The sequence below is a fragment of the Pagrus major genome, chromosome 23 (genome assembly GCF_040436345.1).
Source record: "Pagrus major chromosome 23, Pma_NU_1.0".
In the NCBI taxonomy this organism is placed as follows: Eukaryota; Metazoa; Chordata; class Actinopteri; order Spariformes; family Sparidae; genus Pagrus; species Pagrus major.
In genome coordinates this window covers 7,245,058-7,389,236 of record NC_133237.1, presented here as the reverse complement: position 1 = coordinate 7,389,236, position 144,179 = coordinate 7,245,058, and the positions used below count along the sequence as shown (strand labels likewise).

Here is a 144,179-nt window from a genome sequence, read left to right as displayed (position 1 = left end):
TTTTTCAGGAATATTTGAATGAAAAATCTGCATTTTTGGCGAATACACCGCCCGATTTTTTCAATAGCTCCCACGTCATTTGAGCCATCGACTCCAAATCAATGCCGACATGTCTTGTTATACTGGTAGAATGAGACACAGCAGTTTTTATTGGATTTTAGTGGAATTTCTATTTTTCATGAATATTTGAATGAAAAATCTGCATTTTTGGCGAATACACCACCCGATTTTTTCAATAGCTCGCAGGTCATTTGAGCCATCGACTCCAAATCAATGCCGACATGTCTTGTTATACTGGTAGAATGAGACACAGCAGTTTTTATTGGATTTTAGTGGAATTTCTATTTTTCATGAATATTTGAATGAAAAATCTGCATTTTTGGCGAATACACCACCCGATTTTTTCAATAGCTCCCAGGTCATTTGAGCCATCGACTCCAAATCAATGCCGACATGTCTTGTTATACTGGTAGAATGAGACACAGCAGTTTTTATTGGATTTTAGTGGAATTTCTATTTTTCAGGAATATTTGAATGAAAAATGACCATTTTTGGCGAATACACTGCCCGATTTTTTCAATAGCTCCCAGGTCATTTGAGCCATCGACTCCAAATCAATGCCGACATGTCTTGTTATACTGGTAGAATGAGACACAGCAGTTTTTATTGGATTTTAGTGGAATTTCTATTTTTCATGAATATTTGAATGAAAAATCTGCATTTTTGGCGAATACACCGCCCGATTTTTTCAATAGCTCCCAGGTCATTTGAGCCATCGACTCCAAATCAATGCCGACATGTCTTGTTATACTGGTAGAATGAGACACAGCAGTTTTTATTGGATTTTAGTGGAATTTCTATTTTTCATGAATATTTGAATGAAAAATCTGCATTTTTGGCGAATACACCACCCGATTTTTTCAATAGCTCGCAGGTCATTTGAGCCATCGACTCCAAATCAATGCCGACATGTCTTGTTATACTGGTAGAATGAGACACAGCAGTTTTTATTGGATTTTATTGGAATTTCTATTTTTCATGAATATTTGAATGAAAAATGACCATTTTTGGCGAATACACCGCCCGATTTTTTCAATAGCTCCCAGGTCATTTGAGCCATCGACTCCAAATCAATGCCGACATGTCTTGTTATACTGGTAGAATGAGACACAGCAGTTTTTATTGGATTTTAGTGGAATTTCTATTTTTCATGAATATTTGAATGAAAAATGACCATTTTTGGCGAATACACCGCCCGATTTTTTCAATAGCTCCCAGGTCATTTGAGCCATCGACTCCAAATCAATGCCGACATGTCTTGTTATACTGGTAGAATGAGACACAGCAGTTTTTATTGGATTTTGGTGGAATTTCTATTTTTCATGAATATTTGAATGAAAAATCTGCATTTTTGGCGAATACACCGCCCGATTTTTTCAATAGCTCCCAGGTCATTTGAGCCATCGACTCCAAATCAATGCCGACATGTCTTGTTATACTGGTAGAATGAGACACAGCAGGTTTTATTGTATTTTAGTGGAATTTCTATTTTTCATGAATATTTCAATGAAAAATCTGCATTTTTGGCGAATACACCGCCCGATTTTTTCAATAGCTCCCAGGTCATTTGAGCCATCGACTCCAAATCAATGCCGACATGTCTTGTTATACTGGTAGAATGAGACACAGCAGTTTTTATTGGATTTTAGTGGAATTTCTATTTTTCATGAATATTTGAATGAAAAATCTGCATTTTTGGCAAATACACCGCCCGATTTTTTCAATAGCTCCCAGGTCATTTGAGCCATCGACTCCAAATCAATGCCGACATGTCTTGTTATACTGGTAGAATGAGACACAGCAGTTTTTATTGGATTTTAGTGGAATTTCTATTTTTCATGAATATTTGAATGAAAAATGACCATTTTTGGTGAATACACCGCCCGATTTTTTCAATAGCTCCCAGGTCATTTGAGCCATCGACTCCAAATCAATGCCGACATGTCTTGTTATACTGGTAGAATGAGACACAGCAGTTTTTATTGGATTTTAGTGGAATTTCTATTTTTCATGAATATTTGAATGAAAAATCTGCATTTTTGGCGAATACACCACCCGATTTTTTCAATAGCTCCCAGGTCATTTGAGCCATCGACTCCAAATCAATGCCGACATGTCTTGTTACACTGGTAGAATGAGACACAGCAGTTTTTATTGTATTTTAGTGGAATTTCTATTTTTCATGAATATTTGAATGAAAAATCTGCATTTTTGGCGAATACACCGCCCGATTTTTTCAATAGCTCCCAGGTCATTTGAGCCATCGACTCCAAATCAATGCCGACATGTCTTGTTATACTGGTAGAATGAGACACAGCAGTTTTTATTGGATTTTATTGGAATTTCTATTTTTCATGAATATTTGAATGAAAAATGACCATTTTTGGCGAATACACCGCCCGATTTTTTCAATAGCTCCCAGGTCATTTGAGCCATCGACTCCAAATCAATGCCGACATGTCTTGTTATACTGGTAGAATGAGACACAGCAGTTTTTATTGGATTTTAGCGGAATTTCTATTTTTCATGAATATTTGAATGAAAAATGACGATTTTTGGCGAATACACCACCCGATTTTTTCAATAGCTCCCAGGTCATTTGAGCCATCGACTCCAAATCAATGCCGACATGTCTTGTTATACTGGTAGAATGAGACACAGCAGTTTTTTATTGGATTTTAGTGGAATTTCTATTTTTCAGGAATATTTGAATGAAAAATCTGCATTTTTGGCGAATACACCGCCCGATTTTTTCAATAGCTCCCACGTCATTTGAGCCATCGACTCCAAATCAATGCCGACATGTCTTGTTATACTGGTAGAATGAGACACAGCAGTTTTTATTGGATTTTAGTGGAATTTCTATTTTTCATGAATATTTGAATGAAAAATCTGCATTTTTGGCGAATACACCACCCGATTTTTTCAATAGCTCGCAGGTCATTTGAGCCATCGACTCCAAATCAATGCCGACATGTCTTGTTATACTGGTAGAATGAGACACAGCAGTTTTTATTGGATTTTAGTGGAATTTCTATTTTTCATGAATATTTGAATGAAAAATCTGCATTTTTGGCGAATACACCACCCGATTTTTTCAATAGCTCCCAGGTCATTTGAGCCATCGACTCCAAATCAATGCCGACATGTCTTGTTATACTGGTAGAATGAGACACAGCAGTTTTTATTGGATTTTAGTGGAATTTCTATTTTTCAGGAATATTTGAATGAAAAATGACCATTTTTGGCGAATACACTGCCCGATTTTTTCAATAGCTCCCAGGTCATTTGAGCCATCGACTCCAAATCAATGCCGACATGTCTTGTTATACTGGTAGAATGAGACACAGCAGTTTTTATTGGATTTTAGTGGAATTTCTATTTTTCATGAATATTTGAATGAAAAATCTGCATTTTTGGCGAATACACCACCCGATTTTTTCAATAGCTCGCAGGTCATTTGAGCCATCGACTCCAAATCAATGCCGACATGTCTTGTTATACTGGTAGAATGAGACACAGCAGTTTTTATTGGATTTTATTGGAATTTCTATTTTTCATGAATATTTGAATGAAAAATGACCATTTTTGGCGAATACACCGCCCGATTTTTTCAATAGCTCCCAGGTCATTTGAGCCATCGACTCCAAATCAATGCCGACATGTCTTGTTATACTGGTAGAATGAGACACAGCAGTTTTTATTGGATTTTAGTGGAATTTCTATTTTTCATGAATATTTGAATGAAAAATGACCATTTTTGGCGAATACACCGCCCGATTTTTTCAATAGCTCCCAGGTCATTTGAGCCATCGACTCCAAATCAATGCCGACATGTCTTGTTATACTGGTAGAATGAGACACAGCAGTTTTTATTGGATTTTGGTGGAATTTCTATTTTTCATGAATATTTGAATGAAAAATCTGCATTTTTGGCGAATACACCGCCCGATTTTTTCAATAGCTCCCAGGTCATTTGAGCCATCGACTCCAAATCAATGCCGACATGTCTTGTTATACTGGTAGAATGAGACACAGCAGGTTTTATTGTATTTTAGTGGAATTTCTATTTTTCATGAATATTTCAATGAAAAATCTGCATTTTTGGCGAATACACCGCCCGATTTTTTCAATAGCTCCCAGGTCATTTGAGCCATCGACTCCAAATCAATGCCGACATGTCTTGTTATACTGGTAGAATGAGACACAGCAGTTTTTATTGTATTTTAGTGGAATTTCTATTTTTCATGAATATTTGAATGAAAAATCTGCATTTTTGGCTAATACACCGCCCGATTTTTTCAATAGCTCCCAGGTCATTTGAGCCATCGACTCCAAATCAATGCCGACATGTCTTGTTATACTGGTAGAATGAGACACAGCAGTTTTTATTGGATTTTAGTGGAATTTCTATTTTTCATGAATATTTCAATGAAAAATCTGCATTTTTGGCGAATACACCGCCCGATTTTTTCAATAGCTCCCAGGTCATTTGAGCCATCGACTCCAAATCAATGCCGACATGTCTTGTTATACTGGTAGAATGAGACACAGCAGTTTTTATTGGATTTTAGCGGAATTTCTATTTTTCATGAATATTTGAATGAAAAATGACCATTTTTGGCGAATACACCACCCGATTTTTTCAATAGCTCCCAGGTCATTTGAGCCATCGACTCCAAATCAATGCCGACATGTCTTGTTATACTGGTAGAATGAGACACAGCAGTTTTTATTGGATTTTGGTGGAATTTCTATTTTTCATGAATATTTGAATGAAAAATCTGCATTTTTGGCGAATACACCGCCCGATTTTTTCAATAGCTCCCAGGTCATTTGAGCCATCGACTCCAAATCAATGCCGACATGTCTTGTTATACTGGTAGAATGAGACACAGCTGTTTTTATTGTATTTTAGTGGAATTTCTATTTTTCATGAATATTTGAATGAAAAATCTGCATTTTTGGCGAATACACCGCCCGACTTTTTTCAATAGCTCCCAGGTCATTTGAGCCATCGACTCCAAATCAATGCCGACATGTCTTGTTATACTGGTAGAATGAGACACAGCAGTTTTTATTGGATTTTAGTGGAATTTCTATTTTTCATGAATATTTGAATGAAAAATCTGCATTTTTGGCGAATACACCGCCCGATTTTTTCAATAGCTCCCAGGTCATTTGAGCCATCGACTCCAAATCAATGCCGACATGTCTTGTTATACTGGTAGAATGAGACACAGCAGTTTTTATTGGATTTTAGTGGAATTTCTATTTTTCATGAATATTTGAATGAAAAATCTGCATTTTTGGCGAATTCACCGCCCGATTTTTTCAATAGCTCCCAGGTCATTTGTGCCATCGACTCCAAATCAATGCCGACATGTCTTGTTATACTGGTAGAATGAGACACAGCAGGTTTTATTGTATTTTAGTGGAATTTCTATTTTTCATGAATATTTCAATGAAAAATCTGCATTTTTGGCGAATACACCGCCCGATTTTTTCAATAGCTCCCAGGTCATTTGAGCCATCGACTCCAAATCAATGCCGACATGTCTTGTTATACTGGTAGAATGAGACACAGCAGTTTTTATTGGATTTTAGTGGAATTTCTATTTTTCAGGAATATTTGAATGAAAAATCTGCATTTTTGGCGAATACACCGCCCGATTTTTTCAATAGCTCCCAGGTCATTTGAGCCATCGACTCCAAATCAATGCCGACATGTCTTGTTATACTGGTAGAATGAGACACAGCAGTTTTTATTGGATTTTAGTGGAATTTCTATTTTTCATGAATATTTCAATGAAAAATCTGGATTTTTGGCGAATACACCGCCCGATTTTTTCAATAGCTCCCAGGTCATTTGAGCCATCGACTCCAAATCAATGCCGACATGTCTTGTTATACTGGTAGAATGAGACACAGCAGTTTTTATTGGATTTTAGTGTAATTTCTATTTTTCAGGAATATTTTAATGAAAAATCAGCATTTTTCGCAAATACACCGCCCGATTTTTTCAATAGCTCCCAGGTCATTTGAGCCATCGACTCCAAATCAATGCCGACATGTCTTGTTATACTGGTAGAATGAGACACAGCAATTTTTATTGTATTTTAGTGGAATTTCTATTTTTCATGAATATTTGAATGAAAAATCTGCATTTTTGGCTAATACACCGCCCGATTTTTTCAATAGCTCCCAGGTCATTTGAGCCATCGACTCCAAATCAATGCCGACATGTCTTGTTATACTGGTAGAATGAGACACAGCAGTTTTTATTGTATTTTAGTGGAATTTCTATTTTTCATGAATATTTGAATGAAAAATCTGCATTTTTGGCTAATACACCGCCCGATTTTTTCAATAGCTCCCAGGTCATTTGAGCCATCGACTCCAAATCAATGCCGACATGTCTTGTTATACTGGTAGAATGAGACACAGCAGTTTTTATTGGATTTTAGTGGAATTTCTATTTTTCATGAATATTTCAATGAAAAATCTGCATTTTTGGCGAATACACCGCCCGATTTTTTCAATAGCTCCCAGGTCATTTGAGCCATCGACTCCAAATCAATGCCGACATGTCTTGTTATACTGGTAGAATGAGACACAGCAGTTTTTATTGGATTTTAGCGGAATTTCTATTTTTCATGAATATTTGAATGAAAAATGACCATTTTTGGCGAATACACCACCCGATTTTTTCAATAGCTCCCAGGTCATTTGAGCCATCGACTCCAAATCAATGCCGACATGTCTTGTTATACTGGTAGAATGAGACACAGCAGTTTTTATTGGATTTTGGTGGAATTTCTATTTTTCATGAATATTTGAATGAAAAATCTGCATTTTTGGCGAATACACCGCCCGATTTTTTCAATAGCTCCCAGGTCATTTGAGCCATCGACTCCAAATCAATGCCGACATGTCTTGTTATACTGGTAGAATGAGACACAGCAGTTTTTATTGGATTTTAGTGGAATTTCTATTTTTCATGAATATTTGAATGAAAAATCTGCATTTTTGGCGAATACACCGCCCGATTTTTTCAATAGCTCCCAGGTCATTTGAGCCATCGACTCCAAATCAATGCCGACATGTCTTGTTATACTGGTAGAATGAGACACAGCAGTTTTTATTGGATTTTAGTGGAATTTCTATTTTTCAGGAATATTTGAATGAAAAATGACCATTTTTGGCGAATACACCGCCCGATTTTTTCAATAGCTCCCAGGTCATTTGAGCCATCGACTCCAAATCAATGCCGACATGTCTTGTTATACTGGTAGAATGAGACACAGCAGTTTTTATTGTATTTTAGTGGAATTTCTATTTTTCATGAATATTTGAATGAAAAATCTGCATTTTTGGCGAATTCACCGCCCGATTTTTTCAATAGCTCCCAGGTCATTTGAGCCATCGACTCCAAATCAATGCCGACATGTCTTGTTATACTGGTAGAATGAGACACAGCAGGTTTTATTGTATTTTAGTGGAATTTCTATTTTTCATGAATATTTCAATGAAAAATCTGCATTTTTGGCGAATACACCGCCCGATTTTTTCAATAGCTCCCAGGTCATTTGAGCCATCGACTCCAAATCAATGCCGACATGTCTTGTTATACTGGTAGAATGAGACACAGCAGTTTTTATTGGATTTTAGTGGAATTTCTATTTTTCATGAATATTTGAATGAAAAATCTGCATTTTTGGCTAATACACCGCCCGATTTTTTCAATAGCTCCCAGGTCATTTGAGCCATCGACTCCAAATCAATGCCGACATGTCTTGTTATACTGGTAGAATGAGACACAGCAGTTTTTATTGGATTTTAGTGGAATTTCTATTTTTCATGAATATTTCAATGAAAAATCTGCATTTTTGGCGAATACACCGCCCGATTTTTTCAATAGCTCCCAGGTCATTTGAGCCATCGACTCCAAATCAATGCCGACATGTCTTGTTATACTGGTAGAATGAGACACAGCAGTTTTTATTGGATTTTAGCGGAATTTCTATTTTTCATGAATATTTGAATGAAAAATGACCATTTTTGGCGAATACACCACCCGATTTTTTCAATAGCTCCCAGGTCATTTGAGCCATCGACTCCAAATCAATGCCGACATGTCTTGTTATACTGGTAGAATGAGACACAGCAGTTTTTATTGGATTTTGGTGGAATTTCTATTTTTCATGAATATTTGAATGAAAAATCTGCATTTTTGGCGAATACACCGCCCGATTTTTTCAATAGCTCCCAGGTCATTTGAGCCATCGACTCCAAATCAATGCCGACATGTCTTGTTATACTGGTAGAATGAGACACAGCTGTTTTTATTGTATTTTAGTGGAATTTCTATTTTTCATGAATATTTGAATGAAAAATCTGCATTTTTGGCGAATACACCGCCCGATTTTTTCAATAGCTCCCAGGTCATTTGAGCCATCGACTCCAAATCAATGCCGACATGTCTTGTTATACTGGTAGAATGAGACACAGCAGTTTTTATTGGATTTTAGTGGAATTTCTATTTTTCATGAATATTTGAATGAAAAATCTGCATTTTTGGCGAATACACCGCCCGATTTTTTCAATAGCTCCCAGGTCATTTGAGCCATCGACTCCAAATCAATGCCGACATGTCTTGTTATACTGGTAGAATGAGACACAGCAGTTTTTATTGGATTTTAGTGGAATTTCTATTTTTCAGGAATATTTGAATGAAAAATGACCATTTTTGGCGAATACACCGCCCGATTTTTTCAATAGCTCCCAGGTCATTTGAGCCATCGACTCCAAATCAATGCCGACATGTCTTGTTATACTGGTAGAATGAGACACAGCAGTTTTTATTGGATTTTAGTGGAATTTCTATTTTTCATGAATATTTGAATGAAAAATCTGCATTTTTGGCGAATTCACCGCCCGATTTTTTCAATAGCTCCCAGGTCATTTGTGCCATCGACTCCAAATCAATGCCGACATGTCTTGTTATACTGGTAGAATGAGACACAGCAGGTTTTATTGTATTTTAGTGGAATTTCTATTTTTCATGAATATTTCAATGAAAAATCTGCATTTTTGGCGAATACACCGCCCGATTTTTTCAATAGCTCCCAGGTCATTTGAGCCATCGACTCCAAATCAATGCCGACATGTCTTGTTATACTGGTAGAATGAGACACAGCAGTTTTTATTGGATTTTAGTGGAATTTCTATTTTTCAGGAATATTTTAATGAAAAATCTGCATTTTTGGCGAATACACCGCCCGATTTTTTCAATAGCTCCCAGGTCATTTGAGCCATCGACTCCAAATCAATGCCGACATGTCTTGTTATACTGGTAGAATGAGACACAGCAGTTTTTATTGGATTTTAGTGGAATTTCTATTTTTCATGAATATTTGAATGAAAAATCTGCATTTTTGGCGAATACACCGCCCGATTTTTTCAATAGCTCCCAGGTCATTTGAGCCATCGACTCCAAATCAATGCCGACATGTCTTGTTATACTGGTAGAATGAGACACAGCAGTTTTTATTGGATTTTAGTGGAATTTCTATTTTTCATGAATATTTCAATGAAAAATCTGGATTTTTGGCGAATACACCGCCCGATTTTTTCAATAGCTCCCAGGTCATTTGAGCCATCGACTCCAAATCAATGCCGACATGTCTTGTTATACTGGTAGAATGAGACACAGCAGTTTTTATTGGATTTTAGCGGAATTTCTATTTTTCATGAATATTTGAATGAAAAATGACCATTTTTGGCGAATACACCACCCGATTTTTTCAATAGCTCCCAGGTCATTTGAGCCATCGACTCCAAATCAATGCCGACATGTCTTGTTATACTGGTAGAATGAGACACAGCAGTTTTTATTGGATTTTGGTGGAATTTCTATTTTTCATGAATATTTGAATGAAAAATCTGCATTTTTGGCGAATACACCGCCCGATTTTTTCAATAGCTCCCAGGTCATTTGAGCCATCGACTCCAAATCAATGCCGACATGTCTTGTTATACTGGTAGAATGAGACACAGCAGGTTTTATTGTATTTTAGTGGAATTTCTATTTTTCATGAATATTTCAATGAAAAATCTGCATTTTTGGCGAATACACCGCCCGATTTTTTCAATAGCTCCCAGGTCATTTGAGCCATCGACTCCAAATCAATGCCGACATGTCTTGTTATACTGGTAGAATGAGACACAGCAGTTTTTATTGGATTTTAGTGGAATTTCTATTTTTCATGAATATTTGAATGAAAAATCTGCATTTTTGGCGAATACACCGCCCGATTTTTTCAATAGCTCCCAGGTCATTTGAGCCATCGACTCCAAATCAATGCCGACATGTCTTGTTATACTGGTAGAATGAGACACAGCAGTTTTTATTGGATTTTAGTGGAATTTCTATTTTTCATGAATATTTGAATGAAAAATGACCATTTTTGGCGAATACACCGCCCGATTCTTTCAATAGCTCCCAGGTCATTTGAGCCATCGACTCCAAGTCAATGCCGACATGTCTTGTTATACTGGTAGAATGAGACACAGCAGTTTTTATTGGATTTTAGTGGAATTTCTATTTTTCATGAATATTTGAATGAAAAATCAGCATTTTTGGCGAATACACCGCCCGATTTTTTCAATAGCTCCCAGGTCATTTGAGCCATCGACTCCAAATCAATGCCGACATGTCTTGTTATACTGGTAGAATGAGACACAGCAGTTTTTATTGGATTTTAGTGGAATTTCTATTTTTCATGAATATTTGAATGAAAAATGACCATTTTTGGTGAATACACCGCCCGATTTTTTCAATAGCTCCCAGGTCATTTGAGCCATCGACTCCAAATCAATGCCGACATGTCTTGTTATACTGGTCGAATGAGACACAGCAGTTTTTATTGTATTTTAGTGGAATTTCTATTTTTCATGAATATTTGAATGAAAAATCTGCATTTTTGGCGAATACACCGCCCGATTTTTTCAATAGCTCCCAGGTCATTTGAGCCATCGACTCCAAATCAATGCCGACATGTCTTGTTATACTGGTAGAATGAGACACAGCAGTTTTTTATTGGATTTTAGTGGAATTTCTATTTTTCAGGAATATTTGAATGAAAAATCTGCATTTTTGGCGAATACACCGCCCGATTTTTTCAATAGCTCCCAGGTCATTTGAGCCATCGACTCCAAATCAATGCCGACATGTCTTGTTATACTGGTAGAATGAGACACAGCAGTTTTTATTGGATTTTAGTGGAATTTCTATTTTTCAGGAATATTTGAATGAAAAATGACCATTTTTGGCGAATACACCGCCCGATTTTTTCAATAGCTCCCAGGTCATTTGAGCCATCGACTCCAAATCAATGCCGACATGTCTTGTTATACTGGTAGAATGAGACACAGCAGTTTTTATTGGATTTTAGTGGAATTTCTATTTTTCATGAATATTTGAATGAAAAATCTGCATTTTTGGCGAATACACCACCCGATTTTTTCAATAACTCCCAGGTCATTTGAGCCATCGACTCCAAATCAATGCCGACATGTCTTGTTATACTGGTAGAATGAGACACAGCAGTTTTTATTGGATTTTAGTGGAATTTCTATTTTTCAGGAATATTTGAATGAAAAATCTGCATTTTTGGCGAATACACCGCCCGATTTTTTCAATAACTCCCAGGTCATTTGAGCCATCGACTCCAAATCAATGCCGACATGTCTTGTTATACTGGTAGAATGAGACACAGCAGTTTTTATTGGATTTTAGTGGAATTTCTATTTTTCATGAATATTTCAATGAAAAATGACCATTTTTGGCGAATACACCACCCAATTTTTTCAATAGCTCCCAGGTCATTTGAGCCATCGACTCCAAATCAATGCCGACATGTCTTGTTATACTGGTAGAATGAGACACAGCAGTTTTTATTGGATTTTAGTGGAATTTCTATTTTTCATGAATATTTGAATGAAAAATCTGCATTTTTGGCGAATACACCGCCCGATTTTTTCAATAGCTCCCAGGTCATTTGAGCCATCGACTCCAAATCAATGCCGACATGTCTTGTTATACTGGTAGAATGAGACACAGCAGTTTTTATTGGATTTTAGTGGAATTTCTATTTTTCATGAATATTTGAATGAAAAATGACCATTTTTGGTGAATACACCGCCCGATTTTTTCAATAGCTCCCAGGTCATTTGAGCCATCGACTCCAAATCAATGCCGACATGTCTTGTTATACTGGTAGAATGAGACACAGCAGTTTTTATTGGATTTTAGTGGAATTTCTATTTTTCATGAATATTTGAATGAAAAATGACCATTTTTGGCGAATACAGCGCCCGATTTTTTCAATAGCTCCCAGGTCATTTGAGCCATCGACTCCAAATCAATGCCGACATGTCTTGTTACACTGGTAGAATGAGACACAGCAGTTTTTATTGGATTTTAGTGGAATTTCTATTTTTCATGAATATTTGAATGAAAAATCTGCATTTTTGGCGAATACACCGCCCGATTTTTTCAATAGCTCCCAGGTCATTTGAGCCATCGACTCCAAATCAATGCCGACATGTCTTGTTATACTGGTAGAATGAGACACAGCAGTTTTTATTGGATTTTATTGGAATTTCTATTTTTCATGAATATTTGAATGAAAAATGACCATTTTTGGCGAATACACCGCCCGATTTTTTCAATAGCTCCCAGGTCATTTGAGCCATCGACTCCAAATCAATGCCGACATGTCTTGTTATACTGGTAGAATGAGACACAGCAGTTTTTATTGGATTTTAGTGGAATTTCTATTTTTCATGAATATTTGAATGAAAAATGACCATTTTTGGCGAATACACCGCCCGATTTTTTCAATAGCTCCCAGGTCATTTGAGCCATCGACTCCAAATCAATGCCGACATGTCTTGTTATACTGGTAGAATGAGACACAGCAGTTTTTATTGGATTTTGGTGGAATTTCTATTTTTCATGAATATTTGAATGAAAAATCTGCATTTTTGGCGAATACACCGCCCGATTTTTTCAATAGCTCCCAGGTCATTTGAGCCATCGACTCCAAATCAATGCCGACATGTCTTGTTATACTGGTAGAATGAGACACAGCAGGTTTTATTGTATTTTAGTGGAATTTCTATTTTTCATGAATATTTCAATGAAAAATCTGCATTTTTGGCGAATACACCGCCCGATTTTTTCAATAGCTTCCAGGTCATTTGAGCCATCGACTCCAAATCAATGCCGACATGTCTTGTTATACTGGTAGAATGAGACACAGCAGTTTTTATTGGATTTTAGTGGAATTTCTATTTTTCAGGAATATTTGAATGAAAAATCTGCATTTTTGGCGAATACACCGCCCGATTTTTTCAATAGCTCCCAGGTCATTTGAGCCATCGACTCCAAATCAATGCCGACATGTCTTGTTATACTGGTAGAATGAGACACAGCAGTTTTTATTGGATTTTAGTGGAATTTCTATTTTTCATGAATATTTCAATGAAAAATCTGCATTTTTGGCGAATACACCGCCCGATTTTTTCAATAGCTCCCAGGTCATTTGAGCCATCGACTCCAAATCAATGCCGACATGTCTTGTTATACTGGTAGAATGAGACACAGCAGTTTTTATTGGATTTTAGTGGAATTTCTATTTTTCAGGAATATTTTAATGAAAAATCAGCATTTTTCGCAAATACACCGCCCGATTTTTTCAATTGCTCCCAGGTCATTTGAGCCATCGACTCCAAATCAATGCCGACATGTCTTGTTATACTGGTAGAATGAGACACAGCAATTTTTATTGTATTTTAGTGGAATTTCTATTTTTCATGAATATTTGAATGAAAAATCTCCATTTTTGGCTAATACACCGCCCGATTTTTTCAATAGCTCCCAGGTCATTTGAGCCATCGACTCCAAATCAATGCCGACATGTCTTGTTATACTGGTAGAATGAGACACAGCAGTTTTTATTGTATTTTAGTGGAATTTCTATTTTTCATGAATATTTCAATGAAAAATCTGCATTTTTGGCGAATACACCGCCCGATTATTTCAATAGCTCCCAGGTCATTTGAGCCATCGACTCCAAGTCAATGCCGACATGTCTTGTTATACTGGTAGAATGAGACACAGCAGTTTTTATTGGATTTTAGCGGAATTTCTATTTTTCATGAATATTTGAATGAAAAATGACCATTTTTGGCAAATACACCACCCGATTTTTTCAATAGCTCCCAGGTCATTTGAGCCATCGACTCCAAATCAATGCCGACATGTCTTGTTATACTGGTAGAATGAGACACAGCAGTTTTTATTGGATTTTGGTGGAATTTCTATTTTTCATGAATATTTGAATGAAAAATCTGCATTTTTGGCGAATACACCGCCCGATTTTTTCAATAGCTCCCAGGTCATTTGAGCCATCGACTCCAAATCAATGCCGACATGTCTTGTTATACTGGTAGAATGAGACACAGCAGTTTTTATTGTATTTTAGTGGAATTTCTATTTTTCATGAATATTTGAATGAAAAATCTGCATTTTTGGCGAATACACCGCCCGATTTTTTCAATAGCTCCCAGGTCATTTGAGCCATCGACTCCAAATCAATGCCGACATGTCTTGTTATACTGGTAGAATGAGACACAGCAGTTTTTATTGTATTTTAGTGGAATTTCTATTTTTCAGGAATATTTCAATGAAAAATCTGCATTTTTGGCGAATACACCGCCCGATTTTTTCAATAGCTCCCAGGTCATTTGAGCCATCGACTCCAAATCAATGCCGACATGTCTTGTTATACTGGTAGAATGAGACACAGCAGTTTTTATTGTATTTTAGTGGAATTTCTATTTTTCAGGAATATTTGAATGAAAAATCTGCATTTTTGGCGAATACACCGCCCGATTTTTTCAATAGCTCCCAGGTCATTTGAGCCATCGACTCCAAATCAATGCCGACATGTCTTGTTATACTGGTAGAATGAGACACAGCAGTTTTTATTGGATTTTAGTGGAATTTCAGTTTTTCATGAATATTTGAATGAAAAATCTGCATTTTTGGCGAATACACCGCCCGATTTTTTCAATAGCTCCCAGGTCATTTGAGCCATCGACTCCAAATCAATGCCGACATGTCTTGTTATACTGGTAGAATGAGACACAGCAGTTTTTATTGTATTTTAGTGGAATTTCTATTTTTCATGAATATTTCAATGAAAAATCTGCATTTTTGGCGAATACACCGCCCGATTTTTTCAATAGCTCCCAGGTCATTTGAGCCATCGACTCGAAATCAATGCCGACATGTCTTGTTATACTGGTAGAATGAGACACAGCAGTTTTTATTGGATTTTAGTGGAATTTCTATTTTTCATGAATATTTGAATGAAAAATGACCATTTTTGGCGAATACACCGCCCGATTCTTTCAATAGCTCCCAGGTCATTTGAGCCATCGACTCCAAATCAATGCCGACATGTCTTGTTATACTGTTAGAATGAGACACAGCAGTTTTTATTGGATTTTAGTGGAATTTCTATTTTTCAGGAATATTTGAATGAAAAATGACCATTTTTGGCGAATACACCGCCCGATTTTTTCAATAGCTCCCAGGTCATTTGAGCCATCGACTCCAAATCAATGCCGACATGTCTTGTTATACTGGTAGAATGAGACACAGCAGTTTTTATTGAATTTTAGTGGAATTTCTATTTTTCATGAATATTTGAATGAAAAATCTGCATTTTTGGCGAATACACCGCCCGATTTTTTCAATGGCTCCCAGGTCATTTGAGCCATCGACTCGAAATCAATGCCGACATGTCTTGTTATACTGTTAGAATGAGACACAGCAGTTTTTATTGTATTTTAGTGGAATTTCTATTTTTCATGAATATTTGAATGAAAAATGACCATTTTTGGCGAATACACCGCCCGATTTTTTCAATAGCTCCCAGGTCATTTGAGCCATCGACTCCAAGTCAATGCCGACATGTCTTGTTATACTGGTAGAATGAGACACAGCAGGTTTTATTGTATTTTAGTGGAATTTCTATTTTTCATGAATATTTCAATGAAAAATCTGCATTTTTGGCGAATACACCGCCCGATTTTTTCAATAGCTCCCAGGTCATTTGAGCCATCAACTCCAAATCAATGCCGACATGTCTTGTTATACTGGTAGAATGAGACACAGCAGTTTTTATTGGATTTTAGTGGAATTTCTATTTTTCAGGAATATTTTAATGAAAAATCTGCATTTTTGGCGAATACACCGCCCGATTTTTTCAATAGCTCCCAGGTCATTTGAGCCATCGACTCCAAATCAATGCCGACATGTCTTGTTATACTGGTAGAATGAGACACAGCAGTTTTTATTGGATTTTAGTGGAATTTCTATTTTTCAGGAATATTTTAATGAAAAATCTGCATTTTTGGCGAATACACCGCCCGATTTTTTCAATAGCTCCCAGGTCATTTGAGCCATCGACTCCAAATCAATGCTGACATGTCTTGTTATACTGGTAGAATGAGACACAGCAGTTTTTATTGTATTTTAGTGGAATTTCTATTTTTCATGAATATTTGAATGAAAAATCTGCATTTTTGGCGAATACACCGCCCGATTTTTTCAATAGCTCCCAGGTCATTTGAGCCATCGACTCCAAATCAATGCCGACATGTCTTGTTATACTGGTAGAATGAGACACAGCAGTTTTTATTGTATTTTAGTGGAATTTCTATTTTTCATGAATATTTCAATGAAAAATCTGCATTTTTGGCGAATACACCGCCCGATTTTTTCAATAGCTCCCAGGTCATTTGAGCCATCGACTCGAAATCAATGCCGACATGTCTTGTTATACTGGTAGAATGAGACACAGCAGTTTTTATTGGATTTTAGTGGAATTTCTATTTTTCATGAATATTTGAATGAAAAATGACCATTTTTGGCGAATACACCGCCCGATTCTTTCAATAGCTCCCAGGTCATTTGAGCCATCGACTCCAAATCAATGCCGACATGTCTTGTTATACTGTTAGAATGAGACACAGCAGTTTTTATTGGATTTTAGTGGAATTTCTATTTTTCAGGAATATTTGAATGAAAAATGACCATTTTTGGCGAATACACCGCCCGATTTTTTCAATAGCTCCCAGGTCATTTGAGCCATCGACTCCAAATCAATGCCGACATGTCTTGTTATACTGGTAGAATGAGACACAGCAGTTTTTATTGAATTTTAGTGGAATTTCTATTTTTCATGAATATTTGAATGAAAAATCTGCATTTTTGGCGAATACACCGCCCGATTTTTTCAATGGCTCCCAGGTCATTTGAGCCATCGACTCGAAATCAATGCCGACATGTCTTGTTATACTGTTAGAATGAGACACAGCAGTTTTTATTGTATTTTAGTGGAATTTCTATTTTTCATGAATATTTGAATGAAAAATGACCATTTTTGGCGAATACACCGCCCGATTTTTTCAATAGCTCCCAGGTCATTTGAGCCATCGACTCCAAGTCAATGCCGACATGTCTTGTTATACTGGTAGAATGAGACACAGCAGGTTTTATTGTATTTTAGTGGAATTTCTATTTTTCATGAATATTTCAATGAAAAATCTGCATTTTTGGCGAATACACCGCCCGATTTTTTCAATAGCTCCCAGGTCATTTGAGCCATCAACTCCAAATCAATGCCGACATGTCTTGTTATACTGGTAGAATGAGACACAGCAGTTTTTATTGGATTTTAGTGGAATTTCTATTTTTCAGGAATATTTTAATGAAAAATCTGCATTTTTGGCGAATACACCGCCCGATTTTTTCAATAGCTCCCAGGTCATTTGAGCCATCGACTCCAAATCAATGCCGACATGTCTTGTTATACTGGTAGAATGAGACACAGCAGTTTTTATTGGATTTTAGTGGAATTTCTATTTTTCAGGAATATTTTAATGAAAAATCTGCATTTTTGGCGAATACACCGCCCGATTTTTTCAATAGCTCCCAGGTCATTTGAGCCATCGACTCCAAATCAATGCTGACATGTCTTGTTATACTGGTAGAATGAGACACAGCAGTTTTTATTGTATTTTAGTGGAATTTCTATTTTTCATGAATATTTGAATGAAAAATCTGCATTTTTGGCGAATACACCGCCCGATTTTTTCAATAGCTCCCAGGTCATTTGAGCCATCGACTCCAAATCAATGCCGACATGTCTTGTTATACTGGTAGAATGAGACACAGCAGTTTTTATTGGATTTTAGTGGAATTTCTATTTTTCAGGAATTTTTTAATGAAAAATCAGCATTTTTCGCAAATACACCGCCCGATTTTTTCAATAGCTCCCAGGTCATTTGAGCCATCGACTCCAAATCAATGCCGACATGTCTTGTTATACTGGTAGAATGAGACACAGCAGTTTTTATTGTATTTTAGTGGAATTTCTATTTTTCATGAATATTTCAATGAAAAATCTGCATTTTTGGCGAATACACCGCCCGATTTTTTCAATAGCTCCCAGGTCATTTGAGCCATCGACTCCAAATCAATGCCGACATGTCTTGTTATACTGGTAGAATGAGACACAGCAGTTTTTATTGGATTTTAGTGGAATTTCTATTTTTCATGAATATTTGAATGAAAAATCTGCATTTTTGGCGAATACACCGCCCGATTTTTTCAATAGCTCCCAGGTCATTTGAGCCATCGACTCCAAATCAATGCCGACATGTCTTGTTATACTGGTAGAATGAGACACAGCAGTTTTTATTGTATTTTAGTGGAATTTCTATTTTTCATGAATATTTCAATGAAAAATCTGCATTTTTGGCGAATACACCGCCCGATTTTTTCAATAGCTCCCAGGTCATTTGAGCCATCGACTCGAAATCAATGCCGAGATGTCTTGTTATACTGGTAGAATGAGACACAGCAGTTTTTATTGGATTTTAGTGGAATTTCTATTTTTCATTAATATTTGAATGAAAAATGACCATTTTTGGCGAATACACCGCCCGATTCTTTCAATAGCTCCCAGGTCATTTGAGCCATCGACTCCAAATCAATGCCGACATGTCTTGTTATACTGGTAGAATGAGACACAGCAGTTTTTATTGGATTTTAGTGGAATTTCTATTTTTCATGAATATTTGAATGAAAAATCTGCATTTTTGGCGAATACACCGCCCGATTTTTTCAATAGCTCCCAGGTCATTTGAGCCATCGACTCCAAATCAATGCCGACATGTCTTGTTATACTGGTAGAATGAGACACAGCAGTTTTTATTGTATTTTAGTGGAATTTCTATTTTTCATGAATATTTCAATGAAAAATCTGCATTTTTGGCGAATACACCGCCCGATTTTTTCAATAGCTCCCAGGTCATTTGAGCCATCGACTCGAAATCAATGCCGACATGTCTTGTTATACTGGTAGAATGAGACACAGCAGTTTTTATTGGATTTTAGTGGAATTTCTATTTTTCATGAATATTTGAATGAAAAATGACCATTTTTGGCGAATACACCGCCCGATTCTTTCAATAGCTCCCAGGTCATTTGAGCCATCGACTCCAAATCAATGCCGACATGTCTTGTTATACTGGTAGAATGAGACACAGCAGTTTTTATTGGATTTTAGTGGAATTTCTATTTTTCAGGAATATTTGAATGAAAAATGACCATTTTTGGCGAATACACCGCCCGATTTTTTCAATAGCTCCCAGGTCATTTGAGCCATCGACTCCAAATCAATGCCGACATGTCTTGTTATACTGGTAGAATGAGACACAGCAGTTTTTATTGGATTTTAGTGGAATTTCTATTTTTCAGGAATATTTTAATGAAATATCTGCATTTTTGGCGAATACACCGCCCGATTTTTTCAATAGCTCCCAGGTCATTTGAGCCATCGACTCCAAATCAATGCCGACATGTCTTGTTATACTGGTAGAATGAGACACAGCAGTTTTTATTGAATTTTAGTGGAATTTCTATTTTTCATGAATATTTGAATGAAAAATGACCATTTTTGGCGAATACACCGCCCGATTTTTTCAATAGCTCCCAGGTCATTTGAGCCATCGACTCCAAATCAATGCCGACATGTCTTGTTATACTGTTAGAATGAGACACAGCAGTTTTTATTGTATTTTAGTGGAATTTCTATTTTTCAGGAATATTTGAATGAAAAATGACCATTTTTGGCGAATACACCGCCCGATTTTTTCAATAGCTCCCAGGTCATTTGAGCCATCGACTCCAAATCAATGCCGACATGTCTTGTTATACTGGTAGAATGAGACACAGCAGTTTTTATTGGATTTTAGTGGAATTTCTATTTTTCAGGAATATTTTAATGAAAAATCTGCATTTTTGGCGAATACACCGCCCGATTTTTTCAATGACTCCCAGGTCATTTGAGCCATCGACTCCAAATCAATGCCGACATGTCTTGTTATACTGGTAGAATGAGACACAGCAATTTTTATTGTATTTTAGTGGAATTTCTATTTTTCATGAATATTTGAATGAAAAATCTGCATTTTTGGCTAATACACCGCCCGATTTTTTCAATAGCTCCCAGGTCATTTGAGCCATCGACTCCAAATCAATGCCGACATGTCTTGTTATACTGGTAGAATGAGACACAGCAGTTTTTATTGGATTTTAGTGGAATTTCTATTTTTCAGGAATATTTGAATGAAGAATGACCATTTTTGGCTAATACACCGCCCGATTTTTTCAATAGCTCCCAGGTCATTTGAGCCATCGACTCCAAATCAATGCCGACATGTCTTGTTATACTGGTAGAATGAGACACAGCAGTTTTTATTGGATTTTAGTGGAATTTCTATTTTTCATGAATATTTGAATGAAAAATCTGCATTTTTGGCGAATACACCGCCCGATTTTTTCAATAGCTCCCAGGTCATTTGAGCCATCGACTCCAAATCAATGCCGACATGTCTTGTTATACTGGCAGAATGAGACACAGCAGTTTTTATTGGATTTTAGTGGAATTTCTATTTTTCATGAATATTTCAATGAAAAATCTGCATTATTGGCGAATACACCGCCCGATTTTTTCAATAGCTCCCAGGTCATTTGAGCCATCGACTCGAAATCAATGCCGACATGTCTTGTTATACTGGTAGAATGAGACACAGCAGTTTTTATTGGATTTTAGTGGAATTTCTATTTTTCATGAATATTTGAATGAAAAATGACCATTTTTGGCGAATACACCGCCCGATTCTTTCAATAGCTCCCAGGTCATTTGAGCCATCGACTCCAAATCAATGCCGACATGTCTTGTTATACTGGTAGAATGAGACACAGCAGTTTTTATTGGATTTTAGTGGAATTTCTATTTTTCATGAATATTTGAATGAAAAATGACCATTTTTGGCGAATACACCGCCCGATTCTTTCAATAGCTCCCAGGTCATTTGAGCCATCGACTCCAAATCAATGCCGACATGTCTTGTTATACTGTTAGAATGAGACACAGCAGTTTTTATTGTATTTTAGTGGAATTTCTATTTTTCATGAATATTTCAATGAAAAATCTGCATTTTTGGCGAATACACCGCCCGATTTTTTCAATAGCTCCCAGGTCATTTGAGCCATCGACTCCAAATCAATGCCAACATGTCTTGTTATACTGGTAGAATGAGACACAGCAGTTTTTATTGGATTTTAGTGGAATTTCTATTTTTCATGAATATTTGAATGAAAAATCTGCATTTTTGGCGAATACACCGCCCGATTTTTTCAATAGCTCCCAGGTCATTTGAGCCATCGACTCCAAATCAATGCCGACATGTCTTGTTATACTGGTAGAATGAGACACAGCAGTTTTTATTGTATTTTAGTGGAATTTCTATTTTTCATGAATATTTCAATGAAAAATCTGCATTTTTGGCGAATACACCGCCCGATTTTTTCAATAGCTCCCAGGTCATTTGAGCCATCGACTCGAAATCAATGCCGACATGTCTTGTTATACTGGTAGAATGAGACACAGCAGTTTTTATTGGATTTTAGTGGAATTTCTATTTTTCATGAATATTTGAATGAAAAATGACCATTTTTGGCGAATACACCGCCCGATTCTTTCAATAGCTCCCAGGTCATTTGAGCCATCGACTCCAAATCAATGCCGACATGTCTTGTTATACTGGTAGAATGAGACACAGCAGTTTTTATTGGATTTTAGTGGAATTTCTATTTTTCAGGAATATTTGAATGAAAAATGACCATTTTTGGCGAATACACCGCCCGATTTTTTCAATAGCTCCCAGGTCATTTGAGCCATCGACTCCAAATCAATGCCGACATGTCTTGTTATACTGGTAGAATGAGACACAGCAGGTTTTATTGTATTTTAGTGGAATTTCTATTTTTCATGAATATTTCAATGAAAAATCTGCATTTTTGGCGAATACACCGCCCGATTTTTTCAATAGCTCCCAGGTCATTTGAGCCATCGACTCCAAATCAATGCCGACATGTCTTGTTATACTGGTAGAATGAGACACAGCAGTTTTTATTGGATTTTAGTGGAATTTCTATTTTTCAGGAATATTTTAATGAAAAATCTGCATTTTTGGCGAATACACCGCCCGATTTTTTCAATAGCTCCCAGGTCATTTGAGCCATCGACTCCAAATCAATGCCGACATGTCTTGTTATACTGGTAGAATGAGACACAGCAGTTTTTATTGGATTTTAGTGGAATTTCTATTTTTCAGGAATATTTTAATGAAATATCTGCATTTTTGGCGAATACACCGCCCGATTTTTTCAATAGCTCCCAGGTCATTTGAGCCATCGACTCCAAATCAATGCCGACATGTCTTGTTATACTGGTAGAATGAGACACAGCAGTTTTTATTGTATTTTAGTGGAATTTCTATTTTTCAGGAATATTTGAATGAAAAATGACCATTTTTGGCGAATACACCGCCCGATTTTTTCAATAGCTCCCAGGTCATTTGAGCCATCGACTCCAAATCAATGCCGACATGTCTTGTTATACTGGTAGAATGAGACACAGCAGTTTTTATTGGATTTTAGTGGAATTTCTATTTTTCAGGAATATTTTAATGAAAAATCTGCATTTTTGGCGAATACACCGCCCGATTTTTTCAATAACTCCCAGGTCATTTGAGCCATCGACTCCAAATCAATGCCGACATGTCTTGTTATACTGGTAGAATGAGACACAGCAATTTTTATTGTATTTTAGTGGAATTTCTATTTTTCATGAATATTTGAATGAAAAATCTGCATTTTTGGCTAATACACCGCCCGATTTTTTCAATAGCTCCCAGGTCATTTGAGCCATCGACTCCAAATCAATGCCGACATGTCTTGTTATACTGGTAGAATGAGACACAGCAATTTTTATTGTATTTTAGTGGAATTTCTATTTTTCATGAATATTTGAATGAAAAATCTGCATTTTTGGCGAATACACCGCCCGATTTTTTCAATAGCTCCCAGGTCATTTGAGCCATCGACTCCAAATCAATGCCGACATGTCTTGTTATACTGGTAGAATGAGACACAGCAGTTTTTATTGGATTTTAGTGGAATTTCTATTTTTCATGAATATTTTAATGAAAAATCTGCATTTTTGGCGAATACACCGCCCGATTTTTTCAATAGCTCCCAGGTCATTTGAGCCATCGACTCCAAATCAATGCCGACATGTCTTGTTATACTGGTAGAATGAGACACAGCAGTTTTTATTGGATTTTAGTGGAATTTCTATTTTTCAGGAATATTTGAATGAAAAATCTGCATTTTTGGCGAATACACCGCCCGATTTTTTCAATAGCTCCCAGGTCATTTGAGCCATCGACTCCAAATCAATGCCGACATGTCTTGTTATACTGGTAGAATGAGACACAGCAGTTTTTATTGGATTTTAGTGGAATTTCTATTTTTCAGGAATATTTGAATGAAAAATCTGCATTTTTGGCGAATACACCGCCCGATTTTTTCAATAACTCCCAGGTCATTTGAGCCATCGACTCCAAATCAATGCCGACATGTCTTGTTATACTGGTAGAATGAGACACAGCAGTTTTTATTGGATTTTGGTGGAATTTCTATTTTTCATGAATATTTGAATGAAAAATCTGCATTTTTGGCGAATACACCGCCCGATTTTTTCAATAGCTCCCAGGTCATTTGAGCCATCGACTCCAAATCAATGCCGACATGTCTTGTTATACTGGTAGAATGAGACACAGCAGTTTTTATTGGATTTTAGTGGAATTTCTATTTTTCAGGAATATTTTAATGAAAAATCTGCATTTTTGGCGAATACACCGCCCGATTTTTTCAATAGCTCCCAGGTCATTTGAGCCATCGACTCCAAATCAATGCCGACATGTCTTGTTATACTGGTAGAATGAGACACAGCAATTTTTATTGTATTTTAGTGGAATTTCTATTTTTCATGAATATTTGAATGAAAAATCTGCATTTTTGGCTAATACACCGCCCGATTTTTTCAATAGCTCCCAGGTCATTTGAGCCATCGACTCCAAATCAATGCCGACATGTCTTGTTATACTGGTAGAATGAGACACAGCAGTTTTTATTGGATTTTAGTGGAATTTCTATTTTTCAGGAATATTTTAATGAAAAATCTGCATTTTTGGCGAATACACCGCCCGATTTTTTCAATAGCTCCCAGGTCATTTGAGCCATCGACTCCAAATCAATGCCGACATGTCTTGTTATACTGGTAGAATGAGACACAGCAGTTTTTATTGGATTTTAGTGGAATTTCTATTTTTCAGGAATATTTGAATGAAAAATGACCATTTTTGGCGAATACACCGCCCGATTTTTTCAATAGCTCCCGGGTCATTTGAGCCATCGACTCCAAATCAATGCCGACATGTCTTGTTATACTGGTAGAATGAGACACAGCAGTTTTTATTGGATTTTAGTGGAATTTCTATTTTTAATGAATATTTGAATGAAAAATCTGCATTTTTGGCGAATACACCGCCCGATTTTTTCAATAGCTCCCAGGTCATTTGAGCCATCGACTCCAAATCAATGCCGACATGTCTTGTTATACTGGTAGAATGAGACACAGCAGTTTTTATTGTATTTTAGTGGAATTTCTATTTTTCATGAATATTTGAATGAAAAATGACCATTTTTGGCGAATACACCGCCCGATTTTTTCAATAGCTCCCGGGTCATTTGAGCCATCGACTCCAAATCAATGCCGACATGTCTTTTTATACTGGTAGAATGAGACACAGCAGTTTTTATTGTATTTTAGTGGAATTTCTATTTTTCATGAATATTTGAATGAAAAATCAACATTTTTGGCGAATACACCACCCAATTTTTTCAATAGCTCCCAGGTCATTTGAGCCATTGACTCCAAATCAATGCCGACATGTCTTGTTATACTGGTAGAATGAGACACAGCAGTTTTTATTGGATTTTAGTGGAATTTCTATTTTTCATGAATATTTGAATGAAAAATCTGCATTTTTGGCGAATACACCGCCCGATTTTTTCAATAGCTCCCAGGTCATTTGAGCCATCGACTCCAAATCAATGCCGACATGTCTTGTTATACTGGTACAATGAGACACAGCAGTTTTTATTGGATTTTAGTCGAATTTCTATTTTTCATGAATATCTGAATGAAAAATGACCATTTTTGGTGAATACACCGCCCGATTTTTTCAATAGCTCCCAGGTCATTTGAGCCATCGACTCCAAATCAATGCCGACATGTCTTGTTATACTGGTAGAATGAGACACAGCAGTTTTTATTGGATTTTAGTGGAATTTCTATTTTTAATGAATATTTGAATGAAAAATCTGCATTTTTGGCGAATACACCGCCCGATTTTTTCAATAGCTCCCAGGTCATTTGAGCCATCGACTCCAAATCAATGCCGACATGTCTTGTTATACTGGTAGAATGAGACACAGCAGTTTTTATTGGATTTTAGTGGAATTTCTATTTTTCATGAATATTTGAATGAAAAATGACCATTTTTGGCGAATACACCTCCCGATTTTTTCAATAGCTCCCAGGTCATTTGAGCCATCGACTCCAAATCAATGCCGACATGTCTTGTTATACTGGTAGAATGAGACACAGCAGTTTTTATTGGATTTTAGTGGAATTTCTATTTTTCATGAATATTTTAATGAAAAATGACCATTTTTGGCGAATACACCGCCCGATTCTTTCAATAGCTCCCAGGTCATTTGAGCCATCGACTCCAAATCAATGCCGACATGTCTTGTTATACTGGTAGAATGAGACACAGCAGTTTTTATTGGATTTTAGTGGAATTTCTATTTTTAATGAATATTTGAATGAAAAATCTGCATTTTTGGCGAATACACCGCCCGATTTTTTCAATAGCTCCCAGGTCATTTGAGCCATCGACTCCAAATCAATGCCGACATGTCTTGTTATACTGGTAGAATGAGACACAGCAGTTTTTATTGGATTTTAGTGGAATTTCTATTTTTCATGAATATTTGAATGAAAAATGACCATTTTTGGCGAATACACCTCCCGATTTTTTCAATAGCTCCCAGGTCATTTGAGCCATCGACTCCAAATCAATGCCGACATGTCTTGTTATACTGGTAGAATGAGACACAGCAGTTTTTATTGGATTTTAGTGGAATTTCTATTTTTCATGAATATTTTAATGAAAAATGACCATTTTTGGCGAATACACCACCCGATTTTTTCAATAGCTCCCAGGTCATTTGAGCCATCGACTCCAAATCAATGCCGACATGTCTTGTTATACTGGTAGAATGAGACACAGCAGTTTTTATTGGATTTTAGTGGAATTTCTATTTTTCATGAATATTTGAATGAAAAATCTGCATTTTTGGCGAATACACCGCCCGATTTTTTCAATAGCTCCCAGGTCATTTGAGCCATCGACTCCAAATCAATGCCAACATGTCTTGTCATACTGGTAGAATGAGACACAGCAGTTTTTATTGGATTTTAGTGGAATTTCTATTTTTCATGAATATTTGAATGAAAAATGACCATTTTTGGCGAATACACCGCCCGATTTTTTCAATAGCTCCCAGGTCATTTGAGCCATCGACTCGAAATCAATGCCGACATGTCTTGTTATACTGGTAGAATGAGACACAGCAGTTTTTATTGGATTTTAGTGGAATTTCTATTTTTCATGAATATTTGAATGAAAAATCAGCATTTTTGGCGAATACACCACCCGATTTTTTCAATAGCTCCCAGGTCATTTGAGCCATCGACTCCAAATCAATGCCGACATGTCTTGTTATACTGGTAGAATGAGACACAGCAGTTTTTATTGTATTTTAGTGGAATTTCTATTTTTCATGAATATTTGAATGAAAAATGACCATTTTTGGCGAATACACCGCCCGATTTTTTCAATAGCTCCCAGGTCATTTGAGCCATCGACTCCAAATCAATGCCGACATGTCTTGTTATACTGGTAGAATGAGACACAGCAGTTTTTATTGGATTTTAGTGGAACAGATATTGTCCTTATCAGATGTCTTCCTCTTGAACCTTTTCTTTGCTTTTCTTTCCTACGTTTTCACGGCTGTGTCAGTGGTTGAAGAACAGTCGGACTGAAGACCTGCTATAGGCTTTTATAGGTTCTATTTGGCTTCCATTCTTTTGCTTTGATTTCACACACAAACACACACACGCACATTTTTTTTTCAAATACTTTTTGAAAACAAACATCTGTTATGAATTTTTGGACTTCGGCCCTCTGAGCTGAATTTCAGCATTTTTGTGATTCCTTGTATGTGTATTCAAAACGTCACCAATCGCTCATTTTTCACTGGTTTGGGTTGAAATTTGTCCTGAACACCAAAGAGACACTTAGGAAACTTGGCAACATGTTTTCATTCACAAGTTACAGCTTGAAATGACTTTGTATGTTGCATATAGGTGATGTCATACTGCTCTGTGTCTGGACAAAATATTAACTGAACGCTGTAAATACATTATATCAAAGGTAAAGGCATTCCCATCAGCCTCAGCTGTAATATTGAGCTAATGTTAACATTCAAACACACTAAAGTCTGATGTCGTCTCCTTATCGTTCTTAGCGTCCTTTATTGATTTTATTCTTTATTTATTATTATTTACTTCTGTTTTTGCATTACTTTTATTTCTCTCTTTCTGTGATTTTGCCTGTTTTATCACTTTTATAAATTTATAAAATTTTATAAAGCTTTTATATATTTTTTTAAAGAATATATTTATTGGTTTTCGGTGTTACATTTGGACTATTTTTGTGTTTTTTGGGGGTGGTTGCTCTTTGCTTATGTGTTTCAGAGGTGCTGTGGGGTTGGTGGGCGTGGCCTTCTGGTGGCCTGAGCTATGGCTGATCACACACACCTGCAGCGGGTTGAGGTAGTCTACTCATTCAGAAAAACAAGGAATATATTAGAAATAACGATTTTAACACCATCAAGCACATGCAGCTGAGAGTTGTATGCTTCATAAAAGTTAATGGTGCACATTTAAATAAATCACAAATAGATGTCTCTCTCTCTCTCTCTCTCTCTCTAAAAAAAGAAATTCTATTAAAAAATGTTTGTGTGGTCATTTTATTGTTCCGACCTACAAGCAGACGATCACAGTTTATTAAAACAGATGGTGAATCAGAGAAGAAATCAAATCTAAAACTTGGGACTGATACACTTGAGTCACTTCACTCTGGTATGAAACTCCACTGAGGTCGTGATGTATCACATCAACAACAAAACCATTTCACGGGAACAAGCATGTAAAAGTGAATATAACTGGATATACTGAATATAACACACGTTTAATTTTTTGGAACAAAACCAAACAAACAAGAACTGGCTCCACAGTAGAATTTGGCACAAAAGGTCGCAGCACAAAAGGTTAGAAAACAGGTTCTGTTCTTTAATATCAACGCCTTACCTGCGCTGTGTCCCTTCTGTAGCGCTACATGAATGAGAGCAGAGCTGCTTCACTCTCCTGTGACTCATACACGTAAAAACACCTTTGTATGGACCAGCAGCAGCTACTTTTACGCACGAGCCACATGACGCTTCCACTGCTTGATTCGGAGCAAAGATCCCACCAGAACTGACTTTAGTGAAAACACAACACAACCTCAAAGCAACACAAGACAGAACACAACATTAAGTTCTGACTCCCGCTCTTATCTCCAAAAGACTATCTGAAGCGTCGACTTCGGACACTGAACGCATGACAGCGCCGCCGCGTTACCCACGAGTACATCATTACACAGCAGCATCGTGACGCACGGAGGGAGTCCATGTGCTGCACAACGGCACGGCTGGGGGAGCAGCAGTTTTACAGTTTTAACACAGAAACAAATTATCTCACTCAAACTTTATTCAAATATTTTTAACCTGCCTTTGTCTTTTTATGGCGGTGATCTTTGTGGAGTGTGTGAGGATGTCCTCGGTGAGCTGTTGCGAGATTGTCGCAGTATATTGTGTGAGGACATCGTGGTGTCTCGTGCGTCTGTGGAGTACTTGCTCATGCGCCATGTTGGTGCTGTGTAATAATATTGTCGTGGATAACGCGACTGTGTTGTGATGCGCTCGGTGTCCGAGCTCGACGCTCCAGATGATCATTGTAGGTGAACGCGGCACGCAGAGCGTCATAAGAGCCGGTGTCTCCACGCAGATGCCACCGTGGACATCACTGCACAGGTGCATTATCAGCAGGGATCCTGTGCCGGGGACGATCAATGAAGACCACAACGAGTGGCTGTCCGTCACGCAGAAGCGTGAAAACGAGACCATCAGGTTTCTGCCAGATCAGCTCGAATCCAAATCCATTAGCACAAAGCCATCTCGGTAGCTGGAGCAGCGCAAGGATGATCCGGCGAACTCGATCCATGGTTAGCGTCTGAAATCTGTAGAATATGGCTTTTTATACTTTTTCATATAAGGGGAGGAGCAGTGGGAGGGGACAGTTTCCCCTGAGAGATCAGTGCGGACACTTCAACATTCACTCCATAGGACTTGAAGAAAAAATAAATTAAGGTTTTCATTGATTTCATTGATTCTCTCTATATTATCAGCGTTATTCAGTTGTTTCATTGACCAACCACAGAACACACACAATTAGCCGACACTTGTACTAACTCACAGACAGATGAAATAAAATCAAAGGAGCAGGGAGTGATTTACAGGAAGGTGAGGAGCCTGACTGAAGAGGCAAAGGCCAATGAAGTGAACCAACCAAAACAAATGGCTGTGATCAGTGGAAACTGATCATGCGCTCTTTATTGTGCCATTTTGTACTGTATAGAGATCTTGTCTGTGCTCAGAGTCTGTAGTCTGGATGAATATGGACCATCATTAATAATCAATGGCGATTATTTCACTATACACACTCTGAATGTAATTAGTAATGTAGTTAGTAGTGTCCATCATTAATGTGGTACAGCTAATACACAGAGGCATGGCGTCAGTGTGGTGTGCTTGAAATGTTTTTATGCACATTTTCTATGAACAGATGAAAGAACATTTTAAAGAACGGGCCAGGACAACATGACAGTTTAAAGTTTGGACATGGACTTTAATGAGCAGAGGAGAGAGAGATAGACACACACATTGTTACAGTATATTCTAAGAAGGCATTGTAAAGCATCTCTCTTCTGTCTTCTCAAACATAAAGGTGTAAAAATCCACAGTTATCCCATCAAATCCTGGTGAAATCCAATGTTTAGGTGCTCATCCAGCATGCCCCAACTCGAATAGATTCTCAACAAAAACAAATGAACAAAAAATAATTACATCAGCGTGCGAATGAGCAAATATGGTCCTTAAATAAACGTTTATGTGAGAAGAATCCAGCTGGTTTGGTCACATATTAACTGATATATGAAGTAACTCTGAATTAGCATTTCTTTATGTATTAGTGTCTAATACTTTAAGTCTTAAAAAGAGAAAATAAAAGAGTCCCTACTCTAATTTAATTAATATCCCAAGCGATACAGTTGATCAGAATCTAGGATCAGGTGGGCAAAGTGTGACTCAATTTCTTGGTATTGTTCTTGGCTTCACCAACAAGTATCATGTTCTCACTTTCTAATGAGTCATCTAGTCAAAAGTTGTGGATTTTCAGATTTAAATTCATGGTAAAGCAATAACAGATGAAGCAAGAGTGATACTGAAGAAGTTGATATATGGAGGTGTCCTCAAGCTGGTCACCTAAAAGTTGTTTTAACTAAAGGCTTAAGGATGAATGAATAATTGATTTATTCACCATTAGTTACAGCTTATACGTCTGTAGTGGAACATGTTGAAGGTTTGTATTGCACTTGCTTCTATTCCCCTACACACACACACACACGCACACACACACACACACACACACACACACACACACACACACACAGTGTATTCACAGAGCCGATTCAACACTCTCTGGATTTGAGGCATACTCTGACATCTTATGGACAGAAACTGTAACTACAGTCTGTACAGTCAATGAGACGTACGATCATATTTCTGAAACTGTCCCTCATTCATGCTCAGCAAACAGACTGCATGGTGATGTTCATTACTCAGACAGGGACAAACTCTGATGGTAAAAAGGACCCACTTGACTGATATATTAGTGTGTATCCAGGGGTTCCAGGGTTGGGAGGATTACTTTAAAAATGTATTCTGATACAGTTACTAATTACATGTTAAAATTTGTAGTAAGAGAAAAGGAATACCAATAAGATGACCTTTATTTGATCTGAATATCTGCGTATTTGGATTCACTCAACACCAGAGTGATGTGTGAGACCCATGAAGTGTTGTCATGTGTGCATGGTTACAGACTAGTATATCATTCTTCACTTTATAAACGTTAATCCTGCTACTAATCCCCTTTTTACTGAATGTATCTGTAATCTAACTACATCTTTTTACTGTAACTTTATAATACAGGTAGAATACAGGTGATTTTTTTTGTATCTTAATTTCATAATCCCGTTACATGCATCCCAGTACTCCCCAAACCTGTGTATGTCACATTATTAGATTATTAATGTGTAAGAAGAATTTTATTCCATTGGTCCAAAGGGTCACATAATAAATCTGAGGGGTCTTGACATGATTAATGGGAGAGGAGAGAAGAAAAATGTTCTGATACACAAATCTTTATTCATACTTTGACTTTTCTCAACTCATTGCTGTTATTTGTGAAACAGTAGGCTCCTGACACGTATTAAATCAATCAATGGTAGAAGATCAGAGGGGAAATGGCTCTCATATAAAAAGGGCCACAACAACACACTGCATGTTTGTAAGGGCTGGTAGGCTGAACATTTGAGTACCACAGGTCAGGACTGAGAGAGGTGGTTGTGTTTGTCAGATAATCTGCGGCGCCGCCTTGTGGTGGGACTGTGATACTGCACTGGAATATCATTGAGAGGCCGCCTGGAGGAGTTGAGCCTGTCACCTGACCTGTGATGTATGTGCCTCTGTGTGGATAAAGTATTTATATGAACAGTTTTGTCTATCTATATTTGTTTTCAGGTGCACAATAATTGCACACAGCCAGTGTTGCCTACGCTAATCGAGCTAATGAGAAAATATGCTGCTAGTAGCCTACGTCTTAGTTTATTTCTGTCTTTAATTATAATGAATTTGAAGCGCCTTTGTTTCATACTGTTACAGTTAAAGTCCTGGGGTAGTGTTTAAGTTCATACAAATGAATTACACTTATATTTAGGCCTATGTCTCAGTAACAGGCTACAGGGGAAAGTTAGCTAAACTGCTATATATCAAAGCTGAAGAGGTTGTACAAAAAAAACAACAACATTTATTTCATATTTCTTTATGTTGTATTTTTGCCATTTTGGCTGTATTGTTTACTTTAGGATAATCTTGTAGCCACATTGTAAGTAATACACCTTTGTTTTATTGTACTGCCTTTTCCCGCCATAAATCTCTTCTCCTATTGGTTTAGGCTTCTGACTGAAGGATTACATCTCAGCAGCTTCAACCGCCTCAACCAGCGGGCTACAGAGGTCTGTACTGTAGGAGGTGTCTTCATTAAGAGATATAGACTGTGTCAGTACAACAGCAAAAACTGAGCGATTATCAACAACAGACGTGATTGAAAGCAATGATGAAAATGAAACTGTGACGGCTGCTCGACTAATCTCAAAGTGTGACTGAACTCCCCAGTGACTCACAGCCTGATGATGTTGACAAACTGCAGCTTTTGGACTCATGGTTTTCTAAATGGTTTGTCCTTCATGAACACACACTTCAGATGCATAAGCCAGCTTATCTAACAGCAAGGGTAAACAGCATTTGCTCGTTGCGAGTGATACATTAACACCCTGTTTTACTTTTATTGAACTACATAAACCAAGACAATTAGCTTGATCCTGGTTCAGATAAACAGTGTATGTGTTGTATGTTATCTTGTTTAAATAAAAATCCTGACTCTACCTGGGAAACTTGATGGGAAATTAGAGTTCATGTTTCCACTGTTTTTAACACAATAGTTTCAGACATAGTAGTGCAAAAATCCAGTCCACTTATAAACTCAGTAGTTGAAAAGATACTTTTAACCCTCATGTTCTCGCTTGCTGCTGTAAGCTTGCTGAAGCGTGATAAAATGGAAGTAGAACAATGATGTTTACTTTTTACTACAGTTTGTACGGTCGTCTTCCTCTTCAAAACATCTGCAAAAAACTCACCAGGGTCTACAAATACTTTGCACTTTATTTCAAAATTGATCAGCTCACAACATGTACATACAAATAATCCATCATTTCTGTTGCTATTTTACAAGCTAAGTCATGGCAACAACATTCACAACAGTGGTTCCTGTGTCAAACATACCAGCCTTTGTTTAATTATCACAATGAATGGAGTTATCGTGTATTTCCTCATTAATTGGCTGTGTGTTACACGCAGTAGCCCTGTTTGACATTTACAATAATCTCTGGTGAAGTAGATGGTGTGTGTAGCCTGTTTTACAAAGTGTAGCGCTCTGAAGAAAAACATAATGTACATTCATATACATCTATAGGCATCTATTAAATGATTTAAATGTAGTAAAAAATAGATTTGTTATATCATTCAGTCATTCTGATTGCACATGATCTGACATTTACTCTTCTAAATGATGAGGCATTTTTGCATGATAAAGACGTAGCCCTTCACTCCTCTACAGGCTGAACAGGAAGCAGAGAGGCTCCAGTGATTAGAAATGATCTTTTAAAAGCCCTTTGCTACTTGCATTTAGGCGCTCATGGATTTTATTCTGCAGAAGAGGATCATGGAGACAGCCATGGCACATATCTGAGGAGAATATACATATTAGTAAAACATGCAATTAAAAAAGCAAAGTAACTACATGTGTACAAGAAAGCAAGCTGTGTAATGATATGATATCAAATTCAAGGTGTTTTAATGCTCTAACGCCTCTGTGTATTCATGCATAAAACAAGGAAGGATGCATCTGTGGATCTCAGGAAGTTGAAAGAGACAGGGCAATAACAGGTGTGTGAAATAACCTGGAGTGAGGCCTCTCGAGCTTTGCAAATAATCAATAATATATTCAAAAACAATTCTAAAAACAACAGGTTATCAGTGTAAGGAAGCCAGGATCAGTGTAACGTGGTCATGTTTCCTAGTCTGAGTCAAAAGTCTGGCAGCAGTCATCAGATATGGCTGAATATGGCTTCATTTACAGTCATTAATCAGATTTATCTGATGCATTTCAGCCTATCTGAAGAGGATGAGAGTCATACCTCCAGAGCTGCAATTCCCAGCGCCACTCCTACAATAACCACCGTGTTGTCATCAATCAGCTGCTTGATCTTTGGGAAGCAACCGGTGATTGTCTGAAAGAAAGTAAAGAGTAGAGGTAAAACAGGAGACAAGACAAGATGTTTTTCCATCAGGCAGGTGGATGATTTTGCCGCCCATACCATGACACTGTCGGCCACTGTTTGATTACAGGGGTTATCAGTGCCTGGACAGCACTGTGGTGGGTATTGCCGGTTGTGGTCCACATAATATGGAGAACCCTCGAAGTCTGATGAGTTATAGAATCCACAACATTTTAACTAAAGTGGACACAAAGAGAGTATATGTTAAACAAAGCATCAGTGAAATGGTGTGAAAAAGATCTTTTTGTCATTGTTTGGCAGAGATACATACTGTGCTCATCGTAGTATTCCACAGTCCTGTGATGTCAGCATTCTCCCCATAGTCCTTCTTGATGTTCTCAACTGCAGCTTTGCCAACCTTGGTAAACAACTCGTCCGCCTAAAATGCAAGAATACAGAAGCTTTTGGGTCCAAGAGCCAAAAGGTCGTGATAATCCAGCAACCAGTATCCTCTGTGTGATAAATTCATTAGTGTGCTTACCAATGGTCTGAATACCAAGATCACAATCGCACCAGCAACCTCTGCGATGAAGACTAGCAGGACGATGATAAAAAACTAGGAAGGAGATCATAAGGTTAAAATTATTTAAATTCATTTTCATTTAAATTGATTTCACTGTATTGTTTACGAGTCTAAAGCTGTGATAGCAGGTGATAATCACAATATTTCTTGACCAAAAGCCTCAGTATTAATATTGTGAGAATATTGTAGGGACTGGTACTTTCATAAAACATTAGCACAGTGAGATTTATAACAAATAATCTTCAGTAATGTGGATATAATGACTTAGAGGGTAAAGGCAAGTATTCGAACAAGTGGAACAGTCTGGTAAGTTTAGAAAATGACATCTCTTTACTGTAATGCAGCCTTTAAAACCAGGAAAAGACAACACTTGTGCTATATCACAATATAACAATATCCAAACTCTCAGGTGGTTTCTAGTCTCGTATTACGATAATGGTACATATTTTATATATTGCTCAGTCCTAATAGTTATTCATTATTTCGTTTGCAGATTTTCTGGAAACGTGGTTACATTTGCACCAAATTAGGATGCAAACCATTGAAAAGTTTGTATGCACCAACGGTTGATAATTACATTTTAAAGGAAGCTTTTTTTAAAAGGTGAACTTATTTCCCTTTCCTGCAAAGAGTTAGATAAGAAGATTGATACCACTCTCGTGTATGTAGGGTAAATATTAAGCTTCTACCAGCACAAAGACTTGAAACAGGAAACCACTGGTTTCTGTTCAAGGGTAACAAAATCTGCCTGTACCTGTAAATCTCACTAATCAAGACATAATCTAGGCTGTATAAAAACCAAGGTGTGAAGACAGCACTTTTTTCTGTATCTTGCGCATTCAAAACTTCAGGTTATGTGTCTGCTGCTCAAGAAGTTTTGACAAACTTTAGGTATTAAAACTACGATAACTTGCAACGAAGGCCGGAGCACTTATATTGGACTTCAACAACAGGGTGCCTTCTTTAGCGATGTTACATGTTTTTTTTTTCAACGTCAATGATTTTTATGCTAGGCTAACTAGCAGCTTCATATTTAAGTCCAAATATGAGAGTTGTAACGATCTTCTAATCTAACTCTTGGCAAAAAAAAGATTAAAGGCGTAACGGTGAACTATTCCTTTTACTCTCTGAGGACAACCTACCAGCAGCAGCATGCACTTGCTTTCTCTGACGGCTCCACAGCAGCCTAGAAAGCCGATGACGAGCAGGAGTGCTCCTAATGCGATCAGCAGGTAGCCCACATTGAGCACCTGAGTGAGTTCTGGTGGAACATTTTCAATTTTCCCGAGAAAGTTGAAGATGGAGCCGCTGTCCACCTTCACCCAGATCCCAACACCCAGGATGGCAACACCTGCCACCTGAAGGAGAAGAAGAGACAGGAAGAGAGGAGTGGGGAAAGTCTTAATGTTTAAGGGAAACTACATCAGTGTCACACATAAAGGTCAGTTGAACTGTCATGGGGAGTCCCCACCCGCCAGCCTGCAAACCCATACTAACCCATCTTAGGGATCTAACTTGAAGGCAAGTTAGAAGTGAAATGCTAAATTGCTGAGGCTCCCTTTAAAATACTGTTCTTCCATTAATGTAAAACATGAATAACAGCTGGACAGCTGCATCAAACAGAGAGGATGTCTCAAATTCATATTTTGGACATGTTCATTCATCTTTCACACAACAACCTCCTGCCGATGCACACAGATGTAGAATGTAAAATAGGCAGGGTTTTTGTCTCTAGAAGACAAAATCATAGTTTTTGAAGTATTTTTAATTGAGCATAAAACTTACAAAGATAATGCCGTTGAAAACAAACATCATGGCTTTGAGGAATCCAAAACATCCCATTTTTGCTGCTGATTGTTCAACCTATGGAGGAAAAAGAGGCATTGTTAAAGGTTTTTCAAACAACACTGTTCAGAACTTTTTATCGTTTGTATCTTTAAGTTCCTTTACTCATCCATTATAAAAGGATTTAACAACAATTTTCACACACATCAGTCATTTGTGTGCACAGTGTTAGTCATCTTGATGATGTGTTTCACTATGTCTTTATGCACTGCCGGTAAGGTGACGTATTAGTAGTGGGATTGTTTCCTCTGTGCAGTGGAGAGGAGAGAGCTGGGGAGGGGAAAACACCTGCCACTTTCCCAACTCCTCACCTTGTTTCCTTTGTAAGCCTAATAACTTATCTTTCTCAAACACTCTGAGTGCCCCGAGCCTTTCATTTACTGTCGTGTGTCACCTTGTGTGCAACTTAGGTGAGGGCTTTGTTTAGTTTAGAATTAAGGAGAGCAATGATTGAGGAAGTATTTTTTTAAGTTTCACTGAGTCATTTGACATGCAAATGTGAAAGGAACGCATGAGTTATACATCTACACAGCTGACGAGGAAATGTTTCATCTCTTCACATTTTATACCATGTGGCATTAAAATCTTTTAACAATTTGTACCGACAATAAAATCATAAACAGAGATAATAAGGGAAAGAGTGAAGGGAATATGGATACAAATGGCGTATATTGAAGGAACAAAGACTGTAGAGTGTATTTGCATAGAAAACTCTGTGGCTGGCCAGCTGATCCCTCACTCACCCAGCACTCAGGAACGAGTTCAACTATGATGCTAACACTAATGACCAAATACACAATACACCGAACAAATATATCACATTTAGCTTTCATCAACTCATCAAACACACACACAGACACACACACACACACACATGCACTGTATATCTCCAAATCTTCTCCTCCCAACTCCTTTTACAACCTCTACTGTCCTAGAGTAACTTCAAGATTCTCACTTACAAGTGTGTGTGTGTGTGTGTGTGTGTGTGTGTGTAGACCTCCCAGATGGGGAACAGTGCCCTTTGTGCGTCGTGACAAAACAGACAAATCGTTATCCCGACGACAATGACTGAGCAGAACCCTATTGTGTATAGCATATAATTGGGACATCCCTCGTGGCCTCTGTCTCCTCAGTATTATTTCACTTTACTGCAACAGTTTTTCTCACTCATTTAACACGTACATAAATAGCCACTCCAGAACCCACAACAGGAAGTGGCTTGTCAATTCATTTAGCCTGCGTCTGCTGTTAAACTAAAGCTGGTTGTCATCAAGTTAATCATACATTCGGGGGTCAGGATTGCCCTCAGGAACATGACGACTGGTTGCCTTGACTCCCCAAACTCCCTCTCATTTCACTCCTCTGAGTTTTTCCCACTTCCTCATGGTCAGTGATTGCACTCTGACACCCAGGAGTCAGCCTGGTGATGTATTAACATGCTGGAGACTCAGAAAGTCCCAGCAATGACAAAAAATATGATATAGAGTGCACATCCATTACCTCTGAAAACACAGGTTAAAGAAAAGGAGGAGCTCTTCTTTGGTGTATTTTTGTTAGATATGTGAGCAGAGCAGATACATGGTCTGTATCTGTTGCTCTTGGATCGACAAAACCTCTGAAACATCTCTGAGTGACCAACTTCCATCCAAAACAGAGACAGACAAATCTCAAAGGACGCCATTGAGCGGAATAATTGCAAGCAGGTCTCAGGAGACAAAGGATCATTGTTGGATGGATCCCTCCCTATGTTGGTACGGCACTTGAATCATAACCAAAAGACTTGAAAGTCACTTGGAGAAGCTACCGTATAACTTTAAGTCACAGCCTTGTCTAAGTTAAGTTATCATTTGGCTTACCTTTCACAGGAAATATCCAAGGACGTGCTCTGAGGCTGGGTCACTGCTCACAGTCCTTCAGTCTGGTGATGGAGGAGGCTACTGTGGGAGCAGACTGACTGTGAGATAACAGCAGTACAGGAGTGTATTATTCTTCTGTCCTCTGAAAATGACCCACAATATACTCTCTGTCTCCCACTTCCTGCCGTTCTCTCCCTCTGAGTGACTTTTTCTGCTTTCTGCTTTTATTGTAAGGCTGCCGGCTGGTTAGAAGTACTGCAAAGGGAGGGGGAGCAGGTGGGCGTGACCAAAGCTGCTGAGCAATAACACACATCACCATGGAGTTAGGCTGGTCGCCCCTGAGGGAGAGAGAGAGAGAACACCTGTATGTACTGCAGTCTTTATAGCTTTACATGCGACTCTGTTTGAAGGTGTTAATTTGAACACAGTTTGTAAATATGACAAATTACTTTGTAATTAGGAGCTACAGGCTGGAATATTATTAGCTTTCCATCCACAGAGTGAACAACATGTTCCAGTAAATAGTTCTTCCAGAAAAATAATTTATATCGTAGTTTGGCTTGACCTTAATGCTGCCTTTGACATGGTTGATCATGATATTATCATTATTCAGTTGTTTGTATGATTCAGTCAGTTTGGCCCTGTTCTTCACTGGTTTTCTTCTTACTTTAAAGAGGTCATATTATGCCTTTTGGGTTTTTGCCTTTCCTTTATTGTGTTATGAAGCATTTTTGTGCATGTAAAAGGTCTGCAAAGTGAAAAAGCCCTTACTGCTCCTGCACCACCTGAAACGCCTGGTTTGGAGTCGACACTTTACTTCCATAACTTATGTGCGTCACTATGTAACAGGCGTTATATAAATATATATTTTTATACATTTATTATAAAATATATACACTCTAGTCAGTCAGCAGACATAAAGTTGCTACTGCTGGAGCTGTGTTATTTTAGATCACACTACCTTGCTTGGCATGACCAACCCTACTCTGTCTCGGATTAGCTACATCCTGCCCGTTGTGCATTCACCAAAGATTGAACAGAGGCAATGTGCTCGCTAGCTTACATTAAGGCGGTACAGATACTGAGCAACTACCAAGACTGTCGATGCTGATGACACATCACAGGTACCACGTGATTCCTACGGCATTATACTATTGGCTGACAAACCCTGTTAGAAGCTGGAACCAACTGTCAGAATTCTTGCACAGAAATAAACAAAACAATCATTTTAGACCCGACAAACATTGTAAGATTATTAATTCACAATCATAATGATGTTTTAAGGAAAAGAGATACTTTATTCCGCACCTTTCTACAAGCTCTGTTGATGTATTTTTTTTTTTTAATTATTCATTTTCATAAAAATCACCATCAATCAGTATTTTTTTATTAACAATGGAAAAATCAACTACCTATAATCTAAAGGAACCTGTAGAGAATCATCACCCAACTCTGCAGCCCCCCATGCAACACGTATACTCCGTATAGCTGAGGGGGAGCTCCTTACATCTCTAAGTTTCAGTTGTATGGCCCAAAACTGTTTGGCTCAGTCTTCACACTATCACCAGCCTTGTTTGCTGCCACATCATGCAAATTTTCTGTGAAAAGAAAACTCTGTTCAACGTCTGTATGCTGCCCAGCACCAAACAGCAGATGGACACATTTTGTGACTACCTGGTGAACATAATGGAGCATTTAGCAGCCTAAGAGCCAGACCAGGAGACCCAAACACAGCTACAGTCAATATTGGATTTAGATTCACCAGGTGAACAGAAGCACAACTTCAAATAAATGGCAGTGTTTCTCCTTATCGGCTGGATGTGTAAATAGGTACCCCATCTACTTTCTAACTCACACAGTAAGCCACAACAATATACAGTATAAGGTGATAATGAGTTAATGTGGCTTTCAGCTACTTGAAGCACAACTTTACAGAACTAATAGCTGTAGGTTACTGGAGCTTTTCGTTTCTCTCAGCTGATGAATTTTCACAGAATTGCAGTTGTTACGTTTCGATTTTTGAGGGAACATTTTTCTGCAAGTGCTCATAAGATTCTTCAATTGCCACTTTTTGGACAGAAGTGGGGATTCTTGTCTCGAGCTGATTCATGGGCAACAATGACCACTCGTGTTGGCAGGGTGTGTTTTTCCAGAGGACGGCAAGATAAAGGAAGTTGTTTACCTTGATGACGTGGGGAGGTGTGCTCATTTGCACAAACCACAGTAGAATAGAAGGCTCTCTTTGATAATTACCCACACAAATAAAAGGAAGGCTCCAGCTCATTCAAATGCAGCAGAGGCCTCTTGTGTACATGCAAACATTGAACTCCAGTACTCATATCTCATCTAGAGAAAGACTGATAAACTTCAAACCTTTACTTTCTAAAGCACTGAATGATTTCTGACCTGCTCGCTGACTATGACCCAGTCAGACCTGTCAGGTTATCTGGTTTCTAATTTGTATATCTGTGTGTGGTTTGGGTTTGTTGCTTAGCTGCAAGGTTAATGTATTTTTGAGAAACTTTTTTAAATGTTGAACTTGTAGTTTACTTTTAATAAAATGCCAGTATAAATAAAAATGTCACGCTTTGATCCGTAGACTTCCTCCAATGTCATATTTCTGACATTGTACAGTGTGCCATATGCTTCATCTGAACTTCACAGTGATTTAAAGCAGACATTAAGGAGTACAGAGACTGTGACAGGTGGATATTACTAACTCAACTGCAAGACAATGGAGGAGGATAGATTATTTACAGCAGCAGAATACTGATGATCAATCACAGCATGTTCATGGGGACATGAAATGTTTGAGTCGCTGATCAGAGAAGGTGTGGAATGGGCTTATATAAAGTTAATGAATATATGTAAACTCATCAAATATTAAAATTAATTACCAAATTCAGAAGATGGATTTCTGTTTGCTGGAGCTAAACCAAACATCTAGTAACAATGAACATGTCCAGTATTCAGCTGACTGAAAGGGTCCAGTACCTGTGATGTAATTTTATGACTAGGTGTTATGACACTTATGCTTTTCATGCCTTTTCTTACTATTTAAGCACACCCCACACTTTGTCACAAACACACAAACACACCCTTAAGCGCATAATGCAAGAGGCAAGAACACCTTGTTTTGTGCCAAACAAATGTGAGAAAAAGATACAATACAAATACGAGTCATATTCACATGTTTTAGTGATTCATCAGTCAACAGAACTGACAGGAAAGGGGGGGGGGGGGGAAAGTGCATTTTCTTAGAAACTAAAACACAGACACAACAAAAGACAGCAACACAAGAAGACTGAGGTGAACTTTCCTGAGAAACTGTCACATTAAACTCACAGGATTTCTCTTCGGGGCCTGTGAGTCAGGACTCTGGGATCTTGAGAACAGATTTTAAGGAAAAAATATAAGATCAAGACTGCTGACCCACACAACAGATGCTCAATAATAGAAGAACTGAAAAGGAGAACCCTACGTTTGAGTCAGTAAGAGCAGTGTAGGGCAACAGATAACACTCACACCTCAATGATGTCAATTTTACAGCCTTAATTTCAAGTATATTAGCACACATATGTAGTGATATCTCACCCACTGACCCAAATAACAACTTGTCATGGTGGTGTACCCTGATGGCGTCCATGTTCTTCCGACTCGTCGTGTAGCGAGACAAACGGGAACGCTATTTGTGCTACAAGCCAGGAAATGACGTCACGTTCTCGCGTAAGAGCAACTCGGGCGAGTGGTCTCCCATGTAACTGGAATGCAGCATAACAATGGACCAAGCTATCATATTAAAATGATCTTCAGTGGACCATACCATTGTTAGGCAGTTGCAAAATATTTTTTCTTATCAAACTTTGAATGACCGTTCGCTCAGCCCACCCCTCCATATTGTTGCTGCGCCTGTTTTCTTGGACTTAACAGTAATATTGGAGACAGATTTACCGCGCAAAATTCTTAGAAATCTTCCAGACAATTGGTTGCCGATTTCAAATAAAGGGGGGAAAATAAGCTACATGAGTAAGGAAAATGTAGGATTGGATTTATTTTGTTATAATGTAAAGGTTAGCTTTGTGTTATATTCATATTTTCAAACAGTGTGTTTCACTTATAACATTAGAAGAGAAAAGACTTCTAAGATGAGAACTACGTTTGGTGAAGTTTAGCTGGAATTGCTGGAAGGCAAGCTTTCCCAAATCCAATAAGGAGTACGAAATTACGAATCCACCTTCTGCAAAAGCATGGCCCGTCCTAATCTGCCTCTGATTGCCAAGTACTCATTGCCATCATTGTTTCGGTTGGTTAAATTTAGGTGTGAGGAGTGATGATTGGTTAGGGTTAGGGAAAGAATATAAGGGCAAGATGGACAGAGTGGAGTGGGTCATGCCTTCGCCATGGTGTGATTCATAAGATTTGCTGAACTGAGGCGCTAATTTTAGCTTCACTCTCACACTGAAGCATCCTGGACTGACTCCCACACAGTGTGGAAATACTACATAGTAGATGTGCTATCATGAACAGGGCTTTTTAAATGGAACCTGTAACACTTTAAAAAAACAAAGTAGTATGAAATGCTGCTTCCATTGGAAGTATTGAAGGGTTACTATTGTGGGGAGGAAGCTAGTTAGGCAGCTGTGCTAATGTTTTATTTGTCACATTAGAGCAAGCCAGAATTTTCATATAAGGAGTATGTTTAGCTCAACAGGTAGAGAAATCTGTTTGACTGAACAGCTGTGTCTACATCTTGTTGTTAAGGTGCAATATGTCAGATCTGGCCAGCTGTCTAATTCATATTTCAGCATTTCACCAGAGTAACCGCTATATGCTGCTAACTGTAGCTGCTGTTAGTAAGTTAGCTCAGTTTGCATGTACGTCTCGCTGTCTAAACTGGGAGCACAGAGCACCAGGGGAGTGTTCGTGTTTATAGTGCTAACACAGGAGCTTTGTACCAGACAGGTCGGGGCTAACTGGTTAGCATGCTAACTTTGGTGGATATCTGATCATGATGTCAATATTGCTATTTTCACATTATGTCGATAATTTTAGCTATTAATTTAGCTGTTTGGGGGTGGGGTTCAGCGAACGGTCAATTGGACATCATCAATCAACAGCAGACAAAGTTTTTTTTCCTGCTGTACCAACTAGGTTCAAACCCAGTGTCTGGGTGCTGTACTCTGAAACAGCTCGTGTCCTGCACAGCTGACAGACGGGCCCACTTTTTCCTTCATTCACTGCGTGGTCACAGGTTCACATCATCCTGGACATGAGAGGTAAGACAAACACAGCAAAGGAAAGTCTGTCTCATCACTGGAAGTTTCCCTCTGGTTTCGGAGGGCCAACTTGTACTTGCTCAGCACCAGTGTCTGGACACCTCAGGTTGCCTGCTTGTCTGGGTGGCTCTTTAGCTTGTGGAATTTAACGCTGTCCAGCTTCTCGAACCTCTTCTCACAGAACTCGCAGGTGAAGTTGTAGTGGGCCTCTGGAGTGTGTTTCTTCATGTGCCAGTTCAGGGACGCACGCTGGCGACACTGGTAGCCACAGATTTCACATCTGACAGATGACGTGGGTGAGAGAGAAGAAGAGCGACAGTTGTATAGCTGATTATTCGCATCTTTTATTGATGAATTTCTTTATCCTCTTACATACTCATTCAGTTTCACTTCTGCATTAGTGTGATGTAATGAACCCATCCTTAAAGGAAAAGTTCACCCAAAAATTTAAATTTCGTCACTGTCTATTCACCCTCATGCCGCCAGAAATGTCTTGTCGACTACAAAATTTCACCTGACAACATAACACTGAAATTTGTTTTCAGCTTTAATAACTTACTGCAGTGGTGTTTCTCCTGTGTGGGTCCGCCGGTGAACCTCCAGGTGATTCTTACGCTTAAATGATTTCCCGCACGTCTCACAGATGAAATCTCTGACCCCTGTAAAAAGATTCTGTTACATTTGGAGGTTGATGACAATGAGATTCAGACATGACGAGTGTCCCTTTGTGAGCCCACCTGAATGGATAATCATATGGCGATGCAGGTGGTTTGACAGGTAGAACTTTTTCCCACAGCCTGGATGGGGGCAAACTTTGGTCCTCCCTTTCCTGTGAACGAGGTTGACGTGATTCTACAGAGAGAGAGAAGTGAACCACACAGATGGTTAGTGTAATCTTAAGCTAAACAAACATAGCTGAAATGTGAGGTATCAATGCTGTTTTACCTGAAAGCTGCTAATAGCAACATAGACTTGACTGCAGCCCTCGTATGGACAGTGGAACATCTTGAGCATCCCATCTGCTTCAATGACGGGACCTCGCCTGTTTCTCTTTGACCTGACGCTGCAAAAACACATACTGTAGACTTAACAAGAGGACAGTAAGAGGAGCAGATCTCTGCTGTGCACCTCGACCTTACATCCTTCTCAGTGTGTCTGAATGTGACCCAAATTTACCATCCAGCGTATGTTTGCCACTTACCTGCTCAGACTCCGCTGCAGCTCTCTGTCACTACCCAGCTCCAGAGCATCGACACTGGGCTGCAGCAGCTGTTTGTCGCTCAAACCTGCAGAGAAACAGTATGAAAACTGATGGCAAGCATTTTGAGAAATTGGCACTCAATTCTTGGCCTTTGGTTGCCATGAGTGGCAATAGGGCTGCACAATATACATCGTTTCAGCACTGGCAAATTAACTCAAACACATCATGCAACAACTTCTCTACAACTTTTCTGCTGCTTGATACAAAAGAAAAACTTCACTTTCCATGACTAATCTCCAAGAAAAGTCAGATATTACATAATTTAGTCTGTATTAGGGGTTATTAAAGGCTCTGCACACACAGCGCACACTCATTGATAATTCTTGATCAACAAAGCAGGGCTGACTTTGGGTTTTTTGATATAATGCACTTCCCCCAAAAATACCCCAATTATTCTAGCATGATTAATTATTTCAAAATAGAGCTATTCAAGTTATCTTGATTAAAAAAATCATATCGTAATATATATATATATTGCAGAAAATTAATTTCCGATATTGTGCAAATTGTTGCATGAGCGATATTAAGATATCGCTGTTACAGCAACAGCTTCATTTGCATAAGTGTGTTCACTCGCATGTGCACAGGCATCTGTTAATGACCCAAGTGAATTAAGTTGTGTGAGTGTGGCGTGACAAGTTCGATCCACATGACAACAGCTGCACTTCTGGTATTTTGTACACCAGGAATTAAGGGTAGAGACGTAAACTGACAAGAGTTAAGATTCACATTCCGTACCATCAGATAAAACACACAAATAATAAAGCTTTAAAAAACTCTTTTATGTCAAATTTTAAGTATTAAATTGACGTACAAGTGCAAAGCATCTTAATGAACCAAAATATAAGGTGCCTAATAATGACAACCCTATTTAAGCCTATGCCTGTTTGGCCCTGTGTATGTCATGGTGTATTCACTGATTCTGTTTCCAGTGGACTTGGCTACATTTTGCTTTTATCGATACATTAACTTTTCCAACTCTGCCAAGTGTAAAATAGTTTTGTGTTTTTTTAGCACTGCTTTTCTGATTTCAGTCATTGCCATTCAGGTTTATTCGTATGCATGCAGAAAAAAGGTGGATGGAAACACATGTATTTACAATTTGTGTGCAACATGAACCCTCAACAGGAAACAAACTCTGGTGCCAAAGTAAATATATTTTAATTCCATTCATCTTAATTCAACTGTTGATCTGTGTCATGTCATCAGTTAGTACCTTCACATGCACACTAGTGTCCCTGATGTGACAAATGCTGGTTTTAATGATGTTCAAGATAAGACATGGAACCTGGTTATTCATGTGTGTGATTTTACATTATCCAGGTTTCTGTAATAGAGTGTCTTTGACTCCTCAACATCTGAGACACATCAGTATCTTTCTTTCATGACCCAATTTATTTTAATTTTATTTACATTTTATAGTTTACAGTGCCTAAAAGATGGCTACATACATTTAATAAAGCAGTTTAGATATCTCTGACAGCATTGTGTATTATCCAGAGGATGTCAGCCAGAATGTGCTTTTTGCAGGAAACTCTGGACAGAATTTACACATACTCATCAACCAACAGCAGGATTGTAGAGTAAACATTATGGTGGGTCTTCGGCAGAATGTCACAGAAGCAGATGCAAATCAGCTCTGCCAACACTGTTCCCTGCAGCAACTCAAACTAGTGGCTGCAGGTTTTATTCCTGCCGCATCTCAAATCAAGGATCAAACATCTGGATTTAAGGCCAATACCTCGACTATGTTCATCAAAATTACCTGGATGGACTCAGAGCCTGAGGATTTTCTAGTTTCACTTTAGTTTCAGGGTGAAGAACAGCGAAACTTTTCCATTATATCTCTTGTACATGCATGCACAGTGTTCTGGAGTCTTATCTCCGCGTAGATCGAATGATGTTTGCACGGAACATAAATAACCACGTGGGTATTCATTACAGTCTATGTTACATGACTCTTCCACAGTGCTGTAAGCAAATTAACTCTGTGAAACACAAAATAGGTAGCAGCCAGTTTCAGTTCATGGTACAACAGCTTATTGAGTCAGCCTGCAGCATCAACCAAACTGTTTGACCTTTCTGATGTCTAAAATTAATAACAAAATTCACTTATGGGGCCACCATTTACATCTCGCATACACTTCGCCCTACGTCCGTTAGGTTTGGTTTGACAGCGTTTTGTTTGGGTAGAGGTTAGCACTCAGTCCGCAGTACAGCCTCTTGTGGGTTTCCTTCCTTTTGTTTATTTTGGCGGGCCCATCAGCTTTTGTTTTGACTATTTGACTTGATACTGGTTGGTTCATGGTTTGTTTAAATAAATAATTTAATAATAAATAAAATAAAAGTTCTTTCTGATGCACCTTGACTCATTTGATTATGTTAGACCTCATAGGGGTCAAAATCTTTATTGGGGGACGTAACAGAGGGAAGTTCTACATTTGGATTCAGCCCCCCGTATGTATTTTGAGTAAGGGCCCCAAAAATGCAGAGTCAGTTCTGAATGTAGCGCACCTGTCATGGAGTCTTCATCCTCCGCTGTTCTTAGTTTTGAGTCAGACGTGCAAACCTGGTTGTAGGTGACACCCCCGATGACAGTGCAGGTGACTTCCTCCACGTTTCCGCCGCCCATGTTGAGCTGGATGCCCTCTGATGCCAGGGCTTCATAGCTGGGGCCAGTGATGATAATTAACTGGGGATAGAAAAGATGGAAAAACAACGGTGACATCTGAGAATAGAAATAGTACACTCCTCTGTGTGTACCAACATCTCTGTAAAGTACTCAGTCACACACCTGTGAGCCTTCCAAAGCGGTCCTCTGGTCAGGAATCTCACAGCTGGTCACCACCGTCTGCAGAGTCTGAGGGTCAAACAGCTCGCTCTGCTCTTGCATGGGCGGCGGGACTGACAGCTCCGGCTGAGCTCCCAGCGGGACTGAGCCGCTCAAGCTCTGTGTCAGCACTAAGTCCTCGTCCGCCTTCTCCAGTTTATCAGCTAAGGACGTTGTTACAGTAACACGCTCATAACCGTGCGGTACAGTCCTGATCTCTTCCTCTTCTCCATCTCTCTCCTGCCTCAGATCCTCAGCCTCCTCGGCCTCCTCCTCTGAGGGGACGGAGGAAAATGCTGCTGCAGGGGAGCCTTGTTGTTGCTCCATGACCATCTCCATCTCCCAGACCGGCTGTCCTGTCAGTGGAACATCCTTGGAAGAGGCCTCTATACTGGGCGGGTGGTCTAGAGCTGAAGTCTGTTTTATGGGGCTCATGGGGGCATGTTGTGTCTCAGAAACATCCACATTTTCTTCCACATCTACAGAAAAGCAGATAAAGAGCTTGTTGATCAAGGAATTCAGGATGTACCAGCTAATGATAAATATTCAAATACTTATAATATCAAGAATGAAAGTGAATAGCGCTAAATGAGTCAAAGATTAAAGTTATCACTGCACCTTTGAACTGTTTGTGAGCCTCCTTTCTCCTCTTCCTGCTCACTACACCTTTAGCGACAGGCATGTCTGTCTTTGCTACATTCTCTCCATCGCCCTCTTCGTTCACTTCCCCTTCTTGCTCAGAGTCACTTGCCTCCCTCGGTGGTGAGAAAAGGTATTGCACAAATGAGTGGTCAGAGTCACATTGCCAGATGGCAGCAGTGGAAAAGTTGGGCTGGGGCTCCAGGGCTCTGAGCTGGGGCTCATGAGGGCAGGAGCAGGAGTGCTCCTGGTACCAACACACCAGACTCTGGAGGCTGGAGACTCGCTCCTTCCTGCCTGGGGAACAACAGAAGTCAGGTCGCAGATGAGTGAAGAACTGGACTTGAGAAGATTTTAAATCTACATGTTAATCCACTTATCAGGAGAGTGAGAGCAACAATTCTTTAGGCAAAATAGCCCATATAATACACACAACACCCTTCTATGGAGGCTCATTTCTGCCAAATAAAGAGACAAAAATGGATGAAAAGTTAGGACTGAAAAAAATATATAAATACTCTTATGAGACACAAAATCATAACTGTGTTCGACTTTATAAGTAAAAAACTAAAAGAAACTAAGTTCTACTTCTTACCCGAAGAAAGTCCTGAAATGTCACAATTTTCTAAAGCCCAAAATTTAAAAAAACTAAAAATATTCAATTTATTTTCACGAAAAACAAAGAAAAACAGCATGACCTTATATTTTAGGTTAGAACTTCATAATGTAATGTAATGTAATGAAAAAACTCAAATCCATTTTTAAAATATTTGCAGATCTTTTTGTTGACCAGCTAATTGCTTAATCAACAAATAATTTCAGCTCTTATTAGATAAGTCCAAAATTTTACTTTTAGGTCAAAATTGGGGGATGTCAAGACATAATTTTGAGAAATTAAGTCAAAATGAGTGAAAAATGAAATAAACGTTACAATTTTTGACTTAAAAAGTCAAAATGAAGTTATTATTACATAATTATAATGTATTCTACTATCTCTAGATTTGATTCAATAAGAAAAATGTACTTAGACATACAAAAATTTGACTTATTTCCTGATATTGATAATTGGAAGTTTCAAAATCTAATACAATGTATCAGCAGATGGTAATCCTTTTAAACATAAACACAACATAAATAAACAAGTCTACTGTTTTTGAGATTTCTGACCAAGCTATATACTGAACGGGACATTTTCCTGAAAAGTCTACTTGTCAGTGCTCTCTGGTGGACAAACCATTAAGGCTTCTTAATACTTAAAACATAAATGAAACCATTTGTCTCCTAGCACATTTCTCTTTCTCAAATCACGTTAAAAAATAGCAGAAAAGCAGATTTCATGCTGAGAGATTAAATAACAGATTTATTGAGCAACCTACCAATTTATAACTGATCTAACATAACCAGCTATTACGCACCACCCAAACACATGTGACCGATGTAGAAAATACTTCCATGTGTCAGTGACACCACTCACCTTTTTTCTGTTTTACTTCTGGAGCAATTTTCTTCCTGTAATGCAGAAACACGTTCATGTGGACAGTGAGCTGTCAGGTTAGAAACAATGCAACACTCAGTGAAGCTGAGGGAATAGCTAGTATATGACAGCAGACCATTTGCGCTGTCTGGTTAACGTAAGATGACTTTAGCACAAAGAAACAGAGAATAGCTGTGACTGCTTACCCGCAGTATTTCTGCTGGTATTTGTCTCCATAGGTGGAGTTGAGCAGGATCAGATACTCTGCCAGTCCAGCATCACTCAGACTGGTCCGCCTGCGGAGCTCACTCCACAGCTTGTGCGACTCTCCCAGGTACACCCTCCTCACATCGTACTTCTTTCGGGATTCAAGACGCCTCTGAGCTCGGTCGGTGTCCGTGAGCCTGGGCCGTCCTCTGCAACGCCTCATAACACCTTTCCCTTGGTGCCCAGCTTGGTCAGCGTCCAGGGAAACTTCCAACTCTGCCAGGCTCTGCGCCATCTTGGCCACAGCAGCTGATGTTGTGATTACCCGGCATCCCGGAAGTTGTCGGACCTAACCGGAAGCACTGTTACAGACTCCTTTTTTTTGTTCGTGTTCCCACGCCATGGGTTTGTAAACTTTGCCGAAACATTCATGAACACAGTCATGCACCACATGGCCACATTTCTATCAAAATGCCCGTTATAGAAATAACCAGTGTGTACACCGAGAACCGCAGCGGAACGGTACAGTGCAAAACGCGTTTCCCCACGGAACGCACCAGCACGAACACCATAGTGCATCATGTAAACAGACGCGGGAAGCTTCAGCGTGAACAGCATTATTAGACGACACAAGCACAGCAAAGTGTGAGGCATCGCAGCGTTAGTCATGACAGACATTTTAACACTTGTGTTCAGGACTTTCATGTCACAAACGGATGTGACGAAGGACCTCCAGGCCACTGCTCCATCTGCTCCATCGCCTCCGACATGCAGCACGCTGGTGCTCGGGGACCACAGCATCAGCCGCTCCGTGCTGCTGCTGGCGGCCGTGACAGCTGCCTCCGAGATGGGGATAAAAGTGATGTTCTTCACCCAAACACAAATTCAAAGCCTTCCTGTGTCTCTGCAGAAATGTGTTCCCAACCTGAGCCCGGAGAGTCTAAAGGTAGAGACCACTTTCCTGTCTGTGCATCATATATTTCACCTCTTAACAAGTCACCCGTTTAAAGAGCTTTTACGTCGTAACTGTTGGATTTATTCATGGTTAATGAATCATTTACTAATGATTTCTAGATAAAGCAGCAAGCATCAAGTAGCTTGAGCTGCAGGATATTTGGACCACAATTTATTACATTTTCATCAAAGTTTTCAGCTCAACACTTTTTTGATTTTGGTAACTAAAAACCCTTTTTCAGTCACTTACCAGTATTTGTAACTGTACATGTGGATTTAATGGCTAAATCACGAACATTTATCAATGACTTTAATTTTAATGACTCACCAGCAAGAGAGAATTTGCCATTTTACCTGGCAACCCAACAAATATAAAGCCAGCTTCAGCCCTATAAAATGATGATGAAAATCTACCGATATATCATTAAATATATCACTCACACAAGCGCAAGTGTTGTTCTTATACATTGGACATATTATTTTGTATTATTTAAAAAAGTAAGTTAGGAAAATTGTTGTTTACTGAAAAAAATGGATAAAAAGTTCAGTTCCACAAATTTTCAGAGCATGAGACAAGCACAATTTTTAGCATTTTGCTTGATAAATAACTTGAAAGTATCTATTGACAAAACATTGTTGTCAGTTAGTTGGCTAATTAAGAAACATTTCTGAACCTTTCTTATCACGGTACATCAGATGAGACCACACTAAGTAGAAACCAGAGGATAGCAGTGGTGCTTGACTAGTTTGAGCCTTTGTGATAGTGAACTACTTATATTTTTTTGGATTGATGACGTGGCTTTCTGAGAAATTGTGATGAGCATTTCCCGCTAATCTTTGACATTTCATAGACTCATTCTACTTTTCTGTGTTAGTTTAAGTTCTTTCTTTCTTTCTTTCTTTCTTTTCTTTTTAAAGAAAATCAAGTTTTCCTATCCCCGGACAGTGGAGGAACTGCTGCAGCAGGTTGCCAGCCTTCATGAATCCACCAACACATCTCCCTCACCTCCCTCACTGATCATAGTGGACAGGCTGGAGGCCTACCTGTGTGGTCCTGGAGGTGTCAGCCACAGTGGATTTCACCCAGGAGAGCAGTCCTGTGCAGCACACCTGTCTGCGCTGCTGTGCGACAGTTCTGCCTTTCTCACACAACTCCTGAAACAGCGCTCCTCGAGCTCGGCTCCCTGCCGTCTCATCGTCTCTTTTCAGTCAGAAGTGGACACTGTGAATGCTAGTGGGGATGCCTTCACCACAGATCCCATCCTTGATGTTCTTGATCGTTATTTCCAGGTACGATGTACTCTGGACCGAGACAGAAGCTATGAAGCTGCAGCAGCTGGACTCCAGGAGGTGTGGAACATTTACCTTTCTGGGTCAGGCATCACAAGGGCCTCTAGTACCAAAGAGTGTGAGGACAGGCCAGGTGTAGCCCAAGAGTGGCAGCTGTTAATTTTCCCTGATGGTTTAATGGAGTTTAAGATGGTTTGACAATGTCTTTATCAAATACTGAGGAAGTAACTGAAAGTCAAGTCAGTTTGGAGTTTCGTTCAGCAAAATGCTATTTTTTTTAGCTCTGCTTGGTTTAAAGGGTCCAGTGTGTAGGATTTAGTTACATCTAGTGGTGAGTTTGCAGATTGCAACCAGCTGGACACCCTTTCTCTCACCCTCCCATATCGTGGCCGTTAAAAATGCAAAAGGCCCTCTCTAGAGCCAGTGTTTGTTTGTCCATTCTGGGCTACTGTAGAAACATGTCGGACTCCGTGGAAGAGGATCAACTCCCTCCCTGTGGATATGAAAGGCTCATTCAAAGGCATCAGATTCTTAGTTTCAGGTGATTATACACTAATGAAAAACATAATTATGAACATTACTTTATATCTCTGCCCCTAAATCCCTCTCAACCCTACGCACTGGACCTTTATCTTTAAAGAGTTAAGCACATGCGGTGTTGAGGAGACGCACTACAATAAAGAGGGCCTTTGTCAATGTTACACTTCATTTTTTAAGTAAAGCAGATCTGATATTAAATGATAAAACCAGTCTAACTTGTTGTCTTATCTGTGATGCAGCATGATGTTATCTGTGAGTTAACAGGAACAAAGTGGTTGTAGATGCACAACATTTTAGTATAATTGTTGAATGACATAAAGCTTTGTCAAACACATGAGTAATATCTTAAACATTGCAAAGTTGACTTGCGATCCCCCTTAAAAGACAAAAAAGAAAGGTCAGAAATCTACGCTGTATGTTAAAAATAAATATATTTTGTATACCATATTAATGTGTTTTCTTCTTTCTCAAGCCCTTAATCATCTCATGACTTCTTAGTTTTATGTTGTAACCCTTTGAGGGATACCAGGAAGGAATCAGTGATTTACATGTGTGAGATGTTGGACTAGTGGCTGATATTACAGTTAAATTATTTTACAAATCAGAAAATATACAAAGTACAAGTTTTACTCTTGTCATCTTTGATAAATCATGAATTAGTTTTGAAAAAACACGCAACAATTTGTAAGAGACGGCAGTTGTGGGTTTTGATCTTTAAAACTTTATTTTCTTTTTGAGTCACACATTTTTTTCAAAAATATATCGTCATCATCGTATAGAAATGTAGTTATATAAAACAACTTTAGTCACAAGATATTTTTCCTAAGACACAAAAGCAGGCAAGCATGAACAATATAAATACATGTTTCAGTTTGACTTTAAAACTGCAATGAATGTAAATGTTTTGAATAGAGGTGTGAAGGTTCGGACACACTTCAAATGCTCTGCTCTTTAGATGGCAGCAGTGGCTAAAAACACAACTTAGGCATGACAAGTCAGAGACTTATTAACAACAACAGTTAGTACTGCCTTAAAACCTTCCTATGAAGCCTACAGTAGTATTCATTTTATTTATTTGTTCCTGGACTATGCGTTTGGGAAATGGCAACATCTTACTGATATAGTTGTCCTCTGAAACACGTGATAAAATACAAAAAGCATCATGATATTATTTACAAGTACAGTGAGTTTCTTCACATTTGGAAATGACATTGACATAATGCTGTAGGGTTCCAGTGAAAGCTGTTTGATTTAAATTTGAGGGAATTTTAAAGGATAAGATTGGCAATATTCTATATCATACTCCAGTGGGCGCTGTAGTTTTTAGCAAATATTAGTCAAAAAGTAGTAATTGGCCTGTAAGTTTGACACTAAATAAATAAGCCCCTGTACCTATGTTCATCACAATAAAGGAACATGTCACAATGGTTGACTCATTGGCATGTTGTTAGTTGCTTGGCTCTACAGATGGCAGTGTTGTTCAGCCAGTCTGCCACTTTGGTACAGGCTGAAATATGTCAGGAGTTATTTATTGGTTTGTCCTGACATTTTGTCGTCCAAGGATGAAGTGTTTAATCTACCACCATGATCGCATCTGATTAGCAAATGTTAGAATGCTAACACTGTTAGCTGCAAAGGTAAAAAGTAAGATGGTGAACATGGTAAACATGCCTGCCAAATGCTAATGTGAGGCATCCATACTTGTTTTTCAGTTACAAGTTGGATATATCAGAACTTTCAAAAAAATCAGCTTCCTAGCCACAAATTACAACCTGGACGTTGACAGGAACTCTGCTTACAAGTCAGACCGTCGTAATTAAGGTAACTGATGTGACATGAATGCATCACAGAGCTGCTAAGCAAAAAGTTCTACAGTATGTCACAGACGAATAAGCCATGTAAGGCTTTGGCTACACAGGCAAGACTTATAGAGAAATAAATTAATCAATGATTTTGTGTTTTTGTGGGATTTGTTGGCGATACAAAAAATATAGAATATCACCAAGCCTATTCTTTAAGACATATAAGAGGGACAGGGAAAGAGCATTGGCCAGTTATGTTCACAGTCTTCCATTTTAGGAGGTCTGCTCTGTATTTTAACCTAATAGCCAAAGTACACTTTGCTCAAATATGAATAAATCATTATAAAAGCACTCTGGAACTTGAATAATAACACCTTGATCTGATCCACAGGATAGGATACTCACAGATCAGCATGCAGACCTTTGCATTGAATACCAGCTGTCATTTCCATGTAATGGTATTGTCCTGTACAGACCAGGGATGGATTGGATAAAGTAGAAATGATGTGTGGACTCTTCCTCCTGAGTCCTTTAGCTTACACCTTTGTATCAGTCAGCTTCCAAATCCTTGTTACACCTCTCTTACTGTTAAAGAGAGGCTATGTAGCTTTTGGTGAATATCCAAATACCCTTCACAGAGCCTGCTTCAAGGCTCAGTCCATGTGCAGCCTGTCCAGCTTAGTTCCTTCTCAGCCGTCATCATTGACAGGGTGCTGCCTCGACAGGAAGGGTCTTTTATGAGCAGGGATCTCGTTCCTGTACTCATTGGCGTAGATAACCACTTTTCCAATGTCCTCTACTCTGCTCATGGGGCTGTAATCCATAGAGACCCCAGAGTCTGCCACGGCCATGTAGGTGTACCCAGGGCCTTTGGACATCCAGATATGGTTTGGGTACTCAAAGCTGGACTGTGACGAAAGGCGACCCGATCCGGAGCTCTGCTGCACGGATCCCAGGTCAGAGTGAGATTCACACAACACTGTTTTTCTGGAGGCAAAAAGCACCTCAAGGGGTAAGGCCTCCTCGAGGATGTCATCCAGGTGATCGTCTTCACTGCGGTTGTTGGCATTCAGGGTGACGTAGGCGTCTTGAGACTCCAGGAGAGAGGACTGGGAGGACGGAATGGGGTTCCGGTGGAACGCCCGTAAGCGGTCCATCAGCCACTGGTCGTGTGTTGTGGTTCTCCATCCCTCTGTCAGAGCTGCATCGACCCTTTCCAGTGGCTCTCTCTCGTCCAGCCCTTTCCTGACATCCATTTCCTCCTTCCTGCTTCCGGTCAAAGCTCTAGAGGTCTTCGGTGGCAGTGGCGGGGAAGTCAGTGAGGGGCAAAGGCTGAACTCTGATAGGACTTCCAGGGGAGCAGGGCATTCTTCTGAAGTGAAAAAGGCTGGAGTCAGCCATAAGCCTCCGTTGGTCTGCCCCAACCACTCCTGTACAAAAACAAAACAAAGGAGTTGGTTAAAAGGAACAGACCTCACAATTCAAGTGGTCGCTGTTCGAGTGAGAGAAACAATTTACTGATATGCAGGCTAATTAACAAATGTTAGCATGCAAACACAATCAACTAAGATGGTGAACCACATGGTAAACATTATACCCGCTAAACATCAGCATGCTAGCTTGGTCATTGTGACAGGCTGATGTTAGCATTTAGCATAAAGCAGCCTTGTGTGTTAACTACAGAGCCCATAGAAAGGCTGTGGACTGGTCTTGTTCTTACCTGAAAGTCTCCACCATAAACGGTAAAAAGGCCTTGAAACTTGCTGTCAGGAGTCGGAATAGTTGGCCAAATCTTCTTCACAAGGAACCTGAAAGGCGCCCAGATGCTTAAAATATAATTCGACATTTGTGTTTTTTTGCGTTAATCTGTACTGCGACATTCTGACAGTGGCAACCAGATCTTTTGCGTGTGTTCCCGGTTTACTGACCTGCGATGGGATAGGAGTATAGTGAGAGACAGCCCAATGAGGACGAAAGAGATGATGAGAGTCAGGGACACGATGAGAAGATCAAGTTCTGGTGGAGGCACAGAATGATCCAATGACAGTCAATGCAAACCATTGGGAACAAACTAAGCAAAAGTAATCTAACTACATACAGTGAGAATGTCAGACTACATATTCCCTTCCAAGACAAACCTGTGCTGCTGGGAATATATGACACATCTTCATATAACTTATGTGAATGAATACTCACGTGCAGGCAGTGTTTCCATGATCACCGGGTCACTCCAGGCACTCCAATAGCCGTTGTAGCTAATCCCATCCAGTTTTACACGGACTCGCACTTTATACTTCGTACCTGGCTGCAGGCCTCTCAGGATCAACTCTGAGCTGGCTCGTGCCTCCTCTACCTGCAAAACAGTCCTCAACTCATCAATATGGGTCCGTGTGTGCACCTAGCCTTCGACTATCCTGCTGCTTAAAGCTTTATACAGCCTCTAACATATCACTGAGGTCATGCAGGACATTAAGATAACCGTCATACCTGCCCCACGTGGCTGTCCGCTGTGGTGTAGCTGACCTCGTACATCATGCTGTCGTCCATGTACTTGAGCGGTGGAGGCACCCAACTGACATTCAGCTGGCCTTGCTGGCCCGTGCTGCTCACTGTCACGTTGGCCGGAGGGTCCAGAAGAACTGCAATGCAGAGAGACAGGAGGCAGCTTGTTAGGAGGGAAGTTGAGATAAGATCAGTCCTTTAGAAAACTCTGTCTGCAATAACAAATTTTTGGGGCATTTGAGAGCAGCGAAAACAAGCCGTAAACGCAACATTTTACATTTGCCATCTTTCAAGTTGGTCTTGTGAACACACAGCTGCACAGGTAGTGTACCATTGTTTTTTAGAGCTCTTTAATGGGAACAGTTGCCTGTTGCGGCAGAAAACAACATCTGAGCTGTGTGACTGAACAAAAACAGGTTGTGAGCCCGTAAAACCAAAACTGTACACTCAAAGACACTAGAACGAGGGGAACTGCAGTCGGGTGATAATTCTCTATAAGTTTGTTACTACAAGCAACCACTTTCACAACTAGATCCATTGTCAGAAATAAAATGATCAATTATATCAGCTTTAAAAAAAAAGGTGGGAAATTTAGAGGCAATTGATGCACTCATCACTGCTTAGTGGAAGCAGTGGCACAGTTTGCACTTACAGACAAGCTCGACGAGAAGGCTGCGATGGTGGATCTGTCTTCCATCTCGATCGACCTGGATGTCCATTTGGACAAACATCTGGGTTCGGTTCAGATGGCAGACGAACAGCCTCCTCCCACCTGCTGCACGGAGGACTCTCAGTGGGCACCTGCTGCTGTTTTCATTTCTGCTCGGGACAGAGGAAGACAGAAACACTGAGAATATACTTACTAGGAATTCTGACACAGGGCTATGCTGAAGTGTACTATTATTTATGTATTCAGACTGATATATTGACCTTCTCTTAAATACCAGGCCCCTACAACAGGCTGTTAAACAGTTTTTGAGTCTTAAATTACTTATACAATCACCCTGGTTTATGAACTCTTAAATGGTTTCATTTCTAGCCTATTGCAATGAAAAAAGAAGAAGAACAAAGAAAAATTGTCAGCTTTGGACCTGTTAAAGGCCCACACTATCATTACAGGCACCACACGGCTTATACACTGTCCCAAACTGGATGTGACCTACTGGTAGGTGTATGTGAAGGAGTACTGGTCCACAGAGCCGGCCCTCTCCTCATCTTCCTCCCAGAAGCACGTGAAGTCTTTCCTGCCTTCAGCAAAGCATTTGGGGTTTTCTGGTTCCTCTTTCAGCATCATAGACACTGACGAGGTGGAGTGAGGGGGGTGACAGACAAGTGTGATACTCATTATATGAGCTTATTTTTTAAAAATCTACCCAACTTCTCCACTTATTTTACTCTAAGTGTTTCTGTTTTGCTGGCACTGTAGGTAACAATAGGCCGTCAAAAATGTTATCCTACCTTTATTTTCGAAATCTCGTGCGCCCTGGACGATGGAAGGTGTTCGCATGGCGCAGAAAATCACGTGAAGTGCCAGCAATCGTCTCAGGTGATCACATATCATCCTTTTGTCTTCTCTGTGAACAGACAGACTTTGGCCTTCTGTTGTCCGCCTGCATACCGAGAGAACAACCTGCCTCAAACGCATCTGCTGCAGCTCTCTGGCGGGGTTGCTTGTTTTGTTGTTTAGATACCACGGATAGCGCAAGGCACTTACGCGCCTGCTTGCGAGCGATAAGGTGTGTACATCCGAGCTGTTTACTTTCTCCAAAAGTGAGGGGAGGAGAGGCGGAGCAAGGTTAGTCTTACTACTAGAGTTTTGACGCTGTTGTTGATGGGCGGGAGTCACGCGCTCATTGATGTTTACTGCTTGTTCCTGCAGCTGTGGTGAGTGAGGAAGTGAGCGGTGGACATGTGCCGTGCGTAAAAGCGCACGAAGGTCGATTGGACGGATGGATGGATGGATGGATGGATGGATGGATGGATGGATGGATGGATGGATGGATAGATAGATAGATAGATAGATAGATAGATAGATAGATAGATAGATAGATAGATAGATAGATAGATAGATAGATAGATAGATAGATAGATAGATAGATAGATAGATAGATAGATAGATAGATAGATAGATAGATAAAAGTAATCATGTTATTATTTTTTGCTTAATAGCTTTGTCCTGAGCACCTGTCTCGTGGATGAACTGTAGCTCACAGCCAGGAGCTGAAGCTGACCCTTTCAGGATGCGATTTCAAGGAGGTGGAGGCGGAGCCCGGCCCCTGGCTGGCCCCGGGCCACTTTAATCCCTGCATGTGCCCAAGTAACGGAAACCACGTAGTACTCACACACCTAAGCAGCAGAGCTAAACGGTTTCTTATCTACTCGCTGCACTCACATGTTTTCTTCGTTCGACCAGCATTATCTGAGCTGCAGACGTCCCTGTTTCTTCACCCATGATAAGTGGGCCAGGGGGGCGTAGCGGCCCATCCCCGTCAGTTTAAATGCAATAAAGCGCAACTTTACATCACATGAGAGGGGACAAGACAGCATGATCCCAGTGAAGTAGGTGCTGATGTAAAGAAGAGCTGCATTTCAGGCATATGACGACATCCAGCTACAGATGACGACAACACCTTTCAGTTTGTTTAGTTTACTTCAGCTCCACATCAGCCAGTTAAGTGACACTTAAAAACTCCAGCCCAAGTTCAGTTTGAAAGCATTTAGAGGCCCTGCACAGGGAAGGTAGCTGTGTCGTACTGACCAAGGTGGCAGGAAGAGGAGGATGAGGAAATCTATATTGTCGTGGAGGACAATGGCAGAGTGTGGTTTCTCTGGTTCTTCAGATAAAACTTGAAAAAAAAGGGCCTGGCCTGATGTTTTGGGGGTTAGGAAGCAGGATGCATGGGCATAAATTACACTTTAGATGCTGCTGTCACCACAAACACTACCCACTGGACACTTTATGACTGATTTGTAAAAAGGAACCGAAGACATTGATTTGCAATTACGCTCTCCCTTTTTGTAATGAATATATTCTTTATTTTCATATACACATCTCAACATATTCAATTTATTCTTGTTTATAAGATACATGTTTTCACAATGCTTCCATCCAACACATTCAGAGCCTAAAACAAAAGGGTTCAAATGATCTTACTGTCCCTCTTTTAGGGCAGGGTCAGGAATGCAAGACATGAAAACAACAGGATTATAAACGTAACAAAGAAAAGAGCTCGCCCCAGACTTACAGCTCTGGATGCTACAGACTTATTTGTACAAAAGCGTCAGTCAGTAGTTTCTCCATATGGCAGATACAAGACAAGGTTGTTAAAAATTCAATACCAGTGAACAGTTTAGCACATTCAATATGTATTCAAGCAGCAGCCGCCGTTTTAAAGCTCCTTCAGTGAAACTGCCTCGTATTATATGCTCTCTGCATCCCATTTGAATACAGTGCAAACCTGCACAGTGCATTATACACAAATGTTGTAATACAAATGTAGTGTTATGAGTGAGTGATCTCGCCAAGAGCCTCCTTAGGACAAACCGATAGCTCACTGTGGTGCAGATGAGATGATAATATCAGCTATCTGATATCTGTAAACATATATCACTATTCAGCAAGACACGCTGGCAGGAGAGATAACTGACCACAGGCTTGCACAATAGGAGGGAGTGAACTGACCACCAGTTGTGACCCGACCTCAGAGCTGTGCGAAGAAAAGATGGGCTCTGGCACTGCAACGTGAGGCTATTATCATGGTGCAGAGGTTATGATTGATTCTAACCGACAGGCGGTAGTCAGCACGTGGACGCTGATGGTCAAGCGGCGCTAGCTAACAGGAAGTGATAGCAAAAGAATGTGTCCTTTAGTTGTTTTTTTCACGTTTCAGCAGAAACAAAAATGATATAAAAAGGAAAACAAAACAAAAAATAAAGCACAGTTTAACCAATGGCAAACATAATGTGGTATGAAGACAAAAAGTCCTTTTATTCTCTTCACTTACACCATGGGATTGTTACAGTAAGGGGATATAAAGTAACACAGGCTCTTTTAACTGACACTCTGCGCCAGCTCATTACTTTTTAATAATGGCACCGGCACAGTTGAAATTGACTTCTCCTTCTCAGAGATCAGCGTTTTTTCCCTTTCTGAGAACACACACATACACACTGTGCTGCTTCAAGAAACAGTCATTATGTCAGTAGCAAAGAAAAAAAAAAGAAGATAATTCAGCACTTTGTAAATCCTCAGTTCTCAAGCATTGTAGGTTTGCCATGCCAACTGTTGGGCCATGCTGCAGTTGAAGTGTGTGTGTGTGTGTGTGTGTCTTGGTGAAAAGTGAGTGTGTCTGTGTGTGTGTGTGAGAGAGAGAGAAGGTGTTAAACAAAGACTGAAATAAAGGGGGTAGCGAGGACATGCCACGAGGCAGGTCATGTGACAAATACAAGTGTCAAGAGTGTTAAATGACTTCCTGACCGAAAAGGCCCAACATTTACCTGCATCACAGCCCTCCAGCTGTGTGTGCTCCAAAAAAGGTGCTAAGCCAATCGAGCAACTGTCAACATGAGGTTCATCATGACATTTTCTTTGTCATCATAATCGACGCTTTCACTTCATAGTAAGTGATGAATGATGAGACGTCAACCTCTCTCTACAGAGGAATCATCTAGGTTACACTGCAAAAACTAGTTTTTAGTCAAAAATATCTAATTACACTCAATATAAGACACATAGAAAGTATCAATTCAGTGAGATAAATGGGAGTCGTTTGTAGACAATTTCACTTTTTCTATTGGCAGATTATTTTACTTATTTCAAGCAAGAAACACCTTGTATTCATTGTTTTTGGCATTTTGGTGGCATTTTTCCCAGTGTAGATAACGGATTATAAACCTCTGATGATGGTTTGGAGCAAAGAAATAAAAACATGAAGGTATGTTTTATTGTTCCAACTGAATTTAATTTGGCTGCGCTTTACTGATTTAGTTTAGAGACAATGGAAATTATGATTGTATTCAACATTTGATGGAATCAGACTGAAGATTGAGGAGACACCACTCTCATGTCTGTACGATAAACAGAAAACTACAGCCAGCAGCTGGTTAGCTTAGCTTAGCCAGAGACATTATACGAGAGGAGACATAGCACCAAAAGCATTTTGAATAGAAATGTCAGTAACATTTGAGATGGCTCCTGTAAGACACATATCCTGCCCTTTCCCCCAAAAAGGCCAGTCGTTTTATCACAACCAGGAAACATATCAGCTGATTGTGCTGTTGCAATGTAGCAAATGCAATATTGAGTTTAACAGTTTCAACTAATTTGGTGCGGCTGCAGACGGACTTCTCATACAGGATTACCAAAATAATATGAGGTTATCAAAACATTAGACATTAAACTCGCATTTGTTGAAATACCCTGATGGGATGAGCTGAAAGCGTTACGTCGTGACACAGAATTGAGCCGTAAAATAAGTTGCTGGCATGAAATTGTGCGCATGTGCAGTAGAAGTATTTCCTGTGGGAAGAAAGCATTTTAAACCTTATTTTTAGGCAAATTTACTTTATGCGGTTTTGACAGGTGATTCTATACATGAAGTTTTTGAAAGTTAAGGCTCTCTGCCCATTCATTTAGATAGGGGCCTGGTATTATTATCCCGAAATAATTGCCTGGGTGCGTTACCAGGATGGCTGCCAAGTGACAGGAACAGCCTAAAAGGATTTTGGCTTAGCTTCAGGAGGACACAGCTAGCCTAGCTCTGTCCGAAGGTAGCAAAATCCTACCATAATGTCTCATTTGTTTACCCATGTTAAAAACATCTTCATGCTAAGCTAAGTTGACCAGCTGCTGGCTGTAGCTTCATTTTTAGAATATAGGCATGAGCATGATAACCTTCTCATCTACTCAAAAGACAATAAGTGGATTTCCCAAAACATCAACAATATTTCATTTTTGTCAATATGCCTTTCTTTGAGACATTCATCATTTCATGTAGGCTGTACAAAACTGAATCATTCATCTCTCCTTCAATCAGTCAAGAGCATGAGGTGTCCTAGATATGATTGGGCAGTTACACCACCACTACACTCTGAACTGTCATTCTGGCAGCTGCTGTGACAGTTTCTATAATCTATCAACTGAAAGGTATATGAAGTCCAAAAACAAGCCCTAACATTTCAGAAATGTCATGTTCTATATATAATATTGTTTAAACGGCTGTTCATGAGTGACAATCAAATCTTATGTATGTCTATGTCTGACTGCTGTCATCATTTTAAAACTGTGCCAAATTTAATATAGAGTGTTTGCTTAGTTAACTTTGCTAAGTCAAACCTTAGCACATGTACTGTATGAATTTTAAATAAAACAATGAATGCCAAAAGTGCAGCCATCTATAGACACTATTTGACATTACTAGCTTCTAGCTATAATATTCACCAATGTTTGACTCAGAAAATGAAAGCTCCTGTACAAATGTTTCAGAGACATTTAAAATGCTAATGGGCAGCAGCGGTCAAGGCAGTTGATGTGGTGGGCGGACAGAAATGAGGCCAGGTTTTACCACAGAGCCGATGGGTCGAGGCCACAGAGACAGAGTAGGCCTCTTTAAAAGGAAAAGACAGAAGGACATGCCTGAGGAGGAGAGCGGTCTGACGGCACTGATGAAGATTATCTCAGCTAGCTGTCCTTGGGTTCGACTGCGCTGTGTGGCCAAAGCAAAGCAGGGCGGTGCTGGAGTGAAGAGACAGGAAGAGGTGCTGCACTGTCCATGGTTGAGGCACAGTGAAGGACTTGGTCTATGTATGGTGTGTGTGTGTGTGTGTGTGTGTGTGTGTGTGTGTGTGTGTGTGTGTGTGTGTGTGTGCGTGTGTGTGTGTGCACGTGCGTTAGGGAAAGTGGTCAGAAAGCCGGTGGTTTAGCAAGCACAGCCCCCGTGGCTCTCTGAAGGCGAGTCTTTGAGGCCCTGGTTCCCGTGGTTGGACATGAGGTTGATGTCTCCCTCCATGCTCTCGTTCATCTTCTCACAGATGACGTCCACCAGACGCTCAAACACCTGCTTCACGTTGATGTTGTCCTTTGCGCTGGCCTCGAAGAACTGAAACCCTGAGGGGGAGCAGAACATGATTTCATTTTATTTACGCTGACACATGATATAGGCATGTTAAAATACACAGAGAAATCGTACATGCATGCGTACAATATCTGTCTGCAGAAGCTAAGAAGCACAAGTTTAACAACAAGACAAAACTTTAAAGAGATTTTTACCGAGCTCCTCTGACAGTCGTTGGCCGTCCTCTGTGGGTACGAGCCTGTCGTCTTCCAGGTCACACTTGTTACCGACCAGGATCACCTGAGCATTGTCCCATGAGTAGGTCTTGATCTGCGTCGCCCTGTAAGACAGACATGGACATGATCTATATGGATAAATACACTAAGTGAAACACCAAGGAATCCATGAAAAGGCTAGGTATAGTTACACAACTCACACTAGCAGACTTATGAGCAAAAATATCTCGTACTTGACCACATAGTGGAGCTATCCTTACCAAAAGGTAATTTCTTCTTCCGTGGTTGATGACATAACTTCTTACCACATTTCATTCAATTCCTGAGACCATTTATGAGATGGTCTAACTAAATTACAAATGGGATAAAACCCTTTAACTCCTGATGTTAGTATTAACGGGCCAAAATGTCCAACTCACCAGTCCTGAACTGCGTTGAACGAGTCCTGGTTAGTGATGTCATACATGAGCAGGAAGCCCATGGCTCCTCTGTAGTAGGCTGTGGTGATGGTACGGTAGCGCTCTTGCCCTGCTGTATCCTGCATTCACACAAACACAAACACAAACACAAACACACACACACGCACACACACACACACACATACACAGTATATGTTTATATATTATGTTCCATACACTTTATATTTATTAAATTCTAAAAAGACAGAAAATCCTTAATACCCCTGTGATCACTCAATACATATAGTGGAACCACAAGGGGGCAATATTGTTCAAACTATGGCCCGTCGCTGCAATACTCATCTGTAACAGTCACCTGAGTTGCCACACTGTACAGTGGAGTGGATCCATCATTGTTTCACTCCAGCACCACTGCCTAATTTTACTCCCCCATCAACACCATCCGTCACGCTCTAAATAAGTTCATTTTGAGCTTGAGCTGGACATTATTCATCACTGTTAAATATATAAACATCAATCTTGTTACAATAATTTTTTCATACAACTGTCAGTCGGTTTGGTCAAGTTTGCATTACCACTCCGAGTGGCAGAAGCTGGCCACTCATTTACGTGGCAACTGCAGAAGTAGCCCTTGTGGTAAGTACCCCTGGTTGAGAATCAGTGGTGTAGTTAATCAATGATAGTATTGAAAAGAAAAGATAGTCATGGATCCTGTGTACTGGGGAAGGTAAGACTGTACTCTCTTTCACTCCTTCCAAACCATTTGGCTTCATTACCACATGAAAATGCCACTTGCTCCACTCCACACAATAAACAAGAGGATGGCATTTACATATGAGCTCCCGTCACTATCATTTCTCATCAAACCAGGACTTCTGGCTTGCATCTATAACAAACACACAGAAACGCGAGCTTCACAGAGTCAGAGGAGGACTGTTGCCTCTCTGCCACATTAAGTTTATCAGAAGCATCTTCTAATTAAATGGAGGCCACGTGTAATGTCACAGTCGACGACTCAAAATAGTTTGCTGGATGCTCAAAGCAGGAGGATTAAACAGGTGGACTGGGTTAGGTAGACTCTCATGTTTACTTGAAGTCCATTTGCATCAGGGGTCTATGTGTGTGTTTCTGTGTTTGTCTGATATTTTCCTCACATCAGGAGGAGGGGGAGGGGGAGGTGGAGGTGTGGGTTGTCCAGGTAACCCGAGGCCATTGAGGGTTATGAATGTTCCATTACATTCAGGACTGCTGCAGGTGGTCGGCCCAAATGATCCTTCTCACTTTACAAAATGGGCAAGACAGAGGGCAGCCTGCTGCATAAATCCTATCAGAGACAGGCTTCGTATTTTCTTTTATTCTTCTCGAAGCCACAGACAATCTGCTTTCTGTAGGAGGTTATTTTTGTTTCAGTAAAGTGTCAAATATTCCAGGTCCATCTTTATCTCATCCACACAGAGATGAACAAATATTTGGCAGCGTAATGGGACGTCTAACCAAATAGACTGTCTCCAGGGTTGCTATAATCAACCCCTGCCAGTAAACAAAAGCTGCTCTCTCGTGTGTATATGTATGATGATAGACAGGGAGGGGTTGAAATCAGGCCTCTGAGTGCCCTGACGTCACTGGGACCCTGATCTTTAAACATGCGTCACCTGCGTTTCTATTAGTGGCACACACAGGATGTCGTCCCCTGGGCTACCACACACAACATATGTGTTGATGATGTATTTATGCTAAGTGTGCAAAAGGTGTGTGCATGTTTGTTCAAAGATCAGGAACTTATTTCCATGATACAAAAAGGAGGGATGTAAACAGTAAGTGTACACAGTGTGAACACATTGTACATGAATGCTGGAGCTCTGTGATACTGTGCAGCGGCCACGTGGTGTGTGATCAGGCAACACAAAAGGGAGGCTGGCAGCTGGCAGAGTGGAATCATTAACAATACTCTTTGTCTGAGGACCTGGTGAAGTCTCATACAGCTGGAGTTCACTGGGAGCTAACATGAATTTAACAGGCAGTAAATTTCAGGGTTGATTATTAACACCACATGAGGGAGGACTCGTATTAAGACACGCCTGCTGCTCCCGCACCCTTTAAACACACTGCTCCACTAGCGCTGCCTGCTGTATATCTTCATTATGTCTCCGTCAGATGCTGATAGGGAACTTCCTCAGCTTCCTGAGGTTAGGAAATACCAGGTCTCTTCGTCATTCAACAGCACCATAAGTAGGCCGGGCACAGACAAGCTTCTCAAAACCCAACTAATCACACAATTACCCCACACACATTATAGAGTTAGTATGGTTAATTCTCTCACCCTCCTCCTCAGCTGTTAGAATATGACACACCACTGACGCTGCATGTCATTCTACAGAGACACATGCTTGGTCGGGTAGGTTAGTGTGTGTTTTGGTGTGGGCTCCTCTGCTGCTGATTCATCCTGGTCACTGTTTGTGTATCATACAGTAGCTCAAATATTGTTGGTTCAAATGAATCATCTGTTTGAATAACCTTAGCTATGTATATCAATTGGATTTGTAGTGTTCTGTGATGAATGTGCAAGTGGTGGACAAATATAAAGATACACCTTAAGGTAAAATGTTGAGGACCAGCAATGAGTGGCAGGGTTAAATGTTTTATTGAAACCGTCAGAGGTGTTGACTCGGCTTGATCCAGCTGTTTCCAGCTACGGCCCCATTTCCTGTCTTTTGGCTAAGCTGACCAGCAGCTGGATGTAACTTTAATTGCTAATAATTACCATACAAACATGAGAATGGTGCTGATCTTCTCATATAATTCTTGGCTAGAAAGCAAATATGCTTATTTCCAAAAAAAGGCAAATCATTTATGAAGAGGTACTCCTGACTTTTTGTCCTTTTTTTGGCTTAAACCCCCCAAAAGTCATTTCTAGTAATTCCTCTCATCATGTTTTTTTTTTTTTAAATTACACTCCTGCTAATGTCTTTCAAAATCATAACCTTGGTTTAAGGAGCTTTATAAAAGTCTCCAGAAGCAAGCTGAGACAACCTCGATGACATCACTTCTAAAAGCTTGTTTAAGACCACTAGGTGTGGCCCGAATGCCTTTAAGCTTCTCCTGTTGCCATGGCATTCGATGTCAAAATCAGCGAATACTTCAGGTTTGTTTTTTTAAGTAAAGCGACATTGTGTCAGCTGTACTAAGAAGAGGCATAAGACGGATAAAAAGCAAGAAATGGAGCACTTCTATGGCATCACAGCCTACAAGTTTAGGGGTGTGACGATTCTCAAAATCACGATTCAATTTTAAGGTCACAATACGATTTGATTTTCGATTTAAACATTTTGTTTAGCACTGACAGCTATGCTGTTGTAAGACTTACCCCTGGTTTCCATCAGGCAAGTTTCTATGACGTTACATGTGCGACGCTATTTCACTCCGTCCTCCATGCGACTGCATATCCCACCGACAGCGTTACAGAAGCGGAGCGTGCTGCCAGCGATACAGTAGACCTCCTGAGAGTTTGCTTATTTCGTCACATTCTCCTTGATTTTTGTGCCGGGTGAGTAGGCTACGTACTTAAATCCTTCGGTGACGTAATGTCGATGTAGTGAAGTGAAACATGATCCCGAAACGGTACAGGGTGTTTTATTTTGAAAACTGACCGGCTGCACTATGCTGTTCCTGTGTGTGACTTCCTGCCCAGCACGATCAGCTCTGTTCAGTTTGCTGCGACTACTGTCCGCCTCCATGAAAACATAGACTTGCTGCGTATGGAAACATCAGCATTGACTAGTACTAGTCTACTACTACTACTAGTAATGGGGCCAAGATGGTCCTGGTGGAATGTAGGGGTTAGACTTTTATGTCCTAACAATCATCATTTTCATTTTCAAATTCTTCTTTGAAAAGATGGGGCTATTCATAACAACATTTTGACTTTATCCTGGTGGCTTTTCGCAGGCAAGTTCAAATAATATTCACCAAAAATAAAGATTCCAGAGTTCAACCAAAAATACCAGCCTTTAGTGATTTAACAGTAAACAACAAAAGATAGAAATTCTGTTAGTAACAAAGCTGAGTTTCTCAAATCTGTCCCGAGTAAAACATCTTCCCAAGCAAAATCAATACAGGATCTTTGGTAATGTTATCACTTCAAGTTCAATTCAGTTTTTTTCTCCACAAGTAAACCAAGAAATAAATTGAGGCTGCTATTGTCTGTACTGCATTTGAATTTGATTGTGGAAAATGAGGGCTTATTTCGATCATTTTTCAATTTAAAATCAAAATTGTGACATCCTTATAAGATAAGTGATGATTGTAAGTTTCAGCAAGTATGACAACAACCCCCCTGGAAGCAGAAAATTGCATTTGGGACTATCCTGAAGGCCACTGAAGACATTAAGTGACTGTTATCATGAGCAAATTGACTTTTATGATTAAAAAGAGAACCACATCCAGTAACTGTTGCTAATTAAAATTCACTTTACTTGCAAAGCTGCCTTTAAGTCGTGACTTCCTCCTTCATGACTTGCTGCAATGTCACTCAAACAAGCCACAAACTCTTGAAATGTAGCAATGACAGGTTCTCAAACCTCATGACAACATGTGCTTAACAAAAATGAAAAACTGAATTAGCAAAGTCAGTCACTCAGACACAGACACAACAACTGCAACACACAAAAAACTTAACAACATTACATCTTCAAATATGGCTGAATCAACACTTACAGGTGAAACATTATGAGCTACACCAATTTGGTATTTAAGCAGGGCTATTGTATTGTTTCACTGGGAGCTCCAGTCACAAACTATATTATCACAATACTTGTTGTAATTACTGTGTAGCCTCAAAACATATAACTAATTCAATTTGAGAAGAAGAAACCTTCCCCAAAAATATGCATGTCACTTGTAGTGACAAACCCACATAGTATCATTACCATCGCTGCCTAAGTGTCCAAAACAAGCAGTTATTGCAGATTTAATGAAAGGCGAGAAACCTCCACATCCTGAGGTGAGACAGTTTCTCACTGTGTCTTAACTCTTTTACTCCAGTTGATCTGTCTCCTGAATACTATTATGTAAATACCTAAGTACTTACAGATAAGGGTAGGGAGTAAGAATGGGTATGAAACCATGAGGAAGTCACTTTTTACACTTGCGCAATTCACAGGGCTGAACTTACAAAAGGGCCAAACCCACTATTCTAGACAAACCTGGTCTTTAAAGGTGTTCTGGTGAGCCTTCTATCTCCAAGTTGCCTGGAAGGGATTTCTACGTGCCAAAAAGCTAACTTTTCTTTTCTTTATCTCACTCTTTTACTTACACTTTACACTTTACAACTAAAGCAATACAATCTGAGAGACTGGAGCGCCCACTTTCTTTAACAACAACAAATTTAAATCTGCATTAAGGTCAAGTGTAGAAGAGAGTGAGAGAGGTTATGAACTTTACATTAAATAAGTATTGCATCTGGCTGTGGTCTGGCTGACTAAAGCTGTTGTTTATGCTGTCAGAAGTGTAGTAACACAAAAACCACAATGTATTGCATCCTTAGCCTGCTCACCCAGATCTGCAGCTTGATCCTCTTGTCATTGCGGAAGACAGTCTTGACCTTAAAATCGATGCCCACGGTGCTGACGAAGGCAGAGGTGAAGGAGTCGTCTGCGTAGCGGAACAGGAAGGAGGTTTTTCCAACGCTGCTGTTGCCAATGATCAGCAGCTTGAACATGTAGTCAAAGTTCTGGTCGGCCGCATCCTTCTGGGAGGGCTGCTGCTGGAGTCGCGAGTCATTTGATGCCATCTAGAGAGGAAGGAGAAGGAGAAACTCAGAATTCAGAAATGAACTTTACATGCTACATTTGGTACCATAAATGCCATGACTGCAATCAGTCTCTGGGCATGGCTGACACTGGTTAGAGTCAACTAAAAACTCCCTCCCCAAGTGATCACAAACATCACTCCAAATGAATGGTAATGTTGCTCTCTAAGTGCTGGATACTTAAATAAGCAACTGTTTGCCATTTCAACTTTAAAGGTAATACGTCGTTGTAGTGTTCAAATGTTGTTCCTGCTGTTGATTCGTTTCTGAGGTACAAAAACACACATGCATGCTTGCGAGCTTGCATGTTAAACGATACACGTTCCTTCCCCCAATTTCTGTAGTTTAGAATCTGTGGTATTTCCACACAGCTGATTTAACTTATTTGTGGGATATACGATGGGCTTTGGAATGACTGGAGAGATACAGGCTTTCCTTGTAACGATTCAAAATATATCAGGAAATCAACATAGGATCATATGCTATCCAGCTTATCAGCATTTTCACGTCACTCATGAGGATGTTCACGATCATCCTGATTCATGATTGTCCCAATAATGGAAATTCACCACAATCCTGAATGTTTTTTTGTATTTTTGTCATGATCTGTAATTAGATCAGATCAAGTATAGCAATGTGCCAACAAATGAAATTGAAATTCATAATGACTTAGATAAAGACAACAGCAGTGCTGAGAGAATCCACCTGTGTTATCTCCTTTCCTTTCATAAAGGACGGTCCAGTGTACCCTTTGCTAAAGGAGATAAGAAAGGAAGCACTAAAGCACCCTTGCTTAGCATTTAGAGAATTTGACTTTTATCATGGCTGCCATCCCCGGGTCATTTCACTCAGTTAGGAGCCTACTTAAGCAAAGACTATTTGACCACAGGCATTAGGGTTGGGAGGATATACGATGGTATTGTCATTCAGTGATGGCCGACGGTGCAGTCTGTCTCCTATTCATTATTTTCTTATCAAACCTGCCCAGTTAGATGAACCCAAGACACTCGGTGACAATGATGCCAGTGGTGTTTCTTTTCTGCGGGTCACTGTTAGTGTATTTCTCGGAGTTTCTTTCTTTCTTTTGTGCCGCTATTATTTGTGTTTTCATAGTTTACCTTCCTCAGTACAGCTAGCCGGCTAACATTGATTCAACGTTCTGAGGCTGAACAGGCTAATTTATGGACATATGGCGCAGAGAAGAAGACATTTTAAAACCTGGCATGGGGATGCATGTCGGTGGTGGCGGGAGACATCTTTCTCGGCTGGGTGAGACTTAGACAACTTAGCTTTTCAGCACTAGAATCAAGCATGCTCAACTCACTGGAATATAACAGAAGAAACAAAGTGTATTTGTTCTTCTACTTGATGCAAAGCTCAGCCAGATGTTAGTGAAACCCATCAGTGTCCAACGTGATGGTACGACTCCATTATAATGTTTGTAATCAATCGGAAAAACATAACTGAAAGATAAAATGTAGAATAGCTAACACTTATGCTTTCAAATTATGGGAAGCTGGGCCATCTGTCTGTCTGCTTCATTGTGGCCATTCATCTCAGCGTAATCTCCCCTGAGGGCAGGTATGAGATTACCTGCCATTAAGCCCTTCAGCATCAGTCATTCAAACCGTGGGAGGAGGCAGAGCAGCCGCACAGCTTTGGGTGTGAAAAGGAGAGCGCAGGACGAGCCATGTCTGTCCCTCTGAACACACACACAGCTGATCAATCTGAGCGGCTCAGCCCTGACTCGTCTCCGTGGAGACGGGACTAGGACTCAGCTGCCAGCAAGACCCATTAGTGGTCAAAGCAGTCAGTTCCCTCAGCTTTTAACTGGCCAGATGGAGGTATCCAGAGCAGGATAGAGACATCTATCACACTACAACCAAGGGCTATGGAAAAAAGAAGGAAGGAGGAGACAATGCTCATTACAGAGAATGAGAGAAGACTGTGTGCACACATGTCTACTCCCACAATAATCACAGTGCCGAGGTGTGAGAGGACACTGATATCTTGTATACAGCTGTGTGTCTGTATAAAATTCATCTTTGAGAAGCGATGTAAGGACTGCATGAGTAAGCAATCACCAGCAGCCCTAACCATATTGCTCATGAATTATTCAATATGCACTACAGGAAAATATTTTGCTGCTGTCTGCTGTCATTGTTACTCTTGAGACTTATTGAAAGCCCTGCAATGCTGAAAATCTTAGTAATAATGGGTTGAAACTAACTTTCAGTTCAAGTAAAAACCTCCACATTCTCATTGGATTTGTATTGTTTTTCTCTCACTGCAGTAACACACATGTAACTTCCAGTCCACTGTGGCTGAAGCAGACTTTCTACACACAGCAGCCTGTGTAATCTTGCGTGCTGGCTGATGTTGTAATGAAACACTGCTTCTTACCAACAGTGGGACAATACCACAATACTCTTTCACAACTTTTCTTCGCTGCTAAATATAAAGCCAAGGTACATGCCCTGTAAACGAAATCTTTTCTGTTCTCTGGGTGTTACATAAAGACCTGTGGTCAAGTCGCAACTCCCAAGTCTTTCTAATCTCTCGAGACATAGGCTGTAAAAAAATTTTTTAAAAATCACAAATCACATGATGCCTGTGCTCTGAAAGGGTCTCAGGGATCCCATAGCATGGACCCACCCACTCAAAAATGTATTATTTTCTTCAACTTCCCATCAGCTCTGCTTAAGCCTGAAGTAAACCCAATCACATGTCCTCCGTGTTTACTGTGCGGCTCAGGATGTCTGCAGGCAAAAAAGTAGGCTCATACGTGATAAAGACATTTCTTAAATGGTATTATCCCCTTTTTATAAGCATGTCATTTAAATTACAAGATCTGTTTTCTTGTAACTGTGCACCGTCAAGTTCCCTCTGCCAAGAAACACATGATATAACTTCTAAGGAACACAACTGACTGCGATTAGAAAGCCTTCTTCATCCACATGCAACACTTTAAAGCAACACTAGACAACAAAAACAGGGAGACTGAGCAGCTGTGATGACTTTGATAGAGAGTCACACATCAGCACCTGTCATGATATCAGGACAGTCATCTCTGAGAGGACAGACATCCTCCCTGTAGTCAGGACTGCCATTTCCTGAGCTGCAGCATGGATGAATGAGAATGGCAGCTCCTTTATGCCACAGTGGAGCAGCATTATCTCCAGTAAAAACAAATAAAAGGTCATTATAGCGAATAGAGCCTGTTGCTGGTGCAGCCACTTCCCTCAGCTGGCACTGTTTGCTGATCCAGGAGCCAGCAGCCTGCCTGACCCGCAGGAAATGACCAGTACTGATTAGTTGGCAGCTGTCACATCAGTTCTTTCATTACGGGAAAGGACTGAAATGCAAACACAGAGGGGCAATAAAGCCTCAGATATTGGTTTTATTCAATATAACCCCACTTTATGCAGCACTAGTGTGGCGGACAAAGACAGACCCCAAACATTAGGTATCATTCCGCGGAGGGAAACCTGTTAGCTTAAATAGAAAGAAAACTTTCCTCTGAGTGAAGGACTCGAGCAAGAAGGAAGCGTGAGGCAGGGAAAAAAACAAAAAAAACAGCTGGAAACTTAAACAAACTTACCTTCTTGTTGAAGAAAGCAGAAGTCCACCTCAGTTCCCTTTCGACTGTCGTCCGTCCGCCGGTGAGATGCCCGGGGGGTAAAGTGGCCAACGAAAGTGTTGCTAGCACCTGAAATATCCTCCTCTGCTCCAGCAACAGCTCCAGCAGCCAGACCTGCTTTCCTTCCTCTGCGGGCTACCTCTTTCCGTGTCCCGGTGTCGTCGCGGCGGTGGGCAGCTCCCGGATCTGGGTCGAGTGTTTACAGCTGAGACTGTGTCTGGAGCTCCCTCCGTCTCTGAGTTACTGCGGACAGTGAAGCGGCCGCTCAGACCTGAGGCTGTCAGGCTGCACCGCGCGAGGGCTGGAGAGGAGAGGGCTGTCCGCGGCGCTTGCGCACGTGAGCGCGCGGGCACCACGCTAACGCACACACACACACACACACACACACGCACACACACACACACACACACAGATGTGTCTCTGCTGTACGGAGGCGCGTTTCACTGGTTAAAGAATAAAAATGGATGTTATAATTAGATCGAAATCGTGAGATAAAAAGTGATAATTATGAGACAATGTTTTGTAAAAATCAAAATTATGAGGTAGAAGTAATAGATTTATGATATTTAAAAACAAATGAAATGAACCATCACTTTTTATTTCATAATTATGACTATTTATCTTATATTTTCGAGGTTTTATCTCATTAGTGTGACTTTTTATCATCATTTTTGACTTTTGTCTTAAAATTGGGACTTTTTATTTCATTAACAAGACTTTTAATCTATAATTACGATTTTTATCTCATAATCTTGATTTAATGATCTCATAATAGACTTTTTATCTCATCATTTTGACTTTTTATCTCATAATTATTACTTTTTGTCATACTTTTGACATTATCTCATAATTATGACATTCTATTTTATGATTATAACTGTTAATCTCATAATTTAGATGTTTATCTCATAATCTTGACCTTGTGATCTCATGACTTACTTTTTATCTCACGTTTTTGACTTTTATCTCATCATTTCTATTTTTCATCTTATAATTATGACTTTTTATCTCATGACTATGAATTGTTATCTCATAATTATGACTTACCATGGGAATAATTATTTCATCAAGCTTAGTTTGCATCTTTACTAGATGTATGTCTTTTAAGGCTTTTATTCAAAACAAAAACATATTTATCAAACAATATTCATTATTCTCTAAGTTTTTTTTAGGAAGTTATAGTTGTGGGGCCTATATTTTTCCTCCCCTATTTTTCTATAACATTATATACGAAGTCTCACTTGTTATTAGCCTCTATAATAGATATTTTTCCCTCCTATGGTGTCATTCCTTTAATATCCCTATCAGCAGGGAAGGATTAACCTCTAAGGGGGCCCCTGGTCAAAAGTGAGCTATGGCCTCCCTACTGACCCCCCATCCCTCCCTCATAAAGCTTTTTGCATGGGACTAGTATTATCAGGGGACCTCTATTAATTTGTTACAGGTCTCTGTGATCTTAATCCTGTATGAATCTGCCATGACAGTTGTAAAGTAAAAATTCAACTGCGAATTATCTACCATATCTTACCAAACACAGAGGTCATGTGATAATATAAGTCCTGTGCAGACTGGAATCTCTGTGATTTGGGTTTGTACTTCTTTTTAAACATACCCTGTCAAACAGCTGAACAATTATTAATTTTGATCGCAGCTCATAATGAGTTGACGAAGAAGGTTAGGAGCAAAATAAAGTCAATGAGCTGCAAACATTTGTTTATGCTTGTAACAGATGCAGATTGGTTATGTTTATGGGGTCATTTCTAAATCACATGAGCTCCCCTGTACTAGTCCTGCAAATAAGACTAAAGTGAATCTACCCTGTTATGTTTAAATGAATGGTTTGACATTTTTGGTAAATATGCTTCTTTGCTTAGTTGCAGAGAGGTATAGAAGAAGATTGATACCACTGTCATATTTTTAGCTACTCTAAATATGAAAGGACAGCCAGCAGCTGCCTAGTTTAGCACAAAGTGAAACAGGGGGAATAAAACTACCCTGGCTCTGTTCAAACGTAACAAATCCACCTTCCAGCACCTCTAAAGGGCCTCTTGGTCGTGTGTTGCAAATCTCCACTGGTTGACAAAACTCAGGGTAAAGACACACTGTCATTTTTAATTAGAAGAGACAAAGCCCTCACTAGAGACACAATGGGAAAGTTGGGGAAAAAAAAAGGTCAGGTAGTGAACAAGGCTAGAAGAACCAACTGTGACATGGAGGGAGTGAAAAAAATCTTTGCAGTAACCAATCATACCTGGTAGCATTATGAACCAAAATAGCAACAGTAGACTAACGATTGACAGTTCGATGGATCTGCCCATCCAAGTGTGGCAGCTCCCAGCGGTTACCGGTGGCACTGCTTCTTTCTGTGTGTTTCTACCCTCTCAGTGACGACAAGACTCCAGGAAGCGACTCCACCCAGACAAGAAACAGTCCACACAATGTGTTATTGTACACATTAAACAAAATAGATAATGTGTCAGTTTTTGAAGTGCCGATAGAGCCAGGCTAGCTCTTTACCCTTATTTCCTGTCATTGTGCTAACCTACAGTAGCTAACCTACTGTAGGTTGGGTTTGGTGTTCACCCAGGAGACCAGTGTTTGAAACTGAAAGTTAATGAGTTGAAGTTGGTATTTACACCCATCAAGTCAGCTGGGAAACATACACAAAAACAATGCAATCAATTAAATAGCCACAAATGAAGCGAGCTGGGCTAACTGCAGCCTTCGGGCCCCCACACCCCAGAAATTAAGCTGCTCAGTCAATTTTTCTCAGTACAAAAATCTGGCCTCATGTCAATTTACATAAAAGTGATTCCAATTAGTTACACACAATACAATTCAACCGTTTCCTTCATTAGAATGGTTAATTATCTAATCCCTTTGCTGCTGTTAATAGTCCCCTGCTGTGGGACTGATTATCTAATCAAACAGTGAGGTATACAGATCTAAATGTTTATGCAAAAGAGAGCAGTTGGTTCATCCCTCGTGTAATCTACTCTCTTTTAATGTTCCGACAAAGTTGGAACCTATACAGTATATATGACACTCCTGGGTTGGATACTCAGTTATGACTTTCATCCCTCCTGTATAATGTTCAAATACAGCCCCTGCTTTGTACCTGCAATTAGGATCGCAGTGTTGTTGCTGCATAGCTCATCCATCACTGGATCAGACAATAGCAAATGAGGCCTACATCTCTACATTAGAGATGATTGAATTAAACTGCTCTAGACTCCCAGACTCATAATTAATTTAACACACCACATTACTGCAGGGCTGCTCTGCAGTAATATTGGAGGTCCAAATAATGGTCCCTGAACGAGCAGCAGTCTGTTCACAGTGTGTGGTTGCTGCAGTGGCTCTCTTCTTTCTTACACATAAACACGCACTAATTCATTTCCTTGTGTGGGTCAGGAATGAGGGAGGATGGTGGAACTTGTCTGGTGCGAGTCCTCAACACTTCCTTTTGTTTTCTACTTCCTCATGTTTTACTTTGCACACCCAGCAGTGAGGAATTTTCAAACGGTGGGCACTTTTTTCATGGCCTTCATGTACGTACTTGGCTGATCCAGATAACCTACTGCTACATACTACCACTTTTTCGAGGCTTTTTTGAGAAAATGAACATTTCACCTATAATCTCTCTCCAGTTGTACCATGAAGAGATGAGCAGATAAATGTATTCACTGGTTTAACACGCTTTACTTCCTGATGCCATTGCAGAGGGCAACTTGACGGGACAGAGTGCATTCCCTGAGAGTTTCAGAAAGTGGAGTTCATCTCGTTCCTTGAGACACTTGGGCTCACTTCCTTGTATATTCTCTGAACTGATAACAAGGCTTGTTAACACAATGCCAGCAAGATAAAACAAACGGTGTTCAGAGGTAATTCTGTTGGTGTATTCCATACCGTATTTTTATTGACTAGAAAGCAAGAAAATTAAAACAAATCTCATAAAATGGTCACTAAAGTCCTGATCACAGATGGAGGGAACACTTTAAAAAAAGGCCAAGGTGATTTGCATTTGGAAAGACCTCATCCTTTTACTTTCAGTCCCTGCTTTTTATATTGAAATGACTCCATTATAATCCATTAGTGCTGATACTTTAGCCGGAACAAGGACGGTGCATCTCTCATCCTGTAGCTTGTCTGCATTCAAGGCTGGTCCTCTCAAAACCTGATGTGCGTCACTGGTAATTAAATTAAAACCTTCCTCTTCCAAATCCAGGCACTGTCTGTTGGGTCTGGATTCACTCATCAGTGTGAATCTATCAAAGGGCGGTTTCTTTCCAAAGCAATCCAATAAAACAAGTGTTCTGTTTTAGAGCATAAAGATCATAAGACTTCCACTATAGATTCTATTTTTACAGCTTCAAATGCACTGTTTCTAACATGTATCATCATGCATTGTCAGTCAATATACAGCATATCCTGCACATGTGCATGATCCACCCTCACCATGTCCTGCATTTATCCAGTATTTATTCGTTATTTCTTTGAACTGCTCGTACTGTTTTCACCATACAGAGCGGCTGACTTGTACATCGTATATTGTATTTTTATCATTAGTGAAATGGGTGTTATAATTTATCAACTCCGGCTGTAAATTAGCACCATGACTGTAGGCTCTTGTCCCCTGAATTAAATTCTCTGGAAGGGTTGGGTCACAGCTGAAAGTTGTTATTTATTGCAACAGTGTGTGCTACTGGATAACACAGTCATTGATACTAATGTGTCTGTGACAGGCCAATGCTGGCTGAAGCAACTGTACATTGTCGTAAAATTATTTAAGTATTTTGACATATTTCTAAATGTAAACCAAATATTTTATGGGTGTGGTATCATTATATTACAGTATTGATTTAACAGGGACCTATTATGCTTTACCAGTTGTTGTTTTTTACATCAGTGCATCACCATGTCAAACATTGCCATAATTTATCCTCATATTCACAGTGGAAGTAAAGCTAATTGGAAGCTGGAAACACGACAGAGCTGTTCTGAGACACAGTGAGGGGTGCTGGCTCAGGCATGTTTGAGCTGGCCAATCAGGTCAGACTGGGTATTCGGGGGTATTTTAAGCCGGATCATTTGTATTATAGTAGTTTGACCGTGTCTAAAAGGTAATCTCAGTGTTTTTATATGTGTAAATATTCTTAATTAAACATTTAAAAGCCAAAAAATAAACAAGATCTTATATAAAAAGGCCAACTTTTTTGTTGGCACCGTTGCATTTTTTTGTGCAGTTGAGTCCAGACCATTCACCATTCTTTATTTCTTATCATTCTTGTCTGTATTTGTTGAGTTTTTTGGTGTGGTACACTGAAAAGTGTACACATACTTGGCCAATAAAACAGATTTTGATAACAAACATACCTGTAGTACCAAATTTAGTGACAAAATAGAGGGTGCACATCGATTATTAACAGCACTCTGTTTATTCTCCCGATCACAGTGTTAATTCAACAGTGTTGACAAATTTAACACAAATTTCCATGAAAAATAAAACACAATGTTTTGCAAACGAAATGCTGTAGTCAATTCTGTGCTTATCAATGGAGCTACAATCTTTTCCTGAATACACTTGTCGTGTCCAAACATCGCCCCCTGCTGGGGATGCAAGTGAAATACTCATACAGCAACTGAGGTTGTATTGTACTGTGTTTTTAAAGGAAATTTAATTATTTACAGGGGGTATTATCATGAGCCATATAATCAATTTTAAAAAAAAATAAATGTTTTTTTGGGGGAGCTCTTCCTTACTTGAATCCGGGTCGAAGGACAGTGGGTGTCGTACACAGTGCTGATTGTAAAGCCCACTGAGGCAATGTGATTTGTGATTTTGGGCTATATAAATAAAATTTACTTGTCTTGAAATATAAAAATGAAAAAAATACATGTTATTTTGTGAGACAGCATAATTAGATACTGACTGAACGGATTAAAGTGCTTAACCGACTGATAAAAATGAATAGCAATGTGAGTTTTTTGGAAGCTCAATGGCAACAAAAGGCATCCTCCCTCATAAGGACACAACATTTCTGCAAACTACATTCACATGGTATCACTCACACATGATGTCCATATACACCATATCATATGAATTGCTATGATGACAGCAGGCATCAACTGTTAGATATTCTATAAATTGAAACCTGCTCTTCTCTAAATGGTGGATAAATTCAGAGCTGTGTAGATCAAATTAGTTGTAGTGCACATGAAGCCTATCAGGTTGCAGAGGTTGGACAAGCCGTGGTAGCGGCCGAACGTTCTCTTATAGGCTTTGTACTTGGGGTCCTGTTCTTTGAGCTTAGCATACTCTTCTCTCTGGCTGCCCAGGCCAATCTGGTTCCCCAGGCCGTGCTCCTTCTCCACCTCCCTCATCTGGAACATCACCTCAGTGGCCGCTGGGCCAAACCACTGGGCGTTCAGACCAGCCATCATCAGCGCAACAAAGTATAGACCCATCTGCAAGACAAGAAGAGATCACTTACTGGCAAACAACATGGTGGTTATTTACTTGCAATTATGTGATTTTAAAAAAGTATTTCAAATTGTATGTGCAGGTGCGATGTTCGACCTGCACACTTTCGTGCCAGTCCAGCAGCTCTCGGGGGTGGTACACAGCAAACACAGCCAGGCTGACAACACTGCTACCCATCAGACAGTAGAAGTATACGGGGAAGAGTTTACTCTGCACCAGGCCAAAGGTGTGCAGAGTCACCTGCCACACCAACGCAAAACCTGCAGGCAGACACAGACATCAAGGTTGTGATTATTTTTTGACAGATTCTATGATTGCGATATGATTCACGATTAGTGGGAATGATGGTTTTTGTATTACAACACTACTGAAATCATGATGATGTGACATTTTTCGGGTTCTGTACCAAACAAACATGTTTTCTTACATCTGGAGATCAACATTTGTAAAGGAATTCATTATAAAGCGGTTTTGTCACACATTTTAACTTTTCAAATATTGCACCTTCTGTGATTTGGTTGTTGCACTTATTGCCATTTAGATAATATAACATTTTTGATTAATTGTGCAGGCCAACTGCTGTGTCTGTGAGCATCATACCTGCGATGAAGGAGACCCAGACCTGCATGCCCCAGGTGAAAGAGAGCACCAGCAGGTGTAGCACTTTGACCAAGTCCGTGGGCTCACCCTCTGTTACCATGGTGTCCCTCTGCAAAATACACGCACACAGTAAGCCTTAACTAGCGATCAACCAATATGCGTTTTTCGGGACCGATATGAACACTGATTATTTGTAATCAAAAAGACCAATAACCGATATTTGGAACCAATGTACATTTGCAGTGAAAATGAAAATCCTTTTACTAAAGTACTGTACTTTAGTACAATTTTGAGGTACTTTATTTGATTATTTCCATTTTCTGCTACTTTTATTTGATAACTTTAGTTAATAGTTACTTTGCAAACTCATTTTATTTACTGTTGAGAGACTATTACTTGTGACATGTAACCAATCAGATAGTGTTGTGGGTGGGACGTTCAGTGGGACAACAGACATTGCATCAGAGCCAGTGTAGGATATTTTCTTTGAAATGAATCTATTTTATCTGCAATCACACACCAAAACACTGATACTGATAAGTCTTCATGCTTGTGTTTTGTTGTTCCAGAGACCCCACTGCTGCATATGCACAAAAACTTACTTACTCAGTTGTTATTACCAATTAAGTAAAACTCCCAAAACAGGGATTTGGAAGTGGTAGTGCTGCTATAAAGAAGTCACAAGGAGAATACATTGTATTTTACTTTGTTTTACAGCTCAGGGCTCTGAGACTTCAACAGGAGAAATGTTAAACTTATCTGAATCACATTATCACTTCAAAATCATGCTTATAAGCAAAACGTCATTAAATATCAAGCTGACAAAAACAATTCGCAACATGCTTTTTGAGCTGTTAAAGATGGGATGCAGTGTCCACGAGCAAGTAACAGACAGGAGCACAGAGATAAAGGTGTTGTGTATGTACCCAGCCTGCTGCTCCACATGTGCAGCAGACCTGATAAGTCCCCAGAGCGAGATAACAGTGCAGAGGCAGAGCAGAGAAAACACATTTCCGAATTCACTGACAATTATAATCTATATTAACATCCCCCGAGGCAACAACTTATCGACATTTAATGATAAAGGTCAAAGCATGAACCGTCCGTAACAGGTGACGGCTGACTGTTGCCCCTCTTGGAACTCACAAGCTAGCCAGCTTTAGCCTCTGAGCTAATGGAGAGTTACACAAGTTTTACGTCGGCAGCCTTACTTGCTCCATTTTGCTTTTCATGAGTACAAGTGCTCACTATACGTGACATAAACCTGCACTTACCTTGTTTCCCTCTTGATGTGAGTAATTAGGAATGCAAAAAGCTTAAAACGATGAACGTCTGTGTGGTCCAAGGTTCAGCCAGAGTCACTTCCCTCTGCCATGTTATGATACGGACGAGCCCCGCCCATCAAGGAGAGACGCACCAATGATAGCCTTTGAACGTGAATATATTATAATATTTCATCTTTTCATCCACTAATTGATTTCTAGTTGATGTTTTCTTTCACAGCCCCTTTCCTTGGGATTTACTTTATACCCAAACATGTTATTTCCTACTTAACCGCATGCTCATACATACTACAATATAACACATGTGGTAATCAAGGCTTATTAATCTATTGGTAAAAGTCAGATAAGCCAAAAGTCAGAAAGATAGCACACAGTGACCTTATCTATCTATCTATCTATCTATCTATCTATCTATCTATCTATCTATCTATCTATCTATCTATCTATCTATCTATCTATAATGATTTGAGGGATGTTGTGTTTGCAACATCACTAGGGGGAGGGAGTTACCTTAAGAAGACGAGATCCGTGATTGGATGTACCAGACTGTCAGTCTCCGCTACTGAGCCAATCACAAATCGAACAAACTCCCATCTATCCAATCAGAAGCGGCTGTAGGCAGATGCTGCATCCGGATCAAGTTGTACACGCACAGCATCCTACGCTGCAAAAACATCCCTCTGGTAAGCCAGTCATATCGTTACGCAAATGCTAAACGATGTGATCCATAAAACACGTTCGTCGGTTTTGCCTTTCACCTTCATAGTCGTTAATTAAAAGCATTTTTTTAAATCTCATAGTCTTTACCCATCTGCTAGCAGCTATTAGCGAGTTAGCCTGCTAGCCCATAACGGTAGCCGTTTGGCGCTAAGTGCAAGTGTTGTTCTGATCCTGTCCGGCGTTAGTTGAGCTGTTCGAGGATGCAGACTGGAAACATGGCCGTATTGAAACATAATTCGGATTTTTCTATATAAATTAGAGACAACATTAATTACTTTCCACGAGGAAAAGGTGTAATATTATCACAGGCGCATGTTAGTTTAGGTCTAACTTAGTGTTATTACCTGCCTTTGATACAGGTGAGCAGTGAGTAAAAGCAACACATTTATTGATTAACATAGCGTTAATAGTTAGTAAGGTGTTTTACTAAAACAGTTTCTATTGTTTAGTAGTTGATGTATGGATGCAAAGTAAGGAAAAGTGACTGTACCTACCAACCGTGAAATAAATAGATAAAAAAATACAAATAAAATAAAAATCTCAATAATTCAACAACAAATGCACAGGTGCATACACATGGGCACATGGGCATCTCTGTTTAATAGAGTTTCCTAGGTGTACAAGTTTCTGATAATGTCCACATCTGAAGGAAACTTTATTATTTAGCCTTCTTTTTGTTGTTGTTGTTGTTGTTTTTCTGTAGACATACAACATTACAAATGGGGCGCAGGAAGTCGAAGAGAAAGCCACCCCCCAAGAAAAAAATGACGGGTAACCTGGACACTCAGTTCACTTGCCCGTTCTGTAACCACGAGAAATCCTGCGATGTCAAAATGTAAGTAGCTCCAGATGTTTTGGAAAAGGAAAGAAATGCATCATGAGCAACACAACTGAAGTACTGACTGTTTTCCAGGGAACGAACTCGAAATACGGGAATAATATCGTGCAGCGTTTGCTTGGAGGAGTTCCAGACCCCCATAACCTGTATCCTTTTTATCCATTAAAGACCAATTACGCCCACCTGCCAAGGAGGTTTAGTTTTGGTTCTGTTTGCTCGTATTTTAGGTCGTGGAGTATTGAAATAATGAAATGATGGAGAATGTGTGGTGAAGAGCCAAGGAACAAGTGATTTGATTTTTGGTTTGAATCCACAAAAAATGTGTTGAATTTCTTAATATTGCAAGATGGGGCATTTTTGTTTATTTTTTATAATTTTCTACCAACCACTGCACTTTAATTGAATAGAAAGATCATGCATATGCAGGCCATGATTGTTTATGACTATGTGTGCTCGATTTCGGCTGTGGATGCACACAATTCTAAACACCGTTAATTATTAAAATAAGAGTATTAGATTGTTTAGGCATGGGGGAGACAGTGTGTGTGTGTGTGTGTGTGTGTGTGTGTGTGTGTCGTCTGCATTTAGAATCTTCCTTAACCTCTTCCTCAACAGATCTGTCGGAGCCAGTGGACGTTTACAGTGATTGGATTGACGCCTGTGAAGCAGCCAATCAATAGTCACGTTTTCCTGTGACTCACCTTCTCTCTAACCTCACTCACTTACATTTCACCCCTTCGATTGGTCCGCTGAATTAGGTCCAGGTGGGCTAGCACAATGTAGCACGATTTTCACAAACATTAGAAGCATCCTGTTTGTAGTGTAGGTGCATGAAAGGCTTAGTTGAACTTTGCTTCAGCGGGGCTCACTGAGCATGACACGTTCCTCTGGCAGGGCCAGGGGGTCGCCATCTTGTGTTGTCTACATCACAGTTCTCAATGTAAAAGTTTTCATAGGTCAGTGATTAGCTTTTAAGTGTTTTGTTTTGTTTTTAGAGTAAATTATGATGTTCTTCTTCAGGGATGCACAATATATATCGGCCTGATAAATGGGAAATTTATCTGATTAGGTGTTATTCAGATTATTCACATCATAGCTGATGAATAGAGCCGATAATATAAAGCCAAATTGCCAAATAGAGGTCAGGAACTTGTTTTTAAAATACACAAATGTGAGATTATCAGTTGTCTTATGGGTATGGGCCATGAGAAACAGGTAATTATCGGTCAATATCTGTATCGTGCATCCCTAGTTGTCTCTTTGTTTTGTCTAATATGTCATATAATTGAGTTTGATATGTTATATATTTCCACAAGTGTTAAACATTCCATCCATTTCAGTCTTTTTGATTATGAATGAAGAAAATATAGCTTTTGTTTAGGTTGTTTTAGAGTTGTATTTAGTATTGTTTAGTTTTATTTTGTCTGTTTTTATCCCTGTTTCTAATGCACTGAAATATTTTGTTGGTTTGACAATTTCTTTTGAATCACCAAACCTTTTCCAATCTTTTGTTTTTGGGACAGTATATGTATTGTACTGGTTTAGGGCTGCAACTAACATTATTATTGTTATTTTCATTATCGATTAATCTGCTGATCATTTTCACAATTATCGATTAATCCAAAGCAACTTCAGGTTCAAAGTGATGTCTTCAAACTGCTTCCTTTGTCCAACCAGCAGTCCAAGACCTAAACACTCTTCATTTACTGTCATAAATGACAAGGAACCAGCAAATGTTTGACATTTTTAATCGATTATCAAAATAGTTGGCACTTAATTTTCTTTCAATCAAATAACCGTTGCAGCTCTAGATTTGTTTATTTTCCTTTTGTAAATCACAATCTTGTAAATTCTATTACACTACTTCTGTGTAATACACATCTACTGTGTATTTTTAGGTAATGACAGTAAAGAGAAAATTCAACCTGAACCATATTTTTTAAAGTGTTTTTTATTGCACAAATGTCATGTTTAGTGAAAGGCATATAGAAAAGAAAAAAAAATCAAGGTTAGCAAAGATGTAAAGTTTGAACAATGTTGAAACAAAGCGAACACATTACGGTGAAATGTTACCATACATTTACTCAACATTGTTGCTATTCTGGATATCGCAGGGAACAAATGATAATAAAAGGCACTGTTAAAAAAAACAGCATTCCCACATTTCATTTAATTAATGTTAAGAAGATTGATTGAAGATGCAGTAAATGTGTGTGCTTTTTCCCCACTAGATGGCACACTGCTACATGTTCTAAATCATGGCTGAGATGCCTTTGCTCCTGGATGACAATGAACAGTTCAAGAACTGAAATCTGTTGGCCCGTTCAGCACATGAACACAAAACTGAATTCTGACAACAATGCAGAGCCTCTGAATCAGAATATATTTTACAAAGAAATGCAAAGTGTTTGAAATGTCACACCGGACCAGTGTCTGAGCCTTCTAATGTGTTGAAATGAACCCTGTAACAGCTAGTGACACCTCTGACCTCACAATAACATTACATTCAAGACAATCGGTGGGTTAACAGTATGATGCAGAAGTCTCATGTCTATATTTAGCATGAATCACTTAGCAATTATCAACGGGCGCCAGCCATGTACTGACAGCGGTGGAGGAAGTACTCAGATACTTAACATGAGGAAAACTAATAATACCACAATGTAAAAATGCTCTATTACAAGTAAAAGTCCTGCGTTTGAAGTTAAAGGTCCCATATTGTAGAAAGTGAGTTATTTAAACTTATTATGAAACAGGTCTAGGTGCTCTATAAAAACTGCGACAGTATCAAAAACGCTCAATCCACAAGAGAAAAAGCACACAGCCTGTATTCATAAACTGCATCTATAAATGAGCCATAAGGACTTTTGTGAGGTTGTGATGTCACAACTATACAGCCACTGCCTCAGCCAGAAGCAAAAACTCCGGCAGAGCAAATTGAGAAACACGGTGGGCGGTGCCTGCTCAGGCTTGTAAGAGCTGACAAATCAGAGCAGACTGGGCATTTCGGGAGCTGGGCCTTAAAGAGACAGGTACCTAAACGGACAGTTCGAACAGAGGGTGAATTGTGGTGTTGCAGCGATGGACAGTACGATAATATGTTATTTTAAACATTAAAGCATATAAACATTTTTTAGTAGACACCCAAAATAAAAGTATGAACCTGAAAATGAGCATAATATGGGACCTTTAAGTTAAAGTACATAAGCTTTATTAGCAAAATGCACTCAAGTATGAAAAGTTAAACTACTGAATGCAGAAAAAAATGAAACCTGTAACCATATCTATAAACTCATTTGAAGGCAAAATCTTATTTTGTAAACTAACTATAAGTGCAGTGAAGTCAAAAGTACAATGTTACCATCTCAATTGCAGTGCAGTAGAAGTATACAGTGGCATTAAATGGGAAGTACCTTAAATTCATACTTAAAATATTAATAGCCAACATTTGAGTAAATGTACTGAGTTACATTCCACCACTCTCTACTGCACACAAGGTGAAGCCAAGTAAAGTGCAAATGAAGCAACAGCACTGAAGCCAAGTTTCACTGAGGCAAAGGGATGGAAGATAAAACTACAGGACAAAACTACTGGTGACTTAAGTTTTACCCGAGCTTCAAACTAAATATCACAACACCTACATTTGCTCTTTTTTAAAAGCAGTGTCTGACAGACCCCTCTACTTTTTCTAAATACTTCCTCAAAATCCAAAGACTCGTGCTGCACACAAGCCATGTAAATTAGCCCTGTAAAAACGGTGTGATGGGTAATTTGGTGAGCTTGTGAACATGACCATTTGTCAGCGCAGGTGCTCACAAAACAAAGCAAAGTCCGCACACAGCTACAAGTCCTCCTGCATCATCCGCCCTCGGTCAGCCTGTGGACCTGGAACTTCTGTGTCATCCCGAGGAGTCATATCCGCGGGGAGCTCCAATGTGGACGTGGACGTGTTCCAACTGGGTCAAGGTTCAATAGCACCAACACGATCACCTGTTTTCTTTAAAGAAACTTTCAAATTCTGCTTGGTCAGTGTTGTACCGGAAGGGGAGGGAGATGGAGCGAAGGGTATAAACATTTGTAAATCTCTAATTACATTGCAAGTATAAAAAGCTGTAGAAAAAAAAAAAATCTATAAATAGCAAAGGTCATTAAATCTGTGTGGGTATTTTTAGCGGTGATAAAATTCAGAGCAATGAGATACAGAAGTTGGCCACTGCACGACATTTTTGACGTATGGTCAGTGTAAACACTATTTTTTTCTTTTACTCGTGGAAAGACGAACAGTAAATTCCTAAGAGTAAAAGTATGTTTAGAAAAAGCTGGGGGATGAAGACGACAATGACATCAATCAGTGTTAAATAACAGTCTGGAAGGTTTGCTCGTCACAGAGACAGTTGTGTTTGGTTGTCTGAAGTTAAGCAAAGAGGAGGGAGATGGGGATGGGGGCGGGGTGAGGCTGTCCGTGGCTTCCTTAGTCAGAGTACTGGTTATAGCCGTCAAACTCCACCTCGCTGCCGTTGTTGTAGGCCTCGGTGGGGTTGGTGCAGTACTTGTTGTCGAATACCTGGCGGGGAAGGCCGTAGGTGGTCATGCCCTGCTGGGAGGCCACTTTGTTGGTGCCCATCTGCAGAGAGATGGTGGTGGTGTCACAGTTCTCCAGCTCCAGCTTCTTGTCAAAGATGTGCCTCCTGGTTCCCGGGGCTGTCATGCCAGCCTGGTGGACAGAGAGCAAGAGGAAGGGACTTTGAAAAACATTCTACAGGCCAAAACCAACAATGAGTTGATCCTTCTAAGTGCTGTATCGTGAAGACGTTTCACCTCTCATCAAAGAGGCCTCTTCAGTTCTAACTAACTGGAGGGGAGTTGCAGGCTGTTAAACTCTGTGTGGGAGTGTCCTCACAGAGTCGTTAGGGCCACTTGTGGGTCGTTGACTTAACCTAATCGGCCTTCATGTGGGTTGCTAGGGCTAGGTGAGCCCAGGTCGGAAGGCTGGTTAAGTCAAAGACCCACAAGTGGCCCTAACGACTTTGTAAGGACACACCCACACAGAGTTTAACAGCCTGCAACTCCCCTCCAGTTAGTTAGAACTGAAGAAGCCTCTTGGATGAGAGGTGAAACGTGCCTTAAGAGGATCTTATTACTCATATCTCATTCCTCTGTGCCGCAGAGCTCCATTGCTCTCCAAAAACTATTAAAAACACATCACTGAACTGCATCATTGCGCTGGGTGACATGTTCCTTCATTATGATGGACATGGGAACTGTAGTTTATTTTCTGTCTGTCCAACATACACGGTTGTTCTGATGGAAACACTCTCTGGAGCAGTGGCTGCCAGACATTTTCGACTGATGTATCCCCAAAGCCCTGTCAAATAAGCTCCAGTACCCTTTCATGTGCACCACCAGTCATGTTTCACTGATTTCAAACACTGTTGATATCCATTTTAACAATTTATTCAATTCTTTCAGCTCATCTATTTTAATAACATATACATTACTTTTAGTTATCTACTACTCTTCATTTATTACTTTTGGCTCAGTGTCAACTGTTTATCCATTACTTTAAGCCAACTATTTCAACATATTAGTTGAACTATTCCACAGTTTTTACTACCCACCCCTGGCAACTCCTCAAGTACCTCCTGGGGACAATAATCTGGTTAGAACTCACTGTGTTAGAGCACCAAATATGGATAAATCTGGAGTTGAAAAGAGTTAAAAACAAATTCACTCACTACTGCTGTTTAAATGCACAATATGAAACATCTGCCGCGAGGGGTCTCTCAACCGAAGCAAAACAAAAGCAGGAGTAGCATGGGATCATGGGATTTGTTGTCTTTATTGTTAAACAACCACCATTGCTGATAAAAAAAAAAATCAGCACACAAAAGTGACCCGACGTGACTCAGGTAGAATAATAGGCAATAATTTTAAGTTGTATTCAGGCTACATTTAGTCTCAATTCGCTGACTTCCTTCCTCACTCTAGCGACACGTGACCAAATGAAATGCACCTTGAACAAAATTACAGTTTTCTCTGGGTTTGAATAGTGTTGGAAACATTTGGAATAATCGAAGAACACAACTCAACAAAATCCATCACAAAGGTCTGGTTGTTTTCAGATATTTGAATGCAGGAAAGTTACTTAATAGTACCATTTTCTAAAAACTACAATGCCTAACTGTTGTAGGAAATATGTCTTCAGTAGGAACCTATGCAACACACATTAATCTATAGTTTTGGTCTTTTAATGGAATATGAGGACAACAAGAAAGCATAGAACAACACCAGCTGCATCCTTTAAATCAATGCATCTAAATTATAAAAGGAAAATGTGTGGTGCATCTTTAAATCTAAGATTCTGTTTGGATCATCAGCGCATGAAATGGATGAATAAAGGCATTTGTCACCTGGCTGGCTCCCTTGTTGGTTCCCATCTGTAGGCTGATAGTAGATTGGTCCAGTGGGTTGTCCATGGCCATCTTGGAATCGTACAGATGGCGTCGTGTGCCATAAGAGGTCATGCCCTTTTGGCTGGCGAGCTTGTTGGTGCCCATCTAGAGACGCAGCAAAATGGATTGAGTTAAACAACTGAGACATAGGTATCACTTTGGGGCAGCATCTGTATGCCTGTACACAAATCCAAGATCACACTTATGAGGGCAAAGCTCCCATTAATCTGTTATCATTAGACATCAATAATCCAAGAGCAGAGCAGGTGAGAGGGGAGTCAATAAAAATGTGTCTGTGATTCAGCATGAGTCCAGCAGGGGGCACAATGACAACCCAGTGGGAAGTGACTTGGCCAGCAGAACATGCATCTACGATCCCATATGAAAGCATACTTATAAAAGTAGTTGATTACAGGTTCAGCATTTCTGCTGCTCTGACCTGCAGGCCGATGATGTTACGTCCCTCCCTGAGCTTCTCTGGAGCGAAGCGGCGCTGCTGTTTCTCGGCATACTTCACTCCTAAGTCGTACTTGGAGTGGAAACCTTTGGACTTGGCCTGAGAGACAGAAGGGAAAATGGTGGTAATAGGGTGTATTATTCATAACCACATTGTTTTTATTATATTACTGCTGTTGCCATATTGTAATACTGGTCCACGCAACACAAAGCACTCACATAGGTGTCTGCGGCATGTAAATTATTAGCACATTATCATCAATGCTCTTGGTTTCCTAAAACTCAGTACTCCGGTTTGTGTTGATTGCACCTGATTCTCTAATTCAGTAGCATTCAGTGGTGAGTAAAACAATGATATCAGCCTCTCCTATAATAGATGGCACTGGGGTAACTGTGTGTGTGGTGTGTGGTGTGTGGTGTGTGTGTGTGTGTGTGTGTGTGTGTGTGTGTGTGTGTGTGTGTGTGTGTGTGTGTGTGTGTGTGTGTGTGTGTACAGCCGCCCTCACCATTCCAGCCAGGGCGATGAGTGTGCTCTGGACCTGAGTGTGGTTGACATTTTCAAACAGATCGTTGGCCTCGAAGAGGTCATGTGGCTTCAGGCCGTACTCTGTGATTGCACGGACAAAGTTCCCTATGTTTTCCAGCTGAGGAAAAGGAAAGCAGAAAGAGAGAGAAATGGAACAAGTTGAGAACAGCATCTATTTGGCATGTTACATACAGCCTGAGCAGTTGGCTTGCGTTTCACCTTGGACGCAACTTTTTTTATCTATCCACCTCCTAGCCCAAAATATGGACGCCACTTTCCTGCGCGTCCCATTATTTAAACGGATCCAGCGTTTCCCATGATAACAGGACACTAATTCTCTTTCTGAGTGCGACTGGTACGGCGTATCATTCATTCAGAAAGATCGAGGTTAGCAACTTTATCGAGCAAATCCTACAAACACTATTATTATTGCTTAGCCCACTAAGCTAATGATTTTAAAGCCCTGAAAGTGCTGCCGGTGGGTGCATCAGTTATTATAATATATAGTTACTTACACTAGTTCTGCTGAGCACCAGAAGTGTCATTCACAAACATTTTCCCAGTGACCTCCTCGGGGAACTTAACCTTGGATTAAAGTAAACTTTTAAACTTTGTGGAAATATGTCAATTCACTGTCTTACAAGAGTTAGATGAGAAGATCGATACCACTCTCAGATCTATAAAGTAAATATGAAACTACCGCTAGCAGCCGGTTAGCTTAGCTTAAACCAAATACTGGGAACACAGGGAAACAGCTAGTCTGAGATACAATATGTTGATTAGCTAGCTTCCAAGGCGCCGGTAGGACAATATTGTTCCGAGCCAGGCAAGCTTTTTCCCCGTTTCCAGCCTTTGTGCAAAGCTAAGCTATGCTAACCGGCTGCTTAGCATATATAGGCATATTCCCCAAAATGTTAAAACTATTGCTTTAATGTTGTGATTACAGTTTGGTGTGGATATTATAAAGAAAAAAAGAGATCATAATTAATGCATGAAAACTAAATTAAACATTTTGAAAATATCTCAAGGCTTTTTATTATTCTCTGCGTCACCCTTACAATATTTGGCTCCGTCTGGAAGTCTGACTGTGTGTGCATTCATTTACAAGTGTTAATTTCACATGGGAGAATTTTTGGAGAGAGCTTCAATCAAGCCTTAAAAGCACTGCTTGCTTTTTCAGTTCTGCAAAAGGCTAATAAAAGCCATGCCGAGATGGGCTTCATTTGATATGGCAACTACTTTAATGGAATGTAAATAAGTTCTGTCTGTGTTGTCAGTGCCAATACAGTAGACTCACACAGTTCCACATCTGGAAAACGACCCTGACTTTCAGACTTGCAGGACAAATAAGGCTTATTTTCTGCCCATAGAGCTGTTGCATTACCTGGTGCCAGTTTTGACTGGAGTTGTTGATCTTTCTCACAGAACCTGGCTGGAGAACATTAATGAGTCTACGAAAAAAAGAGACACAAATCAAGAATTTAAGGGGAGGACTTGAGCAATAATATTACAGAAATAACTAGGATTGAAGGTCCAGTGTGTAAGATTTAGTGGCATCTATCAGTGAGGCTGCAGAATGCGAAGAAAAAAGCACACAAAAGGCCTTCTCTAGAGCCAGTGTTTCGTTTGTCCTTTTTGGGCTACTGTAGCAACATGGCGGACCAAATGGAAGAGGACCTGCTCCCTCCATATAGATATAAAAGGCTCATTCTAAGCCTTTAAATCCTTCACACTGGACCTTTACAGTTCTGATGTTTCTGAGCCACAAGCATCCTCTCGGTGTCCATCCACTCACTCGCACAACAGGACTCCATCCTTCAGACTCTCCATGAAGGTATCCCCGATCCTTTTGCCCGTCACATCCTGAATCCACAGCCTCAGCTCCTCTTCCTTCTGTGGGTCGTACTTCCCTGCAAGCTGAGGGAGAGATGGAACAGAGGTCAGAGATCCAATACAGGATTGGACTTTTTTAATATTCAGTTTTGTTCCAAAACCACAGCTGATCTCAGCTCATCAAAGTCTCCGTGGGCAAGCCCAGTCTCTCGTGGCATGCCTCGAGTCCTTCTAGTGAATTTCATTAAAAGCACAAAAAAAGAAGCAGGACTTATGCAGTCAAGTGAAGACAGGGATAACATATCCTGTGGTATTAAGAAATGGAAAACCGATGAGCAGAAACTTATGCACAATTTGCCCCTTGCTCCTTCCAGATTGTTTAAATTTAGCATTTTCCGTATCACTTTATTTTACCGTTGTGTAATTTCTGCATCATTTCCAAAAAGGTTTCCTGGCAACAACTACGAAAATTTGGTACTGATTAAAAGGGGAAAGTAGGAATGTCCTTGAAAGAAAATCATTAAGTATTACATACTTATTGGACATTTTATTCATGTTTGTTTTTCACATTTTTGTATGTTCAGCTGATCTTCAGCACAATGAACACTCTCCAGGCTACAGCAACAGTTAACTGTAAATAAATAGTTGGAAGTACACCCGAGCAACTGAAAACTGTTTGCCCTATAACCAAATATATAGTAAGGAAAATTTCTAGTACATTATTTGTAGACACCCATGAAACATAGTGCTACCCTTTTAAAAAAAAGGACCCACAATGTCATTTAAATGCTACAAACAAAACTTAGATCCTAAAAAGGTACATCTACTTCAGCTCAACATTTCGTTCATGCCTGATGTCAGGTTTTCAGTTACTAAAATAACTCCCCCCCCCATTCTGTTCTCATAACTGTACTGTCTTAGAAAGTCTTCCTGTATAATAAAAAAATACTTTGAGATGAGGGGTATAAGCAGAAGAGGAAGGAAAATGAAAATGAAAAAGGCCTGTGGACATTCCTGCATGGAGAAACACGCTGGCCTCTCTCCTCTCTCCATGTATTTCCTTATTGGCACAAAGACGCTGCCCTTAATACTTTGAATTCTGGCATGGTTTAAGGCTGCCCCCCCCCTCCACCTCCCTGCACGCACACACACACACACACACCCTCATCCCCTTTTCCTGAATGTTCTGCAGATAAGTCTTCACAGTCTGGGATCAGGAGCCAACACAAACACGTATTTCAAAGCAGCAGGGATAGCGTAGCTTCCAGTCCATCACACCAAACTTGGGAGAAACAGCTTTCCCAGACACTCCTCCCTCTCCCTATTACCGTCCTGCTCTCCTTCCCCGATTGGCCGAGCTCATATTTCTCTTTTACTCTCTCTCCCTTTCTCCCTCTGGGTTTTCCAGAATCTGGCCTTTTACAGAGAGTTGACTATTCAAGCAAACCACGTCTGATAAAGACCGGCCAAGATCGACAGGTCCCGCTTCCAGTCTAGGTGGGTTAAGTTGGGTTGTTCTTCTCATTGTAGAGCTCAGAAATGAAGTCAGAACTGATTGTTTTCTGAGCTTTGAAAGCAATCTTTTAGTTATAAACATGAAGCAGAAAGACAAACATCACAGTGCATAATCGTTTCTATTCTTCTATAGCTTTAAGCAAAAGTACCAGAACACAGTGCACTGTTTAAAACAATGAAGCTAACGTCCTGCTTATGTGTACGCAGCATTTTACTGTGTAGCTGGTTGAGGTGGAGCTACTTTTAACTACTTTATATACAGTTAGGTAGTTTAGTCTGGTGGTTCCTAATCTAGGGGCCCGAGTGCTAGTGAGATGATTATTGGGGAAGGAAAGTTTTTTTAAATTTCATTGTTTAGTTTTGTACAATATCAGATAAGTTATTTAAAAAAGGTCCAGTGTGCAGGATTTAGTGGCATCTAACAGTGAGCTTGCATATAGCAACCAACTGAATACGCCTCGCTTCACATGCCTCTACAATGACCATGAAACTCACAAAAAATGCAAAAGGCCCTCTATAGAGTCAGTGTTGGGTTTGTCCATCTTGAGCTACTTTGGTAACATGGTGGTGCAACATGGCGGACTCTGTGGAAGAGGACCTGCTGCTTCTGTAGATATAGAAGGCTCATTCTAAGCTAATGAAAACAAAACAACTCTTAGTTTCAGGTGATTATACAATAATGAAAACATAATTGTGAATATTAAATTTCCATTTCTGCACCTAATTCCTACACGCTGGGCTTTTAATCCATGTCAGAAGTTTTAAGGGGTGATCTCCCTTTGGTGGAACTACTAACCACTCACAGACATCTAAAACATTAAATAGGACCCCAATTACACACCATTACCAATACAATTATTATTATTATTATTATTATTATTATTATTATTATTATTATTATTATTATTATTATAATAATTGTTATTAATACAATTTGTCAAATGAGCTAAATGTAGCAGAGTATAAAGTACAATATTTCACCCGGTAATTAAGGTATTAGATATAAAGCACCATCAAATGGAAATACTCAATAGTAGAAGTACCTCAAATTGTACTTCAGTACAGTATCTGTGTATTTGTGCAAGTAGCCTACCGTAAGCTGGCACTGAATGTCTGGTCATATTCTTAATCATGTTTACTCATTTTCTGAATCAGTTAGCCCTTATTCATGTTCTTGCCGATTTTAGGCTGTATTTCATTCAGGCAAAATCCCTGTACAGCTGCTTGTGCATTTGATTTTTTGTTAAACTGGCAATAGACTGTTTGTTTTTTTTCTTTCCATTTTTTCATTCATTGTAAAATAAATGCTGATTGCACAACGTAATGGCTCCAGAATAATGATCCCGTCTGTGTTTAGATTGGTTCTCTATAAACTTTGCTTTCACTGTGCTATTCTGTCTGCCACCGGGCATGAAATCTCCCAGGAAAATGAAGACTGACTGGCGAGTCAGTCAGGCTGGCAGCCTGGCACCATTTCTATCTGCTGTCATGTCACCATTGTAGAGTAAATGAATGAATAAACTCACATTCAGTCCTGTGTTGTTGGTAGTTACTACTCTGAGAAAAAAGAGAAATGATCCAGTTGTCTTTACGACAGTGGCACCAACAATAGAACCATTTGGAAACATTTGGTTGAATATAAAATATATGATATATCTATATACCTCGAAGTGAGATATTGAAAAAAGGGATGGTTTTTGGTAGAGAAACTTGACACTACTATCAAAACCTCTTAACTGACATCCCGCCTTAAAGCAAGACTATGCAACTTTAGTTAAAAGCTAACAGTTAAGCTAACATTACTTGAACTGGTCATACCAGATCAAGTAAGACTGTAGCAGCGACAGTGTGTTTTATTGTTTTATTGCTGTCATTTAATAAGAATGATTTATTTCTTCTTTAAAAAGTTACATAGGCTCTCTTTAAGTACTGCTGCACATGTAGAAGCTTACAGACCATTTGCAGTATTGCTTTTAATTACCACATGAGGTCCAACTACTGAGAGAAAACCATGAGTATAAATATATCTGGCTGTTTGTAACTGATAAGTGGAAATCCCTCCTTACACAAACAAAAAAAAGTCCCACTGACATCACCTCTTTACTGGGTGTCATCGTGCACTGTAATGTGTGAGTTGCTGGCATTGACTTTGCCTGCGCCACCTATCTCCTGTCCACCTGTGTTCTGTCAGAACAGTGTTTTGTCATCCCTGACTCCGATGTAAACTGTTTAGAGAAAGGACACTTTCTCAAGTTCCAAGTCAGAGCCCGGTCACTCCTTAAAAGGCCATTAGATTATGCTGATGTACCTGTCAGTTTCTCTGCTGCGTCTCTGCTGCTCTCTGAAGTCATGCTGCTGGAACGTACCATTTCTGCCTGACCCACGAAGCCCCGCGGCTCAAATAAACATTTTATTACCCGGCTAACATTGTCTCTACTCCACAGAAAATAGACTGTACTTCTCCGCTTGCCCTTGCGTGTATATAATCGACTTGGAAGCGGTACGGCCATGGCAGCAAAATAACAGCCAGACTAGCGCCAACATCTCAAACCCTCAATTCTGACTAAGACCCTGCTGACTGCTGAATAGCAGTAATGAAAGGAATGTGGGTTTCACAGAGTGCAGCGCACCTCAGTGCGAGATTAAAGCTCTGCTGAGAGATGGCACTATTCAGGGGAGAGGCGACAACCCTCCAGGACAATAATGATGATGATGATGATCCGGGAGCTGGAACAGTCACAGGCTGACCTTTCTCATCCTGAACAGACTGTCAGCAACTCTGACTCATCCCACTGTACAGAGTCACTACTGTCATGATAGCGGCAGCAAAAAAAACCCCCAAAAGTCTATTTACAATCACTTCTTGTCAGTTTAAATGCTACAAGTGTGCATTATACCACACAAAGCAGTGTTGGAATGTAACTAAGTATATTTACTGAAGTACTTCAAATTTGAGGTATTTCTACTTTAACTATTTATATTTATTCTACCTCATATTTTACACATAATCATATCATTAAAAATCTGATGATCTGCTTCTCTACAGATTGAACTACCAACAGTGTGTAAAGTGGCTCTAATTAGCTCCATCTTGATTCGTGGCAACATCCAAATGATGTTTAAATGTCACACATCAAAATTAATAATTCAGTAGTACTATTATAATAATGTGACAAGAAAAGTTGCACACTGATAATAATACTTCCCTTAAGTAATTTAGATGCAGGCCCTTTACTTGTAATGGAGTAATTTTACATCGCAGTACTTCTACTTAAGTTAAGGAATATCTTCTCCAACCACTGACCACATGTCGCTCTTTTCGCTAAAAACACACTCAAACAGTACTGTATTCATTCATAATAGTTTATGGTATGTCCCTTTAATTTGTGTGTATCAACATTTAATATAGGGATGTAACAGTACCATTGTTCCCTTCCCAGATACCTGAAGTTTGCGTATCGGCCAAAATGAGCCGATATCGGTGTGTTTTAAAGAAAAATATATCTGTATTATTATCATTATTTATTTTTGTCTATGTAACATATTTTAGCAATTAACATGTATTGATCACCTTTTATTGGCCAAATCAAATTGAGGATGAGTTCAGGAGTCTCACACCCTGAAGAAAGAAGCTGCTCCGTAGTCTGGTTGTAAGGCAGTGGATACTTCTGTATCTTTTGCCAGACGGCAGCAGGGTGAACAGACTGTGGCTGGAGTGGGCGTAATGTGACATTAAAAATGAGACCTTCCACGTCTCTCTCGGTCGCCTATACAAGCCTGTGGACGATTTGTCTAAGTTCAGGTAGGGTTTTTTCAGCGACAGCCCAAAGGATGTGACTTTATGAACGTCCTCCACTGCCCCTCTCCACTCCGCTAACAGAGAGCTACAGTAGCTAATGTTAGTTTAGAAATGGAGTCCTCGAACATAAAAAAAACAACTGGCTTCCGACACAAAAGAGAAGTTCCCTTTAAGTATTCCACTAGTCCTGAATGGATGTTCTTGAAGTTACTTTACTGTTTATGTATATTGGCTACTTGGGCAGTACAGGTGTACGGGACGCTGCTGGGAAGTAACAGGATTCAAATAAATAAATGATGTGGAACTGGATTAATGCACAGACTCATGAATGTGCTGATACCGGATGCAGCACTTTAGGCCGTATCGGGGGCATTTCCGATACTGGTATACAGGTAAATCTAAAAAACCTCCTTATGCCTCTTGGCTCTACATGCCAACAAGCCCATGTTAACAAACTTCACAGAAATCTTACATTTCTTCATGTTTCAGCCAGTTTGGTTTCTCACTGCCAAGGAGATCAATGAGTATTATACACGCAGCACAAATCAAACTTGTGCTGCTCTCTCACACAGACTCAGTGCCCTGACCCTTCATAATCGCACAAATAATTTGGCCACTAAGACCTACTTTCACCTCCAAAACAAACACTTCTCTCACTGCGTGATCTATTATTTAAAAGCAGGAGTGTGTCACCAGAGCCGTTTCCCAAGCACACAACCTGGAATCACACGGGAATGAGATCACATTAAAGCCTCGTTTTAATAATTCAAGCTGGCAAATGAAATATCTGATTTAAGGTAAGAGGTACAGACACTCAACACATTTTTGGTAAGTTTGTGCACCTAGCCTGTAGCCAACTACAACTGTGCCAAGGTTTTATCCAGCAATATGACATACTTTCTCCATATAAGGACCTCAATACATAATATCAACAACAATTTGACTATAACCCCAGTGCACAGGGGCTCTGTTTTAAGGGACTTATCCAAATATGGCCACAGCTAGAGTGTTTACAGTCTTCACCATCATGCTGTGTAGCCTTCAGTGACCCTTGACCTCACATGAGGAATCAATTCTTCAGCTACAACGTGTCTCCATCCTGTAAATAAACGTCACAACGACACAAACAGTGTGAACCTACCTTACTCTTGACCTCGGCAGAAAGTCCGAAGGCTGGGCCGCTCCTGAAATGTGTTGACATTCTGTTGTTTGGACTATTTACAGTGGAGCTGAGGAGGGCTTTAAAAATGGAGAAGCAGGTTACAGCTCTGTGTCCGAGGCAGGGGAAACAGAAAAGTCCCGAACAAATCCGTGGGTACCTGTTTTATTTTTTTTTTAATTTTATTATTACTACTGTTCGTCGCAGTCGTGCTCGGACCTGCTGCTGAAGCTGTGGACAACTTTCCGACACTTTTCTGAATCTTTTTTAAACTCTTCCCATGTGTGTGCGCTCTGATTGGCCGCGGCCGCCGTCCAATCCGGGCGCAGCCTCCTCGTCGGTGGGAGTGATGTCACCGCTCGGGTATTAGATTTAATCAGTGTCACTTTTTCCACCTCCAGGCAGTCAGGGATGCTTCTCACCGCTGTCGCACTCTGCTGAAGTTATGTCATTGTCATGTTCAGTCAGTGATTTCACAAGTGTTTCCTGATCGATGAGGAAATGCACATTTTATTTCACTAATGGTAATATAAAGATCATATAGGCCTAAAATAAAGACAATAAAGATTATTTACATAAGTTATGTTTTAAATGCATTTGAGATTTTAGGCAATGTAATGAGGGGATACTTTGAGGTCAGAGTAGTTAATGAAAATAAGTTCATTTAATCACATTTACAAGTGCAAGCATTTTTTTTTTTTTTTAGTAATTATGCTTTTAAAAAGTGATATGGACAAAATCGGTTATTTCAAAAAGTGGTGGGGACATTACCCCAGTGTCCCCAGTGTCCGCAGTGTAAATAGTTATAGTTATACCTAAAAGTAAAACTAGAACTATTACAATGATAAAGAAGAAGATATAAAATAGCTGTTGCTAGTGCTTACATGATGTTGATAATAATGAGTAGGCTATACATGTAATAATATTAAATCTGTAACAACAACAACAATGATAATAATGATAATATAGGCCTACCTACAGTTAAAATTTTAATTTTAAGAGTTAAATTTTTTAAATTTTAAACATAGTCTGCAGCTATGATTGCATTTCTACATAGGCACAGCGGTGTTTGAGCTAAATGTTGGCAACCATGCTAATATGCAGCCACAGCAAACATCCAAACATTTACTAACATTTGCTGGACTAAAATGAATGTATCATTTAGGGACCTGTAGAAAAATGTATAAACAATCCATTTTATAACCCAAAGGTAACCACTAACCAAAAAGGTTTCCCCTCTGTGGCTCTGGATGAGAAGTCAGGGGATCACTGATGTCAGTAGAATTTATCACCTGGGAACCATGACCCATGTCTGAACCACCAGTACTCTGAAAAAAAATGAATGAAATAAAACTTTGATCTGTTGGTTAAAGAGATCACCACAGTCAGTATGCTTCATCCTCTGAATGATTTGTGTTAAGTTATCCTAAAAGTTAAGATTTACATTGATTGTTTTTCAACTGTACATGTCTGAAATGTACCATTATTGCATTTTCTTTGGACAGGTCAGCTTTCTCTGAATCAGCTCGAGGACACATTTCACAAGCTAGTAGTGAGTTAGAAGGTCTGACAGGAGGCTCAGGTGTGTGGAATTACAATGTTAGATTGCATTGAAACAAAACATTCTCACCACAAGATCCATTGTATAGCGATTGGGAATCTTTCAATTGCATCCCAAGGTCCTCGTCAGCAGATGGAGTCACCCATATAGATGAGAATGTCAGCTCATATTAGCACAACAATGAGTTCTTGTCCATGTTGAAAGTTCAGCAGAAACAAAAAACAACAACACCACAAGCTCTATTCAGAAGTTTTTCTTAAGCTTTCCATCATATCAAAAATGATCATTTCAATCTTGATTTTTAAGCCAACATTGATGAGAAGTCCTCAAAGTGCTCAGGCGAATGGAAATCTGAACATCTACAATTCCAGGACAAAGTCTGTCTGCTGAAGAAGATGGTGGGAAATGGTTGAAAGCCAACCGCTGCCATGTTTCATTATAACTGAAAATGCACTATGGATTATCGCTCATTATTCTAATGTATAATTTTTCAATTTTTCGGCCAAGGACTCCAGCACTCAGAGACATTTATCCTTTAAAATGTACCATAATGTGGTTTCATATGGATAATGATGTCTGAGTAGAATTCCTTCTCAAAATCCACAGTTAAGGTTCTGTCTGAATCCTAACATACTGACAAGTCCATTTAAAATGCTTCCTTAAAACTTAGAAATAGTGCAGTACCCCTTTAGTGCTATCTTTGGTCCCATATAATTGTAATCAAAAACATACAGTGTAAATAAAATCTATATATCAGTACAGTGCTGTGGGACTGATGCAGCATATTTGAGATGTGACAACTGTGTGTGGAAGCTACTGTAGAACGCCTGACGTCACTCTGGGAACAATGAGGTGGTTTTCCTGTTTTACTCCGCTGCGTTATTCCTCATTCCCCCCATAGGCAGGCGGATGACAGGGAAAGGAATGCAGCAGATTCTGGGGGTCTGCAGAGCAGCGAGTATGACGGGGACAGAGGAGGCGGCTCCCCAGACAGCATGATTCACCCTCTGCTTTCTCCTTTGTGTGTGTGTGTGTGTGTCACTAACAGACACATGGAGAGGAACATTCTGGAAAGGCAAGGGATGGATGAAAGACAGACGGACACATAAAAGTGGTGCAGAATGGGATATGGTGGTTGACAATGAAAGAGTGCAAACGTCAGATTACTGGATTCAATCAGTCAATGCAGGATTTATACACACACAGCTGCAGAGCAGTGGTCTGCATGAGAGACTTTGACCGACCACAACACTACAGTAAAGTTCACAGTGTAGCACTGCTGCAGCTTTGATGTTTCAGTGTACTCAGAATGAAAATGACCGAGGACTGAAGAATAAAAACATACATCACATGAACTTTTTCTACTGGAAATACTGGAAAGTTCAACTTCATTTTCGGGAGTTCAGCACCTCATTAATATTGATCCTCCAGCATCAAATACACTCCAGAACATGTAGCGTGATGGATAAAGGGAGAGCAGTGGGTGTAATAGCAAGATGTTCAAGGTTTTATCCACTAATAGATCTGAGACATGAAAGCTCAGCCCTGTGTTTCCCAGCAGGGGCTTGTAGGGTGATTACCGAGAGAGGTAAAACGGAAAACAGCACGACGCGCTCCAAGGTCGTGACCTCTGTAATGTGTCTGGGACTTTGGGGGTTTTATGAGCTGGGAGGACGTGTGCTGTATGTTCTGTAATTACACATGATGGGATTTTTGGACTTCACCTTGTCGAAGGTGGGAGTTTTCAGGCAGAAATATCGAATCATAGGTAATACAATTTTAAAAAATTAGTATTTCTCCTGTATGCTGGCAGTGTGAAGAAGGCTTTTAGACAGCCTTGTGACAGTCATGTGGGAATTTATGCATGATATGTAAAATTTATGAGGAAAATTATAAAACACTTCAGTTTTTTTAATACAATTGAAGTGTGCTCACTTGTGCTTAAAATTTACCATGCAAGTATGTTTAAAATGTCTTAAAATGTTAATGTGAGATGTATAAGAATTGCAGTCTAAGTTAAAGGGTTACTCCACCAATTTTCAACATTAAAGTGTATTTACAGGTCTTGGGGAGTACTACTGCATGTGTGAAAGAAGTAGTAGAAAGCCTAATCTGATGAATTACCTACAGTGATGTCACTGGTAAAGTTGCATTGTGGGTAATGTAGGAACTCAGTTTAAAAAAGGAAGAGGGATGTGTGAAATTGAAAAGGTATTCTTCTTGATAATATGTTTTTAAACTGTCCATAATGAGTCCAACAGTGTAGGAGTGCAATGCTAGACCAGTGGACTGCTTTTTAAAACCTGGTGCCTACATTAACCACAATGCAATTTAGCCAATGAGTGACATCACTGGAGGCAATTTATCAGATTACATGCAGCTTCCTCCGAAGCTACAAAAGGCTTTATACTAGTTCTTTCCACATATGTAGTAGTTCTCCCCAAGACCTGTAAACACACTTTAATGTGTAAAATGAGAACTTTGAGTCACTTTTAATTCCAGAAAGCATTTATAAATTAATTTTCAAGTTTAATCCTTGTAGGCAGTTGATTTGTCAGTTTGTACGTGAACACACACAGTAGTTCGAGAGTGAGATATGAAAGCAGTTAAAGGTAAATTGAAGTGCTAACGGTAAAAGCTATCTAAATTTCAGTGCCGAGAGAGTCAAAGTGTGTTCACTGTTAGTAGTTGAAGTGTCATTCTGTAGCCAAGTGATGACAGTCAAATGTTAGCTGAAGTGTGACCCAAGAGTAAACATGAGTTTACTTAAAGTTGAAAGAAGATGAACTGTCGGTTAAAGAGTAAGAACGATTGATTATCGGGTGAAAGCAATTGAAACATAGGACGTAAAGATAGTTGACTTGAGGGCCCGGCAGGCTGTCGTCCGATATCGGGGCGTCAGTGAGTGTCTGTGGCGCTAATTGTTTGATGTGTCCCACACTATTGGCGCTAGTCAGCCCTGCTGGCAGCTATATGGGTCGATGGAGCGTGTAGAGTCAGCATCAGAGCCAGTTTCACAGATTGAATACAATTTCTCCTTATTTTATATTTGCAGCTTTTTATCAGACATGATCAGAAGTAGCTGTAGTGATTAAGTGGTGACAAAAAACGCTGCTTTATCACAACAACGGTTTGTTTATCCGCAGTCTTTAATCTCCCGGTTTTACTTTTTGAACGACAAATAACGTCCACCGCCCCCTGACGGTATGGAGAGGTATTTCCTCTCACGCGGGCGCAGGACGTACGAGCTAGTTTGCGGTTGACTGCAGTTTTTGCAGTGGCTTCGAGTCCAGGTTTTTGGTTGAGACACACGCAGTTAATACTTACACATGCTGGGATTTGAAGTTGGTTCTAAATACTTATTTTATTATTTTTATTTTTTTAAATAATGTTAAATTTGTTCCTATTCTGTTTCACAGGTGGAAACTGGACTCATGACCTCAGCATTTTATATAATCCTGGCTGTGGCCCGGATGAGCTCAGTGCACCAATAAATTGCTAATAATCAACTTAAAGAACAATAAAAAAGAATACAGAAACATCATTATAAACCTTATAAACATTTAACCTTCCATCTCATACTATTACAATGTAATAAAAGTTTTATATTTGTGATTTTTTAATGTTTCTAAGATGAGCCGGAGGAGTTCAGTGTGTTATCAAAGCACTGCGGATTACCTTAAACAGCCTGTTAATATAGAATCAGCATCCAAAAATCTGCACAAGCACAGAGACATGCTTATTTGTGCACGGTCCTACTCCCCTCACACAGTCACACAGTCACACACACACACACACACACACCAAGCGAGGGTCTTATAAACATTTCACAGAGAGAAGAAGAAGCACACACATGGAATTCGGACACTTTATTTGGGCATGATGGGAGAAGGGAAGGGCCTGAGCCGACGGGGAGAGGGATGGAGATGTAATGTCTTGTGAAGGAGGAATCCCTCACACTAAAAATAACAGACTACAGTCAGATATTTACTGTGCGGTGGGCTTTACTGTTTACGTTGGCCCTGCGTTCATATGACACTGGTGTGTGGCTAATAAGCTGCTTCTGGGTACATTTATTGCAAAATGTCTTCTGGATGGCAGCGGATGACTAAGGAGGCCTCATTTAAGGGAAAAGACAGTAAATGTGTCACAGTTTTATCATCGGAAGGGAGAAAGTCTGTGATAATGTGCTTTGTATTTACAATATTTGTTACTTTAATTAGCCGCTGCTGTTTTACGAGAGCACGTTTTTCAAGAGGTTAGTCCAGATGGCAACATTGTGAGCAATCAGAACAAAAGAGCAGTTTAACTGTTTGATGATTTACAATTTCTGGTTTATAACTGGAGTAAATATCCTGTCCACTCATGGCACATTCAGAGAAAGTATTTCAGAGTGAAGAGATTCATCAGCAGGCGAACATCTTTGATGGCAGGATTGAATACAGAGACGTGTGTGATGGAAGGATGAGGTTTGAAATATGACAAAATGCAGACAGAGAGTTTCGAGGACAAAAACAGTTTTGGAAGATAGATGTAAAATCACAGGGAAGGGAGGGAGAGGAGGGGATGGAAGGGCAGATTAGTGCAGTTTCACAAACTCAGAAGGGCATTTCTACAATAAGCTGCTTCTCCCTCCACCCACCCACAGACCCCTCTCCTCACTCCACTCCGTCTGGCTATTTATGGTAGGAGTCCTCAAGATCCTGCGTAACTCAGAGGAGTTCTGAGGGCTGAGTTCATGGCATCGTAATTCCAACCTGTCGCTACAGTAGGACAGGAAGCTTCAAACAAACCTGGATTTGGTCAATAAAAACCAGGAGCAACTCAACTCAGACACATTCAATCACTAACACCAGTTAGTGTGCCCACCTTTTGGATGCATGCTCATATTTTGGTATTTATTCCTTAACTATTATTTTATTATCCGCTTCTTCAACATACTTTTATTTTGAAACTTTATCCAACACTTCAAAAATGTTTGTAGTTTCTTCTTCAAACTTTATTAACTTAGACTTGAGAGGAAATTTCATACGCTTCCATCACTTACCCTCTCACTGACACTTTCACCTTTTGGTATCAGTGCGACACTTCACTCATTTTTATTCTTGAACTGACAGTTCGACTGCTTTCAGATCCAACCCCTTGCAGTGCACACCCTTGAAGTGTCTTTAGCGTTTTCATGTCAATTTCATTTCAACAGCGCTCATCCTTTACTCCCGACCTGCTCTCCCTGCAGTCAACCAACATTCCCACTGCGATCATCTGTTCGGGGCTTCCACTTCAGTCTCTTTCAGGTGTCAGCTTTTCTCCTTTCAGCAACAGGTTGAAGGAAACTGCTTTCACCACAGCTGACACTTCAGCTGACATTTCAAGTGTATTCATCTGTTACTCTTCATCTGCTTTCACTGGTTACATGTGATCTAACATTTTTACTGCATTCATCTCTTACCCTTTCAACCAAGTGTTTAAGTGCTTTCCCCACTTTCACATCAACTGATAGGCCGCTTTACGTGTGTTCATCTCTTTCTCTTCAACTGACAACTCAACTCCTTTCAATGCTTACACTCCGAATGACACTTCAAACCCTTTCAGGTCTCAGATCTTTACCTTTCAAGAACAAGTTGACTGAAATTAAACTTCTTATCTCTTCTCGCTCCCATAACTTTCAGGTTTACTACACAATTTACTTTAACTGCTTTTATGGCTTGTACTTCAGCTGACACCTCGACTGATGTCGTCGTTCAGTTCACACATTTGTACTGACTCAGATTTATTTCAGGACTGTCAGTTTAATTCATTTGAACTCTCGAACTCTTGAAACTTCAACCTTCTTCAGCACATTTTAACTGCTAATTCAGTTTCCTAGAAATGTATAATTTGTCTGCCACTTCAACTTATTTCTTTCCTTTCATTCAGTGTTTTATACAGGTTCTTGAAAGTTAAAAAAGCACATAGTCTGCGCCAACGGGAGCCATTCTCTCCCACAGAAAACACGATTTGCATAATTTATCCCAATATTCACGGTTCAAGTGAAGCTAACTGGAAGCTGTAAACGCGACAGAGCCAACTGGAGACACAGTAAGCGGTGCTGGCTCAGGCGTGTGTGAGCTGACCAATCAGAGCAGACTGGGGATTCAGGAGCAGGGGTCTTTAAAGAGACAGGAGCTAAAACAGAGCGTCTCAGACAGAGGGGAACCACAGTGCTGCAGCACTGGACAGTATGAGAAAACTGATGTTTTTTGAGCATTAAAGCATGTAAACCTAAAGCAGAAGTAACCCTAAATAGAATTATGAACCTGAAAATGAGCATGATATGTCTAATTTAATATTTCAACAATTTTCCTGCAAGCTAATGCGAGCAAATGTTCACTTTCTTCACAAAACTTAGGCTTTTCTAGTTAGAACTACCCGAAATCGGGTAATTCTCCCTCATCCATCTACCTTGTGCCACCAGAGGAGTGATAACGTGGCACAAAATTAAAACTGTCCCTGCTTTCAGTTCTTCCTCACACATCCTAATCTTGGCTATTACTCACAGGCTGGGACAGGCTCATGACATCTTTGGCTGAGGTAGGTGGTGATAGTTAGGTGCCGCTTGTTAACAACTTGGTGTAAAAGTAATTTCGATCAACACTGGCTGAGGTTATAAGTACCTTGTAAAATCCGCTCCCTTTATAGCCTCTCCAAAGACTGGAATGTTGTTGGGGTTTTTTTCTTTGTGTTTTTGTTTCTCCAAGTCTGGGAAAGGTCTTCAGCATAAATTCCTCCTGAAACCTATAATCTATTTATTTTTCATAACTATGTTTTGCTCAATTTAGTGACTTGCTCATAAGGAATAAACTCAAGACACAGACATTGGACCATGTAAAGAGGGAAATAGGGAGACTTGACATTTATAGACGTGAATTCATTAAGTTTAAATGTCTTACAAACACAGCTGACAGATGGTAAACACAGATGAGAGGCCGTGGCTCTCTTGCAGAATCAGCCGCGCAATGAAAACAGCAGAAACACCGATGTACACTGCACATTCTTCTCTTGGTCTGTAATGCGATAGCAATTGTGTGGATTTGGGTGATGACAGGCAGTGTGTTTTTGTATCATGCAGGTGTGTGTCTGTGTGCACCCGACGTGCAGGTGACGATTTTTTCATCCTGTGCATGAGTGAAGCTGAGCAGCAAAGTCTACACCATGAAAGTGTGCTGTATAGTAGCACGAGGAAATTTTCATTGAGTCTCTGTTATGTGACCATGTTTGGTAAAGCTCCTCAGGCACGGTCTCTGACCAAGCCCCTTGACCGATTGGTGCGTGCACACACACACACACACACACACACACACACACACACACACACAAGATGGTTTCAATCACAGACCTACTGTGGCTCAGGCCCCCCCCCTCCAAATCTTTCACTCTTCACCCTCCTTCATATCTCTCTTTCATCCTATTTCAGTCAGTCCTCTCACTTCAACCTTTCATCTCATTTCCAAACGTCTCAGTCTGGACTTCACCTCTCCTTTTTTGTTGAATAGCTCCATCACTGACACACAATTTAAAAGTAAAGTAAAACATGAAGCAGCGCTGCCAAGTACCAGTAGCTGGCCTTGGCTTGCCTGTGTAAAACTGTCATACCACCAGCACACAGCTGACGAATGACTGGAGCAGTTGAGCATGCTGCTGTCTGGATGCTTTACACTGAATACAGCAGGTCATTCCCATGCTGACATCACTGTTTAGAAACTAAGGGAACGGTAAATTAGCGAAAAGAGTGAAAAGGAAACTAAGATTGCGTAATAAGGATAAACATTTAAAGCAACTACCAGGAACTTTCACTTCTTGAGGATTCTGGCGGCCCCTGTGGACAAAAATGGTACAAGATCCACCGCTTCATGAAGTTCTGGATCTGGCTAGCATGCGCATTTGTTTTAACGAAGAGACAAAGCTGTTTTAATTAGGCATAGCAATAAAGTAATGTATATATTTGTGGTTATTTAAGATGATAACAGTAATATGAAGATGGTTAAAAAAAAGTAAACTGTTTTACGACAGAGCAGCTTCTTTCCTCAGGCTGTGAGGTTCCTCAGTTCATCCTCAGCACTCCTCCATAAAAATTTTTCCATTTTATGACTCATCCAACCTGGATAAGTCGGAATCTAACCTACTGGCAGGCAGTAAGAGTAATGTCGTAAATACATAGAAATAACATTTTCTAGCTAACGGTCTTGTTATTTTATACGGGTCATATTGAGGCATCAGTATCAATTTAAGACCGTTTTATAACCACTTAATAGAACTCCTTGTAGTAGGTTTAAAAGGTGCAATATTTAAGATGTTTAGTTTAACATTCAAATAGTAACTAAAATTATCAACAGAATGTAAAAATAGCAAGTTTGACGTCATAACCTCATGTATTGTGTTGTACAGATATCTACTGAAGTGAGCATGCTAGCCCCAACACTCCAGTCCAGACAGCTAAATGCACAGCAAACCGGGCTAACTAGGTAACAGCAGCTACAGTTAGCAGCATATTGCAGTTACTCTAATTCTTGGAATATGAATTAGACAGCTGGACAAATCTTACATATTGCACCTTTCACTGTAAGTCCAAATGAATGAGTCAAGCAACCAGTTTCTCTTGTCTTCAACTTTATTGAAGAGCAACACTTTCAAGTAAGTCTCAGCTTTCAGCACTACAGTTACATGATCATTAGTAGTGGTCATTTTAGACAATAACAATCCAAGTCACAAGGTAATGCTCAGACAAGGACCCTAAGGCCTGTGTGTAGTGTAGGCTGATTCACATTAAAATCTCCAGAAAACAAAGACAGATCAGATCAAGAAATTGCATTGCATTAAAAGACACAACAGAAATAGACAAGGGAAGGAACATAAGCCACACTGGCAAGACGTTCAAAAGAAAAAAAGAAACAGGGAAGTTGTTTGATTATCAGTTTGTCAACAATTTTTCCAGTTATTCTTAAACATAAATGTCATCCATGTGACACTGAAACTCAATCCATCCCATTTCATTGTACACTTAGGATTTAACTTGAAATCAAGTATTTCAGAAGAACAAAAATGGGGGAAAATATGAGTTGCCTATAAGTACCACATGTAACCTTGAGAGGACACTGTTGAAGTACCAGATTCTGATGCAGCTTTGTTATAATGCAACTGTCATCCAGATGAAACACAAAATACGACCAAACCAGAGGTTTAATTAGTACACTGTGCATCTGGTTTCAGGACTTGATCACAGATAGTGTATATACAGATTTGTATACACCGTTATGCTTTTTTTATATTTAAATATATTCATTATATAATGAATGTTGGCCTCTCCAAAGAAACAAAGGCAATGTGGTTATTCTAACCTGATACAACACAGATCATAGCCTTACAATAGCAGCCTTATCATATCCATCAATCATTAATTCATTCTGTGGATTTTCAAACAGCCCCAGGGTGTGAGATACAGCACGGACATCAGATCTTGAAATATAATCTGTAGAAAACCCTGACGAATACAAAAAACTCAGTTTGTCCAGACAACCAGGCAACATTCTGTTATTCTTATAGATGTAGGTTTTACTTTGTGCACAAGACCTACATCAGAGATTCTTCCCAGTCTAAATTCAACGAAAAGGATGCCGCTACAAGACGTGTATTAGCATTGCAGCGGAGCCAGTCTCAGGACATCTCCCACACTGTAGTCTAATCATCATAGTGTCACGATTGAACCATATTACAGTTTTATTCCACAAGTATTCACAGCTTCGAGTTTAGAAGGCAGGAGAAATGAGATGTTAGCCTCCCTGTCAACTACCTGTATATCTTAAAGAGCTTAGATTAAAAAAAAATATAGTTTGCTTTCCATTCTCATCACCTTGGACACTGTGAGCTCATCTTAATGCCACTAAATAACCCATCACAACATTCATAGAGACGTACCCCTGCATTCAGGAGAGCACAAAAAAATCAGCACAAAACAGGCTCCCCGAGAGGGATCAGCTTTGGATTATAATACTTGGCCGGATTAATCATTGTGCAGGCAGATTACAAAAATATATACAGACAAGTATACATACGGAATACAGAGGAGATAATCACTGGATATTACATTAGAAAGGTCATGCTAATCCAAATCTGGCTGCATCGCATCCACTGTTTGTGTAAAAGGCACAAGATACTGTAGCCCCTCCTCTGTGGTGACAGACAGAAATACAGGAGGTCGCTGAGTTATTGCTCCACAGGGAGTGTGCTTTATAGTTCCACAGTGAAAACACCACCAGACATTCTCAGACTGTTATAACCATCTATCCAACTGGAGATACAAAAACTTAAAAGGGCAACTCCACCGATTTTAGTCATCAAATCTGTTTACGGTAAAGAAGTACTACTGTATTATGCAAAAAATGTTTTAATAGTTTGCATAAAGCCTTTTTTGTCTGCATTAAGTCCGATAAATCGATGTCACTGGAGTCAGTGTCACCTGGGAGTGGACAAGACAAGTTTGAAATGGGAAAAAAATAAATAAATAAAAATGGTGGTGTGGAGTTTTGTAGCCTGCTCCGCCATCATTGTGTGAGGCTCGCAGCAACATACTTGAATCTCCAACAGACCTCTCAGTGATTGAGTTGCATTGTGGGTAATTTGGACACCAGGTTTTGACAAGGGAAAAGAGTGCATAAGACGAAAAAAACACAGCTGTTTTTGTGTGCATTTTCAATTTGCGCATGAAAAAATGGACTAAAAACGCTGAAACCTGGCTAAAATCTTGCTTTCTACAGCATCGGTTATCCACTGTGAGTCCACAGGAGTGTAATGATAAATCGGTGGAGTACTCTTTTAAGTAAAAAAGGAAACGGGAGTAAACATGCCGCCTTGTCCTCCTTTCCAGTTGTGTGACCAGATTTAGAACATCCTCTTGTATCTCTGCCTGTCATGATATCACCTATGTAGTTATTATGTACAGCAAGAACAATTAATGAATTTGTAAAACTGAGTGACGCCGACTGGCAGACACAGGATGTGGCAATGATTAGTGAGTTAGCCATACAGTGTGCAGAAGGTACCTGCATAGCTACTGTATGTGTATATACTGTACAGACATGCAGGGAGAGGAGAAAAGAATCAAAAATACATGCATTCAGTATCAGAGAGGCAAAAACATTGACTGTTTGGAAGACAAACCCCCTTTAAGCATTTGATTAATGCAATAATTAGATGTTATTCATCTATCTTGACTATTCACTAAGGCATCACAGAAATATGTCAGTCTTACCATGCTCTATAGTGATGATACAGTTTATACAGAAAACAAAAACACATGCAGATTGCCAAATTGCTTCTGACAGATTGGTAAATCCAAATTCATTAGATACTAGAAATGTTTGAAAAACAGCATATTGCAAGCATTCCTCTTGCTGACATTTTGCAAAAGGAAGAGCACCGTGTCAGTGTTTAAGAAGGGCACCAGATACAGTGTATGGTTTTGCACACTATGCTCTGCATATGTGAACTTTTTCTACTCCATTCCTCAATTAGGTTCTCAGAGTCACTGAGAACAAAAGGAGCTAAATGGAGATATAAATGCTTCCGGGTTTGTTTAATAAGAAAAATACACTGACTGGACACAGTTTGGTGAGAACAGTGATGCTGCTCTGTTTCACTGCATTGGCTGGGATAAGCTCTGGAGACGGTTAGAGGGAGAAAGAGAGAGAGACAAAGAAGTCCCTCTGAATCACAACAGATAATGTCTTGAAGGCTAAAATCACTCTTTACATTAGAAAGTAAAACAAAAATGTTTGTCGTCTGATGATTACTGGATTAACCAAGTCTTTGTAAGGCAGGGGGAGAGGTAGAACAAAACCAAACGTTCAAGCTGGATGGTGGAGTATCCAGTGAGGCAGAGGGTTGCAATGGATGTAATATGAATTAGACATGTTACTGCAACTGCTTACGACTTCAGGCTGTATAAAATAAAAGAATCAAGAACTGCACAGTGATGCCAACACCATGAATACTGAAAAGGCAAAATCGTCCTGCGAGGAGCTAAGGGTGTTGGAGAGAGTATCCCTCTCTCTCCTGCATGCATACTCCTAGTTTTTTGACATATTATCCAAATTGTAAGGAGGTTGGAGGGGCATGGCTGGTGATACAGGCAGGCGCCACTTGTTACAAGGAGGCCACAGCAGGTGATACTGTAGAAGAGGCATTATGGTGTTTTACTGTCTCTTTTTTGTGAGGTCTGATGAGTTAAGACAAGAGCCCTATAGATTTCACAAACACTGTATGGGTCTGATGGGAGAGTTCGTCACTCTGTGGGCCACGTCTCCTTGAGTGTGGACGGAGTATGAACAACAGAAGAAGCCTCTGGTCGTTCAGGAGCAATAGCGAGCCAGAGATGGTTGTCTTCTGAAGAGGCTAAGCTCTGTTAGACTTTGAGATCTTAGTCCTTCACAATTATTGCTTTCCTGTGTTTAACAGGCACTTCAGAGGATTGGGCTTTGGCTGAAGTCGAGCATGAGAGGAGACTGAGGGGATGGTGGTAAGGACGAGTGACAGACGGGGTTTAAAGTGTGCTTGTGAGCTCTACCTTGTCGTCTGCGACCGAAAGCTATCACCCAGCAGAATACTCATCCGTCAGTGAAAACACTGAGGCTGCAGAGGCTGGTGCTTGAGTGAGTCAAAGAGCAGTGTCCTTGCCCTATGTCAGGAACAGAACCTGAGGACTCTTAGCCCGATCCACTAGCCGACAAGGAGAGCGAGGGCTAGGATTGGGGGATTCGATGCTAGGATTGGGAGGGATGCTGAGGCTATAGCAAAAGAGAGAGGCTGTGAGGTTCCTGGATGTCCAGCCTCCCTCCCTGCTCATGTCTGTGTCTACACATCCTTTGCTCTACATCGCTTTAGTCTGTGTGGTTGTTGACATGCTTCCCGTCTGAAGAAGACGAAGCCTCTGCTCCTCCTTTGACCTTACGTCCTCCCCCCGTCAGAACCTTGTAGCAGCCGCGGGTAATCTTATACATCCAGACAGTGTTTAATATATCCAGGGCGATGCAGGAGGTGATCCAGGCCACCTGGGCGCCCAAGCCCAGCCGCTCAAATTCTGGAGTGCCGAAGGTGGCGAATACACTGGCCCAGTAAGATGGCATGACAGCAATGCGCACCAGGAAGAACACCACGGACATGGCAACGCCATTTAACACCACCAGTCGGTGTGAGCGCGGGTACTTTAATGCCTCATAGAACCACCTGGAGGGAGAGGGTGATTAAGAAATCTCAGAGTGGAAGATATGTCAGCCATGTTGTAAAACAAAGAGATTGCTTACTAGTAAAGCCGACTTACCTTTGGTTCACAAATGGTGTGGACAACTCTGAAATTAGGCGAAAGTTGGCAAAGTAGGGAAGCACGCCACGTGTCTACAATGATCACACACACACACACACACACACACACACACACACACACACACACACACACACACACACACACACACACACACACACACACACACACACACACACACACACACACACACACACACACACACACAGGTAAAATGACAAATACTTTATAATACAGAAAACAGCCCAGTGTCTCCAGTCTCTGTTCAAGATTATAAACTGTGGGTCTTGAAGAGTGATACTCACCAGCACATATCCATATGCATAGAGCGCCGCCAAGTGGTGACAGACAAAAAAGCTGTCCCCCATAGTGCTCCAGTTACATGCAAGCAGCACAAGGTCTAGAGGGCAGAGTGACAGGTTGGTCAGAAACATTTGATTGATGGTGTTTGATCAGTGGGATGGTTTATGTACACAAGCGTCTTTATCGGCAATGAGCAGCAACTGCACCAGTAGTGAAAACACAATTTGTATCAGACAATATGGAACACAGTGAGAGCTGACATGTTATGTAAAAAATCTCAACTGTGGTTATAACCTTCAATTTCTAAAAAAAGTCTTAAAGTATACACAGGTAGACAAAATACTCCATGAACAATATGATATTGTTCCCTCTGACACATTAATACATTTGCAAGTTGTCTTTTTTTTCTTTGAAAATCAATGCACTTGTATAAAATATATTAAAGGGCAGATTGTTGGCACTCTCCTGTAGCTGATGATGCATTCAATCTAGCAGTAACGGCACCAGTGCTAAATTCAAGAATGGGATGAGTTAAATAAGTAGAAAACACTTGTGTCAGAAAATTTAAGTAGGTTGTTACCTGCAATTTTTAAAAACAGTTTGAGTGAAATACACGGGTAGCCTAAATAGTCTGTGAAGAGTTTTTTTTAAGTGAATGCATATGTATATCAGATATTAAAGTGCAGATTTCCAGATGTCTTACAGCTGACCAGTGCTGTTGATGACAAGCCTGGCATTGTTGTTTCTGACTATAATCAACTTGCTTCAGATTAAAAGTCTTTTTCCTTTCTGTGTTTACACCACACACACAGCCTGACTGCCCTCATGGATTGCGTACTGGAAGGAATGATCAACAGAAGTGAAAACAGAAGGAGCTCACCATAAAGGAGGTAACCACAGGTTATGGCTACATTTAGTTTGACGAGACCGGGGTCACCCCTGTAGAAAAGCAAAGAACACAGTGTGTAAGTACTTTCACCACAGCTGTAACTCTACAGCCCTCTGGATAAACAAGCCAGAGGAGGAAGCTACTTACTATTCCAGTAAAATCTGAAGCTCTCACACAGTGCTCCCCTGATCAATAATCTACTCTTGTAAAAGGAGAACATGACGCAGCTTTGCAAACTAATTACTGAACCCAACTCACTAATGTAGAGAGGTCATTCAAGGTTGATTGTCTAATGCTGATGAGCTTTCGTACAGGGCTAGGTCTTGATTATTAAGAACAGCATGCTGTCTGTGTAACATATTAGAGTATCTATGTTAATTTTTTTTGGTCTGTGAATAAACAGTAATCAGTAGTTCAGTTCAGAGACCCGTGAAGTGCTCTGGTGACCGTTAGGTGTCCTTGCAAATAGCATCTGTTCAAAGTAACAATGAAGGTGTCTGTGCTTCAATAGACATCTGATCCTGGTATCAGTCACGAGTATCGTATGGCCAATGACTGGCTGATTGCTCGTGTAACAGAACCCCACAACGCACATACTGTATAAACATACACACTCAAAAGCCCAAGCGCACACACACCTGCTGTGTGACAGCACACCTTACCCACCAGATGACCCTGGGCTTTTATCCTTTAAATTTTATTCTGAAAATTTCACCTGAGATTGTTCAGCACACCATCTACCTTTGCTATAAGCATCTTGTCTGCATAAATATATGAGTTCAGTGAAAATATCCTGCATGCATCTGGTGTTACATCACTAACAGCCATAGGTGTGTTAAACAAGCAGCTTTTCCTTAACTCAATGTCAATCTCATCTGCACCTTCTTTCTCTCCGATTATGTATCTAATCTAATGTCTGTTTCACAAGAGAGTGCTCCTCCTGTTAACGGATCAGTTGTATCACTTTACCACTGCACTTACACTAAAATGCAGCGAGCAAATATGAGCTTGGATAACACCCAACCTAACTGATAGTGTGGTAGTCACAGAGTCCAAAGGCTCCTTGATAATCACATCAGTGTGATCCTGCTTTAAGTAAATTAAATGTACAGTGAACCCATGCTCCTCTCTCGATGGAATTTGGCCTGGAAAGAGATATGGAGTTTTTTTGTTCATACAGGAGTTGCTGCATCAGCCCCGACTCAACTGGTCTCATGTAAGAACCTACTCATGTGAACAGATTTGCTCTAAACCGGCAGGTACCGGTGATTTAAGAAAACTTTTCAAATTGATTAATTTTACTGTACTTATAAAACCTTCTTTCCACTGCACTGGGACAATTATAATAGCATATATCCTATAAGAATTAAATGCCTTGTGTGTACATCCCTTTAATGTTGACTCTAGTGAAGGTGGTTTGACTAAAGTATATCTGCTGGGTAGCTTGTGAACTTTCCCCACAGGGATCAATAAAGTTTAATCTTAATCTATGATATTACATCATACAATATTCGTTGATTATATGTTGTATAAGTGAACTAAATCTGCAAAGCAACTATGAAGTTTTCTAAAAAGTGTAGTGGAGTAAAAAGAGCAATATTGTCCCTGCATTGCGGTGGAGTGCAAGTATACAACAGCAGAAAATGGAAATACTCAAGTAAAGCACAAGTACTTCAAAATTGTACCTTATTACAGTACTGCAGTAAAGTACTTAGCTACTTTTCTCCACTGGACCTTCCAACAGCTCTGTCTTAATCTTACACAGGTTGTTCAGCATAATATCACCTGTAATGTAACTGTATTATTATTTGATCCTTTTTTCAGCCCAAGATGAAAGTTTACATCAGAGAAACTTGCTAAAATCTTTGGACTGAGACACATCCACCAACAGCTGATTTAGAGCTTTGACCAATGACAGCTTGCGGCAAAATACTGACTAAGACCAGAAATCCACAATGTCACTGCTGCTATTACCCAGGTCTACAAACCAATCAGATTATGACAGTGTAAGACAGAACTCACTGGCCGGTGCTATGTTTTGTGAGTGCCATTGTTGAATAAAGTTTAGGGAAAGAAAGCACACTCACATGTGCACATAAACCAAAATAATGGAGTTTGTGGGAGAACCTCACAGAGCTGTGGCGGAGCAGATGGATGACTCAAGGTGGTGACGTGCCTCTGCTCTCACACTTTTTTCTGTTCACACTGTTGTTCTGGTTGTGCTACTATTCACCACGCTTTCATCACACAATCTGACATACCTAATATTGATATTGTACAGTCACAAACAGAATGGGACTAGATTTTAATAGAAACATCTTGCATAGAGTGACATGTAATAAACCTATGTGATTGTTGTTGTCACACAGTCTAAGAGTACCTTTAGAAAGACATTTTATGGCTAAAACTTCATTTCCATTTCGTCTTTATTTCTGTCCTGAGACGGCTGTGTGATGACATGGTGCTGACAGCTGTAATAATAATTCTCTCATTTTTCCGGGTCCTTTCTCATGACTACTGACACTACAAAATTTGTCCGCTGATTTGTGACAGCAGGAGGTGTGAAATTTGTCTTTGAGTTCTTGGGTAACATTTTTGCGAATTAAACTTGTGCACAAATGGAGCAGAACATTTTGCAGGTGTCCGTTTTTAAAATGATTATAGATCACAACGCGCAACCCTTGAATGAACAGGTGATAAAACAAGTGATTTATGTTAAGTGATTTTGGTGAATCTGAGTTGGAATACTCCTATAAACAGTAAAAGTAGATCTTGAAATGTCTTGGAAGGTAATACATGTGTTGGAAATTTTTTGTTCAAATATTACATCTAAACAAGGTTGACCTCAACTCTACTCCACCCTGAAATTTGGTCCCTTGTTCTCCTCAAATGGCCCTGTGCATGTTAAGTTCAAGTCCAGATAAGCCAATCAAAAAAAGACAGCAGAGGGAGGGGCGGTCAGACACGGTGCTTGTTAACTGAATGGATTATGATAACAGCCCGGGCCCCGCTGCCAGCCAGACTGACACTCTGAAAGAGCCTGAGCAGCAGCTGAAAACAATGCAGGTTTCTAACAGGACGGCTGTGGCCACTCAAGCACTGTGGAGAGAACAATGCTGCTGTGTGACGGGTCTTAATGATGCTGCAATACAATCAGATTGACTGGAGAATTTATGCTTGCACCACTCCAGTGTTGCAACTAGATGAGCTTTCAGGCATTAGGATAGCGCTGGGGATTGTTTAGGTGCTAGCTGGTGAGGGGGGTAAGATGAGGAAATAAACAGACGTAGCCAACTGCAAGGCTCAATTTGGAACACCAATAATATGCCAACACAGAAACTTTTCCACTTCCATTTATATAGGTAGAGATATTGATATATTTGAGTAAAAGATACCTCAGTCTCTGTAAGTTGTACTGCTATCTTTGTCTTTCCAAATAGAGGACCACAATATAAATAAGTTGTCCTATAACTTAACTGTGTTATCTTTGGCAATTTCAATGAATATGTGTTAGCGCTGGGAAATACATTGATATTGTGATATGTGACATCATCATCATCTTAGATCTCATGACATGGTTTTAAAGGCTACATTACTGTGAAATGTATTTTTTTTAAACTTATTAGAGCCCGACTGTTACATCGGTTGGCCAAGAATATCAGGCGATATTAGTCCATCACAGTGAAGTTTCCCGTTTCAGTGCATTTTAGTCAATAAAGTTAATTGTTTATCTGTAAAATATCCTGTCTCCATTACATGTCTTTGTCACAAGTCTTTGGTAACTACATGTGAGGGATCACTGCAAAAAAATTGATATTGATATCGGAATTTTTTAACTCAATTGTTTAACTTTTGTTTAACTATTGGTATCAGCCCCAAAATCAAGTATCGGTCGGGCTCGAGAACTTGCCTGACTGTTCTATTTATTCTGATACTTGCCTTTACCCATTTAGTCCCACCCACTATATCCACTTTAGTGAAGATTATTTATCAAAAATCAACATTGCAACAATTTTTAGGGATGATTATCGGTTGAGCTCATTTAGTCAAAAATATTGTAATATATGTATTTGATGCCCAGTAAGTATCGCAATATCATTTTATGGTCATATTGCCCAGCCCTAATATGCATTTGTCGCAGTGTGTGTAAATAAACCAAATCAAACACCTTTTCCTTGATGGAGCTGAGGAAATCATGTGACAGAAAATAAGTGCATTAAATCCTGTCCCAAAGAATATACGTAAAGACAAAGAAGCTTTGGGAGAAGAGCTAAGATACTAAGCACCTGAACACTCAGTGGATGGAGACTGTTAGGAGGAGGAGGGAGGGAGGGAGGGAGAAAGTCCACACCCCCTCCCTCTTGACCCCCCCAGCCCCCACCCCAACTTTCTTTTTTTCTCCCCCTTTTCGCTCCATCAGCGATGCTGGCCGGGGCCGATGCAGAGACAATAAGAGCGAGGGAGGTGTGCTGCATTGATTCGACAGCCAGGGGTACAACAGACAGCTAGAGGCAGGAGGAGGCTCATGGAGGGCTGGTGGTGTGTGGTGTGAAGGGGGGGGGGGGGGAGGCAGAGGACTAGGCTGCTGTTGTTTGCTATGAAAAGGAGCCTTGTTGGTTGGATTCTAGTCTGTCTACTGGAGAGCCAGAGAGGAAGCGAAACAGAAGCAGAGAGAGAGAGAGGAGGGGGAAGGAAGGAGTGCTATAAGAATATAAGAGAGAAGTGAGAGACAGAAAGCTGAAATCTTTTAAAAGAACTGATTGAGATATTGAAAAAGAGAAAGAAACAGGGAAGGAAATTACCATTTCTCTTCTCCAAAATTCATTGATGCAAATAACACAGTCAGCCATAGCAGAGAGACAGAGAGAAGACAGTAAAGACAATAATCAAAGGCTAAATCCACTGAATCTACAACTCTCTGGAGACTCCACTGACACATTAGATCCGTCCTCTCCCCCTTCCCTCTTTCATTCTGATGAAGGGAATGCCACCGTCATCTCTCCAAAGGTACTAACTACCAACCCTGACGATCCTTCACTACCGCCCACCTCCCATCTTCATCCCTTCATCTGTTTCCTCCCTTCCCTCGTGAGCTAGACATGGCTGCTGCTCTGAAAAGGCAGATGTGAGAAGACAGGTTTCTCCTAAAAGCGCCTTAAGCATTCTCACTGCTTTTCCTTTTTTTCGCCTGCCAAAATGACAAGGCACAATACCTCAGTATTTTTGCCTTTTCTATCATCCTCACTTTTGTGTTTATGGGGGTTATATGGTTGCATTTATTAGCATGTCACACATTCTTGTGCTTCATTTCATTATAATACCGTGATGTTGGATATTTCCCTTGTGAATATTTTCATTGTAAAATAATCTGTAGATTATTTTCTCCATTAATCTATTAGTTGTTCTATAAAATATCAGAAAATGTGTCTTGTTTTGTTCACAAACCAAAGATACTCAGTTTGCTGTCATAGAGGAGTAAAGAAACCAGAAAATATCCACATTTAAGAAGCTGGAAACAGAAGTTTGACTTTATTTTCTAATAAATTACTCAAACTGAATAATCCCTCATCAAAACAGGTGATTCATTTTGTAGTTGACAACGAATAAATTACTTATTGCAGCTCTACATATGAATTAGCTTTTCTTTCTGTTCTTCTTACCAGACAGGGTTGGCGTTGACCTCATCATCAAACCACAAGATGTACAGACAGAAAAGCCCCACAATCAGGGCGTGCACAGTTGACACCAATCTGGGGATGAACACACACACACACACACACGGTCAATCAAAGTAGTAAACATGATGACAGTCTAAAAGCAGTTTACAGTCAAGAATTGTAACTAATATGGAATCATAAAATTCTCAGTGGTGTGCCCCATGAACAGAGGCTGTGTCTTTGCCGCAGTGGCCCAGGGTTTGAATCCGACCTGCAGCATCATATTATCCCCCTCTCTCCCAGTTTCCTGACATGCTTCATCTGTCCTATCAATAAAGTCAAGAAAAGGACAAAAAAGTCATTTAAAAAGAAAGATCTGTGGTGTTCAAGTCTCTGCTGTCCTCTAATGCCTGCATACAGTATGTAATTACATCTATGTTCTCCCCTGTGTCCACGTGAGTGTAACTTCCTCTTTATCTGTCCTGATACAGCACACCCCTGACCTGTGGAGTGGTTATCTGGGCCAATGAAGAGATACTCCAGAGGTCCAGTGGCCCTTATCTCTCCTCTACCAGAATCACAGTTGCTCCTCTGTCACCATGCAGCGTCTAGGGTGCAGCGGTCCCTGTCCAGCTGCTGGCCTGAGCCTGGGCCAAGACTTGCTCTACAGATCAACTACTGTATGAGAGGATGAGTCCATTTACTGCTGCTAAATTGGACAGAAGTGTCTAAAAATGGACTGGCCGTGGAGGAACTTGGCTGAAGGAAGTTGTTAAATTCAGAGTGTCAATACGGCCTTCTGTGTTACGAATGTCACAGGCTGACGTGCTTCTTGTACTGAGAATATCCAAATTATATTCATAAAAATGAAAGAATGCAGGATTTAAATAGAACAGACAATATAGAAAATAAATAATGTGAGCAGATAAAAATTAACAATGCTTACAACAGGCATCTAGTTTATGCAGCTGTGTTTTATAGCAGACATGTGGTCCTGCTCTTTCTTTGGAAATGCTTTCTCCCTCCTCTCCATGCACTTAAGTCGTGGTTACATAAACAACATACTGACACAATGAGCACTGGCTGTTATGCAACAGTAGGCCACTCTGAAGTGAACCATCAGTGCCTGGCCTTTGACTTGTTTTTGGACTAGTCCATCCTTGGTCAGGACAACCTGTACCTTCAAATATGTCCGCGAAGGCCAGCGTAAACTGTAGTTGTATGAATGGAGGATTATCTGTGAGTTCTGACGGACAGACGAAGAGACAGACAAAAAGGAGGAGAGGGAATAAAAAAAACAGCAAATAACTAGGAGTCTGTGAAAGATGTTATGCAACCACGAATGATTGCCCTCTGAACTTCACCCCTGAGGTTTCTGCCTGAAACTTGAAACCACTCTGTGCTTCACCAGCCCTTCACATCACAGTTGTAGTTCTGTGGTTGGCTGATGAGCTGGCCTGAAGCACATCAAGGTCCACCTCAACAGAGCTACATCACCAAAAACACTGGAGTGTGCTTCATAGCGGTCCATTTTGTAAGGATGTTATAACTTTATACTGTAGTGTTATACAGGCAAGAGACACCCAGTAGGTGCTAAGGTCCATCTGTACCCTATCAAAAACTGGAATACGTTTTATACCAGTGCATATATGATGGTAACCATTCTGAACTAAGCACTGTTTCACTTCATCACTATATATGTTATTACACAATTATTATTAGTTACAGTGACACTTAAAAAGGACCAGTCCCAATACACCTCTTGCCCCAACGACTAAGTTATACACCTCTGTTTTGCATGTATACGCCTTGGGGTAGTCTCGATTCTTGTTGGGATAGAGGGGTAGGGTGAAGTGTTCGGGCTTCATAGCCTTCCGAAGAGAGATATTTCAGAGACACACTTCCAACCCTAGGTTATGAGAACTCTCTGTAGTTTCAATGTATTACGGTCGTTTTCTTTCTAACGATCATGTCTCAGTAGCTAACTAGCTAGCCAATGTGTCACTGTTATTGCTGATTTGTGCATGAAAGTACTGCATTTTGATGTGTTTGAATGTTGCATTCCTCCCTTTGATGACATATGAAGGCCAAAGTTGAACTCAAGTCCAGCAGTGAAGTTGCTGCACTTGGTACCACTCCTCTAATATCAGTGCACACTGGCAGGGTGGGAGCATGGGTTGCTAATGTTAGCCTATAAAGCACCGCTAGTGGCCAGGCAATGAAGCAGTGTTCTTTTTTAATTGATCACTTGATTGATAGCATGAGGTTGTGAATGAATCATGAACAACTATGCTTTTTATATCCTTCAGATAAATGGCAAATTGCATTGTGATAATACCAGGATTGCCACACAAGAGAAATCGCCAGAGCTGAAGACAGCATATTGGAGATGTCCAGTTGTGTCTGTTTACATTAATGCCATCGATGACAGCTGATGACATATGAGGTTTTGAAGGGTTGTCCCATTTCATAGGGGGAGAATTCAACAATTAACCCTTGTAACTCTGTTCTGTGGGGACAGAGGGGACTCGAAACTAATGGTAGGGCTAAAAATTGGAAATGTACTTGAGTTTAAAGAATAAAAACAGAATCTTTTGTTATAGTTTCACAAATATTATTTCCCAACAGACATGAAACTTGATATAAACATGAAATATATATATATATATATATATATATATATATATATATATATATATATATTTTAATTAATTGAGCTAATATGGTAGAACTCAAGACTGTAGATACGACAGGATGTACTTTATTGTCCCCGTAGGGGAATTTGTCTTACACAACGTGTAGCTGCCTTTAAGCAAATGTACACAGTAGGATAGGTCAATATTCATACTGCGGTAAACCTTGCCACCAGTATAACAACCCTACATTCAAGTTTGTCCTGTCCAATTACTCTGAGGAAGTATTTCTGTGTATATTTTCAGATTTTGTTAGAAAGACTATTTTGTTCTTTCAGGTCCATCCCAAAAAGACCAAGAGTGCACAGAGCATCAAAGATGTTAATGTTCAGCATTACAGTCACATTTCCTGTTTGGATTTTAGTGATTCAGTTCAGCCTGGCTTTGTCTAAAAGTACCTTTAAAACTCGCTAATTATATTTCATTCTTCAAAATCTCTACAAACAGTATAAAAACAACACTTCACTGTTTTACAGGGGGAATTACGTGCTTTACTATTTCTTGGCAGGAGCCCCGGCTTCCTGGAGTCTCCAATGGTTGTCTGTCAAGTGCTCTCAGCCAAGATACAGCCTGGCACATAGTTTCCTATAAAATCGTGAACTGACATTTTTACACTTCAATTTTTTGTACGGATTAAACGAAGAAGATATAAAGTGCTAATTAGTAAGTTTTAGAGGTGCTGGTAGGCGGCTTTTGTTACCTCCAGACAGAGCCATGTTAGCTGCTCCTAGTCAAGAAAGAGAATCAATATGTACATTTCCAGAATTTGAAATATAACTAAAAGTCGAATCAATTACTTTAAACTTGCTGGCTGATTTGTTCGGTTAGGTTGGAGGGTTAAGGTTCATTTGATAATGAGGGACCCTCTCTTTATCACAAAGTAACCTATCATATACAAACAAGATAACTTTTGACCTTTTGTAGAGAGCTATTATTAAGTTCTGAGTTCATAATCTGCCATATAACACTGAACACTAAGTCAAGGTTTGGCTTCCACATGGTACCTGCCAGATAATTTACAGGTTAGATGCATATGAGAAAAGGCCTGTCCGCATCAGGAGAGTTGTGGGTTCACGTTACACACCTGGAGTTCCACTCTGTGAGCTTGGTGGAAGGCAGTCGTCCATAACCTGGTGTGATGACAGAGGAGAGCCGCGGGCTGGCCACCGAGAAGAGAAGCTGGAAACCCACAAAGCTGCCAGCCACCACGGTCAACTCTCTCGTCTCCATCACTCACCTAAACACAACAGGGGAGGAGACAGGAGGGATGGGGTGAGGGCAGGATACAGAGAGGGTGATACACATGGACAGGTTCAATCGATGACTGTCAGTCATCCTGGGCAGCGCCAGAGGAGAAACTGAGGTGGCGGCGGTGGTGAGAGGGTGAAGCGGCACCCTGTGTGGCTCATCCACTCCACAAAGAAAAGAAGAAAGGCAAAGAGACAGAAGGGAAAAAAATATAAGCCCAAGACATGGGCCGTCTAATGCAACTGACATGAGAGCTTTAGACAAGCAGGGCAGGTCATGGAGTTGGAAGAGAAGATGAAAGGTACAAGAGAGGCACGAGAGAGTTAAGGGAAACGGAGGGAAAAATACAGAGTGGCAGAAACAGAGGAAAAGTTACTGGGTGTTGTGAATTTAGTACGCAGCACAGCATTTAGATTTGGAATAAAAGGTCTGCATTATTATGCATATTTTGCAAGGGGATTACAGTGAGTTGTTTAGGACACACTAAAAATCCCTGAGAAGAAAACAAAGGCTGAGCAAGGAAAGAAAAGAGGATTGTCAAGATGAAGCAACGGGTTCAGCTCATGAGAAAGAGGCTGTGGAAGACTGCATGCGTAACAATTTTTATTCAACAGTGCTCTTTATTGTGGTCACATCTAGGATTAAATCATCCGTATATTAGGGCTGCAAATGATTATTTTCATTATTGATTTAACCTTTTATTCTATAAAATGTCCATAAAAGTGAAAAACACTCATGCCCAATGTGACATCTTCAAACAGTCAAAAACCCAAAGACTCTTCATTTACTGTCAAAGAAAAGCAGCAAGTCTTTACATTTAAGAAGCTGGAACCAGCTCGAGAATGACTGAATTAATAAGTCTTTTATCAAAAATAGATGGCAATTAATTTCTTTCAAATCAAGAAGCCGATCAGTCAAATAATCGTTGGAGCTCAACTGTGTATTCTGTTTACTTATCGCTGACCCATTGTGTATCTCACTGGTTCAAGTGTTATCATTGTTGGCAGTATTAGCCAGAGATGGAGGAGCTGAAGTGTTGGACCAATACAAATTGAAGCTGATGAGAACTAACACAGACCCTGGATGTAGACATGCAACCTACTGAGTGTAAACACATGCACATACGCAGTTTACACACTGACTGAAGAGATCTGTTTACTCTCACTCGGGTCAACAAACGAGACGCCCGTTTTTTCAAATCACAAGCAATCAGTGGACATGGACAGAAACAACACCGTGTTTGCACAAGCAGCGAAACCTGCTTATTTGAATAGTATTTTTCTGGCACAGCTAAATGGAGAAAAACGGGGGGAAATTAATGTTTTCATTCACTGTAGATTGATGTTACAGCATGGACTGTAATCTAATCGGTATTATGAGCTGCTTACATTCAAAAAATTTGACTGCGCTCTGAGCCAACGGATGTCTTAGGGTCAGGCCGAATCATCAACAACTCGCTGGCCTCATTCCCAAGACCAAGTGCAGAAGTTGTAGCAATTTGTAGCCCTAAACTTTGACTGCAGCTTGTGAGTGCTTCTCATTTCCATTTTTATTTGCTGCAAAAAAAAAAATAGATAATCATCATCTGCCTTTGTTTCTCAACTCAAACCTTTACAACTTTGGAAAATATAATTTTGGTCTTGAGCAAAATAGATCCTGCACACTGCTCTTGCTCAGCATCACAATGTATTAATAATGCATAATTAATAATAGTTTATATCAGACAGAAACATTAGTATTATGAATCAATTGTGATGCTGAGCAAGAGCAGTGTGTGGGACCATGTATTACAACTGAAATTACAGTAAAAATTAATCAAAACTGTCCATTGACCAACAACATAATAATAGCGACAGTGATATGACGAGTCATAATAAAAGAATAACAGAGAGCAATAAAGGTCACAAAGTTCCCGGGAAAGACTGACTACTGCTAAAGTGCAGCCTCATCATGACCTCTCATTTGTTCTTTAGTAACATCAGCTATTACAACATACTGTGTCGGTGCTTGTCTGGACTCTGGCCTGATAAATACGCTGGAATACTGATTAAACCGCAGATATTATGCAAGTAATTTAAAACCAGTTATTCCTGGAGAGCTGACTATTAGGATTGTGCAAGGTCAAGATTACTACAACACTAAGGGGCGGAAACTTCATATAATGTAGCCATACATTTTGTGTAGGGGTTCTGTTTGCAGAGAAACCCATGTCATTTAGCCTCGGGGAAGCACATGACACTTCAGGCATGCAGCCTACATTAAGTTCTATTTTTACTCAAAAATGTCCGATGTCATGTGTGCATGCTGTTCTGTAAAAATACAAGAAAACAAAGCACAGGAACAAGCGGTTAAAGGAAACAAAGAACATCAGCTTCTACAAGCAAAATCCCCTCCATTTAAATACTGCCATGAAGATTATACCTTTGTACAGAGGCAATCTTCAGAACAATTTTCCATTTGAGCTCAGCAGAATAAACTTCTACATAGATAGGATGACAACTTTCAAATACGCGTTTCCCCCACAAATCAAAGCAGCTGTGAGAACCCCTAATCCACTGAGCTTCCCAATGAATTTCCCAGAAACTGGACTGCTCAACAGGGGAGCTGAGGTGGGCAGATCTTCTTGGAGGAGCCCCTACACACACTGAGAGCCTCTCATTGTCCCTAACTAGCAGCTATGCACATTCCTGGGCCACGTTGATCATATGCAGCATGTGCCTGAATAATTCATTGGCATTCTTCACCTGACAGACTGGTTCACACTGCCCCATGGGAGGAGGCAGCACACGCAGCCTTCTCACTGCGGTTGACAGCCCCGGACAGGAGAGGTGCACTGTCCGTCCACGTTTGACCTTGTTCCGCCGGACTATCCTGCTGCTGTCAGCAAACCATGACCCCGTGACATATCGACCAAACATAAATAATAGCGGTTCAATTTCCCCCTCGGTTCCTTTGGAAATCCAAACCGGCCTCTTGTCTACCGCATTGCTACACGAGACCAGTGGCTTTGACTCGCTCTCTGGCTCTTAATGCTCGGCCCAGCGAGATCACACCAATCTCTGCAGGCAGGTTGGGTCATGACATGAATACTGATACATAACTGGTGATTATTTCCGTTTTAAGCTGATTGAGCATACAGACTCAGTATACTAGACGCTCCCTCCTGTGATCTGGAGTATTGTGCACGGTGCACAATAGCAACTGGCGCGATCACTCCAAAGTAAAGGGTCTAATATGTAACAGTCCTGGGCTGCCTCTCCTTGATACGCACATTATAAATACACTCTGCAGTATTTATATATTTAAAGCACTGCAGACGCTTAATTGGGAATGACGAGCTACGCGTCAGCACCGTGACTATCGGCCACATTATCACCAGGAAACACAGTTTTACGATACAAACCAGGCAGGTGTTGGACGAGTTGGAACAAGCAGCCTGGCCGGTGGGCTTTCTGGAGGAAAGTTGATGTCTAAAAACTGAAAGGACTGCTACGTATGCTGTTGTTGTTGCTGCCGCTGCCCCCGACAAGGCGAGAGAGCCACAGAGCTGTTGCAGTCCCAAGATTTGTACGGTCACACACACACAAATACACCCAAACTGTGTCTGATAAACACCGCAAGTGTCGGTCTACGTAACATTTAACGTGTTGGAGGAGCAGTGGGGAGTGTTATGTTACCTGCTATCCGTCGCATAGGTCTGTGTATGCGGATAAAGCTCCCGTTTAGCCGCCGTCTTGTCCACTTTCTTCTAACTTGACGTTAGCTAGCAAGTCGGCTAAAGTGAAACAAGCCCGCTGGCTCTCGCTGTGCGACCCCAGGAAAGAAAGAAAGAGGAAGGAAAAAAGAAGAGCCTCCTCTGCTACGCGAACAATGCCGCGTCCCCACAACCATCACAGCCCGGAGAAAAAATGGCTTTTGTCGCCGCTTTGTTTCCTCGCTGCCATGTGTTTCGAGTTATGAATCCGAGAGAAAAGTTTTTTACTCGTTTTATTTTGGCGTTGACAGAAATGACCAACCGGTGACGTCGGCACGTACCCACCCCCCTGGTGCACACGCCCCCCGCGGCAGAGGGCTACACCCACGAGGAACAAAGGCCACATTACAATATTATTAATGATCAGTGGTGGTGAGGCGGATAGTGGAGACCTGAAGGTGTTGTAGCCACGTTACTATATAATTAGTGTGCTGGAGACATTTAAGTGAACTCTTACTACCAGACATCCGATGGCTTCCATTCATTTCCATATGAGAATCTTGACTCTTGGACAAACTCACATTATCACATTTAAACTCACATTATCATTATGTGTCAGCACAGAGCACACTTGCAACACCATATAACAACTGTGCAGTGTAATACAGCACAGGATGTCACATCATAGGAGCAAAGTTTTTCTCACATATAAAGAAAAATGGTCTGTTGATAATGTGGTAGTCTACGTGCGTCAATCCCAAGCTCATTGTCTCTGTGATCATGCAGGTTTAATGCCACTTCAGGCAGAGGACAGGAGACAGTGTGTTTGTGTGTGCTCTGACAAATCAAGAATGAGATTTATGTTGTTTTGCTGTCCCGTCTACAAGCACAGAAGAGATCTCCTATTTAGTAAAACTGGCTGGATGATTATGAAAAACTTGAGTTGTGCTTTTAGAGAGGCGACCTTTTATACAGCGGGTTTTGTTTGCCAAGCTCGGGAGGGAAGGCAGAATATTTTGTAAAGAAATGAAATGTTCGGCCACTGCAACTTTACTTTTGGTGTCCTGTACACCCATGAGGACTCAGCACTTTGTGTACGTGACATGAAAATAGAAGAAATCAATCAATCAATCAATCATGTTTTGTCTCTGTGATTGATTACACCACTCAAGCAAGTTTTAGTCTGTCTCCTGAACCTGATGATTGATCTTCATGTCATAATACAATGACTGCTCACCATCGGCAGCCTTGAATGTAAATCGTTACATAATATAATCCTGAATTCTAAAACTGCACAGCATACCTGCGAAATGTATGTTGAGCTGAAAGATTAGTCAATTAATCGATTAGTGACAAAAACGTAATAAATATTCTCAGGTTCTTCTCTCAAAAGAGCATTTTCTGCTCTTCTCTGTTTTATATCACTGTAGACAGAGTATCTCTGGGTTTTGGAGCACTGTTTAGACAAAACAAGTAATTTCAAGATGTCAATTTGGGCTCTTTAAAATACACTATGGTCCTTTAAAGGAAAATTCACCCAAAAATGAAAATTCAGCCATTATCTTATCATCCACATGCTGATTTAAAGTTGGGTGAAGTTTTAGTCTACAAAACATGTCTGGAGCTTCACAGCGAAACAGTGTGGCAGCAGACAACTGAAGTAGATGGGGACTTGTGTGAAAATCTCAAAAACAAAACAGCAGAAAAAAACAAACATAAAATGACATCTGGTGTAATCTAAGTCTCCAGAAGCCCAAGATCCCAAGCTGATTTGAAAAGACCTTATTTACACCCTTTTGAGTATGTCTAAATGTTCACTGTAGCTGCTAAGCTAAAGCACTTCAAATCAATTCGGGATGTTGCGGCTCCCGGAGACTAGGATTACATCAGATGAGCTGTTTTTTTATGTTTTAAAAACAAGTCCCCTTCTACTTCAATTGTTTAGGAGAATGCTGCAACACTGTTTTGCCGTCAAACTCCAGAAATGTTTTATGGACAACGAAACTTCACTCGACTTTCCCTCGGCATAATGGTTATTGTTTTTGTCTTGCCTTTAAAGGCTCATATACAATACATACAACTGAATCTCGCCTTTCACGGCACGCTGCACAGACGTCAGACCTTTAGTCACCAATAGACTTTGGAATGTACTGCTTGAGGAAATAGGCAAACCTGGAGGAAAAACAAGTAACCTTCACGCAGCGAGGGCAAAGGAATCAAATGCAGATCCATAACTGCTGCACCGTCAGAATACTGACAAAGCTGACCCGTGGGTCATTACAGCCTGCTAATAAGAAGTTTTTGTTCTTTGTCGTGGCAGCTGTCGGAACTCTCTGTTCTGTCAGCTTCTGAGTCACTTTGCAGCAGAGTGATATGTTGAGTCAAGGTTGTCTGTCTGGTTCCACCACACACACACACACACACACACACACACACACACACACACACACACACACATACACACACACACACACACACACACACACACACACACACATACACACAGACAGCAGGAATGTATTTTTTAGTCCCACACTAACACACCTGTATAGAAATCACCAGGTTTTATGTTTGCTGGGTAGCCTTGGGCTCACATTGTGTGGTACCACAAGCCCAATACAGCCTCCGAGCCTCTGTGCAAGGTCGGAGTAGACACAATGATGAACATTTAAAAGGTAGTTACAAAGCGTATTGGTTTTAATGAATTGCACTGAAAACGAAACACTCTGCTTTTAACAAAGAGAGAGTGAGAAGTGGATTGTACCCTCTATTCAAGAAGCGTGTGAGTCAGAAACCAGAGTGGAGTTGAAAGATGAAGAGCACGTTGACTGAGACAGATATTTGAAGCCAGCAGCACCAACCAGACGCAACCTTAGGAATGAACATGCTGCAGGAGACATCCTAGGCATTAGGCGTAACTTTCAAAATTAGATTGTGGTACTATCAAATTTAAACAGAATTAGATTTTAATGTGAGAGTTCTAATTTGTATAATATTTCCTTTCCAGTCTGGCAAAGAGGAAATAAAGCTGTCTGACTGAGAGAGTGAGAGTGTGAGAAAGCACACAGGGATGGGTAAATGGTATTTGTGTCGACTGAAAGAGTGTTTTGAGACCGGATGAATCAAATCCTTTCTCCAACAATGAAGAGCCTCACAGATTTACCAAACATCAGCTGCTAATTAGAGCAGATCAGATGCCAGTCATAGCATGCGAGCAGGGGTTGCTGTGCTATCACTTGGTTTCCCTGCTGCATTGGAATGTAAAGTGTATGGAATCAGAAAGTCATGTGAAGTATCGTAGCCAACAAAATATTTCTGGAGTTTCACACTGAAAAGAACTGAAAACCAACATACAAACAACTGAGGAAAACATCAAATGTCTCCAAAACCCCTGAGATCCCAAACTGATTTGACATTGTTCACACCTTCAACGCGTGGTCGAGCTCGAGAACCCACTCCAGACAGAGTGTGTGCTGAGGCTTGGCAGCCACAGTGAAGATTTTGGTGTGTAAATAACGTCTTTTCAAATCAATTTGGGATCTCGGGGCTTCACAAGACTTGCATTTTGCCAGACAAGCTGTGTAAAGCCATTTTATGTTCTGTTTATTTTTAAAACAAGTCCCCATCTCCTTCAGATTGCTGCAATACTGTTCGGCTGTGAAGTCAGGGAAATTTTGTGGACTATCAAATTTCACCCGACTTTCCATCAGCATGGGGATAGTGACTAAAAATGTTTAAGACACTTTAAGAAGTTCTCCTTTTCACTTTCTCGCCAAAAGTTACAGTAGATGGGAAGATTGATACAGATATAATATGAAGTTTGAGCCAAGAGACAGTTAGCTTAGCTTAGCATTGAGGACAAACTGGAAACAGGTAACCTGTTTCTGTCCAAAATGCACCTACCAGCACCTCTAAAGCTCAGTAATTATGAGTTTATGTCTGGTTTGTGTAATCTGTACAAAGCCAAAGTCTAAAAGTGACATAGTTTCATAGTTTTGTTATGCTAAGCTAAGCTGCTGGCTTGAGCGTCATATTGACTGGACAAACATGAGAGTGGTATCAATTTTACAATACAACACAAAGCATTCAATCTGGAAACATCATAAACTGAGAAAAGATACAGAAGTATCCGCTGCCATACCACCAGACTACAAAACAGCGTCATTCCCTAAGCTGTGAGACTCCTGATTTAATCATCAACACTCCACTGTAAATAAATTACTCTCTCCCGTTGTTTTACATGAAACCCATGTAATGACACTTGAGCTTATACTCATATCACACTGATATAGCACACACTATACATATTTTCTGTATACTGTGTGTTGATACTGTATAACTCCATATCTTACTTGTAAGTATAATTTTCCTTTTTATTCCTTCTATTGTTTTACCTATTTAACTGTTTAATTCTGTTCAATGTTTGTTTAAACATGTTCTGTCATTATTTAAACCAGTATTGTATATTGATAATAACGCTGAACCTTGAAACTGACTGTTAATAATCAGCAAACAAAAGCAGAAAGTCTCTCCATTGAACCCTCTGAAGACTTTTCGGAAGCTTTTGTTATCCGATTGATTTAATTAAATTAGCCCGACTCGCTAAACAAATCCTTAATTTACATTTTCAAGCATGGAATTTTCATGTCCCTGATGACTTAGTGTAATTAACCTGTAATGATGATGATAATGAGGACAACAATGACACTGTTTATTATATTAGGAGAGTAATTTAATACAGCAGGCTACTTAATCTCGCTGCAGGCCAGAGGGCTGTTCTCAGACAGAACGAAGGGCAGACCACAGCAGGGCCGTGTAGAAAATCTGCAGGCCGGCTGAGTCTTTGGGTCAGTGCCATCCCTGTTGGTTCTGTTTAGACGTAGCATAAAGTCTGCATGAAGTGGAATTTTTTTTTTTTCAACCTTGAGGGCATTTGCTGGAAGGAGAAAGGTGGTTGGCTTGTAGCCCAGGACAAAGAGGTAATTGGTTTACAGTAGCCCTGCAGTGAATGTCCATATGTTGAAAACTGAGGTACACATAAATATACGAGGTTAAAACAGCAAGAATCTGGAGCAGGTCAGTCAGGGTTTGAGCTTTCATTTTGGTGAGGTAAGATGGTAAAACACTTGTTTGAATGGGAAGAGAAGATTCAGTGAGGTGAACAGTCACCCTGCAGAGTCTTGAGTTTCCGCATCGCTGGAAAAAACTACTGGAAGTATACCATGAGGCTGTGGTTATATTTCTGATAGTTGAATGAAGTCATTCGGGTAAAATGTCAAGTTTACCAGGCCCATCGAGGGCTGCAGGGATGACATCATTTTGTAGGCTACCCTAGAAGTTAGGCCTGGTTCCCTTGTTAAAGAGCCTATGGGATTTTTCTATTGGATTTTGGATTATTGCAGAAAATAAGCTTACATATATTAATTATTCCGTTCAGCAAGATCATCTTCACCAGTGAACACTTGTATGATTTTTGAAGCGTTAATGAAATGGCCAGAAGTAAAAAGCTGACGTCGGACTACACTATAGTCACGACTTCACCATCCTCACTACGATGTGTCTTACTACACTATAGTGAACACATTACTATAAACTGATCAATCTAAAGTTAAGTTAGAGCTAGATCATGAGTGTAACTAAAGTTCGCCTGTAAAGACGGACTAGAGAGAAGATGAGTCTCCGTGTGCGAAGGCGTTTAATGTCCCAGACAATTGTTCTTGTGTCATTTAGCCACTTGTTAGCAACTGCCTTTTTAAAGACAAGAAAATGCTATAAACTTCATAAGTGGGTTATTCACTGATGTATGTTATGTCGTTGAACAAAGCAGAATAAACTCTTTAGCTTGTGTTAACCACAGCCCTTATTTTGGGAATCTAACCGAACCACAGTAAGCACAATCTAAATATACAAAGTTTGGATGGTTATTTCTAAGGAATGGATTATACAGTCTGTTTGCTCCAACCTAAACTGCAAACGTTAGCATGCCGGCTAACTAGGTTGCTCCCTCGTAAGTGTACCTTCTAAGCCCTTCTTACGCTCCTGCAACCGAAGCCAAAACGCCTATGAGGGGTAAACAATAGGTTGAGTACATTTGACTACCTTGCTTAAACCCAGTAAATAATGCAAAATCCCGATAATAATAACATGTTTACAGGCCTTCTGTTTGAAATTTTGTCAAATCATTTCACAAGGGTTGGGAGTTGCATTGCAGAATTCCTTGCTACGGCCTGCAAGTTTATGTAGACCTTTAACCTGCACTGTTTAACTCATGTAAAAAGGTAGTTGGGAATTAACATGATTTTGATTCTGCTGATTCTGATGTAACACTGTTAAATAATCAAAGTCTTTACTTTGCTCTGTACTTACTCTGCTTCATGGACTTGTGGGCGAAAGCAGACCAGCGTTCTCTGTCTTTTTTCTATCTTCCTTCTTTACTCTGGATTAGACGCAGTCATGAGATGGAGCTCCAGACACACAGGAAATGTCAATGGCTCTGCCCTGAGGTCAGGGGTATTTGGAGCCTTGATTGGATCTTTTCTCAGATAACCTATAAAACACAATCAGGCACCGGGACAAGGCCACAAAGGATAATGAAATTATCTGGATAGCATGCATAAAACACCAGTGGAAAAAAGAGAAAAGATGGAGGTTCGATGAGAACTAAGTTTGACATTGCGGAATATACTGAAAAATTGTTATATGGGAAGAAAACACACTCACCGTACATATACACACATATTGCACATTAACGTGCAGAAACATACATGCATCTTCATCAGTGTGAGAGTACAGTACAAATGCTTTTCGTGTGTCGCATTAATATATTAATGCTGTGTTCCTCCTCAGCTCTCCATGTTATGAGGAGAGTTTAGGACGGGGCCTTTATTAAAACAATAACACCAGTCGTAATCCCAAGAAAACACTCGGCAGAATAAATCATTATGCTGCCGTCTTTAGTCAATTACAGTAATTATTAACCTCCCCTGGGCCCTGTGAGTAATGTTTGAACTTACCAAGGCACAAAATATTTAATTATCTCAGGAGGAGACTAATTAGCAGTTTATTGCAGGTAGTGAGTCCAAAACAGCTATTATTCAAACAAATAAACATGCAATTTAAATTTGTCTTAAGTTGAATTGTTGTGTTTCAACAGTGGCGGAAGTGTTTGGGTTTTTATGGTGTTTTTCAACCCCATAAACAGTATATGATAAAACATTTAACACAGCAATTTCTCAAAGAATGCCACCATATCTTTGTCAGGAGCCTGTTGGTAACTGTAAGCTGGAGAAAATGTGTGTGATTGCTGCCAGGTACGGCTGTTCAGAGCATGTATTGACCAGGTTATTTGGCAGAAGCAGATAAATCATTTGGCGTATATTATATAATATATCCGTAGGTGAATGCAAGGCATCACATGTTTTTGAATCCTGAGGTTTAAACGTCAGTCGCAGCACTCACCCTTCCAGGTATCATTTTAACTATTAGAATGTGTCCTTAACGGTTAAAGGATTGAATTTCTAAATAAAATGGAAGAAATACAAGGTTGTTCAGGCTTAATAGATTATTTTTTTGGTTCAGGTAATCCTGAAAACAAAAAGTGCTGCTACACAAGAGATATGAAAGGTTGTATAATTGGCCGAATAGAGGGGCTATTGATATCCCAGTTGAACCTGAGGAGCAGATGCCCAGCGGGGCACCGGTGTGCCGGCTTTGATTATTCAAAGTCTATAAAATGAGCACATTTAAAAATCTGCATAGGCTACAGAGAAGGTGCGTACAATTGTTTTGTCACAAAGATCAAGCTCAAAGCATGACTGACAAAAAATGTCTGACAGAATAAGGAACGGTGCAAAAATTATTAGGGTGGAAAGTGGGGCTGAAGCTTGTTTCACTTAAAAAAAAAGAAGCATCTTCCTCATTATTATTTGTTCCTTTGGCCCCTCCCCCTCACTAAAGAAAAACAACAATCAACATCTTAAAATAATATAAAAGTATTAAATTGGCACAACTCATTCTACTGTAAATAACTAATAAAGAAGAATTTAAGAGGATTAAAACATTTATATATTCATAGAACACTTCATTTTCACATTGTGCACATTAGAAGCGAATAAGCATTTATGTCAACCACTCTTTCTGCTTAAAACAAGCTGCTAATTAGCTAGCCACACTACCGCTAAGCTCTTGTTTTATTGCCAAAGGAAAGTCGGACGATGGAGTTCACAGCGCCCATCGTGGCACACGATGTGCGCTGTTTATGTTTCCCAGTTTTGACCACTTTCTTGAGATAATGTATCTCACGAGAGAAGGCCTGAATAAAATATAAATACGGAGAAAGAAAAAAACACAATTCCATCCCCTGCTCTCCGCCAACAAAAACCCAAACTATTTTTCCATCAGCGAAAGACAAAAATGCTAATGCGCCTCTCCTTTTCTGACCACCCCTAGTAATTTTCCTACAGTCCCTTAGAAACAACAGCCCGTCTGTGCAGTAACCACACGTTAGGAAGTGATGAGAACGTGATTACAGAGACACAGACTGTCATTTGTCATCATCAATTGATCTGACGTTGCTGTTGTTCTGATAATGAACACGAGATGGCACACTTGATGCTGTCTGCCGGTAACGGCGCCTCCGAGGGCCCGCAGAGGGGCGGCTCTCCTTTTCATTCAGTGGCTGTTACATCAGTGCAACCCTCTAAACAAGGGCCTGCATTTATTAGAAAGTGGAGAGGAAAGAGTGAACAAATAATATGAAAAAACTTCCCAAATCCCACTGGACGCAACCCATCTCCTGCAAGGCTGAATTTTTTAACATGTAGCTCGTTGCGTAATGTTGGTGCTACTAATGTAAAGCAGTTAGACTCGAGCGGGTAGTGGAGCAGCCTATGCCAGGTCCCAGTATGTGTGTGTGGGGGTGTGTGTGGAGGCGTCGGAAAGGGGGGGGGGGGGGGGGGGTTGGAGAAGGGTGCCATAAGTTTGTGCGGTGCCATGCGCAATCTATTCCATTCTACACCCACGCAACTCAACTAACTACTGCAACAACTAAGAAAATGCAGAAGAAAAGATATTCATGAGTAAACAAATACACACATACACACACACACGCACAAATTCATATGCACCTGTCATTATTTAGCCGGACTGGCACCTATTGTCAGGATGATTTAACCCCACTTGTCCTCCATGCCAGGATGTTTGACGAGCGCCATCAGACAGGAAGAGCTGGTCCTCCTTTTTCTTGACATTTGAACAGCTGGGGTCTTCTGTGTTATGACTCCTGCCGCCACATCTGGTGTGTGTGTGTGCGCGCGCGCGCGCTCACGGGCGTGCGTTTGACGAATTCTGCCACATCTGGGAGGCAGTCCAGCTGTCCCGCTCCTCACGCGTCTGGGCAGCGTCCTGCAGACACTTAGCTGTCACTCCGGGTTACCTGGAGCCCACCTCACTGTTAGAGGCGAGACACTGGCTGCATGTGCATCCGCGCTGCCACATCTGCCCGGTGCGTAAGTGCGAGACTGCTTATCAGAGCGAGGATGCATATGTGTCTGCGTGCAAGTGAGAAGCCGCGTGTGTTTGTTCTTGTGTGTGTGCGTGTGTGCGTGTGACACTGGGTACATGTATAACCTCAGGGCTGAGGCTCCAGTCTTCACACCTCTCAGTTAAAAACACACCCAGAAAGACACACCAGGCACTGTAGGCAGGGTATGTGGGTCAAAGACTCTTGGTTTAGAAGAAGGATTCTGAAGCTCACCTTCCCAGAATGTGGCAAAGACAATATATTTAATACTAATCATTCAAATGGACTTATTTTAAAACACACAATGGCACAAATGATATCCTGCAATGACTTTGACTCACAGCAGCAATCATTCCAAAGACAGCTGGTGTTATATATGAACCAGCTGAACCCACATACTCCCAGCAGTCCCCTTGAATTTAACCTCAAGTACATTTTGAGCTTCTTCTCCAAACTGCACAATCTCATAGATCCTGTATATTCTGGATCTCCTTGTTCCAGCACACCACAAAAATGTACTTCACACCCAGTGAAATATTTAAAGTTTCAAACCCAAGGCATCACTGCACCGCAACTTCAAACAGAAAAACTGAAGACGTCTTGTGCATCATTTTACACACAAAGTTTTTTTTTCTGTGGTATTAACCTTCAAGTCTCAACTAGAATTTGAAATATTTAATCTTGTTTGAAAAAAGGCATGCATTGGTAAAGACGGCAACAGAAGGTATGAATCCAAGGTTTAGCAGAAAATGAGTGTTCTGCTTAAGAAGGCAGGAAAACACATCAGATGTGTATATAAGACATTATATTTATTTATCTAATTTGGGGACTGTACAAATGTCATTAGAGGGTGGGGGTGGGGGGGTCAGAAAATGGGTAACACTTTATAATAACCATCATTAATAAGTGTTATTAAAAGTTCTTTCACAGTTAACAACCAATAAAATGCTTTACAAACCATTTATTTATCAATTGTTTATTGTAAAGCTGCAAGTGATCCCTAGAATACTTTGTAAATGGTTAATAAATACTGTGTAGTTCATCTAAACATATCTGATTGGCCATTGTAAAGTTGCAACTGATGTTAATAAACCTTTACAATTTCTTAATAAATGGTTTATAAAGCGTTTCATTGTTTGTTAACTAAAGTTATAGTAACAGGTAATCATTTATTAATGATGGTTATTATAAAGTGTCACCTGTTTTTCTTTGTGATGAAGGATGAAGGAAGGATTTCACTCTTCCTTATCCACAACTCATAAAGGTGCATTTCAAAATACAGTGTGTAAAGGAGACCATATAGGGAGGCAAATAACCGTTATTTCATCACTGATTATTACACATTTAATCTATAAAATGGGAAGAAATTGTGAAAAATTGCTCAACACAATTCCCCAGAGCTCAAAGTGACTTCTTCAAATTGCTTCTCCAACAGTCCAGAACCCAACGAGTCTTTTGTTTACTGATATAAATGAAAAAAAAAAAAGAAGAAGCAGCAAATCCTCACATGCAAGAAGCTGGAACCAACAGATGTTTTTCTTGAAAAATTAGTAACACAATTAACTGATCATGTATACTGTATGCATTTAGCAACTCATTTTATTTCAATTGACTAACTGATTAATTGACTAATGGTTGTAGCTCTGGTCCACATTCAGCCAAACTGCTTTCAAGACATTTACAACTTTGACTGATCACGTCACCAAAACCATCCATCTCAATGCTGCTGTATCAGTTTGAGATACTGGGGGAGGGCAATTGTTCTCTCAGTCTGGAGCTCAACTGAAATACAAATTATGGTGAAAAGGGCCTTCCTTTTATTTATTTCATTTTTGTATCAATTGGACCTATTTTTACAGTCCCTGAACCTTCATTTGAGAAGAAAAACTTCAGTGAGACTCCTGAGGAAAATCTATGATCCACAGATTAGACAGAGAAGACAAAATACGTACCACAAAATCTCGATTATAAAACTGTGCATTCACAGATTTTGCAAATAAAAAAGCATATTAAAGGTTACACGTTATATTATTTAGTATAAATGAGATGCATAAGAATTAGTCAAAAATGCTGCCTGCTGAAACGATTAGTATATTAATCAATAAGTGAATCAACAGAAAAGTAATTTGAAGTAATTTGTCATTTTGTCAACAAAAATGTCATTAATTCACTGGTTGGAGGTTCAGAAAAGATATTGAAACATCTCTGATATTAAATATTTGTTGGTTTTCTGTCTTTTTAACCCTGATATGTTTTGGTTCCTGGCTGTTAGTTGGACAAAACAAGCAATTTGAAGTCGTCACATTGGCCTCTTAGAAAATGTGAATGGCAATTTGAGCAAACAATGGGCAGATCTTCTGACTTTTACAATAATCGCTATTTTTTGCAGCTCTTATAGAGACATGACGGAGCTCAGAGTCAAGATTATTAGACAAAACAACTTCCCAAACACAATACAGCACATTATAGTGCAGTTGCATACATACATGTCAGACACCTAAATCTGAGAAAATCTCTGATCCCCCCGTTCACTGTTTTAAAAGCCATCATTAGTGTGTGTGTGTGTGTGTGTGTGTGTGTGTGTGCGCGCGCGCGCGCGTAGATGTGTAAAAGGGAGCCTTGGAGTGAGATAGTACCACTGTACTACACTATCGAGTGTGCCAGCGACTACGTCTCTTTTTCTGTCTACGTGGAGTGTTGCCAGTTCTGTACCTCCAGATCAGTGCAACATGCATCTCTCCCTAAGCACTCCACCACTGAAGAATCTCCACTCTAATTAACTGAGATTACAGCAATTAGCAGACCATTAATCACACCCTTATTAGTTTAGCCAGGCAGAGAGAGGGGAAAGAGTGAGGAGAGGGATGGAAAGAAGGAAAGTGCAATCGGATGGGAAATAGAGGAGGAGGAACGATCGAGGGGGGGAAGAGAGAGGTTCTTCCTCTTGGCGCTGGAGCCGGCTGTGATTTCACACCGCCTTCTGTTTCACATAGTGTAGCTTTAGGGGCAAAACACAATGCCTCTCTGATTAATACGTGTCTGCGCCGTATAGTGTGTGTGGTCAAACGTGTACTGACGTGTGTGTATGGTGACATTCAGACACACCTTAATGCAATTTCAAACACGCCCCGTGCAGATTTCACATGTGATTGGGAAGTGTAGATTTAGTGTTGAGTCCTAAAGACAACTGTGTGTGTGTGTGTGTGTGTGTGTGTGTGTGTGTGTGTGTGTGTGTGTGTACTACGGTGGTGGGTGGCAGAGTGTGAGTTTGGGTTGGCACGAGTAGCCTACTGGTATGTTAAAGCATCGTGCGTGCATGTGTGTCCGAATGCATGGCGTTACAGTATCAGTGAGAATAGGAGCGAGTGTGTGCGTGCGTGTGTGCGTGAGCCAGGGGGAAGAGGTTGTGTGTGTTGAGGAAGGAGTGAGAGTGAAGCGGCTTCAGAGGATGAATTTCTAAATACTCTCTATCTGATGCCATCTTCTATCTACTATTCTCTCTATCTCCCCCCACCCCACCCTCACCCAACCTCACCCCCCGCCCCCCACCACCACCACCTCGCCTCCCCTCGTCAGCAAGCGGGGTCAAATGTTATTCCCTCCTCGTTGTCACGGTTGCCAATCACCTCACATTCTGTAGCAACTGTTTCCAAGGCAACGGAGAGATCCGGTTGCCAGGCACCGAGAGCAATGCATGTGATTGTTACTTATTTATTTAATTCTATCTTTATCTATTTGTTCATTCTAAATGCGTCCGCACTTGTGTTCACGTGCGCGCCCTCCATGCACTAGAAATACACACGTATGCAAACACGCACACGCGCACACACTGTTATCACTGTTCCTTTCACACTCTTTCTCTCACTCTCACATGCACGCATACATACATGAGCTGGGTTTTTTTTTTCCTTTGCCAACACACACACACACACACACACACACACACTCTAACTAACTAACTAACCAACCAGTCTGCATTTACCACAGGTGTGAAACGTGCGCATTGGATGACAAACAGTGATTATCATAGCAATAAGGATCCTAATCTGAGCTCTGCTCTCCTCCTGGCCTTCTGTTCCCTCCTCTCATCTGCTGCCACGTCTCATAGGAGCCGCACAGTGATAAAGACAGGCCCTAATGAGAGGGCTCTTATTGCACTGTGATTTCCTCCCTCCGTCACTCCAACCCCAACCCCAACCCCCCCCTACACACACACCTCTCTCCATATCCATCCTTATATAGCCTACCTGCAGCATCCTCCCCCCCTCTCACTCTCTCTCTCCATCCATCCATCCGTCCGATCCCCGCAGCCACTCCTGCACGCATCGGGCCTTTTGTTTGTCTGGATAAATATTACA

General features: G+C 40.1%; 9 protein-coding genes across 10 annotated transcripts; 2 read left to right on the top strand and 7 right to left on the bottom strand.

The window, feature by feature from the left end:
• Nucleotides 1-33,892: 33,892 nt before the first annotated feature.
• Nucleotides 33,893-39,506, bottom strand: tspan34b (tetraspanin 34b). Its single transcript, XM_073494716.1, has 8 exons — nucleotides 39,313-39,506; nucleotides 37,397-37,474; nucleotides 36,754-36,969; nucleotides 35,570-35,644; nucleotides 35,360-35,467; nucleotides 35,128-35,265; nucleotides 34,948-35,040; nucleotides 33,893-34,495 (listed from the first exon to the last, which is right to left on the bottom strand). Exons 2-8 carry the CDS (start codon nucleotides 37,451-37,453, stop codon nucleotides 34,436-34,438), a joined length of 747 nt encoding a protein of 248 aa, XP_073350817.1. The 5' UTR covers nucleotides 37,454-37,474; nucleotides 39,313-39,506; the 3' UTR covers nucleotides 33,893-34,435.
• A 2,986-nt stretch (nucleotides 39,507-42,492) lies between these two features.
• znf653 (zinc finger protein 653) lies at nucleotides 42,493-51,244 on the bottom strand. The gene is made up of 10 exons (XM_073493663.1): nucleotides 50,999-51,244; nucleotides 50,793-50,827; nucleotides 49,298-49,615; nucleotides 48,644-49,158; nucleotides 48,364-48,541; nucleotides 45,790-45,874; nucleotides 45,534-45,651; nucleotides 45,326-45,440; nucleotides 45,148-45,247; nucleotides 42,493-44,868 (listed from the first exon to the last, which is right to left on the bottom strand). Exons 1-10 carry the CDS (start codon nucleotides 51,220-51,222, stop codon nucleotides 44,691-44,693), a joined length of 1,866 nt encoding a protein of 621 aa, XP_073349764.1. The 5' UTR covers nucleotides 51,223-51,244; the 3' UTR covers nucleotides 42,493-44,690.
• A 136-nt stretch (nucleotides 51,245-51,380) lies between these two features.
• swsap1 (SWIM-type zinc finger 7 associated protein 1) lies at nucleotides 51,381-54,228 on the top strand. 2 transcript variants are annotated; one of them, XM_073494840.1, is made up of 3 exons: nucleotides 51,381-51,606; nucleotides 51,696-51,945; nucleotides 52,872-54,228. In XM_073494840.1, the coding sequence occupies exons 2-3, from the start codon at nucleotides 51,703-51,705 to the stop codon at nucleotides 53,439-53,441; spliced, it is 813 nt and encodes a 270-aa protein (XP_073350941.1). In that variant the 5' UTR covers nucleotides 51,381-51,606; nucleotides 51,696-51,702; the 3' UTR covers nucleotides 53,442-54,228. The 2 variants fall into 2 exon arrangements, with proteins under 2 accessions (XP_073350941.1, XP_073350940.1); XM_073494839.1 differs by lacking the exon at nucleotides 51,381-51,606 and having other exon boundaries at nucleotides 51,613-51,945.
• Nucleotides 54,229-54,484: 256 nt separating this feature from the next.
• epor (erythropoietin receptor) lies at nucleotides 54,485-59,853 on the bottom strand. Its single transcript, XM_073494654.1, has 8 exons — nucleotides 59,546-59,853; nucleotides 59,251-59,386; nucleotides 58,740-58,906; nucleotides 58,073-58,224; nucleotides 57,782-57,938; nucleotides 57,514-57,601; nucleotides 57,306-57,393; nucleotides 54,485-57,015 (listed from the first exon to the last, which is right to left on the bottom strand). Exons 1-8 carry the CDS (start codon nucleotides 59,730-59,732, stop codon nucleotides 56,275-56,277), a joined length of 1,716 nt encoding a protein of 571 aa, XP_073350755.1. The 5' UTR covers nucleotides 59,733-59,853; the 3' UTR covers nucleotides 54,485-56,274.
• Nucleotides 59,854-62,052: 2,199 nt separating this feature from the next.
• On the bottom strand, nucleotides 62,053-75,509 carry rab3db (RAB3D, member RAS oncogene family, b). Its single transcript, XM_073495205.1, has 5 exons — nucleotides 75,202-75,509; nucleotides 71,346-71,582; nucleotides 65,795-65,913; nucleotides 65,355-65,479; nucleotides 62,053-65,192 (listed from the first exon to the last, which is right to left on the bottom strand). The coding sequence occupies exons 2-5, from the start codon at nucleotides 71,580-71,582 to the stop codon at nucleotides 65,005-65,007; spliced, it is 669 nt and encodes a 222-aa protein (XP_073351306.1). The 5' UTR covers nucleotides 75,202-75,509; the 3' UTR covers nucleotides 62,053-65,004.
• Nucleotides 75,510-80,659: 5,150 nt separating this feature from the next.
• tmem205 (transmembrane protein 205) lies at nucleotides 80,660-83,720 on the bottom strand. The gene is made up of 4 exons (XM_073494861.1): nucleotides 83,599-83,720; nucleotides 82,325-82,433; nucleotides 81,821-81,984; nucleotides 80,660-81,708 (listed from the first exon to the last, which is right to left on the bottom strand). The coding sequence occupies exons 2-4, from the start codon at nucleotides 82,422-82,424 to the stop codon at nucleotides 81,406-81,408; spliced, it is 567 nt and encodes a 188-aa protein (XP_073350962.1). The 5' UTR covers nucleotides 82,425-82,433; nucleotides 83,599-83,720; the 3' UTR covers nucleotides 80,660-81,405.
• Nucleotides 83,721-85,036: 1,316 nt separating this feature from the next.
• Nucleotides 85,037-87,136, top strand: elof1 (elongation factor 1). The gene is made up of 3 exons (XM_073495195.1): nucleotides 85,037-85,162; nucleotides 85,241-85,311; nucleotides 85,781-87,136. The coding sequence occupies exons 1-3, from the start codon at nucleotides 85,047-85,049 to the stop codon at nucleotides 85,843-85,845; spliced, it is 252 nt and encodes an 83-aa protein (XP_073351296.1). The 5' UTR covers nucleotides 85,037-85,046; the 3' UTR covers nucleotides 85,846-87,136.
• On the bottom strand, nucleotides 87,112-101,143 carry cnn1b (calponin 1, basic, smooth muscle, b). The gene is made up of 7 exons (XM_073495193.1): nucleotides 100,888-101,143; nucleotides 94,395-94,516; nucleotides 93,984-94,050; nucleotides 92,580-92,717; nucleotides 92,057-92,173; nucleotides 91,576-91,722; nucleotides 87,112-89,879 (listed from the first exon to the last, which is right to left on the bottom strand). Exons 1-7 carry the CDS (start codon nucleotides 100,945-100,947, stop codon nucleotides 89,637-89,639), a joined length of 894 nt encoding a protein of 297 aa, XP_073351294.1. The 5' UTR covers nucleotides 100,948-101,143; the 3' UTR covers nucleotides 87,112-89,636.
• A 9,952-nt stretch (nucleotides 101,144-111,095) lies between these two features.
• tlcd4b (TLC domain containing 4b) lies at nucleotides 111,096-130,566 on the bottom strand. Its single transcript, XM_073493808.1, has 7 exons — nucleotides 130,285-130,566; nucleotides 126,444-126,596; nucleotides 122,670-122,759; nucleotides 117,001-117,059; nucleotides 116,123-116,217; nucleotides 115,818-115,891; nucleotides 111,096-115,723 (listed from the first exon to the last, which is right to left on the bottom strand). The coding sequence occupies exons 2-7, from the start codon at nucleotides 126,587-126,589 to the stop codon at nucleotides 115,378-115,380; spliced, it is 810 nt and encodes a 269-aa protein (XP_073349909.1). The 5' UTR covers nucleotides 126,590-126,596; nucleotides 130,285-130,566; the 3' UTR covers nucleotides 111,096-115,377.
• Nucleotides 130,567-144,179: the final 13,613 nt, after the last annotated feature.

Coding starts and splice junctions, on each gene's coding strand:
- tmem205 (XM_073494861.1), bottom strand. CDS start 82,424: ATGGTAACAGAGGGTGAGCCCACGGACTTGGTCAAAGTGCTACACCTG. Junction 81,985..82,324: donor CTGGGTCTCCTTCATCGCAG/GTATGATGCTCA, acceptor GTCTGCCTGCAG/GTTTTGCGTTGGTGTGGCAG. Junction 81,709..81,820: donor ACTGGCACGAAAGTGTGCAG/GTCGAACATCGC, acceptor CTTGTCTTGCAG/ATGGGTCTATACTTTGTTGC.
- cnn1b (XM_073495193.1), bottom strand. CDS start 100,947: ATGTCAACACATTTCAGGAGCGGCCCAGCCTTCGGACTTTCTGCCGAG. Junction 94,517..100,887: donor CTGCCGAGGTCAAGAGTAAG/GTAGGTTCACAC, acceptor TCTCTCCCTCAG/CTTGCAGGGAAGTACGACCC. Junction 92,718..93,983: donor CCAGTCAAAACTGGCACCAG/GTAATGCAACAG, acceptor CCTTTTCCTCAG/CTGGAAAACATAGGGAACTT.
- swsap1 (XM_073494839.1), top strand. CDS start 51,667: ATGACAGACATTTTAACACTTGTGTTCAGGACTTTCATGTCACAAACG. Junction 51,946..52,871: donor TGAGCCCGGAGAGTCTAAAG/GTAGAGACCACT, acceptor TTCTTTTTAAAG/AAAATCAAGTTTTCCTATCC.
- elof1 (XM_073495195.1), top strand. CDS start 85,047: ATGGGGCGCAGGAAGTCGAAGAGAAAGCCACCCCCCAAGAAAAAAATG. Junction 85,163..85,240: donor AAATCCTGCGATGTCAAAAT/GTAAGTAGCTCC, acceptor ACTGTTTTCCAG/GGAACGAACTCGAAATACGG. Junction 85,312..85,780: donor GTTCCAGACCCCCATAACCT/GTATCCTTTTTA, acceptor CTTCCTCAACAG/ATCTGTCGGAGCCAGTGGAC.
- tspan34b (XM_073494716.1), bottom strand. CDS start 37,453: ATGGGATGTTTTGGATTCCTCAAAGCCATGATGTTTGTTTTCAACGGC. Junction 36,970..37,396: donor TTTTCAACGGCATTATCTTT/GTAAGTTTTATG, acceptor CTTCTCCTTCAG/GTGGCAGGTGTTGCCATCCT. Junction 35,468..35,569: donor TCTTGGTATTCAGACCATTG/GTAAGCACACTA, acceptor CTTGCATTTTAG/GCGGACGAGTTGTTTACCAA.
- znf653 (XM_073493663.1), bottom strand. CDS start 51,222: ATGAGGCGTTGCAGAGGACGGCCCAGGCTCACGGACACCGACCGAGCT. Junction 45,248..45,325: donor CCATATGATTATCCATTCAG/GTGGGCTCACAA, acceptor ATCTTTTTACAG/GGGTCAGAGATTTCATCTGT. Junction 44,869..45,147: donor ACAGGAGAAACACCACTGCA/GTAAGTTATTAA, acceptor GTCATCTGTCAG/ATGTGAAATCTGTGGCTACC.
- tlcd4b (XM_073493808.1), bottom strand. CDS start 126,589: ATGGAGACGAGAGAGTTGACCGTGGTGGCTGGCAGCTTTGTGGGTTTC. Junction 117,060..122,669: donor GTCAACGCCAACCCTGTCTG/GTAAGAAGAACA, acceptor GCTTTTCTACAG/GGGTGACCCCGGTCTCGTCA. Junction 115,892..116,122: donor ATGCATATGGATATGTGCTG/GTGAGTATCACT, acceptor TGATCATTGTAG/ACACGTGGCGTGCTTCCCTA.
- epor (XM_073494654.1), bottom strand. CDS start 59,732: ATGCGTTTGAGGCAGGTTGTTCTCTCGGTATGCAGGCGGACAACAGAA. Junction 59,387..59,545: donor ACGAGATTTCGAAAATAAAG/GTAGGATAACAT, acceptor CCACCTCGTCAG/TGTCTATGATGCTGAAAGAG. Junction 57,602..57,781: donor CATGGAAACACTGCCTGCAC/GTGAGTATTCAT, acceptor TGCCTCCACCAG/AACTTGATCTTCTCATCGTG.
- rab3db (XM_073495205.1), bottom strand. CDS start 71,582: ATGGCATCAAATGACTCGCGACTCCAGCAGCAGCCCTCCCAGAAGGAT. Junction 65,480..65,794: donor TTCAACGCAGTTCAGGACTG/GTGAGTTGGACA, acceptor TCTGTCTTACAG/GGCGACGCAGATCAAGACCT. Junction 65,193..65,354: donor ACGACTGTCAGAGGAGCTCG/GTAAAAATCTCT, acceptor GCTCCCCCTCAG/GGTTTCAGTTCTTCGAGGCC.